At 43.2% G+C, this 115,257-nt stretch overlaps 2 long non-coding RNA genes across 2 annotated transcripts; one reads left to right on the top strand and one right to left on the bottom strand.

The window, feature by feature from the left end:
• Nucleotides 1-18,381: 18,381 nt before the first annotated feature.
• LOC120398694 lies at nt 18,382-90,998 on the bottom strand. Its single transcript, XR_005594636.1, has 3 exons — nt 90,523-90,998; nt 84,161-84,271; nt 18,382-18,489 (listed from the first exon to the last, which is right to left on the bottom strand). It is a non-coding gene; the product is annotated as an uncharacterized LOC120398694 (long non-coding RNA).
• A 1,066-nt stretch (nt 90,999-92,064) lies between these two features.
• LOC120398693 lies at nt 92,065-97,891 on the top strand. The gene is made up of 3 exons (XR_005594635.1): nt 92,065-92,192; nt 94,135-94,307; nt 97,781-97,891. It is a non-coding gene; the product is annotated as an uncharacterized LOC120398693 (long non-coding RNA).
• Nucleotides 97,892-115,257: the final 17,366 nt, after the last annotated feature.

Genomic DNA, 115,257 nt, shown 5'->3' with positions numbered 1-115,257 from the left:
AGGTAAGTCGAACTAAGATACGTCGACTTCAGCTATGCTATTCTCTGTATCTTAGGTCAATTCTGGGCCCCCCCCCCGTGTAGACCAGGCCTTAGTTTTCATCTGAATATTGTTTTCTAGCCTCAGCAGTCTTTGTCTGATCCATGGTGATTTGTTATCGTTAGTTCAAAGAAAATTCTTTCAACCTCCTCATATTTGCCTTTCACTAGAAGACAATGTATATCAAGGAATAAGGAGTATAGCACTGAGCTTGAACCAAATACATATTACTGGCCTTTAAAATATCTGATGAAGAGTGATAAGCCGCTTTCCCAGCCCCAACCCCTCCCAAAAAGAGAAGCTTGATTTCATGTCCCCACTGGAAAGCTTTTGCTTTTTAATGGCTCATAATACCTCAACAAGAGGTCAAACAATGAAACAAATAACATGAAATGCTGCTTTACTGAGGCATGTTGTCAGCCTGTTAAATTCATTCATTTCCACAGGAGGTCTTTGCATTAAATACTGTGGCTAGATTTTGAATAGAGCTGGATAACTGTATTACCAAAAATAACTTTAGTTATGCACACTAAGATATCAAATCATATGCTTCAGGGTGTAAGCTGATCAATGCAGGAATCAAGAAGGAATTCTCTCTCACACACAACACATGTACATTTGCCTAAATGCATTCTGAAGGGTTTTGCCTTCATTTGCAGCATCAAATATTGGCCAAGGTAGAATGTTAGGCTAAAATGAGTAGATACCCTTTTGAAATTTGGCAATTCTGCTGCTGCTAGCAAACACCCACAAATTTCCCAGGCTGACTGTAAAATGATGTTGACAAGAGGCAGAAAACTTGGCAAGACAAACTATTGCTTAATAAATTCCTTTCCATTTTAATTATCACTTTCTTTAAACAGCACCGTTCACCACATTTACAGAAATTCTTATTGGTGTCAGATTTTTACTTCCCATAGGGAAAGGTCACCAAGCATCTGTTATTTTACAGGGGAAACTATTATTTCCAGACATACTCTCCATTTCAAAAAATACCAGTACACCATTAAAACTCTGTATCTGAAAGGCATGGCCTTTAGAGATATTTAATCTGAGTGAGATTCACATTCCACTATATGACACTGTATTACAAATTACAATGGGATTCAGTGAATGAACAGTCACAGTACAGTAATCCTGTGACAGGAATAACAGGATAATACTGGTACACTATATCCTTATTATCCCTCACAAGCAGCTCCCCTTGGCACACTTTGTTGCCAACACAGGCATGACTGGAGCTTTAAAAAAGAAGCCCCATTTATTCTCGTTAATATCAGAGGCCACTCAAGGCAATCTGCTGCTGTAGGCAACACTTCTCTAGGCTGCCTCCCATACCACTTCAATTTGGCCCAGCCTCCCCTCTGTTGTGATGGATGGACAGTGAGGCCAAACCTGAGGGCTGGTCTACACTGGGGGGGGGGGAAGGGGGGGTTCGATCTCAGATATGCAACTTCAGCTATGCAAAGTATCTTCGACTTACCTGGCTGTCCTCACGGTGGCAAGTCGACTGCTGCAGCACCCTTGTCGACTCCGCTTACTCCTCCTGCCAAGGTGGAGTACGGGCGTTAATTCGGGGATCGATTTATCACGTCTAGATGAGACATGATAAATCAATCCCCGATAGCTCGATTACTATCCACCGATCCAGAGGGTAGTGTAGACGTGGCCTGAGTGAGTGATGTTGTGACATGGCACAGGGGATCACAATGCCACTTAGGTTTAGCCCAGTCTGTGGGCCAAATCTGCCACTCTAGGCAGCTGCCTCAATTGCTTATAGGTAGAGTGGCCTCTGAGTAACACTCCCGAGTCTTCTGTTCAGCTCACTCAATCAGCTTTTCTAGCAAAATATTAAAGATTGTTTATCTCCTAGAAAATCAAATCTGGAAATAAAGCCAGGTAGTCTGCAAAATAAAACAAGCTGTAGCAACCCGCCTGCGGAAGTGTGAACTCTCTCAAATCTGGCAGATTCAAAAGCCCTCAACAATTTAAATTCTGTTCATCTCTGTCTCTTTAGGATAGGCCGGAGAAGGGGAGGGATGAGTAATAATTATAGTGAAGGGGACCGATATACAATGGAATCTTCTTATGCCTTTTCCCCTCCCCTCCTCATGAAAATTGTCACTGGAGGTACAATGCAGAGAGCCAGAACAAGTCCTGTGCACCACTTTGGGCCTCAGGCCTAAGCCTTCTAGATGGCCTTTTCACAGGGCTGAATTTCACCTTGCAAGTGGAATGTCACTGTAACAGTAGAAGGCCTATGTAGTAAAAGATCTCCGTCCCACACTGCAGGAGTGGTGGCATGTCTTCAGTGTAGTGGCAGAGGGAGTTGGCAGCTCTGGTACAGGCTCTGGGAGGCCCTACTTTCACTTCCAAGGTTAACAGGAGTAGTGAGACTGGCCTGACACCTCTATCTTCCCTGCTGGATCATCTACAGCAAAAATCACAATGCAAGGGTTGCTCCTTGATCTTCCTCTCCCAGGACAGAAGCGATTTCTCTTCTCTTTCCCTCCATTACTGCTGTATTCCTTTTGGGGAAGGGGGAGGGCTGTGATCAGTAAAGAAGAGGAGTGAAAGTCCATTGAAAGAATTCTCTACTTTTTCTCCACTGAGGCAATATCCTCTCCCAGCTGCTCAGCCAGGCATTGGAGAACTCCATGGTGTTGGGGGAAAGAATCTTCTTCTACAAGCCCTGAAGCAACAGCAGCCTCTCTCTACAGTGGCCAGTCCAGCCCAATGTCTGGGAGCAGCCTCCACAGCTCTACCACCTCATCAGGCAGAAGGATCTTCTCCCCCCATTCCCCCCGCCCCCACCCGTAAACCTGGCTCCATGCCATTCTGGGTTCTGCACATCCTGTGAAGTCATCCAAAATCTCCCTCTCTCTGCTGCAGGAGGGCAGCAGGATTTGCTTTTGCCCTTGTGGGCAGAGTTTAACTGTAACTGAGTTTGAGCGAAATAGATGGTCTATATGGTGTGACTGCAAGGGTGTGAATTGCAGCGTGCATTAGCCTGCTGTTCTATAACTCCCCCTTGTGGTCACATGCTTGTGTAAACGAATAAGTACCCAGGTTACAGTAAAATAGTCCTTTTTAAAAGTTGGCTGAGATTTGAGAAACCATGAATTTCTCTGTCACCGCCGCACCACACAATCCTATTCCCAAAGACCGAAATTAAAATGACATGGGACAATGTAGACATGTCCATTAAGAGAGAGAGGAGCAAACAAAGACAGAATCACCCCCACCCCCCGCATTTTAGCATTATTTTCTCCAAAACAGGTGAATAGGCCAAATTCTGACATGAGTTACCCCCATGAAGAGACTAGAGTTACAACAGATTTAACTGAGGACACACTGGGGCCTGTTGCCTCTAATCTCATGTTGGTTTCCACTATTCTTATACCTTGTTTGCAGTGTGGTAGCTGTGTTGGTCCCAGGATATGAGAGAGACAAGGTTGGTGAGCTAATATCTTTTACTAGACCATCTTCTAGTACACATAACTTCACAGAGCTTGACAGACTTGAAGAAGAACTTGGTGAAGCTTGAAAGCTTGTACTGGCCACAACAGAAGATGGTCCAATGAAGTTATTACCTCACCTACCTTGTCTCTCTCATTTATAAACCTTTTCATTATTGTTTTAAAGCTTATTGGAACAAGTCTGAGCAGCCATGATACTATCTTGGTGATGTGGGTTAGAAAATACTAGCATTTGAACTGATTAAGGTCAAGCATTCCATTTGTCTTTATCTCATTAAAATGTAACAGAGTGTGCAGTATAAACAAACAAAACAAAACAACCACCTAAATCACACGCTTACTTTAAGGAGACTAATACTTGACAACTAGAGACACCAGTTCACCAACAGTCACATGGGATTAATTCCCATATAGCACAATACATATGGGTTTCATAGACCTAATAAAACTAGGATTAAGATTTCAACCCTATATTAAGGTACCTGGCATATTTCCAGCATGGAAGAGTGAAAAAACGGGGCCTAATGGGAAAATGAAATTTACGATGCAAGATAATTATATCTGGACTCTGGATCCAGCATGATATTTTGCCAAGAACTGTATATTATTGTAGCTCCAATATTCCTGCTGGTACTATTATTCAGAATATTTTTTTAATATGTACTGTATGTTTCTTATGTGCAGGATAGAAAGAGACAGACATCCAACCTACCCTTTACCTCTCATGTTGTCTTTTCTGTGGTTCACTGAAGATAAAAGCTGGAGGGACTAGACCAGCAGCATGAGCCAATCAGATATTTAAAATCTTTGTTAAAGCTAAATCTCACCACCACCACTACCCGCTCCCCCGCTCTCCACCCCTCTCCGGGCTGGAAGTTATACAGAAATGTTGCCTTGGTGAAAAAATATGTTAAGAAAATGACTGACTGAGCAAATATGCCTGACCAAATGTATGCCAGCATATACTCCAGTGAAACACACGGAAACAACGAAGGTCTCATTTCACAATGTCAGGCTAGTATGTAGGTTTGCCTATGCGCTCTCTCTCTCTCTCCCCCCTCTCTTGGATTGCGCCCACTATCATAGCATCTAGACACCTTACAATTCTTAAAACCACAAGACATTTCTGTGTCAGCCCAGTGGTTAACTTGATAATATTTTTGCCCGCAGCTAGCACTGGTCAGTAGTGTATATATGCTTGTCATACTTCAGTTAAACAAATTGGTCCAATCGGGATTTTCTTCATAATACCACTATATAAATCCATGGTATACCCACACCTTGAAGACTGAGTGCAGTTCTGGTCACCCCATCTCAAAAAAGATATATTACAACTCGAAAAAGTACAGAGAGGGGCAGCAAAAATGATTAAAGGTATGGAACAGCTTCCATATGAGAAGAGATGCAGAAGACGGGGACTGTTCAGTTTAGAAAAGAGATGAGTAAGGGGGTGAGTTGGTCTCCATGCACTGCTACAGGCTGGGGACCGACTGGCTAAGCAGCAGTTCTGCAGAAAAGGACCTGGGGATTACAGTGGATGGGAAGCTGGATATGAGTCAGCAGTGTGCTCTTGTTGCCAAGAAGGCTAATGGGATATTGGGCTGCATTAGTAGGAGCATTGCCAGCAGATTGAGGGAGGTGATTATTCCCCTCTATTCGGCACTGGTGAGGCCACATCTGGAGTATTGCATCCAGTTTGGGGGCCCCCACTACAGAAAGGATGTGGACAAATTGGAGAGAGTCCAGCGAAGGGCAACAAACACGATTGGGGACTGGGGCACATGACTTGTTAGGAGAGGCTGAGGGAACTGCGTTTATTTAGTCTGCAGAAGAGAAGAATGAGGGGGGATTTGATAGCAGCCTTCAACTACCTGAAGTGGGGTTCCAAAAAAGACGGAACTTGGCTGTTCTTAGTGGTGGCAGATGACCACACAAGGAGCAATGGTCTCAAGTTGCAGTGGGGGAGGTCTAGGTTGGATATTAGGAAAAACTATTTCACTAGGAGGGTGGTGAAGCACTGGAGTGCGTTACCTAGTGAGGTGGTGGAATCTCCATCCTTGGAGGTTTTTAAGGCCTGGCTTGACAAAGCCCTGCCTGGGATGATTTAGTTGGGGTTGGTCCTGCTTTGAGCAGGGGGTTGGACTAGATGACCTCCTTAAGGTCTCTTCCAACCTTAATCTTCTATGATTCTTTGATGAGAGAGAAGAATGGTGCAGAGAAAAAAGTGTTATTTACCCCTTCACATAACACAAGAACCAGGCATCACCCAATGAAATTAATAGGCGACACGTTTAAAACAAACATAAGGAAGTACTTCTTCACACAATGCGCAGTCATCCAGTGGAACTCCTTGCCAGGGAATGTTGTGAAGACCAACTGGGTTCAAAAAAGAATTAGATAAGTTCATGGAGGTTAGGTAGATCAATGGCTGTTAGCCAATGAGGCCAAGGTCACAACCCCATGCTCTGCATTTCCTTAAACCTCTCACTGCCAGAAGCTGGGACTGGATGACAGGAGATGGATCACTTGATAAATTGCCCTGTTCTGTTCATTCCCTCTGAAACATCTGGCATTGGCCACTGTCCAAAGATAGGATACTGGGCTAGGTGGATCACTGGTCTGACCCAGTATAGCCATTCTCATGTTCTTTTTCACTAAAGCAAGGTGGCTTGTACCTGTTACGAGAAGGGATATTATTGATTCACCTATTTGGCGAACTCAGCTATTGCTTGTTGTTCCTAAGAAATCGTAAGGAGCTTACATGCCAGGATACCGGGCACAACATAAGGGTGCAGAAAGACAGAGCGCTCCCCAAACAGATGGCTAGCACTGCTTTAAGGCTGCTTTGTATCATTTAGAGCCAGGACAATAGCTAAAATGTCAGATCACTTTAACATGGTCTCTAAATTTGGGCATACAATTATGTGTGTACACAAACTGGGTCCTAGGGCCTTATCTACTTTAATGTTCATTTCTAGGCCTGGGAGGGCTATAACTGCTGACTCACATTTTGGAATTTATTTTTTGTGATAGTGAGTCATGAGAGCCAACAGGGAGCAAGAGAACAAGAGACACAGAGGGAATAACTGTTTTGTTTCTCAGCCATATCATAAACTCGTGTCACATGCACATTTCTGCCAATAACAGCAAAAGGGTGAAGAACGTGTAGGTGAAAAGGTGGAGACACAGAATTCAGAAGAGTACATTAACATTTAGATAGTCCACAGAAGCTATAAGGGACTTGGCATACCGTATTATACTACCATTTAATAAGAGCACCCAAAATACACTTATTTTCCATTTCAGGAGAAATTGGTTATACCACCTACTGGAGATACGACGGTTAAAAACATTTTTGTTATGGTGGAAAGAAAAGGGGAGGTTTACTGCAGCTGTTACTCTTTTTTCATGGCACCATGGCTTTTATTTGCCTGGTTGACTTACAGCCTTTTGTTCTGACAACGACACACAACCAAAAAACCCCAAATATATGGCTAATGGATTAGGTGAGGGACCAAAGGTGTGGAATGTGGCCATGTAGCAGCTTCTTCAACTTCCAGACACATGCATAATTTTAAAAGTTTAATTAGGGCCAGCTTCTGCTCCAAGTTATACAGCACCTTCAACTCTGGACAACTTGGCCCCAGGTATTTTGTAGATAGCTTGAAAACAGAAAAGAAAAGTGATGATAGGTTACAGGGAGTTCTGTGCCAGCACCAAGGCATAGAGTAAGCAAGCCGCATCTACCCTCAGTGCATAGGTGGAGGGAAAAATAAAGAAAATAATGGATTTTAAGTATTGGGTAGTGTGGCATTGAGGGGCCTGTGCCTTTAAGGGCTGAGCTTCCCAGAGAGAGAATCTGGGCAGGGTGCTGTGCAGCTCTTATTGTTATGCGCAGCCAGTTGGAAGGAACAGGACTCGGAGTAAAACAGAGCTCCTACAAGCACCTTAAGCACTGTGTGAACAATGAATGTCACGGGTAAGCCTCAATCTTGCAATCAAACCCACACAAGTGAAGCACTGCGCCTGTGCAGAACCCTACAGAATCCTTCAGTGGGGCTTCACATAGATTAGGGGTTCACTTTCATGGATCCAACTGCAGGATCAAGGCCTGAGTTATCTTTGTCCCCTTCCACATCCAGAATGGAGTTATGCCTTATGTATCTCTGAGACAGCTATAGTATGTGAAACAAACACTACTTGCTTTTGGTCTATGATACACTATATATTTGCCTCACCCATTAGAAAGGTATCATCTCAGATGTACACAATGTTTTCTGGGAACAATCTGCCTGCTGCAGAAGAAGAAACCTGCCGTTCACATGAAGTCATTTGGTCAGTGTTTTGTATGGTATTTTTCGCATGTTTTCTTGATTAGATCAGCAGTCATGCCCTCCTGTTCCACATTATCATCCTTTTTCCAGCCAATGTTCCACATTAGCAAATCAGCCAGCTCAGGGATCCTCATGTTACAGTTTTATATTTTTATTTTTGTAATTAATAGGAAGTGGCTCCCTATTATGCAATATTGCTGATAAACTGTTTCCTTTCTTTCTTCGTACGCCATTCAGGAATGAGACGATTGTTTCTTCAGTGGCTATATTCAAATCCTGCCAGGAGGAAGGCAGTTGTGATTCACAGAGGATGAACACTGCCATGATGGTACAACCATTCTGCTTCCACCAACAGGGGAGGCTTTGCAACAAAAAGCAAGAAGGATTTGAAATGTGTATTGCCCATATGATGAACCCTTTGCTGTAACTTTCTCTGTGACCTTAAGCTATTACACTCTGTGCCTAGCCGCATCATTTGAATCCTGTTCTTTGCACGCAATTTTCCTTTGCATTTTAGTTTACGACTGACTCTAAGCCTCTCTTACTTTTCCATTTTGCTGTTACGACGAGCATCCTTTTCCTGCCTCACTGTAAAGAATAGAGCTAGGTAAATCCTTTGCAGCAAATCATTTAATCACGTAAGTGTACTTTTTTTCTTTCCATTCATGAATTGTCTGTGGAGAGATTGTGATTTTCTCAAACGGATACACTTTTCAAACTTATTCAGTGGTTAAATTCAGCAAATAATTCTCGGTCTATAGATCATTTGCAGGCAGCTGGGTGAGAACATTCAATATTCATAATTCAAGAAGTATGGGCTGGCTTTGACTGGACTCATATTGGACATGTGGTATTATTTTCCTGTTCCCTAACAGGATAAGTACAATTCTAAAGCACAGGTTACTAATGACTGCTTATGAGTTCAAAATTTGCTTTCTGCAAATATTCACTTAAAATTCACCAGTTCTGAGAACGTTCTGGATAGTGAATTTATTTGTTAGGATATTTCTGAAACGCAAATCTGAACAGGGAACAAACAGTGGAAGCACCTTCAAAATTTGGGAGGAGATTCACCCAGTCCTAATAAGTTTTACAAAAACACTTGCAAGATTTGCATCTTCCTTGCTCTAAAGTGTCCAGTTTCTCTTCAGGAAAAAGATGGACAATGACTTGGCTCCCATTGGTATCTCAGAGTGTACATGAGATTGGACATATAACCCTGATTCTTGCTCCCATGTACAAGATTGAACAGAACTCCAGATCTGGGCCCGGGGAAGAAAATTCCTCACAATGACATGTTGTCAAAGACCTTTTGGCACAACTATTTAATCTTCTTCTGTAAACAGGGATCAACTGCTAAACTCAGATGAGTGCATACCACAATATACTTCCAGGAACTACAGTGTGTTGGGCACTGGTAGTCTAAGATTCCTCCTGTCTTCTGATCCGCCTCTAAAGATTATTTTCCCTTTCCACTGGTATGAGTCATTGCACCTGTTAAAGTTTATTTCTCTGTTATATCTCTATGAATTCCAGTTTGATTTTATACACTGGGTGATGTCTTTCCCTGTCTAATGTAACAGTCAGGTTGGATTATGTCAGCCTTCATGTCTATGCGAAGGGGAAAGGGTTTGGCACCTAGGTGTTTATCCCTGGATGGGAAAGGACCATCAACAATTGAATAACCTTGTCCAAGCTGGACAATGGAGACTACCAGACAAAGACAATTAATTTGCTAATGACACTTACCTGCTGTAAGGAAAACACAGGGTTGGAAGCCACAGCCCAGAGAGGATTGGAGAATGGAAGAGATAAGGTGTTAGAAACTGCTGTTAAAAGGAGACTCTCTCTAGCAAGTAGATACCAGGACCTCAAGACAAGACTGAGAAGGAGGAGAAGGCGGACAGGAGGATCATGGACTCCCTGGAAGGACATTGACTAAGATCCAAAGGGCCCTCCAGTGGGATGAGGATACTGAGGGAGAGTCTTACATGCTGGTGTTTGTTATTTTCCCATAGATGTGTATATCTCCTATGCTCTGTCTATGTGTAAAGTGTGATAGGTTTTACATTTTTTCCCCAAAGTTCTGTGTGTCCCTTGCTTTAGGACAGGGGTGGGCAAACTTTTTGGCCTGAGGGCCACATCGGGGTTGCAAAACTGTATGGAGGGCTGGGTAGGGAAGTCTGTGCCTCCCCAAACAGCCTGGCCCCCACCCCCTATCTATCTCCTCCCACTTCCCACCCCCTGACTGCCCCCCTCAGAACCCCTGACCCATCCAACCTCCCCTGCTCCTTGTCCCCTGACTGCCCCCACCTGGGACCCCCCACCCCTAACTGCCCCCAGGGACCCCCCAGCCAACCCCCCCTTCTCCCTGACTGCCCTGACCCCTAGCCACACCACCGCCCCCTGACATGGACTCCCATGCCTGTCCAACCCCGCCCCATTCCCCATCCCCTGACCAACCCCCCCCAGAACCTCCACCCCATCCAACTGCCACCTGCTCCCTGCCCCCTGACTGCCCCCTGTGTCCCCACGCTCCGCCCCCTTACCATGCCAGAGCCAGCCATGCCGCTGCACTGCCCGGCAGGAGCGGCGGGCCAGAACACGGGCAGCATGGCGCACTGAGGCCGTGGGGGAGGGGGAATAGTAGGGGAGGGGTCGGGGGCTAGCCTCCCTGGCTGGAACTCAGGGGCTGGGCAGGATGGTCCTGTGGGCTGTAGTTTGCCCACCTCTGCTTTAGGAGGTCCCTAAAGGGTGAAGAAGCAATCCAGAATACTGACTAGGGTGGCCTTCTAGGGAGGATGTGCTTAGGATATTGGGAAGTCTTGCAGGGTGAGCACAGGTCTTAGGAGCTTGGGCAAGTGGACCCTAAGGTCCCACATCCAAGGAACAAGGCAGTAGATGGGGAAGTCTCTACCCCAGGAGTGTGACAGAGGCTGGGCTTGGAGACAGTCCTGGATGCTACTTAGACCCAATAGGCTTAAAAACAGAGATCCAAAGGTTGGGTCTAGCACAGGAGTCTGGTGACTACCCATAAGGAACTCAACCATGACTGACACATTCTTCTCTCAAGAGCTTTTCGTGATCTTTTTTTTCCCCTGAAGGATGCTATTGCACTGTAGTGCATTTTTTCATAAAACTCCTAATAGATGAGAAGATTTAATAATTCCTTTTTAGTTGAAAGGATCATTAACACTGCATTCCCACTGATGACTTAGCAATACTGCTGCTGCTCACAAATACTCACAAATTTCTCAAGCTGACTGTACACAGGCAACCACAAGGGCCATGTAACATGGTCCTCACCTCACTGCTAGTGTGCCTCTGGGAAACTAGCCCTTAGAGCTCTCTACAATAGTCTCTCTTTTGGGAACTTGCCCTCTGGTGAAGACCCCATTTAGTTCACAGTCCAGATGCCTTCTCTGGATAGTGTTCAGCTCCAGCCCCAGCTCAGGGTTCTGTGCCATTACACAAGTGGCTGGTAGGGGAACCTGGGCCCACCAACTATGCCAGGTTCCAGCCCAGGGACTCTATAACCAGCAATCCAGGTCTGCTCAGTCCTCGTTTCCGTGGCTATTTCCTGGATTCCTTCCTACATAGCCTCTTTCTCTTCCCTTGCCTGTTTCTGGGTTAATTGCAGGAGCCCACTCTACTCCCTGTGGCTACTTTATCCCCTCCAAGCCTCTTGTTAGACTCCTTACTCCAGGGCAGGATCTCAGGGATTCTTTTCCCTCTGGACTTCCTCCTTGTCCCTGATGACCTCCCTCATCCCAGGGAGTGCCTGAAGCCTCCTTCCCCTGCAGCCTCCTTCTGCTTCAGCCTCCTGGCTTTATAATGCTGCCCTAGCTGGTCTTCACTCTTAATTAACCTTGGCCTTCCCATTCCTGAGTCACACCAGGTAACCTGATTGGCCTCTCAGGCCTTCATTAACCCCATCAGGGCTGGTGTGGGGTGCATGCCCCATCACAGGACAAAGAGCTTGGCAATACACCCTATTGCTCAATGTATTCATCCCCATTTTGCCTGTCAGATTCTTCAGAACAAACATTTTTTTTTACCATATTTACAGAAAGTTTTTGGTGAGACCCTTGCCTCCTCCAGGCAGAGTTTCTTAAAGATCCAGATGTTTATGGGGAGAAACTCTTTCCAGGAATACTTCTCCTTTTAAAAAAGTATCTGTAAGAAAAATCAGTGTCCCATGAAGAATTCAAAACCCCAAGAAATTCCTTCTCTCAAAAGATTCTCAGCTCCCTCCAAAGCTCCACTTCCTACATGCAACCAAGATGAAGCAACTACGTGAAGTTTCTTAAATTGACTGTTGCTTTTTAATTTGCATGAAAAAAGTACAAAGAAAAAATCACCACCACTTACTAGTAGGAAGAATCAAGTTTGTCCCCCACTTCCCCCAATAGAAGCAGATTGCATACAACTCCAGAAGGAAAGGGGAGGTTGTGTGTCTGGCCCAAATTCACAGGGAAGCAAAAGCCCTCGGTCCTGGGAACAGTAACTCCGCCCCAGCCTGACCAACCCTCAGGATTGGAGGAGGAGGTGTGGGGCATGTTTTCTCTGGGGGACCAGATGGCTAAGGGGACTGATAAAGTAATTCTGAGCTTTTCAGCACCCGTTCATCAGCTTAAATCTGGCCTGTGCTGGTAGTGAGGGAAAGATGTCACCACCACCTGATGGCAGATCAGTAGTCTATATGGGATCAGTTCTGCTCACACTAAAAAATCAGTGGCAAAACTCACAATGACTTGAATGGAGGAGTTGGTCTATGGGTAATGAGTGTTGGTGGTGGTCTTAATCCATTAACTACAAGACAACGATTTCATCAACACGAAGAACGAGAAAGAATCCTCTAGTTCAGGAATGAAGTAGTATTGTGGGGCTGATTTGGAAAGCAAAAGTGTGAGAGTGGGAATGCACCTGTTCTGAGGCAAGACAAATAACCAGTTTCGAGGTATCTTTTACATTCATTTGGATATTTAAAATAAAATGGGGAAGGGGGAGGGCTTTTCATGCATAGCACTGTAGAACACACACAACTCCTGGAAATGGGTCACACTAAGAGAATGCTTATGAATGAAGCTTTTAAAAAACAACAGTTCTAGTATTTTTCACCCTATTATTGATCTAAATGGTCCAGCAGGGCAAATTTACAAACATTTCCATAGATATTCACACATTTACATGAATATGCTTCCACTTTTTACTTGCTTATTGGTCTTTTTCTATTGAAAGTTACTAGTAAAACTAGTATTGGGTGAGTTTTATCCCTGTGCAAAAAGCCAGCACAATGGTGAATTTCACCCTCTGTGAGTATTGGAACAATGGATTCTTACAGGCATGAAAGTTAGATGAGAAGGCTGGTCTGGTAGTTAAAGCACTGGCCTGGGATTTAAGAGACCTGATTTCTACTCCTGAGTCTGCTACTGATTTCCTGTATGACCTTGGGCATGTCCTTTAATCTCTTTGGCCTCAGTTCCCCATCTTTAAAGTGGGGATAATAATGATTCAGTTAAACTCTATATATTAAGAACACATCTACAAACAGGGTAGTGGCCAGAAATGCAATAAATAAATAAATAAGTTAAATATCGTAAGACGGGCCAAATGCCCCAACTATGAAGAATCCTACGTGGCTGGGAGAGCTCCCCAAGAACATTCACAAAGCTACCTCTGTATCTTCCTTTACCACAATGCCTTCAAAAAGTTTGACAAGAGTTAGGCTACAGTGTGCTGAGATCACAGATGACTTCCCACGTCTCCTCCCTGCCTTGCCCCAACCCCCCGCATTCTCCCCTCTGCCCATTAACTATGCGGTGCTGGGGGGTGCTCTGTCCTCCTGCTGTGCAGGCTCCCTCCCAGCATTTTCAGCTGCTCTCCCTGGCAGCCAGGCCTGGGCAGGGAGGTCACTACTTCGTGCAATGTAGCCAGCTGCCTGGGAGACAGCCTGGCGGGAGAGGGGTGGCAACAGCAACCTGCTCCCTGCCCAGTCTCAGCTTCCGGGTCAGGGGCCAACTCCGAGCATGCCGCGGGTGGGGCTCCGGCTCGCTCTGCCACTGTCCCCAGAAGCTGAGCCTGGGCAGGAAGCAGCCCGCCACCACGTGCTCTCCCAGGCAGCTGCTACGATGCACTGAGCAGCGACCTAGTGCAGCCGGAAGAGGCTCTAGCCCCGCCCCTTCTGCTCCCCACCCAGGCAGCTGCGGGAGGTGGTGATGAGGGGGATGGGACACTTCACCCTGCGTGCCTCAACCAACACGTCACCTCTGGCTGAGATCACTGCCTATCATGCTGACCAATACCATCTGATTATTGCATGCCCCCTCTTTCTGTACATGTCTGTTATCTCTTGTCTTATACTTAGATTGTAAGTTTTTGGGGGCAGGGACCATATTCCCCCCCCAACCTCTCTCCCCTGCATCTCTGTACAGTGCCTAACATAATGCGGTCCTTTTTCAAGAGTGGGGCTCCCAGATGCTATGGTAAGACAAATAAATAACTAATGCCCTCTCCTTTCCGGCCAAGCAAAATCTGCACAGAAGAGGAAGTGAAATAGCCACGTATAAAATGACCAAAATAGTTTTGAAATTAGTTCTGAAAATCAGCCACAGTGTCTCCAGCAGAGTTTCTCAGGGATGTCCATGCACTGAAGAGGCCCTGTCTCTTTGCTAATCAGATGTTCCCCTCAGGATGGCAAGCAAGCACAATGCATTAGATGTCAGTTACACAGGCAGGATATAGGGCAAAAGGTGATTTTCATGGCCCTATATCCTATGCAGCCATGCTACCTGGATTCTGTGACATTCCAGTGCTGCAGACTGGAAATTTTGTGGAAGCTAATTTCAATGAAAAAAGGCAGGTTTTCACTGAATGAAATATGAGAAGGATTTGTACAATCATACGATGATATTAAACTCTATTTTATGCTAGGCCATATTTTCAGGTTTTTGTACTGGCACTGTAACACAGAAGTGGCCAAGTTGCCAGTGGGAAAGCTGAAAGTTTTGGAAGCAGGCTAAGGGGCATGTGGGGCTTTTGGCAACTGAGAGCCTTGAAAAGGCTGTGGTTGAAAAGGTTTACCTGTATAGATGTACAAGTAGAGCTATACCAGCAAACCCCTTGGTGGACCCACCCAATACAGCTTAAACCAGTCCCCAGAACAGAACAGGCTATACCACAAGGGAGTTTTTGCCAATATAACTGTGTCTACACTAGGGTTTTTTCCAGCATAGCTATGCCAGTTGGGGATGTGATTTTTTTCATGCTCCAAACTAACATAGTTATGCTGGTAAAACTTCCTAATGTAGACTGGGCCTAAAATGGCAAGGAACATAGTCTGGGATTGTGCAACACACACAGTAACTTGATTTCTGTTAAAATTATATGTCAACACCATGAACTATTTCAATAGTCATCTGAGATTCTGAGTTGGATTTCATCAAAAAAGATTAGAAGCAGGTGGGCGTTAGTGCTGTCTTGGACAGACAAAGATAGCAGATGCTTGCACAACGACCTGACCCCAGTTGATGGGCTAAGGAGAAGATGATGAGGATTTCACTGAGGGGAATGGAGCAGTTCACTCCTCTTAGAGCTATTATGTCAGCCTGTCTGGAAACTCAGTAAATAAAACTGCATTGGTCTACACTTGATTCCAGTGTTTTTCTTCATACCCATGGCTTAGAAACATTATTTTGAAATGAAAGCTTAGATTCTGGAGCACAGTTCTGTGGCAAGGGGCATATTCTGTGGCAAATTCCATGCCTGTAGAATTACAGATTACTTGAGGCCCTGATATTAAACTATTAAGTGCTTGTTTAACAAGCAAATATGCTGCTCCTATGGTCTCAAAATAGCCTACATTACAGTAAAACATTTAATTTTTAAATACTAAAATAGCATATCCTTCAGTTACGGTTTTCCTCAGCCTTTGATCTTTGTTTATTGTTCCAGTTACCGTTTCTATTTAGGGGTCAGAGAGCGGGCCTGAATGCATCCAACAGTACCTGATAATGCAGAGAGAATCTTAGGGCTAGAACACATACCCAGCAATGAAAAGAAGTGGACAGAATGCCAGAAGGATTATAAAACCGGTCATGTGGTTTTTTTTAAATCTACAGGACAGGTTTCAATTAAGGCAAGCTGGGTTCAACAATAACAGAAATCAAAGCCAGGAAGTTAGGGCCTCCCAGCCCACCTCCCCCTATCTTTTTCATGTTTGGGCCAGATATAAAAACAGCATTTAATCATGAAGTTCAGAAAACTTTACAACCCAGGTAAGGAAGAACTACTCTTGAAAGAATTAAACCTCACAGATGACAAAATAAGAAGTAGAACATGTTGCTGGCTCATTGTCAAGGAGATAACCTACTCGTATTCTGAAACTCACCAGTGGTATATAGGCAGGAAGATGTTGTATTTTACCATTGTAGGGTGACAGACACTAAGCCAAAATAAGCCCCTGAAATGAATATACAGTTTAGCATCTAAAACACTGCAGTGTCCCAACTATGGTAAAGGAAAACACTTTTTTCCTGTTGCTATGTACATTGGCACATATCCTATCCAAAGAATTGTGCTAAAAGTCTTCTGGAAACACCTGCCAACAGACTACTTGGGAACGTTATTTAAACAAGCATACCTGCCAACTTTCCAGCACTGTTGATTTTGCAGTACCAAAAAACATGTACTATTTTAAAACATACTTGATGGATGACAGGAATTGGGCCATAGGGATGAGGCACAGAATGTGCTCAAACTCCTGTTTATAATTTTCAGAGCTGCTCAAAGCATGTCAGTCTAACACACAGACATAGCAGTTTGTAGCAGTACACAGTGGTTGGACTCCAGACAGGCATACATACATGATAATAGTTCAGATGGAGCTGTGTGAGGGGAGGGAAGGATACTTTTTTCTCCATGATACTTTGTGCGTGCACGCGCACGCACACACACATACACACACACGGTCTTCACTCTATCACATGAGATTTCATGCCCCCAAACAAGCAGCTCTGCAGGACAATAGATACTTTTTACATGGATTCAGGGGAAAAAATCATGCAAGGCTACTTTCACATGACATTTTTGTTCTCAGAACATTTTGTGCAGAAACAGAAGTAGGATGGTGTCCATCTGTAAAATGTGTCCTTTGAGTGGAGGGGAGAGGGTTGGAGAGGCAAGGTGAGAAAAAAGCGTTATTTACAAAATACTCACTATTGCAGGGCAAGTACACCCTGTCGCCCTCTTGGGACAGGGCGAGGGTGTTATAGCCCTGCAGCTAAGTCCACCTGCTCACCGTTGCCCTCAGAGCAGTCCAGCCTAGTGGTCTGAATCAATCTGGCTGCCCTCCCTTGCAGGGCTGTGTGGCATAATGGCCAGACTCAATATGGTTGCCCTCTCTCACAGGGTTTTGTGGCCTAGTGGCTGGAGTCAATATTGATGCCCTCTCCCTCAGGACTGTGTGGCCTAATGGCCAGAGTCAATATAGGTGCGGTTTAACGTCTGCAGGGGGGATGGGCTATCACATGGGGGGGGGCTGGAATAGGGGGGCCCAGGACCTCCCTACTCCACTGGGGTCCCAGGCCAAGGCCCTGTCAGCGGTGAGTGTACTAATGATTGAGTCACTGGGGATCCTACCAAAACACATTGACTTATCACTCAGAACTATAACAGGATCAATGTATAGTCTCCCTTGGGCTACTTCCTACCCTGTCTCTTGATGCGGCAGTCTGGGCGTCTCTGGGTTCCTCAGCCTGTACAGCTCTCTGTGGCTCTGCTCTCTCTTGGGCATTCTCAGGTAGCCGGGTATCAGCCTGGGTTTCGGTGGGTCTGGCCTTCGTAATCCGGGGCTTCATCAGCTCCCAGGCTGGAGCCAGCAACATGCGTCCTCCCTGCTCAGCAGCCAGCCCTGACTGAGCGGCTCCATTTTATACTGGTGCTCCAGTTGAAGCATGCCCAGCAGGACAAGGGGGCATGGCTTCCTCAGCTCACAGTGCAGGGTTGACCCTTCCCTGTCCAGTGTGGGGAGAGTACACCCTATCACGCACACATATATTTTACAAACATACACAAACCATTTTTGGCAGAGAAGTGGATGGCTGGGGAGAAGCAGTGAACACAGGGAGTGGAAAGCAGGCTGTGAATGCAGCTGTCAGTGGAGGACGTGAGGACAAAGAGTACAAGAATTGGAGATCCTTGGATGAGGAATGGGCCTTGTTATGTTCAAGTAAGTGCAGGGAGTGTAGGATAGTGGTTAGATGAAGTACTGGGCTATGTAAAGGAGTGAGAACAATGTGAACAAACCAGGGGTGACATACACCCCAGTGCAGAATGCGACTACAAGGTCTACGTACACTGTAAGTCCTACTTAGCCCTACCTATTTTGAAGATTTCAGTGTTCTCTTCTGTTCTGGTTCATATACCAGGCCCATCACTCTGATGTCTTTTCATCAAGAAAAGTGGGACTGTTCTCTCAACAGGCTTGAGACAGACCCTTGCTTCAAAGACTCACCGTGGATTGATTTCTGGGAGAAGAGGGGAGTGATAGTCCTCTATCCGCATCCAGTGTCTTTGGTAGTGGCAGGCTCATTCCTCCATTTGTGTCTTTTGGTGCACATTGATTCTCTCCCATGAACCTGAGAAAAAAAGAAGAGGGTCAATAAAAGCCATATTTTAAGCATAGGGAGTAGGCTCAGCTAATCAGCGCCAGAAGAAATACTAAGACTTCCATCCTCCTGAGAAGTTCAACAAATCCAGCTTCAAGACCGAAAAGGCAGCAGGAAAAGCTGGACTGGTCTTTCTGCTGACACACAGATGGAGCCAATGTAACGTTTTCATGGAGCATCCACCAGCTCAGAACAGGGACCAATTCAAATGTTTTTAATTTTCTGATGAATATTTCACACTGTCTCACAGTAGTTGTGAATCCATCTGCCACCTGTGATTTGGTATTTCATGAGCTTTAAAAATGTGTTGTTACCAGCTACGGCACAGAACTAGGCTCAACTGTGCTCTATGTGTGGCTATAAAGAAATCCTGTGGGTTATCACAAGTACATAATTTCATCTTGAAATTTTATAACACTCTAGGCCTTTTTCTGTCCAAAGAAAGTCAATGGCGCTTTGCCCATTGACTGTGATGGGAGCAAGGCTGGGCTCTTAGAGCTTCATCCAACTTCTACTCAAGTTAGTGGAAAGACTCTCATGGAATTCAGTGGGTGTTGGATCAATCACAAATCATTAATCATGAGGCACAAGGCTCATAAAAGTTAGCCACAGCAATTCCATGCCTAAGCATTCATCTAACATTTTTATATAATCCATCTTGTACCTTCTTCTTCTATAAAACATGTAACAACAGGGTAATGTCTTCTTTAACATTTTTAAACTCTTTTAATATAGTCAGAGCTAGTATTTAGGTCTGATTGTAAAAAGATTGCCCACAAGAATATGTGCCTAATACCCACCATAAATGTGCATATAAGTATATACATTATACAGTTCCGGATTTACAATGGTGCCACGGCACTGGGCCCACATGCAGAAGGGGCCCTGGTTCCCAGAATGTGGCCCCACCCCCCATACCGCCTGTGCTCTGCCCCAAGGCTCTGCCCTGCTCGCCTTCTTCCCCCTGAGGCCCCGCCCATCACTTGTTCCTCTCCACCCGCTCTCCATGTGAGTGGTGGGCGGGGCCTCAGGGGGAAGAGGTCAAGTGGGGGAAGGGACCTGGGATTATACACACACAGTATGTATGTGACAACAGTATGAATTCTGTGGAGTACTGTGAGTGACATGAGAGGAGTCTATGGGCGTTTGCTTAATTGTGGCTGTTAATTAACATCAATCTTTCATACATTGTACATTTTCAAGGGGGGGCCTTTGCAGCTACAAGAATACCATGTATCCAAAATGTGTGGAAGGAGGCCCTGGAAAGCTGTTTGTACAAGCAACCGGAATTTTAAATTGCAAAAATTTGCACTGCTTACTCTCATTCTAGTTGTGCAAATTCAGAGTGCCCTCTGTAGATTACAGAGGTGGTGCTTCAAAGGCAGCTCAGCTTCCTCTGTGTACCCTCTGTGTGCTGTTTAGTGGGAAGTGATCCAGCTTTAAATTGATCTTCTCTGTTTTCAAATGACATATATGATTCTCTCTGTTTGTTATGATAGCCCGACACAGTGCAGCTTAGTATTGTCCTGCCCTGTGCTTTATTTCTCTTTGCACGACATCTACAGAAAGTTGCTATAAATTTTCTGGAGTTTTGGCTTCTACTTCATCTGGTGTTCTTTCTTCTTTTGAACAACATAGAAGCCAATCGCATAACTGTGTTGCACAATAATATTTTTTTGCAGAATTATGGCTTTAACAAGATATTTTTAAAAGCCTCTCTGGTATTTTAAAATAGTTGGTTTGGTGCACTGCTGTGATAGTCTGTAAAGTTCGGAACTCTGACTCCATGGGAGGAAATCTTGTTTAGATACTATGAACTCTTTTGTCCAATGCCCAGAACTTGTCTTCTGTATTTTTATATAGGAGATTAAATAATTAAAATTAATTAAGGTAGGACGTATATTTTAATAGGATCACTTTTTCATGAGGTAGTTTTTGTGGTGAGCTGGTCTCTACTTGACATTTGGCAGTTTTTGCATTACCCTTTGAGACTAAAAAGTTTGATATTGGAATGTGATTTTTTTGGTTGGGACAGCAATCTCTAAAACCGACTTGAGATGTTTGTCTAGAATGCATTATCAGTATTTTTTGTGTATGCAAATCATCAGGGAAACAGGCTAACAAGTTTTATCTGAACAAACGCTCTTGAGTTCTGTATACAGTATTTAGCACTCTATCTGCTGAAGTTAGTCAATCAAATTGTACCAGTTAGGAACTCAAATAGGTTTTAAATTTTGCATGTGCACTTACCACTTACTTATGCCTGCAACTACAGCACAATCTTATGTCAATTTAATTATTTTAAAAATACAGCCATTTTTCCATCGTGAGCAACATTGCACAAGAACTTTAATAAATGAAGAATCCTTTTTGCAGAAGTAGTTATGAAAACTTAGATCTAAGATCTAATACACTGAATGGAACTTCAGGGAATATTAAGATGGGATCCATAAGATGCTAAAACTGTGGAAGGTCATTCATGGCTATTCCTGGTCTGTCCCTATCACTTCAGTCTGTCTGTTGCATCACAATCCACCCAGTTTTTTCTGCTTCATCTCCTCTTCTGCCGCAGTGGTCCAGGCAGAGCTACCAAAACTTTAAGGCCTGGTCTACACTACAAACTTAGGTCGATGGACGCTGCCTTACGACAACCTAATAACGTAGGTTTCTACACTCCCAGGTCTCTTTCACCCACCTAACTCACCTGTTACATTGACTTAATTACTCCACCAGCTTAATTTGATGCTGATGAGACAACAGAGAGGCAGTGTAGACACAGTGTTGTGTAAGTCGACTGAATTGGCCTCCAGGAGGTGTCCCACAATGCTCCACTGTGACCACTCTGGGGAGTGTTTTCAACTCCACTGCACAGCAGCCAGATACACAAGAACCTTCCCCTCCCCTCTTAAAGCCCCAGGAACTTTTGAATTTCCATTTCCTGTTTGATCAGTGTGGAGAGCTTGGCAACCCAGCTAGTCATGGAGACTCAATGCCCCAAATGCGCACCAGCTTGGAGTACACAGGAGGTGGTGGATCTTATTTGGCTCTGGGGAGAAGCGTCTGTGCAGGCACAGCTCTGATCCAGCTGTAGAAATGTTGACATCTATGAAAAGCAGGGCAAGATGGAGAAGGGCTACACCAGGGACACAAGGCAATGCCGCATGAAAAATAAAGAACTACGGCAGGTGTACCAGAGGACAAGCAAGGTGAATAGTCATTCTGGTTCTGCACCACAGATATACCATGTCTACATTGAGCTGCATGTGATTCTCGGTGGCAACCCCACCTCTACTCCTAAATACAGCGTGGATACCTCCCAAGAATCTGAGTCCAGGGCCACCTCAGGCAACAATTAGAATGACATTGTAAATGAGGAAGAGGAGAATGGGAGACAGGAAAGCAGGGGATCTATTCTCCCTAAGAGCCAGGAGCTATTTTTAACCCCGGATCAGTCCAGCTGGTTGTAGGACAGCATTGTGGCTGAGCGCAATGCCAGGGAAGGCTCCTCTGGTGAGTATGCAATTCCAGTTAAACTGTAGGGGTTACAAGCTCCTACATTTTATGTTCAATATGAAGAAAAAGTGAGGTGCGGTGGGTATCTGATTCCCAGTGTCCATTCCAGCTATGCAGAGGGTCCCCCCCCACCCCTCGAAAAGAGTGTTTATGTGCACAGGGTTGGCCTGGGAATCCTCCCTGGTGAACTCCAGAAAACATTTATGGAGGAACTCTGCAATCCTTTGCAGATTTTTGGAGAGGGCCACTCCGCTATTAACTCTGCTGGCATCATTGCGGTACACAGCATAAGGACCAGGTCTGTACCCAGACGCTTGCAGCATCTGCTCCCTTGCTGGCTCTGTTACCTTCAGGAGACTGATATCATAGGATCATCTAGGGGAGATGGTGGAAGTTTTCATTACAAGTGTTCACACTGCAAACAACAGAGCATGTGATCCCCCACCCATGGTGATTTCCGGAACCCTCAACCATAGTTTCCCTAACATGCCAGGGGTTTGGGTGACAGGGATTGGCACTGACCTCAGAATCTGAAAGTCTACCAGCAGCTTTGCGGGGGGGTGTGTGTGTGTGTTCTGTGTTCTCTCATGGCCACAACCCCCACACCCCATAGCCCCTGTGGATGAAGAACACAGTTTGGGAGGCTTAACTCTGGTTCCTGGTCTCCAAGCACCAACCATGTCACCAAGGGGAGGGGGCATTGTCCACCTGCCTACCTGTGCTTCTGACGTGGATTGCCCACAAGTTGCAGCACAAGACCCATCGCCCATGATGCTGGGCCATACTCACCATGGCTGGAACAGCAAACTGCTTCATTGAATAGCTAGGGATTCTGATTATGTTCTGGCTTGCACTTCAGGGTAATATGGGAAGTGATTTTAAAATAGCACCTTTGAACTAGACCCACACAGACAATGGTTGCCTTGTGCTTTGCAGTGGAAAGCTTGGTCTTCAGCACAGCCTTCACACCAGTGCAGAGGCTTTCACAGATTAGAAGACGGAAAAAGAGAACATGTGATGACATGTTCAATGAGATAATGAATACTTCTGGGACAGCTGATATGGAGCTAAGAGCCTGGAGGACTTCATTGTCTGAAAAACTGGACACAGACGTGGATAGCAGGAGAGCATGCCTGGAGCATGAGCATGCCAGGCAGGATGAGATGCTGTGGATTATGAAGGACCAATCAGTCATGTTGAGGTGTCTGGTTGATCTTCGAGAAAAAGAGCTTGAGGCTAGACCTATTGCCCTATTCCCAATCCCTTTCCCCTAAACATTCCAGGAGGTGCAGGGGAGAGGGGAAGTGCAGTATCGCAGGAGGCACTGGAGGAGGGTACTAAGAACAAAAGGCAACCATTCAAAGACCTTTGATGGGCAAGACTTCTGTGCTTATACAGACAATCCGACTTGGATTCTCCCTTCCCAAATCTCTCACACCATTTGCCCAAGGTTGAATTATTTTGCTGGACTTTCAGTTTCTTTATTCTTGAGCAAAAAGTTCAATGTTTTGAGAATGAAACCCTTTATTTATTCCAAGCACGAGGGTGGAGGGGGCAGGCGAGGTACAGGGAAACTGATGCGATGGAGGGGATGGTGTGGGAAGACACAACACAGATAAGTGGTGCACATTACTGTGGCTCACTATTGAAATGGGTTTTCAAAGCCTCCCAGAGATACAGAACTCCTTGTTGGGCTCATTTTATGGCCCTGGTATCTGGCTGCTCAAAATTAGCTTCCGGCCTATCCACTTCCCCATCCCACTCCTGCATAAATTTATCTCTCTTTGCCTTACAGATATTATGGAGCACATAGCAGACAGTGATAACAATGGGGATATTGCTTTCACTGAGGTCTAACCTAGTAAGCAAACTGCACCAGCGACCCTTTAAACATCCAAAGGCACATTCCACCACCAATCTGCATTTGCCCAGCCTGTTGTTGAACAGCTCCTTACTGCTGTACAAGTGGCCGATGTATGGCTTCATGAGCCATGGGAGCAAGGGGTAGGCTGGGTCTCCCAGGATCACTATTGACATTTGTACATCATCAATGGTTATTTTGTGATCTGGAAAGAAAGTAACTGATTGCAGCTTTCTGAACAGGCCTGTGCTCCTAAAGATGTGTGCATCATGCGCCTTTTCTGACCATCCCACATTGATGTCGGTGAAATGCCCCATGTGATCCACCAGTGCTTGCAACACCACTGAAAAGTATCCCTTTTGGTTTCTGTACTCTTTGGCAACTAAAGTCTGTGGTCTGGTGCTAAGATAGATGGCATGCATATTCCTATCACTCCACCACAGTTTGGGAAATGTGCAGGACATAGTGGATGGTTTGTCACAAGGGGGTTCCCTGAGTCACCCTTCTTAGCAGAAATCAATTAATGGCCCTGCAAACTTGGATCACAACAGCTTCCATGGTGGATTTACCAACTCCAAATTGATTCCACACTGACTGGTAGCAATATGGCGTTGCAAGCTTCCAAAGAGCAATTGCCAGTTGCTTCTCCCCTGTCAAAGCACGTCTCATTTTAGTGTTGCTGTGCGTCAGGGCTGGAGAAAACTCTGCACAAAGTTCCTGGAAAGTGGCCTTCCGCAATCAAAAGTTCTGCAGCCACTGCTCATCATTACATAACTGCATAATGATGTCATCCCACCAGTCAGTGCTTGTTTCCTGGGACCGGAAACGGTGCTCTACTAGGTTCACCTGCTGTGCGACTGCCAGCAGCAACTGGGAATTGTTTCGTTCTATGGCTTGCAGCAGGACTGCTGGAAGGACATCATGATGTTGCACACGGCAGCTTCTGTCTCAGGCCTGGAAATACTGCAGGATAAGGTGAGCATTACAAACACCTCGCACAACAAGAGTGCACAGGTGAGTGGGGTCCATACTTCTCAGGCTATGGAGTATGCACGGCTAAGTCAAGCTTTTGAAAAAAAGGCAGGTAAAAGCAGGGCCGTCCCTAGGGGGTGCAGGGCCCAGGACAACCCAGGCCCTGTCCCCACTCCATCCCTTCCCCCAAACCCCACCCCGCTCCGCCCCTTTCTGTCATCTGCTTCCTCCCCTGAGTGACACTGGGAGCTAGCGGGGTGGAGTGGGTCAGGCTGGGGTCACTGCTGCCGCTTTCTGCCGGTGAGTGTGGGTCCGACCTCTGCTGCTGGCGCCAGCCCCGCCCCAACCTCCCTGGCCAGCCTGGACTCCCACCCCCTAATTCCACTCCCCCCTGGACTGGCCTAGCGCCCCCCGCATGACACACACACAGAGCCATCCCTAAGACATGGCGATTCAGGGCGGCTGCCATGGGCCCCCCAAAGCGCAGGGTCTGGAAAGGCTGCCCCAATTCGCTTTACCCTAGGGACGACTCTGGGTAAAAGTATGGGTTGTTTGCCATTCATATTGGGGAGGGAGGGAGAAATTGCATCATGGGAGGTTAAACCATGTTCCCATACCCTCACGACAATGTTTTGGTCACATGAGGCATTGCAAGCCCTTCCTAAAAACCCCTGTGGCTAGTTGAACTGTGAGATAGCTGTCCATGGTGCACTGCTCTCTGCACTGATGCAACTGCTGCTAGTGAGGACACACTCTACCGAGACAATGAGCGTGGTTGAGTGCCCGACCAACTTAATTACTGTGGTGGCTAGATGTCGACTTAAATTAAGTCAAGTTAACTTTGTAGTGTAGACATGCCCTAAGTCAATTCATCCAAGCAGCAACCAGACCTCATACCCAAGCATGTCATTTGGGACTAACCTGTAAGTCAAAGCCCCTGAAAGTCAGGCATAGTCCTATCAGTCACAGACTCCAATTCACAAAAGGTCGCTTAGTTTGACAGCCTCAATGCTACAGAGAGAGTCAGTCTGTAATAACTCCAGCTGTTAGGAAATATGAAGCAGGTTGCTGGGGCTTTACCAGTAAAACAGTGTTGGATTTCTTTGTGCATGACAGCATTTACTTCCAATACAGCTGTACATAAGGGTGAGCATGTATAAGGGAGCTAGTACTGAAGAAAAAAAAAAAAGGTGCAGAGCCCTTCAGGGTAGTTAGTTCCAATCAGACAACACTGATATCAACAGTATGATGATCTGCTCAGCATGGCTGCAGTGGGGTGGCTGGGGTAAGGAAGTGCAATGGATCACTGATTTTCAATCTTTTCTAATCTTGGCATAAGTTAGAACAGCATTGGGGCTGCTCTAACTTTGGCCTCCTGGCTATCGTTATTAAGGGCCCTATGCCACTTGGGAAGTTGGCATAGGAGCCTGCTGTGCTGGTCTTATAACAGCTGAGAACATCCTCATGCTAGAGGAATTCTTAGCTGGCCTGTATGAGCCAGATTCCAGCTACTTCATGCCACCTGAGTAGTGCAAATGGATTGCACCAGAGGGAGAAAATCTGAGCCAATAGATTTGCTCGACCATATGTATTTTTATTTTATATATTAGGATGAGCTTATAATAAATGCCACAGAAGTACAATAAGAAACTGCAAAGAAAATCTAAAATTCTCTGCTCCCTTATGCCAGTATTATGCCAGTGCAGTTCTACTGATATCAGTGGAATAATGGAGCAGAAATCAGGCCCAAATTCTTTAACCATTCTAGTAATGAACTAAGAAAACAACGGAATGCAATCCGTAAAAAGCTTTAGGTACAGAATATTTGTGGGGGTGGATTAAGACCCTGGTAGAGCAAAGAATTTAAACACATGCTTACATTTTAGCATGGAGTTAAGTTCCACTGACTTCACTTTGACTATTCACATGTTTAAAGCTAAGTACGTACTTAAGTGCCCAGTTTGTTGAAACTTTCTAAGTTATTTTGACTAATTAAAAAGTGGTAATTCAGTTATTTTTAGCAACCAACACAAGGAGTTTTAGTAATCACCATTTCATTCATTGCGATTGATCCGCCCTCTCAGAGAAGATACCAGTTAGCAATCTGAGCTTCTGTAATAGTCTCACACTTCACTCTTTGAAATATATATATATTAAATTAAATCTCATCTCTGCACATCCTCTGTGCAGACATGAGATTTAATCCTTTGTTTGTTTATAGGTTTCATATCTTCAGCACTTCCACTATATACTATATTCTGACAGGCAATATATTAACATAATATATATTGTATACAATACCAGAGTCTTTAAGATTATCGTGTCTTTTAATGCAGATACTAATCAATGTGGGAAATGGCTCAAGGGAATTGGTTCTTTTGACAAGGATTGGAATGGAGATAGGGAAATGACAGAAGAAATATGTATAAAAATAAACCATTCTTGTGCTCTTAAATTTCCAATCTCCTGGACCTTTTCATAAGCTGAAGTAAAGGAAAAACCTAGCAGCTGCTGCATGCACATTTATGCATTTTAGATGAATATGAATATTGATGCTTTCAGAAACAGACATTATTTCTTACCACTATTTTCTAATCGCAGCCAATATACACTTTATGTATTTTTTGGCTTCTTCATTTGGACAAGATGCAGGCATCTAAGAGCTCAGGACTGCATTAAAAAAAGCATGTACTGCTATATATTGAGGGGGTTACCAAACTCATGAGAAATCAGGGAAACAGATAGGCCAGCTCCCCAGTGCTCCACTTCTGGGACATAAAATCAGGAACATTTGCTGTCCAGGACAGGACCACTTTATTGAGGAAAACCTTATGTGAGTAGGTAGCAAAGAACACTATGTGCTTAAGTAAAGCCACTACCCAAAACCCATTTTTCCATAAACAAGACTCAGCTATGGAGACATAACTCTTTTTAATGCTGTCTGGATGATTTCATTTGCAAAGTATTCCAAAGCTTACCATAGATCATGTGATTTTCCCAGCTTCATTCACTCAGGAAACCGATCTGTCCCTTTGCTTCTGTAGCAGTAGACAGGTCATTTATGAATGTGAGGTGTTACGTGAGTCTATTGGGTCACTTAGATCTCAGAAGGTGTATTTCTTCTGCCTAAGAATTCCTTCTCCATTTACTTTTATTGTTATTTTTTAACAGCCCCAACCATTTGCAACAAATGTTAGCAGGCATCTAATAGCTACAGCCACTGGATACAGTTTTGGAGGGTTTGACTCTGGGAGCCCTATATTAGGAACATTTTTTATTTCTTCCATATACTAGGTTATGGGTACGTTTTAAATACCTGCTTCAGATAATTTTCATTAATTTCTTTTTTCTTTATTCCCTTTCTGTTTATACTTACACACTGTATGAAATCAGTGCTTTTATTTTTCTGTAAGCAAATTTCAAATGAATGTAGTACTCACAAATAGCACTGGATTGACAGAGCTATAGAGGGAAGTCCTTTCCCACAGAATAGGTAGAATTCTGCAAGCTTTTCCACCACTGCCCCTCCTACTTCATCTGGACTGGAGGGATCAGAACTTGGTCTGAGCGAACTGTTGAGATTTCCTGGGTAGGTCTACACTGCAGCAGAGCGCTTCCAGCCAGGGTAGATAGATTCATGGTAGCACCACTTGAGTTAGCACGTTTAAAATAGCAGTGTAGATGTTGCAGCACAGACGATGGCTTAGGCTAGTCACCCGAGTCCAAGACTGCCTGACCCTGTGGCTCTGAGCTCAGGTAGCCACCAGCTGACCTCTCCAAGATCTGCATGAATTGTAGGGTTCAAGATATGGGGCTGCTTTTCTCATGGAGGGGGTCAGAAGGATAATAAACCACCTCCTAGAGACCACAGAAAGGAGCAGAGCCCCTTGTGGTAGGTGCTGTACTAACACAGGGGTTCTCAACCTTTTTCTTTCTGAGGCCCCCCCAATATGCTTTACAAACTCCATAGCCTGCCTGTGCCACAACAACTGTTTTTCTGCACATAAAAGCCAGGGCCGGGGTTAGGAAGCAGGGCAATTGCCTGGTGCCCCATGCCTCAGGGGGCCCTGTGAAACTAAGTTGCTCAGGCTTTGGCTTCAGCCCCAGGTGGTGGGGCTTTGGCTTTCTGCCCTGCTTGGCAGATCCTCTGAAACCTGCTTGCAGCCCCCCAGTGGGTCCCGACCCCTGGCTGAGAACCACTGTACTAACACACAGGGGTAGAAGAGCTTACAATGTATATTTATGGCAGGGAGTTGATTATAACTTCATGATCATGTTGACATTTCCCTGGAAGGTACAAAAATTTGTGTTTGATCAACTGAGGGCTTTTTAAAAACATGGTTTTGATCATCAGCAATCATTATTTCCAGGCCTTTTTAGTGCTCAGTTCAGCTGATCCTGAATTCTGTGGCAGTGGCTTTTGCAGAGAGGTCAGGGTCTCATTTTTCTGTATTGCCTCCATTTGCAGAGTTAGTCTTTACTTTTATTTGCTAATCGCACTGAGATATGTCTATAAATCATTCTCTTCTTTTGTTTCTAGGTCTTTTCAGCTAGGGTCTTTCACTGGCTGCTTTCCCCCAGGGCTTCCCCGAGAGAAGGGGGGAAAGGGGTAGTTTGTCCCTGGTCCACCATTTGAGAAGGCCCTTAAAATGATGGAGGGGTGACTGGGCCAAATTTGAGTGAGAGGTGTTGCAAATGGGGTCACAGCACTACTCATGTTTGGTCCAGCCGCCCTCCATCATGACAGAATGGTATCTGGGCCAAATTTCAGTGGGTGGTATTGAGACCTGGCACATTGGTGCATAGCATCAGTCAGGTTTGATGCCCATCATGTATAGTGCAGGGAGCAACTTACCCACCCTGGCTGGGCCCCAAACCCACCATTACCATCACTGGCATCCTCAGGCTGGGCCTGAGCTGACCCCCCAGGCTGAGAGCCCAAGGATAGGAGCAGAGTCAGGGGTCCTGCTCCTCCTGGCAGCAGGATTGGATATCATGGAGAGGCAGAACTGCAAGTGGCACCCTGCCCATATGAAGGGCAAAGTCCCCATCCTCATGGGGAGGGCAGCAACCTCACACCACAGGCCTGGGCCCTCTCTGACCCATCCCCTCCCCTTGTCTTAAGCTCTTTCATCTCCATGGTAGGTTTTTTGGAAGGGCTGGCAGCCTCAGTTTCAGATTCGGTCCCAGACCTCCCAAAACCTCTGTGCAGCCCTGCTTCCCCCAAGAAACAATTACTGCATGCAGGCGGAACAGCTCCAATATCTGAAGGGGAGAACATACTCCGAAGACAAGATGCTACTGCTTAAACCTGTGTTGTTTGCTACTGTAATAAGGAAAGAAAAGAGATCCTGGAGATGGAAATATACTAAGAACTGCACAGTGCCATAGAGGGTCATTTGAGTGTCACTCCTGGGGCTCAGGACATCATATGACCTACCTCCAATATAGTTTGTCAAACAAAGATGCAACTTAATAATCAACAGTAAAGAATCTTGGGTTCCATAATGGGTCACATACCAACCAAATGTTCAGATTTTACAAAGTTGGTGCCTGTACCCCTTACTTAATAGTTAATTAGCTTAAGATACTCCAAGCAACTCAATATAACAGTTAAAAGTTGCTATAGATATTCTCTAACACACCAACATATCAAAAAGGATTTACCTGCCATGACATATGGCTGAAATGGCTTTGGAAATGCTACAGCACAGGAAAAAAAAAAGATTGATCTTAATTATACGCTATCTGTCTCCTAAATTCCTAATACTTGAGTGCACACAAGCTTGTATTCTTTTCCCCCCAACACTTCATATACTCCAGGAAATTCTTGAAAGAGACAATTTTCTATCTAGTAAATACACTTTAATTCCAAAAGTGATCTCAGTGAAATATTATAGTGCAGTGGTAGTAGCATCTCATTTTGTTATCTCACAAACAGTATAAGCAGCAAAGAGTCTTGTGGCACCTTATAGACTAACAGACGTTTTGGAGCATGAGCTTTCGTGGGTGAATACCCAGTTCATCGGATGCAACACCCATGAAAGCTCATGCTCCAAAATGTCTGTTAGTCTATAAGATGCCACAAGACTCTTTGCTGCTTTTACAGATCCAGACTAACACGGCTATCCCTCTGATACTTGACAAACAGTATAGTCGTTTACGGCTTTACCACTAACTGATCTCAATGCTAGTCTCCTGATCATATCAGGATATGATGGTGCAGTAGTCCCAGAAGCAAGTTAGAGTAATTAACTGAGGGAAAAAGTGGTCTCTACCCAGAACGACAAGTGCAAATTTACTTGTTCAGTGTCTCAAAGGCAGAGGCCATGTCTTGTGAAAATATGGAAACGACAAACACATTGCTTACTAACTGGAAAAAATGAAGGCTGGGATTGCCAAAGGGACTGAAGGGAGTAAGGCACCAACTTGCATTGAATTTCAATGGCAGATAGACATTTAACTCCCTTAAACTCCTCAGAAATTCCCAGCTAAAATACATAAAAGCATATGGCACAACCAAATGCACCAGCATATGTGTCATTAAAAAGGAGGGAGGAGAGAGAAATCGTTTCCCCTTACTACTGAAATTAAATTATTGTAGCTATCTTAGATATAATGAGCACTAATAAGCCACACTTCTCTTTGAGTATTCAGACAATGCTCTGTGTAGTCTAAAGCATGGTTATGCTTGGGATAAGCTGGGCTTCAAAACAATTTAAATTGGTGGAGTTACTGGCTTTGCACCGGAAGAGATTCCAAGTGAAACAACTCCACAAGATGTCCAGTTTACCCTCTCTCCAATGTTTGGTCAGAGTCCAGTTTTAAGAACTTAGCCTACTTTCCAGTTTAACCCATTTCCTCCACCCACCTTCTCATTCCCTCAGAATGCAAACAACAGATGAACATTCATATTTGCTTTAATATTATGTCTTTAAGCAAGAGAGAGAGAGATCTGTGTGTTGGGTAAGGTTTGTTTTTCACTTGGGGTTGCCTCGTATGTTCTGAGCCTATCAAGAAGCAGACTAGTTGGGCGACCATGCCATCCATCTCACTCCTTGCCTGCTGTCATTTTGTTCTGATCTTGGCAAGGGATGGCTATGCCAAACCAAGGCTACTGGTTTTGATCAATATGTGTCTCACTCTTTCCCAGTGTCTGAGTTGTGTCTTGCTGCTGGAAACCACAGAATTATGTCCTTTTCCCTAATGAATTTTCATTTCCTATGATTTTTTTTTATTAAAACAGTATTTGTCTCTCTACAGTAAACAAGAAAAGGACATACTGTAGGTTAAAATGTTGAAGTCCTTGGGAAAAGTTGAAATAAGATGGTGAATGCAAAGTGAAACCCACCCAGTCCCACGGCTGAGATGAATGATGATGAGACACAGAGCTACTAGCAGCTGCTGGGGTAACATGTGCAGTCACTTAAACATTTCTCTGCAGGGCTGTACATCGCAGTTCAGGGTCCTCGATTAAACCAAACTCTCCCCTCAAATACACACTTGAAACTAAATAGTAGTGCCTAGTGTGTTTTAGTTTTTATATCAAATATTGATCAAAATTATCCTTAATGAAGGAGGGACAGTCTAGAAGCAGAGAGGGGTTTACATCTCAGCAGGATGAGGTTTTCGTCTAGCTGAAAAGAGTCATTCCCACATTGTATTGACAGGAAAAGAACATTAATCTTCGGAGCATGTCCTCATCCCAACCCAATCACCGTACATCCAGATAAGAATAAACCTCATAGTTCATAGCCTGTAAAATATGATTTAAAGTAAACACTGCCAATGAAATGAAAGATTCCTTCATCTACTCCCACATCTAATTTACTGTAAACCTCTAACACACTAATTTACTGTAAACCGACAACATTATGGACAATCTGAGGAAAGAATCCCTCAGGCTGACGAAAGATTTTGGAAATCCAGATGCTTCAGACTAATTTATTATAATGCAGATTTTAAAACAGGCTCCTGGGATAAGAAACAATAGAAGCCTCTTTAGGCCCTAATAAATATCATAGGCCTTTGATTAAAAAACCAAACCAAAACACACCACCAGAAAGACCTGTTGTATTCTAACACTGAACAAGGAACTTTATTAGAATTCAGGGCAATAGTATTATCCTTAAAGCTATTATACTCTCTCTACTTCATTGTAATGCTTCACCCTAGAACTTTTCCTACCCCCACCATCTGCCTGGCTTCCTGCTATAGATTTAAAGAAACAATACACATATCCTCACATGGGGTCCAGAGACAAAGCTTAAAGCAGGTATTAACACTGTATCCTTATTGTATCTCTGGAGAAGGGAGATGCCTAGGGAACAAGCTTTGGTTTCCCTTCCTTTCCTGTAAAAATGGACCATTTTGACCAATGCTCCATTTTTCTGTGAAAATTTTCCTTTATTCAAAAAGCCCATTTTTCACTGATTTTTGACAAATAACTTCTGCACAAATCTAGTCAGGAGCTCCCAAATTCTACTTGTGTGCTTATCCTACATTATTCCCCCTCTATATTTTATTCATTAATAAAATACTTTCATTTTCATCATCATCATGGTCATCCTTGTCATTATTAAAATAGAAAACTATGTTTTCACACCCTTTTAGAACACAGGGAGATATGTTCCCTACCCAAAGAGCATCCAATCTAAAATAGATGGAACCAAAAAGACATGGAACAATGGGTCAGTTGAGGTGGAGACTGTGGAGAATGTATCAGTGAAGAGACTATATTGAGGTAGTAAGCCGAAGGAAGGGACGCTGCATTTTAGCAGTAAGGAAGTGGTAGAATTTTTCAAGAGTGGGAGTAAAATAAATGAAGGTGCAAAGCCAAAAGTTAGATAAGGAGATGAAGAGAGCAGTGCTTTGCTATATTTAGAGAGTAGGGGCTTTCAGACACATTGATAATATCACAGGCTCAGCAGCCCACTGTAACACACCCACTCTGCATCTCACACCTCGCTGGTTTTTATATTAGTGACAGCCCCTGGAAAGGAGTCTTATCAGTTCTGTGATGTCAAGCCACTGTCTGGAGGTGTTTGTATAAAACAACAGCGTTTAAAACGTGATATTTACTAATAACTGTCAGCCAGGGGCGGCTCTAGACATTTCACCGCCCCAAGCAGGGCGGCATGCTGCGGGGGGTGCTCTGCTGGAGGGTCCGCTGGTCCCACGGTCCACTGGTCCCGCAGCTTTGGTGGACCTCCCGCGTGCGGGAGGTCCACCAGAGCCGTTTGCCGCCCTCCCGGCGACCGGAAGAGCCCCCCCCGCGGCATGCCGTCCCAAGCACACGCTTGGCGTGCTGGGACCTGGAGCCGCCCCTGCTGTCAGCTCCCTTTCTTGCACAGCCACTTCACTTCCCCCCTCCCCCCCCCACAGATCTTTTAAATGATGTACATATGATTGTTATGGCTCCTCTGGAGTGGTTACTGTCTTTTGTGTAAACATCTCATTGACACAATTTATAACACTCCTCTTATTTATCCATCAGCATGTGTAACTGTTCCAAGTGAGCCATTCTGTCTGCTGTGTAACGTAAATCCATCTTCAGACACTTTTGAAGACATGCGTCAGAACAACACTTAGTGTTTCAATAGTGCCTTACATTGGAGGATCTCAAAGCACTTTACAAACATCGATGAATTTAGCCTTAAAATAGCCCCATGTGGCAGGTTTAGGGCTGAGCAAATAATGCTTAACAAGAGCCTGATTCAGCAAGGTACTTAATTTGGGGCATTAACTTCAATAGGACTACTCATATGCTCAACCTGAAGTTCCTTGCTAGATAGGACCCTAAATGATTTACTCATTGAATTTGGCCTCTCTTCCTGTTTGCAAACTGTTGGCAGCTTACAGTTTTCTTGTAACATGGGAGGCCTCTTTTCAAAATCAATCCCCTGAGTTTTAAAAGGCATTTGTTTAGAGTATGTTTCTATAGATATAAAAAAGAAACATAGATCTATGTTTCTTTTATGTTTTTCTTTTAGGGCTTAAGTGATTATTACATGCCTCACTGAGGTGTGATTGTTGAGTAGTTAAGGCACTTAAATACAATCTTGAAGACCATGATTTGTCTCTTGCTTGAGCTCACAATGAGAGATCACCTCCAGTTCAACTAGCTGCAAAATGGGTACCTGATTCATTAGGTGAGGGCTGTCAAAGGTGATGCTGCCACATCACTCCCTTGTGTATCATTGGCTATGAAACTGAAGTACTTTAACTGCATCAGGCAATGAACCATTGACTCGGGAAGACTGATGCATAACCTTTGTGTGTTATACCTCTCCCCACCATGGTCTGTGTTGGTTTTTTCTGTTTAAAATGAAGAAAAACTTGTCAGAGCAGGATACTTCTGCTCTGTTTGTACAGTTCCTAGCACAATGGGACCTTTAGGCACTATTGCAATAAACATAACAACAACAACATATCTTATGGTGACCCTCTGCCAAGGAGTAAATTTCACTCACAAGTAATCCCATTGCCTAATTCTACTGTGCATGTGTGTAAAGTGAACAGGATTTTGACCCACAAATCAATAGGAAGAGCAGAGCTCTCTGACTGGAAGTGTCTCGCTATTCTGACTGTTTTGGCTCTCTGACACAAGTAGCATAGGTGCTGGAGGTCACCAGGCCAACCAGAGAGTACTTCCAATGCTAAAAACAAAACAAAACCACTCCACAGTGTCCGCAACAGGACATGTACAAACAATGCTGGGACAGGGCCATGATTAAAATTAGTTAGAGAATGTGTTACACAAAAACAAGTTCAGTTTGCTGGATTTCCTTTTTTTTAAAAAAAATCCAAGCTGGCCAGTCTCTCAGAAGGATTTTGGCTAATACAGCCATCTACAAATCCATCTTCCCATTGAACTTGTTTTCTCATTTCAAGCCTTCTCATCAAAAATGGAGATTTTTTCTTCTTTACTGAGGGGAAAGAGGAATGTAATTTAAAATATTTACTAGGGAAATAAATGTAAGTCAAATTCTATCAGTTACACTGGTACTAAAGCCCTGAAGAAAGTAGGATTGCATTGATGTAAATGGGAGGGAAATCTGATACTTTGATGTTACTTATTAGAAATACATTTGAAGAGAATAATCTAAGTAAGTTGCAAAGATCTCAGGACAAATTCAGGAGTAAATTTTATGAAAAGACCTCTTTTGGGTGTGCAAATTACATATGTTTGTAACTTCATTTGACTATTGCATATACATGCTCACTTTAAGAAAGAGGAGGGTGACTTGAGCTTTTAACTTAAGTTGTCTGGCTTGCTGGTGACAGATTACAGTGGACTGTACTGATGCACTTTAGCAATGTTGGGGTATTATTTTTATATGCTTTTTAGGTTGTATCAAGGGCATCTAGAGCATATGGATAGGTACCCTTTTTTTTAATGATTATATACACCCAAAAGAAACAAACAAATCACCTGTGCATACACTTTAAATAGTCTACTGCCTGAGTGTGCACCAGTGTTAGAATTTGCACCCAGGACTGGATGGCCTCAATGCATTTTACAAGAACAAATTCTAACATGTGTGCACAGATATTCGATAATTTACTGTATGTTCATAGTTGGTAGACTATTGAAAATCAATGTACAAGCATTTGCATCTGCAACATTTGAGGGGTGTGTGTGTGTGTGTGTGTGTGTGTGTGTGTGTGTGTGTGAGTGAGAGAGAGATTTTGCACATGCACATAGAGAGGCCAAGGTCTAAAAATTTACCCCTCAGTGGGGTGCAAGCAACACATTATGTGTATGTTGGTCAGGAAATGGACATAAAGGATTGTAAATAGTAAGCCCTTAAGGAATATCAGGACACATAGAAACCATCCTCAAATCACTCACCACACAAAAGACTAGCTTTCTTCATGACACTATCAACTCCTTCCAGAAACTCTGCAACGTTAACAACTTCAACCAGAACACCATCCTTGCCACCTCTCTATCACCAACATTCCTCACCAAGATGGTATTGCTGCTTGCCTCAGATACCTACAAAATAATGCCCAGTGCTTGAAAATCCACCCCAACAACACACCATCAAACTCATCCATTTCATCCTCACCCATAACAATTTTACATTTAACAAAAAATGCTTCGTCCAACCCATAGGAATAGTCATTGGTTCTGGGATGGATCCCGAACATGCCAATCTCTTCTTAGGCCAACTTGAGCAAGAGTTTCTGGAAAAATGCATCATAAAACAAATGATATAACCAGTGGCAGCTCCAGGCACCAGAGCTCCAAGCGCGTGCCTGAGGTGGCAAACCATGGTGGGGTGCCCTGATGGTCCCTGCGAGGGCAGCAGTCAGGATGCCTTCGGTGGCTTGCTTGTGGGAGGTCCGCCAGTCCTGCAGATTCAGCGGCAATTCGGCGGTGGGTAAGCCGAAGCTGCGAGACCGGCGGACCTCCCGCAGGCATGCCACCAAAGGCTGCCTGACTGCCGTGCTTGGGGCAGCAAAAAAGCTAGAGCCGCCCCTGGATATAACTGATACATCAATGATATTTGCATCCTCTGGACAGACGAACTAAACTTGCTCATAGATTTCCACCAACAACCACCACCCACTCATCTGTTAAACTCTCTCTAGAACACTCCTACACCAGCAACAACTTCCTGGACACCATAATTAGCTTCAGCAATGGAACCCTACAGAAACTATTTACAAGAAACTGGCAGATCACAACACTTACCTCCACAGACCCAGCAACAACCCCAGATACCTCAAGAAATCTGTTATCTACAGCCAGGCATGCATACCACAGAATTTTCTCCAAAAAGGAAGTCTGGGATACTCACCTAAAGATACTTAAAACTGCCTTCACTAAACAAAGGACACTCCACCAGAGAAGTAGATCACATAATGGAAGAGCCACCAAGATACCACAGGAGAACTTGCTGCACTACAGCCAAAAAAACCTGCCAAAAACCACCTCTGACCACACACCCCTAGTTCTTGCCAACCACCCCACACTGGAACCCATATAGGGTATCATCAATAAGGTTACAATTTAATCACAGGTATCTTTAGTAAAATAAACAAAAATTCACGGCCCCTGACCTGTCCATGACTAATACTATAAATACCCCTGACTAAATCTTGGGGTGGCTGCTGCTGTGGGGGACTGCAGCTGTAAGGGAACCCCAGGGGGCCACTGCTGGTGGGCTGCTGCTGGGGGTGGGTGTGGACCAGCAGCACCAGCTGCTGGGGGCCATCGGAGCAGCAGCTACTCCAGCTGCCCAGGGAACCACTAAAACAAACCAAAGGAAGTATTTTTTCACACAACACACAGTCAACCTGTGGAACTCTTTGCCAGAGGATGTAGTGAGGACCAAGACTATAACAGGGTTCAAAAAAGAACTAGATAAATTCATGGAGGATAGGTCCATCAATGGCTATTAGCCAGGATGGGCAGGGATGGTGTCCCTAGCCTTTGTTTGCCAGAAACTGGGAATGGGCAACAGGGGATGGATCACTTGATAGTTACCTGTTCTGTTCATTCCCTCTGGGGCACCTGGCATTGGCCACTGTCAGAAGACTGGATACTGGGCTAGATGGACCAATGGTCTGACCCAGCATGGCCTTTATCTTATGTTTCTTATATAACCACTGCTGGGAGCCGCCAGAAGAGCGGCTGCTCCGGCCACCCCGGGGCCTGCTGCTTGGGCAGTCCCTGGGGCCAGCCACACCAGCCGCTGCTCAGGCAGTCCCCGCGCCAGGCACACCGCCCACGCAGCGGCCGGTGTGGCTGACCCTGGGGCCACCTGAGCAGCTGGCCCTGGAGCTAGCTGCTTGGGCGGCCCTGGGGTCAGCCACACTGGCTGCTGCAGAAGTCACAAAGGTTGTGGAAAGTCACAGAATCCGTGACTTCTGCGACCTCTGTGACAGATACGAAGCCCTAATCATCAAGCAGTTACAACCCATATTTGATTGGGACCATACTGTGAATAATCTTGCCTGAAACCTCTCTTCTAGCCTTCAAACAACCTCCCAGCCTTGCCAAGCTCATCATCAGGAACAAGCTCCCCACAGACCAGGACACACCAGACCCTGCCATAACAACAGATTCAAAACCTGCAGACACATCTCCACTGCTACAATGATCAACACTCCCCACAACACACCTTTCAAGATCCATGGGTCCTACACAGGCCTATCAAAACATATAGTGTACATCATCCATTGCACCCTAAATGCAAACACAACTATGTAGTGGAACCAGACAGACAATCACTACACTTGCAACTGAATTCACACAGAAAAATGATAAAAGGCAAAAACACCATATCACTTCTGGGCAAACACTTTTCACAAAGCAAACACTCCATATCTAACCTCTAAATTCTCGTCCTCAGAGAAAACCTGCACACTAAAAACCAACTGGTTTTATGATTCATTATAACAATTGGTAACACATCCTAGTACCTGCTAACCCTTAATTATCCACTTCATTTTAAGTGTTTCCTACAATGTGTGAGCCCTTTATGTTTAACAATCTGTCCCACCTTGTGTTTTGCTCAGATGCTGGTTACCTTCTCCAAACATGTGGAAGAGCTCTGTACAGCTCAAAATCTTGTCCCTTCCACCTTATCTTTAACCATAATCTGGCATCCAGCGGATGAGCAAACTAAGTGTAACACAGAGGAAAGTAAATCTAGAGCAGGAAAAGCCACTGTAGGATAGAGTAGTTCTCTCCAGCCATGTTATCGGCTCAATTGTTAGTTACTTTTCCTTGTACACATTCTGGTCTACCTGTGTTTTACACTCATTTTGAATATACAAGTACAAAAGTGGTGGAAGCTACATTCCTTTAGCACTTAGTGAGCCTAATTCTCCTCTCATAGTAGATCTATGCTATTGCATCTCCATTTAAATCAATGGGATTTATTCCTGATTTACACTGGTGTAAACAAAAGGACAATTGATCCCACAGCCTCTTACTTATGACATTTAACCTAGAGCACTCAATTTGATCAGAGTCTTCCATAAGCACTACACTTGTTTACACTAGAGGCCAAATCTTGGGTCCTATTGAAGCCACTGACAAAACTCTCATTCTTTTAAAGCGACCAAGATTTGGCTAATTTGCCCTAATATTTTAGAGACAGCTAAGCAAGTGGGAATGGACAGGGCCAGTGAATAATATCACAGTATGGTAAAAAAAAATCACTGAAATGAAGATGAACAACACAAAAATAGAGAGCTCTAAATTTTCCCCTTCTTTAGATTTAAGTCAGATCCTTCACCATTCTATGGATGTGGTTTATATTAAAGAATCTGAGAACAATCCCTAAGCAGTGAATTGAACACTCTATCATTCCAAAATGTGATATGAAAGTGAGCGAATACAAGATATGAAAGGGCAAAAAATTAATATTCATACCCTCATAGCTCCTAATGATAAATGATGCCCCACATGTACATTGAAAATTGCCTTCCTTTTGCTTATGAGGGTTTTTATATTTAAGGTTATTGAAATAGACAGGAAGATCTTGAAATATCTATAATTATGGGGGAATACTGTAATTGGAAAATATATCTTGTTTCTTTATATGCCTCTTACTGGCTTTCTGAATGACACCTAAAGTGTAGATTTGAAGTCCAGTAGGTGCTGGATTCCCATGGATTCACAGTTACTCCCAGACAGAAATGCACACATTAGTTCAGTCTAGCTTATTAACCTATTGTTTCCCAATATTTACAAAAGCTTTACAACCCACAAACTGCAGCTTTATCACATGGGTTACAAGATTGTTGCAATAGTTCAGAGGTAAACAAAGTCAGGCTTGCCTAGTACTTTGATGGGAGACCTCCGAGGAAAATTAAAGGTATTGCAGGAAGTATCTGTGATTCAGAAGGGGATGCTCTTCTCTGGGAGCCACTGCTGGACCAGTGTCCCAGCAAAGTGGTAAGAGAAATATTTTGGATGAAATGTTCTGCAGAGGTGGGGCTGTTAGCTTTTGTATCCTGGCCAAATCCCAATTTGGATAACTACTTGGATTATCCAGCAGTTTCAAGTGGATAAAATGTGCTTTCTGTCTGACCGCTCCTGCAGTGTTTTTAAAATTGCTGCTGCTTCCCATCCAATGGTAACTGGACATCAGCACTGGGGAAAGTTATTCTTGTGTATACGAATAGGGCAGTATTTCTTTAAAGAGTTTGTGAGCCCCCTGTGGCACTCTACCTGATGTATATTTGAGAAGCTTCCAGAAGTCAGACTCAGCAGCAGTATGTATGTAGCTAAGCCTTGCATGTTTATGTATATTTACTAAGTATGGTTATTTGACCCCAACTGTGCCCATGTGGTTTTCTCATAGTATTATTGTCATGTAAAAAGCAAAGGACACAGCAAGGAGTTAAACTGAGATTACTCAGCAAGAAAGATACTAAGCAGCTAAATCCTTTGGTGCTGTGCAGCAGTGTAGAGAAGTCTTTAAAAAGATGGGTGTGTGTGTGTGTGTGAGGGGTGGAAATGGTTTCCTAGGAATATCCTTTGCGTAAGGGAGCTCTCCCCCTTATCTTAAGGCTACAAAAAATGTCTCTACACCAGCTCTGTTTTCAATGTGGGATGCATAATGGGGGCAGGGAGGTGGAGATAAGGGACATAGCCACAGGGGAGTATGCTGCCACTATTCTCTGTTTCCAAAAGGCCCAAGAATACAGGGAACACAGAAGTGGTTTAAATCAACCTTTGCCTCTCCTCTCGGTTTCTGTACTGAGTGCATTAGCTGAGAATCAAAGAATATGGCTTATATAAATGAGAGCTACATTATCCCTTAATTACCAGTTAGTCCATTCCATTTAGTCACAATAGATGCTATTAAATACCTTGGACCAAGAATTTGGCCCATTAAACACATCATCCCCAAAACTGGAACATTTCTAACCCGAGAAGGAAAGGTGTATCCAAGCCATAGAATTCTTTTCCCTGGCTGGGTGTGTGTGTAAATCTCCATGTTTGTTATGATACAGACACTGCTTTCCAAATGAAGAAGTCTGCCATATATTCCTAGAACATATAGGTCTGATTCTCCTCTTCCACGGTGTAAAGCAGCTGTAACTGCACTGAAGCCCAGAGGAGAATCAAGCCTTAGCAGTTGTTTAGAGCTTTTATTTCATCTAATGTTTAGGACACTAACGTGATGTGTTTTAGGAAGTAAAGAAGTGGTGCAATTCAAATGAGAAGGCACAGACCAGAATGATCTTTGAATTGCTGACTTCAAGCAAACTAACCTATGCACATGTTTTTCCCATTATAGAGAATTCTTCTGTTTTTTGGAGTCCTAAAATGCCAGTCACTGTGGTCAAGTTTTCAGAGTGCCAGCCACACATCTAGGGTCTACAGCTCAAATAAGATGAAGAAAACTATGGCATGTCTGAACTGTGATTCTCCACTTCATTCCTCACCAACCTTCAGGTCACATGGTATTCTGGATGCTTCTTTTTGCCCTGGGGTTCCTCACTCTTTAATCTCAGCACCAGTGTTACTCTTTAGATACAGGTTTCAGAGTAGCAGCTGTGTTAGTCTGTATCCGCAAAAAGAACTTGTGGCACCTTAGAGACTAACAAATTTATTTCAGCATAAGCTTTCGTGGGCTACAACTCACTTCTTCGGATGCATAGAATGGAACACACAGACAGAAGATATTTATACATACAGGTGGAAGTACCCATACCAACTGTAAGAGGCCAATCAATTGAGATGAGCTATCAGCAGCAGGAGAAAAAAAAAAACCTTTGAAGTGATAATCGAGATGACCCATAGAAGGTGTGAGGAGAACTTAACATAGGGAAATAGATTCAATTAGTGTAATGACCCAAACATTCCCAGTCTCTGTTTAAACCTAAGTTAATTGTATCTAATTTGCATATTAATTCAAATTCAGAGCACTCCCAGCTATCTTCGAGACACCACTGACTTCCTGAGGAAACTACAATCCATCGGTGATCTTCCAGAAAACACCATCCTGGCCACTCTGGATGCAGAAGCCCTCTACACCAACATTCCACACAAAGATGGACTACAAGCCATCAGGAATAGTATCCCCGATAATATCACAGCCAACTTGGTGGCTGAACTTTGTGACTTTGTCCTCACCCACAACTATTTCACATTTTGGGACAATATATACCTTCAAGTCAGCGGCACTGCTATTAGTACCCGCATGGCCCCACAGTATGCCAACATCTTTATGGCTGACTTAGAACAACGCTTCCATAGCTCTTGTCCCCTAATGCCCCTACTCTACTTATGCTATATTGATGACATCTTCATCATGTGGACCCATGGAAAATAAGCCTTCGAGGAATTCCACCATGATTTTAACAATTTCCATCCCACTATCAACCTCAACCTAGACCAATCCACACAACCAGTCCATTTCCTAGACACTACTGTGCTAATAAGCGATGGTCACATAAACATCACCCTATACCGGAAACTCACTGACTGCTATACTTACCTACATGCCTCCAGCTTCCATCCAGGACACACCACATGATCCATTGTCTACAGCCAAGCTCTAAGAAAAAATCCGCATTTGCTCCAATCTCTCAGACAGAGATAAACACCTAAAAGATCTCTATCAAGCATTTTTAAAACTACAATACCCACCTGCTGAAGTGAAAAAACCGATTGTCAGAGCCAGAAGAGTACCCAGAAGCCACCTACGACAGGATAGGCCCAACAAAGAAAATAACAGAATGCCACTAGCCGTCATCTTCAGCCACCAACTAAAACCTCTCCAGCGCATCATCGAAGATCTACAACCTATCCTGAAAGATGATCCCTCACTCTCACAGATCTTGGGAGACAGCCCAGTCCTCGCTTACAGACAGCCTCCCAACCTGAAGCAAATACTCACCAGCAACCGCACACCATACAACATAAACACTAACCCAGGAACCTATCCTTGCAACAAAGCCCGATGCCAGCTCTGTCCACATATCTATTCAAGTGACACCATCATAGGACCTAACCACATCAGCCATGCCATCAGGGTCTCGTTCACCTGCACATCTACCAACATGATATATGCCATCATGTGCCAGCAATGCTCCTCTGCCATGTACATTGGCCAAACCGGACAGTCTCTATGCAAAAGAATAAATGGACACAAATCTGACATCAGGAATCATAACATTCAAAAACCAGTGGGAGAACACGTCAACCTCTCTAACCACTCAGTGACAGACTTGAAGGTGGCAATTTTGCAACAAAAAAACTTCAAAAACAGACTCCAAAGAGAGACTGCTGAACTTGAATTAATATGCAAATTAAATACAATTAACTTAGGTTTAAACAGAGACTGGGAATGGTTGGGTCATTACACTAATTGAATCTATTTCCCCATATTAAGTTCTCTTCACACCATCTATGGGTCATCTGGATTATCACTTCAAAGGTTTTTTTTTCTCCTGCTGCTGATAGCTCATCTCAATTGATTGGCCTCTTACAGTTGGTATGGGTACTTCCACCTTTTCATGTTCTCTGTATGTATAAATATCTTCTGTCTGTGTGTTCCATTCTATGCATCCGAAGAAGTGAGTTGTAGCCCACGAAAGCTTATGCTGAAATAAATGTGTTAGTCTCTAAGGTGCCACAAGTACTCCTGTTCGTCTTTAGATACAGTTCTTGTATCTAGATGAAAGCATTCAGTGGGGGAATAGGGTTCACATATGCAGGGGATAACCAGCTGTATCTTTTACTCCTATCTCATTGACTTAGTCAGATTTGCATCTTGATGGCTTGGGGGTTGGCTCAAAACAGACCAAGATGCTATGAGTTAGATCTGGTTGTCAGTTTGAGGAAGTGGTCTATGCAGTGGAGCTTTCCCCTAGAATAGACTTCAAGTAGGACTACTTATAAGCTTTAATTTAAGCATGTGTTTGAGTGATTTGCTGGATCACTGCTTAGGTGAATATGAACAAGGAAGTATCTGAGCAATTCAGGGCGATGGAATTCACTTTCCACTACTCTTATAACACAATTGTTGGGTGTGGTGAGTAGTGTCTTTTGCTTCTCTGATATGTAGCCACCATGATTCATGCTGTTGCCATCATACAGTGCAATTACTGGAAATAAATTGTACATGGACTAACTTACTAGACTGTTCAGCTGCATAGACATGGTGCTGAATTTTGCAGCCAGGGCTTTGATATTATCAGAGCATATGAAATCAATTTAAGATGCACTATACTGCCTGCCTGTATTCTTGGCTTGAAGGTACAGGTTTTGACATTAGGGTGACGAGACAGCAAATGTGAAAAATCGGGACAAGGGTGGGGGGTAATAGGAACCTATATAAGAAAAATACCCCAAAATCGGGACTGTCCCTATAAAATCGGGACATCTGGTCACCCTATTTGACATACAAAGGCCAAATACTCTCCTCAGTTACATTTGTGCTCCTCTTTTCATATCAAGCCCAGTAAATTCAGTAGGGTTGTGTAGGATAACAAAAACTGAAGATAAGATTGGGTCTCTAAAACACTAATTTTTGTGATCACCTGGTGCCTTATGTGCCCACCCCCCTCTTTATTGTGCACTGCTTAGATCAAGGATGAAAGAGAAGGGTGCAGTCAGAACCCTAAGTTAAAATCTGACAGCTGTGCATTTGCATTTGTGGTTTTGTACCACTAGGACTTCTATCTGGTCCAAGGTTTATTTATGACTAAAATTTAACAGAGTTATTGCAATTATGTTCTCTTCTAGGCATCAGGAAATACTGAGCAGGGGTAACACGGGAAAGAGGAACTTTTTATCATCATCATCATCATCATTAACAGCAATCATTGTGAGGTACTCAGGTTAAAATTTAAGAGAAATTACTGTTTGCCTCGAATGAGTTTTTAGGATTCATAGAAAGTGCTCAGGGTGCCTGGTGATACAAGGTAGCTCTAGTATCAGTGTGGGCATGATTAATTCTTCAAGTCTAGTGAAGATCAGGCTTTTTCCACAGCCTCAGCAGGATAATTTTATCTGGTAACAGCTGTTACTATACAGCCTTGGCACAGATTTGTATAGACTAATGCCCAATGCTGCAGGAAGGTCTGTGTGGGCAGATCCCTGTGTTACCAGATTTACCCCTTACTTTGGGGTATGCTCATTTATTCGGGTTACTCTTCTGGGGAAGGGGATTCTGTAATTCTATGAATATACTGCTTGTGTCACTTGTGTTTTCATATGGAGCTCTACTTCTCCCTTCTGCAAGTCCCCTCCCAATGGAGCTATCCTGCAGGACCTAGGTTCCCCAGGGCTGGGTTTCTCCAGCCCCAAAACCAGATGAACACACCCACACATACATTAACTGAGCAAGTTTGAGCGGACTGGGTCAATCAGCACTGTCAAGCTGACCCCTTATATGTCTCTGGACTCACTGGGCTGGATGAAGCAGCACTTCCAAGCTGACTCTCCTTATATGCCCCTGGGCTCCATGGACTGGGTCAAGCAGCACTTTCAAGCTGTTACTCTTATGTGTCTCAGATTCAGCATGTCCCTATCCCGACTCTCACAACACAATTGTACTAGCAGTAACCTACTTGATGAGCAAACCCCACAGGATTTTGGGTGCTGCAGGGATCTTTAGCTTAGGTAAAAGAAGCATTGCTGTAGAGTGAATGGGGGAAGCTAAAAACACAAAAGAGTAAAGTTCAGCAAAGAGAGAGAAGCAACCAACTTAACTATTAAAGTTATTTATTGAATAATAGTGATAACTACACAAGGAGGCTAAACCAACATAACATACATTATTAAAGGTTAATACCTAAGGTAGAAAGGAAAATGAAGCGAGAGAGAGAGAGAAAGAGAAGGGGATATCATCTCACCACTCCCTGAAGCTTGAACGGGGTTTCCAGATGATGCTGGTAGCTGAGGGTCCTGAGCACAGGAGACAGGCATAGTCCCCAGCACGATCAGTCAGGAGAATATGGAGTCCCAGTGGAACTGATGCATAGTTTGGATCTAAGCATCAGAACACTGACTGGAGGGTGAGTGGGGATTTTTTTTAGAGAAATTACAATGGTTGAAGGGAGAACACTAGATTTGTGTATAGGTAAGCTGATGATTCAAGGGTTTTCTTTAGGCTAGACAATAGGAGCTGATCACTCTTGGCTATGGGTGGTGTTTTCTTCCAGGGAGCTCACAATGCAACTAGGCTGCTTCTCTATTGGGATATCAATTAAGGATTCATTACTAGAATTGGTCTCATAATTGCTGAGCTGGGTGTGTGCAGACATAGGTTCATTAGCATCTTGAGCAGAGATTCCCATGATGCAGTGCTTCCCTGCTTTTTCTGGTCCCAGAGTTCAGTGCAGTTCTCTGTTCTCCATTCTGTATGCTAATGGAGATGTCTCTCTGTCCCATCTCTCATGCAGATGAGGCTAGGGGAGTGGTCTCTGCTCTCCATTCTGTATGCTAACAGAGATGTCTTAATCTTGTCACCCTTGTCAGGAGGGGTCTAGGTGTGTCTCCCAACCCCCTTCCCTGCTCTCTGCAAGTTTTTTCCTCTGATGGGTTTTGGTTTAAGCAGAGGCGGGGGGTGGGGGAGGGGGTGTCTTTCATGAGTCAGGCTGGATACTGCACCCTGGTTCCACAAGAACACAGAGGTGTCTGGTATCACCTGTGCTCATCTGGAGCCCCATTTAGTGGGGCACTGCATGGGCACAGAAGTCCACCTATTAGAGTTCACGGAAGGACTGGGGCCTCATTTTGCTACATCACTCGGGGGCACTCCAGGTTAGGATGGTCAGCAACCCCAAATCACTTATGCATCCCTACTCATGAAAGGGACGTTTGTCCAGTACTGCCTCTTTTAGGGCCTGATCCTATTAGATACAAACTGCTCTTCACTCCAGTTGATTGCAGTAGGAATTGAGGGTGCTGCTTAGCACCTTGCAGGAACAAACCCAAAATAAAGTTTAAATTTAATTTGTTCGCCCTCCTTGCATTACCTTGCATAACCCTAACCCTTGCATTTCCCCCTCCTTGCTAGGATCCTGAGGGGGGACTATCCTGACCCTCCTGGGAGCAGCAGTGACATCCATTTGCCTCTCCCCAAGCTGACATGTCCCATTCTGCTTTATGCTATCACCCCATTACACCACTTTGGTGTCTTAAAGCATAAGTATAATTTGCTCCCACCTTTACACTGCCAGAAAGTGCTTTGTAAATTGTTAATGTTTTGCATTTTACTTCTAGCAACTGCATGGAAACTCTGTGCAGCCTGTGCTGTACATTATCAGCCTTAATTTTTTCAGAACACAGGAGAGGTAGAAATCCCATTGAGAGAATGGTGTGAGACCCCACTCCTGCAAGGTGCTCTGTGCAGGCAGACTCCAGAGCCCATGCTGGCCTCCTGCTTTTAATGAGGTGCTGTATAGACTCTGGGGTTGGCCTGTACAGAGCAGCTTGCCAAATCAGGGGGAAATCCTGGCCCTTTTTGCCACTGATTTCAAGGGAGCCAGGATTTTACACTTTAATTTATTCTTGTGTGTGCACATAAATGTAGATTCTAGTGAGTATTTTTAAGGTTTTATTTGAAATTCAGGACACAATATCTAGCGGCTTCCGCTGCCCCCATTGTTTCTAGCATGTTTGTATGGGGTTTATGTGAGGTTTTGTTTCCCTAATAAATTTCCCTTTTTCCTTTTAATTAAATGTGTGGGGTTTGGTACTTATTTAGTGTAAGGGTAAATGGGTGTGAAAAGAGACAGACTAGAAATGAGAGGGCAATTTCTAGGTCTTAGGGAGAGGGCACAGGCAACTGGAACAGAGAGGGAAGGGGGCAGGCAGGCAATCTTTAAGATGGCTGCTGACAAATGGTGGCAGCCATTTTAAATAACCACATTCGTGATTCTGGAGTCAGATACGTACAGCTATACATCTGGGGAAATTGCCAGACTCATGTACAAAATGGTTCGGAGGACTGTCCCTTATGCAGAATACTGAAAGATTTAAAAAAATTAAACTCTACCCAGCACAACCACAGCATATTCATAGACTGCATTAAATATAATGTGTTGACACCTCATTTCAGCATCACAGATCACAGTGAGAACTGAACAAGATACATAAATCCCTTGTTATGGGAAAGGATTAAAGAAGAATGGAATGAATGTTATCCTACCTCTAGAGTTTCTATCTAGCAATCTAATAAGAGGGGAGGGGAAAGCCCAATGTCAAGCAAAGAATGCAGAAGAGGATTTGGGGAATAGCACCCACACCTGCAGCCTCACAGACAGGCAGATTTTCAGTTCTCTGCAAAAGCAACTCAGGCTAATTTAGAAGTGTAGAATGAAAGTTTTGGCAGCACAGAGAAGGAGAGGCTTCTCTTTATCTGTAGAACCAGGCTCAATAAAGGGCATACACCAGGGATCAGCAACCTTTCAGAAGTGATGTCTTCATTTATTCACTCTAATTTAAGGTTTCGGATGCCAGTAATACATTTTAATGTTTTTAGAAGGTCTCTTTCTATAAGTCTATAATATGTAACTAAACTATTGTTGTATGTAAAGTAAATAAAGTTTTTAAAATGTTTAAGAAGCTTCATTTAAAATTAAATTAAAATGCAGAGCTCCCCGGACCAGTGGCCAGGACCTGGGCAGTGTGAGTGCCACTGAAAATCAGCTCGTGTGCTGCCTTCGGCACACATGCCATAGGTTGCCTACCCCGGCATACACAATATCACAGGCATCCGTTTCCAAGACTAGGAAAGTAAGAAAATGTCGGCGATCCGGTAATGCACTTCATACTAATAAGTGCTATGGACGAGTTGTAGATTGAATTCACTGATAGGTAGATAAGTTCACATTTCTTACAAAGGCCTGGTTTTATGAAAAACATCATTTATATGGGAGATTCCAAAAATCTCCCCTCCTCTGTGGGAGCTGAGCTGCTGATGCAATTTATTATTAAAAATAGCATTTTAAAAATCCTGCTGTAGGCAAGTTTGGCTGCTTCCAAAATTTACACCTTCAACAACTTTCAGGCAATTCTCCACCTCCCCATATATTACAGCTCAGGCTCATTGTAGGTATGTTAAGGCATTAGTTGCCATTAGTTTTCCCCTGCTCCAGAATGAAAATGAAATGACATCACATAGAACTGACATTGTAGCTTTTCTATGCAAGTCCCACAGTTAAGGCTGGAATATGGATTTTGGGACCTCTAATAAGGTTTTTCTTGGGGGAGTATGGAGTGAAGGAAGGAATTTCTAGAGACCCCATTTTTCTCTACTTAAGACAAGCTACAACTACAGTTTAATAGAATGCAGATAAATGTTGATAGCCTGATCAGACCTCCTGGGTTTCACACTTCAACAGATGTCACTTATTTTAGTCCAGAAGTACTATAAAGCTTCCATACTCACTCACTTATTGCAGAATATTATTGCCCTTAAACATAAAGATTCATGCAAATAAGATTACAGGAAGAATCATTTGCACGAAGGGAATAAAACAACAGAATTTTAAGTTTCTTGCATGATTAATTTTTTTAGTATCCATTGTTTTGGGCTTCTACTGCCTTTGGCCCTGCCTTGAGAAGTATGTCTTGTAGTCTTATGTTAAATTTGGGACTGTCCCACAATTTGGGGGTTCCTTGGGCTTGGGGATACATAAAAATCTGTGGTCAAGGGAACCTCCAATTATTTTTTTTTAAAATCCTCCTTACATGTTGCTAAGTGCTGTGCTACTAGAAAAACAAAGAAAGAGGATACTGCTGTCAGGCCAATCAGAGCTGAAAAACAAATTTCTTATTTGTATTAGACAAAATTTGTATTTTGAACTTCAACTTTTAGCATGCCAATTTCAATTTCAGACACATATTTGCATTTCTTTTATAAAAGGGTAAATACAATGGGGAAATTAACTACTTGCAGAAAGAATCACATACAGACTCAATCTAACACACACAGAGAACTCGATGGAAGCTTTATGCAAACAATGGACTGCAGAATCATATTTTTGGTATGGCTTTGGTTTTGTATAAAACAGAAACAAATTCTACAGAAAACATACATAATTTGTGTTCATTTTTAAAATATTGAATTGACCAAAAATATTCTCTGCATTCTTAAATAGAAAGTAGAAAAGGGAAAACTTAAAGTTTCTGTTTGTGTCAAGAGACTCTGGGGAAGACAGTTAAAAGATCCTTAATGCCTTAAATCATTTTAACGACTCTGGGGAGCAGAATGTTTGAATTTCTAAATGCTAAATTCCTGACATGTAATGTACAATCTGTGAGGACTCAGCAGCAATGTAAATTTGCATTTCCTCAGTTATCCCTGCTGAGATGATCTAAGATAAATCAGTGGGTTCACATGTGTAATTTACTGCAGGAGCGTCTCAAGACAGCTCTACGGAAGTGTACAGTATTTGCAATTATTTTATGAATACTTATTTGCCATATGCTGATGCTCTTTTTTAGGAGAAAAAATTAACTAATTTAACTTAACTCTCAATCAGCATATTAAGTGTAAAATGACAACCAGAGTGTTTAACTTTATTGTTCTGATGTGTGTAGCTTGTTGAGGCAGTACAAGAAGTGTTATTTTTCACTGAGTAGGCCAAAGCAAGATTAAAAGAAAGGAAGAAAATGAAGGTCCTGATTCCACAAAGCACATAAATACCTGGTTAAATCCAAGCCTATTCAGCAAAGCACTTAAGCACATACCAAAGTGTCTTGATGAATCAAGGTCTGGTTGTGTATCTAGCTAAAGGTACTGTGACAAAGCTCTGTCCTTGTCTCCGTGGCTCCTGCGTTTAACTGATGGACTTCGCCAGCCTCAGAGGCTCACTGTAACCCTCCACTTAACCCTTCTCTCTCTAGAGACAAGGGTCACAGTCAGGGGCGGCTCTAGAAATCTGGCTGCCCCAAGCAGCGCGGAGCGCTGCGCCGCCCTTCCCCGGTCCCGCAGCGGGTCCCGTCTTCCCGCGGCTCCGGTTGAGCTCCCGCCGGCATGCCTGCGGCAGGTCCACCGGAGCCCGGGACGAGCGGACCTGCCGCAGTCATGCCTGCGGGAGCTCAACCGGAGCCGCGGGAAGACGGGACCCGCCGCAGTCATGCCTGCGGCAGGTCCGCTAGTCCCGGGCTCCGGTGGACCTGCCGCAGGCATGCCGGCGGGAGCTCAACCGGAGCCAAATGCCGCCCCCCCGGGAAACGGCCGCCCCAAGCGCCTGCTTGGCGCGCTGGGGTCTAGAGCCGCCCCTGGTCACAGTCTACTGAGCCATTTTCATCATAAGCCAGCGAGGGAGGTGAGGAGAAGCTATCCTCCCTTGCACAGTCTCTGTTGTCTCCCACTCTCAGTGATTAATCAGGGGGGAGCCCAGGCCCGCCCTCTATTCCAGGCTCCAGTCCAGGGACCCTAATAGTATCAGCTATAGTAGCTGACCTTTTAGGAACAGGACACATACAATTCCCTGGGCTACTTCCCCACAGCAGCCCCCACTTCCTCAAGCTCCACTTCTCCCTTACCTCAGGGCCTCCTTCCTTGTACCTAGTATGGTGTGTACAGCTCAGTCTCTCCAACAGCACAACTTCTCACAACTCCTGACATGCACACCCACCTGACTAACTGGGAGGCTTTTAACTAGTTTCAGCCAGCCCCTGATTGGCTTCAGGTGTCCCAATCAACCTAGCATCCTCCCTGCCTTCTGGAAAGCTCTTAATTGGCCCCAGGTGTCTTAACTGACCTGGAGCAGCTGCCATTTACTTATCCTGGTACCAGGGATTTGTTTAACCTGGGGCTAATACACCTCCACCCCGATATAACGCTGTCCTCAGGAGCCAAAAAATCTTACCGCATTATAGGTGAAACCGCATTATATCAAACTTGTTTTGATCTGCCGGAGCACGCAGGCCAGCCCCCCCCAGAGCGCTGCTTTACCGCATTATATCCAAATTTGTGTTATATTGGGCCGCGTTATATTGGGGTAGAGGTATATCTATCTCCCACTATTTTTCTATAGCCATCTGGCCTTGCCCCATCACAGTACTGATACAGTTCTCATTACCACAGTATCCTACAACATTCCTGTGAAGTAGGGAAATGCTATTATCCCCATTGTACAGCTAGGGAATGGAGACCAGGTGACTTTTCCAAGGTCACACAGGAAGTTTGTAGGAGAGCAGGGAACTGAACACTTGTCTTTCTAGTGCCAGTGAATGCCCATAATGGATGGACCATCCTTCTCACTAATACAAGGAGGAATGAAACCCAGGTAAGCAGGAGACTTTTCTTCTACATACTGTCAAATAAAGACCACCAACGCCACCAGGGAAAAGCATATATACATGTTTCAAAAAAATGCATATAAATTATTCAAAATGTTAGAAACACAGCAAGATATTTTCCCTGTCCTGACAGTATAAACTGAGCAAGACAAGACAAAACTCAGTTATATTTCAGGACTTGGAAGCTGTGGTGGAATTATAGGGGAGAAGGAGAAGGTGGGAAGGATTTATAGAATAAAAAGTGGATTTGAAGATGGTATTTGGAAGAGGATGGGATCTGGAGGAGCCTGTTCTAGGAGCAGGGGAAAGGAACATTGGTGATGACCAAAAAATAAGCCAAGAGTAGGGGAGAATTATGAGGGTCAGTCATCACAAAGACGCAAGAAATCTAGCACATTAGGTAGTTGCTGGTGAAAATGCATCCAAATACTAACCAGGTGGAAAATCTTCTGAAGGCACTTATAAGTTTGTGGGGCATTTGGAAGAAGAATTGACTAGAGGGTCCTTGGGCCATCTTGTTTGTGTACAGGAGGCTTGTTCATGAGTCCTGGGCTTGTCACACAGGAAGCCTGTGGTAGCACAGGGAATCAAACCCACCTCCCAACCTAGTGCTCTAACCACTGTATAGAGAATATGTCAATGTCAATGTGTGGATGGCAAGTGGAACAATTGGGTTATCCTAGTTACAGAATAAAGTTAGAAAATTGGTTAGCAATGACATTTTAAAACTGTCTCATGGAGTGATCTGTTACTAAATATTCTTTTTCCTTTACATACCATATGTGAAAAGGGGGTCCTGGGCAAAATGTCATTTTGAATTGTATCTTCTGTTCCCAAAGTAAATTCTAGTCCTTTTGTTCTACAAGGAAAAAGATTGCACTATCTCAGGCATATGGCATAAAATAAGGAGCTTACAGTGCCAGGAAAAAAAAAAAAGTTCCGTTTATCAAGTGAACATACATAGGGAGTCTGCATTTTAGTTTCTATTTTTGCAAGTGTTCAATACCTCATAATTTCTTAGAAAAATCATGTTGTACATGTTTATTTAAATTGTAGCAATATACATCATAACAGGAATCAGTTTCATTACTACTGAAACAAACAACAATTAAAATTATTAATAAAAAGTTTTTTAAAATAGTTTCACTTAGTGTTTGCTTCCTGTGTTCCCGCAGCATATCTAACCACACAGATTATAAACCATGTAACATGCTGCTGTTACTGGTATATGCAATCAAAAAGCGAACCACGGAGCACAAGAACAGGAAATGTTATACGTATGTTATAGTAGATGGTGTGAATAAGAGGTGAATTCCAGTGGAAGGCCCTTCAAAAGGAAACTTGTCACTTTCTGCATTTTGTTGTGTTTATTTTTACTCTAGAAAATTTACCACTGGTGCTTTTATCCGAAGTCTTTTGACTAAACTGAAAACCAGAATCCCCATGTACACAGTATTAATTGTATTGTTCCAATTCACTGTAACTGAACAGAAGCATACACAGAGACAGACTTAATTGTAACTTTTAACCTAAGGACAGATCCTGCGGCCATTTCAGAGGGACTTGAGCACTCACAACTTCCATTGTTTTCAAGACTGAGATCTCAAAAATGGAGGTTGCCTCCATTGGCTTCATTTGGACTTCTCATGTGAGAAAGTGTTTTTAGGATTGGGTAAGTACATTTAAAGGATAGAAACTGGAGGTGAAAATCTTGAGCATCTTGAAGTCGGAGGCAAAACTCCCAGCATTCATGCTGTGTTCCAGATTTGTCTGTAAACACAATGTGTCATGCCTACCTGTAGCACTGAATTATACATAGGGGATTACATTCAGGATTTGTTCCCCTATATACTTTAGGCACTTTTGACAATCTCCACCAGAATACTTTATATCAACAATATCAAGGGTGAATATGTGCAAACCAGGCTAATCACTAGTCTTAGCACATCTATCTTCTTTATTGGTGGGATGTAAAGTTGAGACATGTTATGTAGAAAAGTTAAGAACTAAGAACTTTCTCTGCCAAATAAACATTTAATATTATTGCCAATTAGTAATGAAGTTTTAGGGCACCCTGAGTAAGGAGGTAGCCATAGAGTTTAAGGCCAGAAGGGACCACCAGATCATCTAGTCTGGCCTCCTTTATATCACAGGTCACCAACACCACCCAGCATCCGCACACTAACCCCAGTCACCTAAATGGTATAAATTTGCTGCCATGGAAGCTGCTGAGGGAAGAAATTAGTTTTTCGTTAAGGGTTTTTCTAGACTTCAGAGAAAAATCGCTACCATTTTTGTACATCACTGCAAACTATACTGTTACAATAATTACACTGGAAGCCAATCACAAGTAAATGTAAGTAAAGCATCAATCACACTATTGGCCAGATTCTGATTTCAGTTACTCGGATATCACACGTATGCATATCTTCAGTAACTCCAGCTTCCATGGAATTACTTTGTATTTACATCAAGGACCTGAGATCAGAATCTGGCCCAGTGCATTTATGACAGAATTGGAACGGCTTTATAATAAATTATGAATACGGAATATTGACCTGGTTATTTTGATGCTTAATATATAAATACATTGGTTTACTTTGATTCAGGAGTTGTCAGGACAGACAATTGCTCAAGACAAGATGCTCTTTGTAAACACGGATTATTAAGAGACAATGCCTGAACTCTTAGCTTGAAGATTCAGCATCCTGGTCCCAGCCAACCTACAAAACTGGTTTTGATGAGCAGGGCCAAGGCCTGGGAACCAGCAGATAAGAAGGACTAAAGCAGTTTTAAAAGGGTCTCTCTCCCTCTCTCTCAAGAACAAGGGGAGATATTTAAGGGGGGAGGCACAAGCTGAGATACAGGATCCCCGTGTGGTGTCTGAAGAAGCCTGGGGTGGGGGGTTGCACTGAGAGACCAGGAAGAGGACAGAGATGCAGACTCTAGTCCCTGCAACCATGACAATAGCCCGACAGAAGCCTCACGAGTGTGTGATGTCAGAAAAAACAGCATAAAGGAAAGGGTTTGATAATAAGTTACATGTTAAATGGCTTCATACTAAATCTTGCAATATGCTTTTAGAATTGTCTGTCTTGTAAAACTGTTCATATAGAAGCACGGATAGTTTTGCTTGAATGTGGTAGAAAAATTATCTGATTGAAAAGTTGCCTAGGGTACCAAGTTACTGAAAACCAGTTCACTCCTTCACCAATGACAGGAAGTCAGTGGCAATGATGAACTACAAATATGCCAAGGCATATGAAAGCAAACAGTTTAGATAACATCAAACAAGCCCTGTGTGTGGTGTTTTGTGACAGAGTACAAACGCAATGCCTACTGTACCCCAGCAGTTAACCATTTCAAGGCACACATGGTACTGGCAGGTACATAATTGTTTTCTCCATTTTACATTATATTAGATACCTTGTTAAGTTTAGTATTTCAAGTTATTCTTGCTTTACTCAACTGGTGTGGAACATTGTGGGAAAGGGGATGAATCAGCAAACGTACAAGTAGCGGATGCCTAGCTCCATATGTTTGAGGGTTATGTCCACAAGCAACAGATATAGGAAGTTTTGTTATTGACTTCTATAGGGCCAGGATTTCAACCATAATATTACTACTTTGAGTTATTTTAGATGGGAGGGTTCTTGATGCCCCTAATTGACCTCTAGGAAAATATGTACCTCCTCATACGGAACTGGTAATTAGTCACAGATGTTAAGTGACTTTCCTTTCCTGAGGAAGAATTAGAACTTGGGAGTTGTTGTCTCTTGTTTTCCTGGTCACTCTACCAGATCACACATTATGCTGACAGAGATCTGGCCCAAACTGCCATATCTCCAGTGATTTACACCAGATGAGGAGGTGGCTAATTATGACATTGTGTCAAGTTTTTGTTCTTTTATGAGCCATGAGATTACATTTTCAGTACAGATCAGAATCTGGCCTAGTGCATTTATGACAGAATTGGAATGGCTCTATAATAAATCCAGAACAGCCTCCTAGGCAGCTGTTGCGAGACTACCACCTGTTAGAGCCCCCTTGGAGCTGCTCTAATTTACACTGCTGACCCTGACAGGCTGCAGGTTAGGCAAAAATCCAGGAGACACAATCTCACCTTCTAGTGTGGCTCCTGTGCAGTTGGGTCAGACACATAGAACACAGAAGAAGGGCTTGTCAGAAATTTCCCATCGCAACTGGATTTTTGACCAAATGAAGATTTTTTTTTTCCATGACGGGGTCTGCCTTCTCTGGAAAATTTCACCTTTTCATCAAAAACTGGAAACCAGAAAAAGCCAACACATTTCAGTTTCTGGCAAAACTCCCTCCCCTTCCTCCCACTCTCCAATTTTCTGGGACAAAACCCAAACATTTATGGGTTTTTCAATGAAGAGTTTAAATTTTCTGCTGGAAAAAAACAAAAACAAACCACATCCAAAGTGTTTTCTGACCAGTTCTACACAGAAGGCTTATTTCTACAGATCATTCAGAGAAGGGTTTCTGTGCTCTTAACCCCTAGAAAGGTTTAGACTGTGAAAGCACCCGACCTTTCAGAGCAGGCAAAATAAGCGCAAAGCCTGTTTTTTATTTCATGTGCTTCTTGAGACGCATTTCTAAAACCATCCCCCACCAGAATGGGTTTAATACTATCTGGTTTCTGGAGTAGGTATGGTTATGTTGAGCCAGAAGTGACTAGTGTCCTATGTGTTCACTGAGAGACTGCTATAAAGTTGCTTCTCTGCTCTCAGCCATTTTGATGGCTGTCTGGATTGTATCTATATGCTCCTTATGAAAAGGCCTGATCCTGAGAGGTACTGACAATTTCCCATTCTCTGGAAGTCAGTGAGTGTTGTGGGTGCTCTGCAAAACACTGTACCAGGCCAAAATTTGGGTGCTGTTTCAAACCATACTTGCCTCTACGGGATATTGTTTCCACCCTGTTTGGGGATCTGGCAAGAACATAATACCCACATCAGTCCTATCTTGACATCTACAGTTATTTACATTTCTTTGCTATTCCATTTTTAGCAGCTGGCCTATAACATGTCACATGGGACTGTATCAGTTACATCAAGTTGTTACATCTATGAACAAAATATGAAATGAGGGAGGAGTGGTGTAAAGTTTCCTTATAATGACGCACATAAGCAAAACCACAGCTTTGAAACCAAGAGTAACTTAAAGAGAAACCTAGACTCCCCATGACTTACAAATTGCAGTTACTCAGATGAAAGTGTGTTGACACTGAATACAATCCACCAGCTACATGCATGTATGTTGCCTGAGCGATTGAAAGCTAGGATACTTAGGGTGGGAAGAAACAGGAATTACTGACAACAATAAAATAAGATGCCTCCAAATCATGGTGGAGCATACCCCCCGTGGAGCAATGCTGATTTACCATAGCTGAGGATTTGCCTTACATGTCAATTTTTCTTGTACAGCAAGCCACATAGTTTTATTTACATTTTTAATGTGTTCCAGGACAGCAATATTTTTCCACCCACAGCTATTATTTGGCCCTGTGCTGCTTAAATTGAAGAATCAAATACCCTTTTTGCTTCTACACACAGGTGTCTTAACTTGGAGGCAAACCTTGCTGAATGCTACAAGGTATAGGACTTTTCTGAGGCATTTAGGCTGCTGCATTCAACTACCCTTGTGAAGAGAGCTTTTGCTACATTAAAACAATAATGTTATTATTTTTCATCAAACAATATGGTTCAAAGAATCAGCGCTATATATAAACTCATAAGAATGTATTCATCAGGTTCGGAAGTCAAGTCTTTGTAAGGCTGAAAAGACGACATTTCAGTAATGGAACAAATGTCCTTTCTGCAGCACAGTCCCCAGAGGTTAGAAACATAGCAGAAGGCTACAGAGTTTATGGCATATCAGCATTTTTTGCATATGCAGCACTGGAGAAATGAAAATATCTTTGTTTCATGTGGATTCTTTAGCCCTCAGACTACTGAGCTATTCTTCAGACGCCTTTTGCCAACAAAGACTTAACATTTACCAGAGGATCGGGCAAATTCCTCAGGCATTAGAACCCTGGTTGATTAGAAAAGCCTGCATTTAGTAGTTAAAACAGTGCAACTAATCTACAACTTGAAATATTTTGGAAGCATATCAGAGAGTGCACAAAACAGCTGTCAAGTAAAGAAGGGCTCTTCTCATAAAGGAGCCCTTCAGAAAACAAGCTGCTCGAGCTTCCCTCCAGCTATAAACACACTCCTGCATAGTTGGAGATTTTTAATATGTCTTAATCGCCAATATAAATCACAACATTTCATAACAGCACAAGCCATCGCAGGGCTGGTTCAACACGTACAGAGCAGCAGTTTTCTGTACAACCTATCTAGCTTCTATGCCTAAATTATTCTGATCAGATTATGCAGTATAATGATGGGCTTTGTAAATTGCTTGTTCTTCTATTTTCAGAATAGATTTACCACTCCATGTTGTGAGGGGTTTGAAACCCTACAGTCAGTAAAATAATTTCCCCTCAAACATTCAAGACACCAGGAAGGAGGTTTTGTGGGATATAGAATCCTAGCTTTATATTTCCACCATCTTAAATTGCTGGGGATCCAATTCCCAGCAGTTAACTGGTAACAAAGACACTTTAGCTTTTCTACCAGCATTCAGAAGTTTGCATTTCCAGTAGTTTTTATTAGTGGTATAATAGTGTCAGCATAGCCCCCTGTGACAGGAGACAGCCCTGTTGTTGGTACTATGTGATAAATGAGGCAAAGTTACTGCTATTCTCTCAGCTACAGCTCTCCTGTAGATTGTGATAGTGAGAATCCCTTTGACTTTGGTGATCTTCCACCCAGAAATGTAGTCCAGATTAAGGGGGGAAAGGGGGATTAAGAAAAACAAAAGCCATGATATTTTCTTAGGTGATGGGGCAAGGCCAGATGGCTACAGTAAAGTAGTGAGGAACAGGTATGTTAGCCCCAGGTTAAACAAATCCCTGGTACCATGGTAACCAAATGGCAGTTGCTCCAGGTTAATTAAGACACCTGGGGCCAATTAAGATTCTTCTAGAAGGCAGTGGAGATAGCTACATTGATTGGGACACTTGAAGCCAATCAAGGGCTGTCTGGAACTAGTTAAAAGCCTCCCAGTTAGCCAGTGAGGTGTGCACGTGTGAGGAGCTGGGAGCAAGAGGCGCAAGGAGCTGAGAGTGAGAGGGTGTGCTGCTGGAGAACTGGGGAGTACAAGCATTATCAGACACCAGGAGGAAGGTCCTGTAGTGAGGATAAAGAAGGTGTTTGGAGGAGGCCATGGGGAAGTAGCCCAGGGAGTTGTAGCTGTCATGCAGCTGTTACAGGAGGCACTATAGACAGCTGCAATCCACAGGGCCCTGGGCTGGAACCTGGAGTAGAGGGTGGGCCCGGGTTCCCCCCAAAACCTCCCAACTCCTGATCAGACACAGGAGGAATTGACCCAGACTGTGGGTTCCACCAGAGGGGAAGATCACTGAGGTGAGCAAATCCGCCAATAAGCACAGGACCCACCAAGGTAGAGGAGGAACTTTGTCACACTTACCTGAGCTATAATCTGAATTTGTAAAGAAGAAAGGGATGGGGAATCATATTTATTCACAACAGATTTCTTCCCCCACCCTCAATAAAACTTCTTATTTCAATTAAAAAAGATGCTCAAGTCTACTGGTTCAGGGGAAAAGGGCCCATCTTTTAACAAAACAGAAAGAATGGGTGCTATAGGGCATTGTGTTGTAGGAGGGCTACTGATGTGCTCAACCACATTCACCTATTTATACACAGCTGCCCTTCGCCCACACTCACCCATATAGAGCCAAACTTACTCCTAGCCATTGGTGCAGGAGGTTGGGAAGCCTCCATTGACCCAGGAGGGGCTGACTCGCTGCCAGAAGGGTGTGGGAAAGGCAATGTCTGGAGGCAGCCACGATGTCTTCCTGAGCTTTATTGTCACACAGCAGGGTCCCCTTGGGCCACCCTCAGCCACTGCCTCCTCCAAGTTGCTGCAAACTTCACAGGTGGGAGGAAGCAGAATAGACCTTAAATCCATGCAGGGAACCAGTCCAAGAGGCAACTGCACATAACTAGCTACCTAGTAGTCTCGTCCCTTTATGGAGAACAGGGTAGTTAATAATTTGTGTAATGGAGGCGGCTTGCTATATACTTTCTGTTTGTTACTTTTCAAAACTATAGGCAAATACAAAAGGAAGAAGATTTTTAGGGATAGGGGTTAGTTTCTATTTAGCAATGTATTACGTATATTTAATCACTATGTACATCTGATTGGTGATGTATACTAGTATCTTTCCTGCTCATGATAATCATGCTGCTACTGAATCAGTAAAAGTTATATGGCTTAATTTTCCAAGACTACTTCACACCTTATATTTACTACCCGCAGAAAGATCATTTACTGATGTTTTCAACTACCACAGGAATAAAAATGTACACAATAAACATTGGATCATACTAGTGCAGTGGTTTCTGATTCAGAGTAGATTAAAAGCAACTACTAAATCTCTCCAAAATGCCCATAATACTCAGAAAAGGATAAGAAAATTTCTCAGAGTTCTTCTCCCTGATGTTGTCTATACATAATACTACCAAGAGAGAAAGATTAAATAAAACAGAGCTGGTCAGATGAGAAATGAATAGTAATTATTTTCCAAATGACCAGTATAGGTCACTAAACTTTTAATCGCTATAAGTCATAACAGAAAGTTTTAAGAACAAGAAAAAAAAAAACATCTAGTCAACTTGCTTTTGACCAGTTCATAAAAACCTCTTGCTTCCCAGTTCATGACAGACTCATGAGAGAAAAATGAATTACATTAGTACATGACATCATTGGAAAGGTGTGTTGTGCAGGGTATGTCTAATACCAATGAAGTAAAATGTATAAACAATATTTAAGACAATAGAATCATGACAGCCATTTCCTATCCTTCATCTATCCCATCCCTCTACCCTCCCCCTCACCCAAAAAAGAGAGCTGGTCATCAGAGTTAAGAAATCCTTCCAGCCCTTTTTTTTTGCCATTTCATTGTAAAAACATGACAAAAAGTAGAGACAAATCATCATTCACTAGATCCATCTAGCTGAGCTCCTGTGCACAGACCCAGAGATTATTAGATGATTAGACTCTAATTTTAAAAGTTATTAACATTTTAAATAGTAACGTCAGAATGGGTTTCTGGGAGCTAATTTTAATCTAATTTTAGCTCACTGGCAGCTCTAGGGACAGGGCTGGGAGGCAGAAAGATCCAGCCAGGGAGACAGTGGTTGTTCCTTCCCTGGGTTTTCTGCACAAGTACAAGTTCAAAATTTAAGCCACAGGCTTAAAGAAACCCTTTCTTAAATTTTTTTTTTTTTTAAAATCCTTGATCCAAAAATAGCCCATCTTACAATGTAGCTATCAAAAGAACAAGGCAGAGGCAGAGCCCCGGTAGTTCAGGTACTTCAACAGGGAATTTTCAAACTTTCAAATATTTGGGTTTCTAGTGAACTTAATCTTGATCCTGAATCCCTGCTTTTTTATATATTTTTGCTAGCAACAATGTTCTGGTATGAACTTTTATCCAAAGTTACTGACCTGTACCCCCTTAACGAGGTTTACTTGTCAGGGAATATATATTACATGGGACATATTTTACTGGCTCCAGATTGTCCCTTTAAGCACACTAAAGCATCTTGTACAAAAATGACTGTGCTGTCTATCCTTTGATCTCAATTGTTGCATTGGCATGGATAGTGAACTACTTTCTCCACCCTAAAAGCAATCCTTCCAGATCAAGGTTCAGATATTCAGGTGGGCGGGAGAGACCTACCACGGTGGTTGCAACTTTTCTGTGAATGAACAGAGGACTTCACTTTATAGTACTGTCAGTCTAGTACTTTTCACAAGCACTAAGTAAGATCTTAAAAATAATACTAAAATAAAACCCCTTTGTAATGTCAAATATTACATAAAGTAGTGTAAGTGTTAACAGAGTAGCAGATTATTGTTCAACCACAGAAAGAAAATTGGCTTGAGGCCGCGCATTCTGAGTGATGAAACTAAGGGCAATCAATTGTTTTTTTCTGTTCTATCCACTTCTTCTCAAACTTTGATTGACATAAACACAAGAAGAAATTTAGCACAGCCATTCTCTATAGGAAAGTATGACCATGCTAATCAAATTTTTTTTTACAGACATATATTACAACAGCAGCAAGTTTATGCTCCATTTGTTAATTACCTCAAAGCTAATTTTGCAGCTTGGGTTACCATTATAACCCTTTAGTCACTGTGGGTAATAATGGAGAAACCACATCCCTTCAGGACATACATGAGAAATGACTTTTTAATGTCTACCAGAGTTGTGGGATGAACATTTTTGTTTACTGATAATTCTACATTTTCTTCTTTAGGGTGATGACTATGAAACAGAAGCCAATATCACATTTTTAAAGAAGTATATTTCAAAATGTATTCAGGCTTATCATTCTGTTACAGAGAAAGATTGCTATGTTGTCTTACCATTTGTCTGAGCAATTTCTCACTTCCTAGAGGAACACTTCCTCGCACAGCCCTTTTACATTTTTCCTCATTTCCCACTCACCTGCAACAACTTTACTGTAAGTGAAGGTTTGCTGTAACCTGAGCTCCATTTTGTATATTGCTGGGCATTGAAACAATTCAGATCTTTCAGTCTATTTCACTGTAAACAGGTTCTGCTTTTGGAAAGATTATCCATACAATACAGTCTTAAGGACCTTGTTAAAAAAATGAGTTCTGTTCATTTCAAGGTGAGGTTTATTTAACTCTGTAGGCAACTGTTGATCCACTGGATCATGGCGTACATGTAAAAGGTCTAGTCAGGTGCCTGATGAATCCGCTTATGGCTGACAAGCCCAGTTCGAGAGCTACACAGCTTTTTACAAATTTCACAAATCCACGTGTTGTCTGACTTGGAGTCCAAAATTAAAGCTTGCTGCTTTCTTCTTTCTCACTGTGCTGCCATCCTCTGGATCACAGCTGCTTCATGTTGAGCTGCACCCAGCGCCAGATATTCCCTCCAGATTGAACAGGATTCTGCGCACTCCTCCCAGCTTTCTACACTGATGTTGAATGACTTCAGATAATTTTTGTACACATTATGGCACCACCATAAAGGGTGACACCACTTTCTAGCGCTGCCTATAATCTCACTGTACAAAATATTCTTGGGGATACGGTCTCCTCCCATTCACGTAACATGACCGAGCCATTGCAACCTCCTCCTCTTGATAGTCTCTAAGTGTGTCAGTCCTGCGTGCTCTACCACCTCTGTTTGGTATTTTGTCTTCCCACTTTATTTCCAGGATCTTGTGCGGGCATCTCATGTGGAAGCTATTCAATCTCCTGATGTGCCTACTATATGTAGTCCATGTTTCTGAACCATAAAGCAGGGAGCCCAGCACACAAGTCTTGTAGATTCGCATCTTCATCTTTGTCAATAGTTTGTTGTTATTCCATGCACATTTCTCTAATAGACTAAAATCCTATTATTTACCCTGAAAAAAATGGCATGTGTCTTCAATAGTCACAGTTACACTGGTTTGGAAGTTATGCATCCTCCTTTCCTTGTGCAACTATTACCCCTAGGGGAATTCTATGCCACTGCACATACACAGAATTTGTGTCCCCTGAGGATTTCTTTGCTTCCCCACAGAAAAATGACTTTCTGATGAGGAAGCAAAGGGAAGCCACGACAGCAGTCATGCGGCCCTCCCCAGCAGTATGTTTCTGGTGCCCAGGGCAGCCAGCTGAGAACTGCCCTGGGCAAGTCCTGGCTGGGCTGGGGAGGACAGGACTTCCTTTTCCCCTGTGCAGCATCCGGGGCCGTGTCAGACCCACCCGCAGATTTCTCCCCTGGCTGTAGGAAGCTCTGAAAACTCCACCCTCCCTCTGCATTTCCTATAACCCTTGTTCCTCAGCTGCAGGGGGAGGGATCACTGTACAGGGAGCTGCTCCCCCATCCACCCAATCCCCGTGCATCCAGACCCCCTCATACCAGACCTTCATGCTGAGCCTTATGTCCCCCTGCACCCAGAACCCGCCCAGACAAGCCCCACTCCCCCTGCACCTGGACCACCGCAATGAGCCACCTGCATCTGGATCCCCACCCTACTGAGCCCCAACCAGCTGCACCTGGATCCCCACCCCACTAAGCCCCACTCCCCCAGCATCTGGAGCCCCCCACTGAGATCCCCATACCCAGACACCCCTGCTGAGCCCCAACCACATTCACCTGGACCCCCCTGCAGAGTCCCATTACCGTTGCACCCAGAACCCTCCAACAAGCCCGTGCATTCAGATCCGTCTTGCATCCAGATTCCCCACTGAGCTGCCCACACCCAGATTACCCCACACAGAACCCTCTCAATCGACACCTGGACCCCCCACACTAAGCTCCTCCTGACTTTCTGAGCCTGCCTGCCTGCACCTGGCATGGATGGGGAGGGCACTGGGGTGTTTCTGGGACAGGCCCAGTCCTTGCGCTGTGTCAGGGTTGGGTGCAGCCTCACCGCTGAGTCCATGTCCCAGCAGAGAGCTGCACAGTGATCTCCCACTTCTGTTCAGCCAGTGGACGGTGCTCCCCAATGCCAGGCTGGAGCGTCTACATTTATTTGACTAATAAAATGTGCAAAATTTTGCAGATTTTTAAAATATTGTGCACAGAATTTTTAATTTTTTTGGTGCAGAATGCCCTCAGGAGTACAGTAACCATTATTAATATGCACAGATAAAATCATTGCAAGGGTTTGCCCACTTCCCATCAAAAACAGCAAACATCATTCTGGGACATATTAGCAGGAGTGTTGTAAGCAAGACACAAGAAGTAATTCTTCCACTCTACTCCACACTGATTAGGCCTCACCTGCAGTATTGTGTCCAGTTCTGGGTGCCACATTTCAGAAAAGATGTAGACAAATTAGAGAAAGTTTTGCGAAGAGCAATAAAAATGATGAAAGGTCTAGAAAACATGACCTATGAGGGAAGATTGAAAAAACTGGGTTTGTTTAGTCTGGAGAAGAGAAGACTGAGTGGGGACATGATAACAGTTTTCAAGTACATACAAAATTGTTTCAAGGAGGACGGAGAAATTTTTCTCTCATTAACTTCTATGTCTATGCTTGGGTGAAACTCAAGTGTGTCCAAACTATCTCTCTTTGAGTCTGACATGAATCTGAACATTAGGAATCTGGAGGACTCCCAGAGCTCAGGAATGAAATCCTGACCTCACTGAATTCAATGGAAATTTTACCATTGACTTCAATGGGGCTAGGATTCCATCCCTTGGCTTTTTTTGGCTCCCTGTGTGGCTTCCCCTCTCCTGTCACCTGTGCTCTTAGTATGGGATCCTGGACTGCAGTTCCCACTTGGCTATCAGATTCCATGTGCAGCTGGGGTTGCCAATGCCATGATGAGCTCAAGAGCGGGTTTAAGAAATGCCGGTTCTTTGCTGACTTTGTGACATTCCATTACCACATGACAACACTTATGTCACAACATAAACATCATCTTCATGTTGTGCGGAGGGTTGAGGTGACATTACACTGTTGCTACAAAGTAACTCACCTAAGCCTTTGAAATAAATAATGAAAAAATTTATTTTCAAAGGACAAATGACCAGAGCCAAATAATACTTTAACCAGGAACTTCTCTCTATAGAAATTAATACCAACCTCTGCTAAGGAAAGGCCACAAAAGAAAACACCATATATACCACCAGGTAGTGTAAAAAAGGCCTTGTTCTGATTTTTTTTTTAACCTAATGCTCATCAGAAGGCATAGGATTTAAGTTTGGCACATTAGGAAAAAACAGAGAAAGAATATAAGAAAAACATGAAGCAGATTCAAATGTGATTGGTATTCAGGAAGCAATTATGTTTCAAGATTACCAGCACCTGAATTTAATATTTCACCTTTAGAAAATAGGTTCTGTTTCTTATTATACAAAGCTGAGACAACAGAAAGGACTTAGCATTATCGTAGACAGAGGATACAAAACTTTTCATCTTTTAATAATCAAAGATTGCTAGGAAATAATACTGAGGCCTGGAAACCCAGAGAGCCAAATTCAAAAAAAGAAGATTAATCATTCATAATGACTATTACGGGTTAATGTAGAAGTGGCAAGGGAACATGAGAAATTTTTTTTCTGGCCCTTCCAGACCTCACTCATTTGGATGATCACAATGTTGTGAAAATGACTATAATACAGTAGTAACAAGAGTGAAAGCATTCTGAGCAATAGTGGACTTTTATTTAATGGTGCATGTTACATTTCCAGTATATTCAGAGCAGGCTCAGCTGCTATCGAAGAAGCTAAGGAAAGATGAGATCTTAGCAGACAACATACCGACAGATTCAGGGATACTCAATGTTCAGATAATTGAGTTAACAGAGTTTTCCATCAGTTCTGATTTACAGTGCTCTAACCTATTAAGGCCACTTGGAGCCACAATCAGGTCTATGGTAAGAATTCTATCTCCAGCTCCTCTCGCTTTTCCTTTCTACCCTCTGTTAAGGTGGCATAATGAGGAAAAGAGTGGAATAAAAAAGGGCATCCTCTATGCCAAGAATCTAGCAGGAGATCATTAAAAACATTATATCCCTTAAACAGAAAGGGCTGGATCCTCAGCTGTGGATAGAGCTCAGCACAACTGATGCGGGGTTCACAGAAAGATGTTTTTCATAGGAGTGTGGCCTGCCTAGGTGGCTGTTTGATCTCTGGTGTAAATCAGAGCAGCCTGAAGACTTGAGCAGGCCCCCCTTTCTCTGACGTTCCCCGACGCTAGCAGCTTGTGGTGTGGGGGATAAGAGCCAGTACAGATCCTTCTGTGCGGGGCTCATCCTTCAGTGGCCAATCAAGCCAGGTTTAGGGCTGCTTTGTACCACTGGGGCAGTGGAAAGAAGCCCCAGTGAATTAGTATTCACTATCGTGGAATCTCACTATAGAGAAAGAGCCTTAGCAGAGGGCAAGAAAAAAGAATATCTAGAAGCAGAAGGAAACCTCCCTGATACAATATACAGAACCATCTTGGCATTGGTAGGATAAAGAGAGTCATCCACATTGGGAGGCAGAGTCATAGGAACAACACTAGCATAACATGACAGCCAGGGCCGGCTCCAGGCACCAACCCAGCAAGCAGCTGCTTGGGGCAGCCAACGGTGAGGGGCGGCACCTCTGGCTCTTCGGTGGCAATGCGGTGGCGGGTCCCACCCTCCCTCCCTCTCGGAGCGAAGGACCAGCCACCGAATTGCCGCCGAAGACTGAAGTGGCGGCAGTAGAGCTGATCGGGATCGCAGCTTTTTTTTTTCTTCTTTCTTTCTTTTTGCTGCTTGGGGCCGCAAAAACCCTGGAGCCGGCCCTGCTGACAGCATTATCGTTTCATCTGTAAGCCTGCCAATTCAACCAAGCTCTGTAGCTACAGCCCCCCACAGACAGTGGTAAGGAAGCAAGTGAGGATTTTATCCTATGCAGTGGGATCCTGTGAGAAGATGAGTGGGCCCTAAAGGCAATGACCTCTGCCTAGCTCTCCAGTAACACCAGTCTCTGTGGACCAGGCTGGATCAGCAGCCTGGTGGTGCAGAAGCAGCAGGTGCCAAGAACAGAAGGCATGTCTGGCAATGGGGGAACTGGACTTGGGACCTAGAATTCTTGTGCATCTCACTGCAGTGACGTCATTTCCTGGGGGGCAGATAAAGAGAGGCAGAGGCACAGCCAGAGCTGTGGGGACTGGAGCTCTTAGCTCTACTAGTGTCATCACTTCCTGGTGGTTGGGCTGGCCGGGGGCAGGGCCCCATGGAAACTGGCAGCAGTGATGGTCAAGAGCGGATGGGAGACACTTCAAAAGAAACATTTTTATGGGGTGGGGAGAATGGTTTTAGCCTATGTGTGTGCAGTTAATGTTCCATCCCGGAAAATCACTGGCAGTCCACTGCTTGCATCCGAAGAAGTGGGTATTCACCCACGAAAGCTCATGCTGCAAAACATCTGTTAGTCTATAAGGTGCCACAGGATTCTTTGCTGCTTCTATTGCTTGAATTAACTACTGAGTATAATGGAGTGGAGAATAACCTTTCTCTGCTTTGAGCCAACAAGCAAATCCTCCCTAGGTTGTGAAATGGGAATTACTTTGCAGCAAAGACAGGAATCAGGGCTCTGGTGTTATGAACCTCTAGCACTGCCATAGAACTAAAGTGGAATATGTAAACCCTGAACTTGGACAACTGTGGAAAATCTGGAATCCCAGCTTTGCAATGTGCCTGGTTATATGAGCACTGAGCTCATAGCTGGCAACCATCTTCACATGCTGCCAATTACTTTAAATTTGTACTAAAAGCAAAGCATGTGCTGTTTTAACGTTTGACCTTGGAAACATTTTCAAGAGGTAGGAGTGAATATCCATTACATCTGAAATGTGGAGATAAACTCCTTTTGTTTCGCTTTTTTTCTTGCCTAATAAAGGAAACACCGGCTGAACAATACAAACACCTTCAAACAACTCTACACCACAAACACTGGAAGCTAGGTATATTTTTAAATGCTATTCAGAGCAGTCCTGTATTCCTCCTTCTCTCACTCCTTGAGCTGCTAATGTCCTAAAATTAGCTCCGGAGGCTTTAATGGACTTTTTCAGGATCTATAGGAGATTGAAAAGAGAGGTTCCAATAGAAACGGATATCAATTAATTTGGGTTTTCTGAACTGTGAAGGTTGGTTTCAAGCGCTTTCTGTGGAAAGGCTGAGCATCATGCTCTAGTTTAAATTTAAATTTAAGCTCAAAGCGGTGGATTCAGTTTGTTTTCATGGGGAAAAGGGAATGGTCAAGGTTTTGCTACCCATCTTCTTTTTCATGTTAGGGGCCCGCCACTATTATGAAACTTCCCCTCATCATCAGAAATAACTTGCTTTCTCTACAGCCAACCGTGTAAGCCCCAGGATGAGTGACAACAGTTACATCCCGTCACTCTTAAAACCTTGCTATGCACCCTGCAGTGGTGATTTAAATTAATGACACCATATCAAAATGCACTCAGTGGTAACCCAAGTGGGTTTTTTTTATGCTCCACTGTCAAGCAGCCTCACTCTCAAGTTGGCCAGTGATACTGATGGGGGCAGAGCAAAATGGCAGGTAGGTTGGCAAGGTGCTGGTATTATTTACGATGTGTACCAGCTCAATTTGATCCCTATATGCCAAAATATATCATGTAATATTGTGCGGTAACAAGTTAGTTATGGGTCACAACTAAGGGTCTGTGAAAATATCCTCAGCAGCAAAGAACTGTGGTTTTGTGAAAATACTTTGCAGGTTCACCTAGAATTTTTGGCTAATTTTGAAATGGAAAAACAGCACCCACAGGGGGGAAAATTACAAAACCAAGCCCAATATAAACCTAACACCGCCACTCCCACGAAACCATCCACCATTACTCAAAAAATGGTGTTTTGTCAAGTAAATAATGCAATGTTGGAATATTGAACACAGTTGGGAGATAGGAACATTTTAGGGTTTGGAGAGGATTATTTGCAAAATGAAAGCTCAGAATTGTGCACAGCTTTAGGACTTGATTCAAAGCCAACTGAAGCCAATAAAGGTTTTTCCATTGACTTCAGTAACCTTTGGATCAGTTAACACTGTTCACTCTTAACCTGCCTGGATTGCAAGAATCCCCAAATAATTCCCAATCTACCTTCACAGTGGCTGGTTTGTGCTGGCAGACTGGTCCCAAGCAGCCAGAGCGGAAATCAGGATCTGGCCCAAAGTGTCTTCTGTGAGTTTTGATTCCTCATTTAATACAATATCTTCATCTTATTTACTGACCAGAAGAAATTAGAAGGTACACCCCCTACAGAATTGCTTCCTGCTCACTGTAAGAAAATTCAACTGCCCTGCACTGATGTCAAATCATATAAGACCAGCTGAGATTTTCAAAGTTACCCAAGGGATTTGGATGCTCTATTCCATTAAAATGAATGGGAATTGGGTGTCCATATCCTTTAGCCTCCTTGAACATCTCAGCTTAGATGTCCAGTGGATCCCTCCTATAACAAAGCCTTTTTCTCATGGACATTCATGATAAGCAGAAATTCAATACAAGTTGCCTCACGACTTGTACGTTATGATACCCTGAAAATTTTGGGATGGTTGGTCTACTTCACAACAGTAGTAACAGATTTTCCCTATATGCAAGTACAATAAAGGCAGGTTTCACTATACATAATTATTTATGACTCTTGCCTCCACAGTTAAGATAAATCCATTCTTCTGTTGGTTGAGTCTGTGCTTTGTCTCTGTGTTGAATAAAGTGTCAGTTGTACTGAATGTGTTTGATTTGGCGGAGAGTTGGTCAGTTATTCAGTCTGACATTAATTGCTTCTCAGAGCTCCTATTCAGAGAACTGAGCACAAAATGGAGTGTTTTATTACATAAAAAAAAAATCACATCTGAATTTTTTTGACATGACATTCATCCATTTAGTAGACAATGGTCTTTTATCCCTAAGATGTAAAAAACTAGCTAAGGAATCCTATTATATAAGGATCTCATTGTTTCCTTTCAGTTGGTAACCAAAACTGGACATAATTTCATTTGAAAAGAGATCTATAATTTTACTACTAGTGTATGAACAATATATATAATTGATAAGAACATCCTATTTTTACTGGAAGCTAGTCAATTAGTTATTTCAATAATTATATTTTTTTATTAATTCTTTTAAACAAATTGCAGCAAATACACACATATCAGATGAGATCCACCCAGGTTAGCACAGGGCATTTTAATTCCCTGTAGAATTGCTGTCCTTTGCCTTCCATCAGTTTCTGCTGGAAGTGGAGTGAAACAGCTTTAACTTTCTACTTAATAGACTAAATTCTGCCCTTGGATGTACTTCAACGGCTCCCACTGAAGACAATGGTAACTGGATATATGCCACTAAGGGCAGAAGATTCAATGGATTAAGGATGAAGACCTTGAATTTAGACTGAATTTTCAAGGTGCTCAATGGCCTAGGCCAAGGATATCTAAAAGATTGCTTAAAGCTCTGGGATGAGGACTGTGGTCAGTAGATCTGCTCTTAGGCCCAAAGGAGCTGCCTACCTCAAGGATAAAGTGTTTTCTTGACCTATAAAATGAAGTCCCATAGGAACTACTAACTGTTATAAAACTCAGCACCTTGCACTACAAGCGCAAAGCACACTTGTAAGCATATCCATGCTTCACATCAAAAGCAATTCTTCTCTCAGCACATTGACAGCTGTCCATTATATAGAGTTGTTAACTATAATGTAATGAATCAGACATAACTTCACAGCTATGTGGAGTATATGTAAAATAATTTATCCTTTAAAAATAAAATCCACAAAATTCCCCTAAATTGTATTAAGTGTGTGACACTTTGGTTGTTGGATAATCATACACTGCTATTTCAGTTATGTCAACATACTTATCTCTCATAGGAAGTCCTAGTGAGAGCTGTTTCTAGCTGATAAATGGTGTCTTATGCAGTATTTGCTTATAAATGTCATAAATGTTTTTTTTTACTGCATAACACTGCTGGGAAGTATAAGTTAGGGGATGTGAGCTACTGTCATAGTAATATCCCACTGGTTTACTGATTTAGTACACTAGTACACTATGTTCTTCTGTAAGCTACTTCCTCGTTTCAGAGGGCATAATCTTTTCTGTCACTCTTGTGTTCTTCGGTTATACAGTTTCCTTCACTCTTTTTTACAGTCATTTTTCCTTTCCAAAAAACTCTGAATGTTTGGCTTTGGACAAGTCACATGGCTTCTTGATGCCTCAATCATCTTGTCTGGTAAAATGCACAAACTCAAGGCCAACCCTGAAAAACCAGATCTTGCAGCTCAGTTGAGCTTTTCTAGGTTAAAATAAAAGGCTCATTGGTAGATCTGCTGCATTTTGTTTTACAGCTATGTGAGGAATAACCATTAAGCAGATGTTATTGACATTGAATGAGGCTATTCACTGAAATAAGATACTCAGACCATATGGAAGAACCATTAGCACAGTGAAGACAGCCATGAGAGGACTGTGGGCTTGATGGTTATTGACACATATGACTGGATTCAGACCAATGCAGGGATCAGGAATACCTCTGCGTTTTGTGCCTGAACTGATGGTTGCTTCAGTTTTCAGTCCTGTTCTTCTTGGAATTAATGCTTGCAATGGCAGTATTGCCAAGAGTAACATCAGTGGATAGCACTGTGATGAGACCCTTTCAGAATACCAAAAACACAGTATAAATAACAGCCTCAACCCCAACTAGCTTTTAAAATCTGCTGGGCCATAGTTGTCTATGCTGCAATAAAAAACCTGCAGCGCCAAGTCTCAGAGCCTAGGTCAGCTGCCTCAGGCTCGTGGATCTCAGGCTGCGGGGCTAAAAATAGCAGTGCAGATTCAGGATGGAACGTGGGCTCTGAGACTCACCCCACAGGGCCCCAGAGCCGGAACATCTACACTGCAATTTTATAGCTCCTCAGCTCAAGCCCTGAGAGCCTGAGGCAGCTGACCAGGGCCGGCCACCACCATCTTTTATTGCACTGTAGCCATACCCACTATGACACTGATCACATCGGTCAAGAAGTTATGGTAACATCAACTTGAAATTATGCTGTGCTATTATCACATTATAATGTCTCAAGGCACTTTTAAAAAGATGCATGATAGTTACCATTTTGGCACTCGTCCTCCGCTGCTTATGCCATACACCCTTGAAATTTCACAGACCATTAGGAGGTACCTGCTACACTTAGGGAAACTGCTGTCTGGTGTATCTGGTATATTAGGCAGCAGTGAATGGGTTAATAAACAGACCCCAGTCCCAAGCAAGTGTCTGAAAGCAAAGGGAAAATAAGATAGACTTTCAGATTGATTTAATTGGAATTGGCACCTCCAGGTATGGAGTTTAAGAGAAAAGTTGCAATAGCAACTAGCACCCAGCATAGCACAAGGAGTTAACGGTACAACATCAAATGATCATCAGGTACTTAGGAGAGAAAGAACACGCAGTGAACTAAGAATCTTGACAGCTTTAGGAGGGAACTGCATTGAAACGAACAAAGAATGTGAATGGCAACTAGTAGAACAGAGTCAAAACATTCTATCCCAAGAGACACAAAATGTTCACTCCAACTACAAAGTATTTATTGTGCCGATACAGTGGGAAGACCATTAAAATGACATATAGACGTCATGAAGGAGATGGTTCTCTACAGAGAGCTGGCCCAATCTACCCTATTTGCAAAATAAAGCCAACATATGAAGAAGAGCCTCTTCATCACAAAGAAGATATGGTGGTAAATGTTAGGAATATTCCTAGAACAGGAGAAAAGAGGTTTGGCCACAGCTGAGACATGCGATTCAAATGTTAGACCAGAGTTCCACAGGGTTTGGGTCCAAGCTTGTAACCACTGAAGAAAACTGAATGTGAGCACCACCAAAATTCAGAGTAAAAACTGTGCAGCAATATATATAACAATAAAGAAGCCAGAGAATTTTTGGCTCTCCCTCTTTTTACATTGAATATGAAATTTATGGCATTTTGCCTGAAATTTTTGTGGTAGCAGAAAGTAGATCTTGCAGTTAAAGGCTTTTTTCCCCAACCATGAATCCTTCCCACACCCCAGTCTATTCAAAAAAACATGAGACCTGGGCCATATAGGCATCAGAGGTATGGGCCCAAAGATTAATTAAAAAAAAAAAAAAGCTGATATGGGTAGAATTATCCCTCACAGAATAGTGTTCTGCCATGTAAATAGCAGATTTTCCCCATTATGTAGTTCCCCAATTCCCTGTTGGGCAAGCTGACTGTCCCATGTCATGTTTCCATTTGGAGGTACTTTGGGATGGAGTTATAATGCAATCCACTACACCTCCCATCAGCCAGTGGGAATTTTGTCAATTCATTTTGCTTGTTTTAGGGGTCCTCAAATTTTTTTTGAGAGCCCCATGTTTCAGATCATCTTGCAAAAGCTAGCTAGAAATATCATGATTGTGCAAATTTGCACTTTGAAAATATTTTGCGGAGGTAACACAGCAGGCAGCTATGATAGTTTTGGCTTGTGGAGAGGAGACATGGAAAGATAAAGCTATATTTATAATAAATTAAGTACAGATACATGAGCTACTGGAAACTATATGGACAATAGCTTCCACATCTTTCAGCCAAGTGGGAGCAGGCGATGGTTCAGATGAGAGCAGTCTCCCATTGCTTTGTGTTGTTCTCACTCAGCATGGAAGGGCACTGCTGGATAGTGAGCAGGTTCTAGATAACCAGGTACTTAGTAGGAGAAATACTTTTCTTCCCATGGTGCAGCCAGAGGCCCGGATATCCTCAGATGGGAATGTAGATACAAAAGTGCCCAGGTAGAGAGGAAGCAATCAGTACAGGCACCTCTTTTGTTGCCATGACAATCGTAGTCTCCTCCTCTGGCCCTATTCCTGGTCCTGCCACTGCATGTGCCAATTCCCCAGCTTCCCCTGCTATCCATGGGATTGCCGTTCAGGGAAGCCAGTAGAGGAGACATGTGACATTAAACCAAAATTTTTAGGAGCCTGAGTCATGGAAGTAAGTTTGGGGATGAGGGAATAATAGTTACTGTTATGTTACAATGGTGAGGCAGCCGATAAGCCTCCATGCTACCATTATATACCAAAGCATTACTTATTAATCTGAAAGGACTACAAAGACATCACTGGTAAACATAGACTTTGACCTGCCCTGGTATTCCCCCACATTCTTGGCCATTGCTGGGTGTATAACAACAACCTGGTCTAGACTGAAAGTTTCATCTGTTATGATAAATCCTTATGTTGCTCTAATAGTCAATGAGGAGGAAGAGAATGAGGAGGACATATTTAAGAACAGGGGAGAGGAAGAAAGTGGGCAAATATGGGGATAATATTTTACAGATACTCTACATACAGCATAATATGGGTTCAGTTGTTGGCTGCCCTGTGTCAATGCACAAGGAGGTGGAGAAAGTGCATGGGCCCTTCTTCCTCCCTTGAGCCCATGTGCAAGGGCTGGGCAAAGAAGGGTGCTGCTCCTGCCAGTACCCAGACTGGCCTTAGCTATCTGAAAGGAAGGGATGAGGGGAGGGTGGGTCTGGCATTGTCTTCCCACCCTTCTATACTTGCCAGCATAGCTGTCTGGGTGCTGAGGGGGATGTGCCGTGGACCCACTGACAGTGCGGAAGCAGCAGAGCTCGCACGTAAGCAGGTACTCCCCATGAGAAATTTCTGACTGAGTCAGCCAGAATTCCCCCTGGGGGTTCTTTGTATAGTGCAGCCCCTCCACTGTGGCTAAGAGTCACAATCTGGCCCTATCGGACGCTATTTCTGGTACTGGTGTATGTTACTGTGTGCGACAACAACATGCAAATGGAAACTGCTTGTGGTAGCTGCTGACACTTACACCCACCCAGACTAAAACTTGAACCATTAATACTGAAAACATAAAGGGTCAACTCCTGCTCTCATGTACCTCCATTAACTTCAGGAGAAGTGTATTCACTTACACCAGGGATGAATTTGGCTCGTAGTCCTGAAATGCGTTTGTGTGTTAACAAAAAAGCCAAATAAAACCCCCAATTTTTCAAGCTTATTTTACATCTAGGCTGTTTTCCTAACCTAATTCCTCCTAGAGAATTTAATGAGCGTTGATTCAATTGATAGGCTATGGTATTTCTTCAATAGCCCTGAACCCCATAAAACCACATAAGGAAAGAGCTTTCTTATTCCAGGTGGTAACATGTAAGTGTACCTCCAGTTTCCACCTGTTTTCATTTAGCCCAGGATGGTTAGCCTTGCCATGTTCTTGTCACTAATGCGGGATACAACTTGACACTCATTAAAGAGTCCAACACTGCAAACCCTTACTCCCATCAGGGCTTGGGCCTGCAGTCAATGGGCCTGTCCATGTGCATATAGATTTGTAGGATCGGGCTCTTGCCAGTAAAGCTGAAGCATTTCAGCTAGCAGAGCCCCCATGAGTCTAGCTAGAGAATTCAAACCCTGTTTACCTGGCTAAAATCTCCTTTTACATATAAAAATTATATAATAAATATTTTGGTCCTCAGTTACTAGGCCCTCCAGCCTCTGACCTTGCAGCTAGCGAGAAAAAAAGAAGCTTTTTTAGCACTTAGTCCCCTTCACACACCCAGCAGTCCCCCACTCCCAAGAATTTTGTGTGACATTATATGATTAAAATATGACCATGTATATCATTGTTGCTACCATGGTTAGACAGTTGCAACAATTCTTATACAAATGATGTCATGTAAGATGTCAATGGAAAAGTTATGATTTGCTGAATATGATTATCCTGTTTGTATGTGTATATGATTGTTGTACCTGAATTTATGAATATTGACTATATGCCATTATTTCAAATGTGTTTGCTCCTGTGGTGACACCCACAAGGTAGTTCGTTTACATCCAGTCTAACCAGTACATTGTGAATGGACTATTCAAGTTGATGGCCCATTAAAGAACATTTAGCTCACAATAGACGATGGAAGAACCTTGTCCCTGCCCCACAGACTTTCCTGATGGCACTTCAGCCAGTATATGGATAATGGCTGCTCCTGAGTCACTGAAGCATGCAAGGACATGTGACTTGATCATGTGATCCTGAACTCCATCATGTGCCTGTACTTTTCTACAAACTAAGAATGAGCATTTTCCCTCCACATGAAAGAAAGTATAAAAGGCTTGGAAGTGTCTCCATTTTGCCTCTTTCCTGCTCTGATCTCTGGATTTACATTAAAAGGAGCGTTCCAATCAATGAACTGAGAACCTTCCAATCTTTTGGATTTTACCAGAGATGATATAAGCCAACAATTTATTCCATCACGGCTTCAAACCTGATACAAGAACTTTCCAATGAGTGTATGTGTTAGATTCCTTTGACCATTTAACTCTCTCCTCTTTCTTTTCTCTTATAAGTAAACCTTTAGATATTAGATACAAAAGGATTGGCATCAGGGCCAGCTTTAGGCCGATTCACCCGATTCCCCTGAATCGGGCCCCGCACCTAAGAGGGCCCCGCGCCCAAGCCCCAGTACGGTGTACCGGCAAGTGTGCTGCACTGGGGTGGCCTGGTTTCCCCAGGGGGCAATTTAAAGGGCCTGGGGCTCCCAGCAGGGGCTGGAACCCCAGGCCCTTTAAATTGCTACCAGAGCCCCACTGCTGGAGCCCTGGGGTAGGGCTGCAGGGCTCTGGGGGCTATTTAAAAAGTCCGGGGCTCCCATTGCTTCTACCACCCAAGCCCTTTAAATAGCGGCGGGAGCCCTGCTGCTTCCCCAGAGTCCCCGGGGCTATTTAAAGGGCTGGGGCTGTAGAAGCAGGGGAGCCCTGGGCCCTTTAAATAGGCCCCGAGCTGCTGCTGCTGCTACCCCAGTGGGGGAGGGAGGAGGATGGGGCATTTACACTACAGGGTGGGCTGTACCCCCTGTATCTGTACCCCCTGCCCGCAGCCAGCCCCTGCTGCACCCCCTGCCAGCACCAGCCCCGCACCCCTGCCCTGCCCATAGCCAGTCCCTGTCTCCAACCAGCCCCCCCGCTTTTTTACATTTTCTTTGTTTTAGTCAATTCTGCCGGGGCCCTGCCGAAAATGTTCCAGTTGGGCCCCGCACTTCCTAAAGCCGGCCCTGTAAATGGCAACAGCATGATTATAGGGTAAGATCTGAGTTATATATTGACGTGGGTACGTGGCTGGTCCTTTGGGATCAGACGAACCCTTTGGTTGATGAAATTGGTTTTAAATAACAAGTCATCATTAAATCTAGTGTCTGGGAGGTGAAATAAGGGCTGGGATACCTAAGGAGACTGCATTTCTGACTTCTGGTTAACCGGTGTCATGAGACAGAAGTTTACTTTTGTTACTGGTTTGGTCTATCTTATGGAAGAATAACCACCAGTTTGGGGTGAATCCTCCATATTTCTCAGCAGTTGGTCCTGAACATGGCACCCTCAGTTTGGACCCACTGAGGCACGGTGACAAAGGGCTAAATAAAGGCCCAGCCTACAGGAAGCCATTTGCCCCTTGCCAAAGGGTGGGGAGAGATGAGAATAGAGCAGGGTTTCCTCAAACTTCATTGCAACACAACCCCCTTCTGACAACAAACATTACTACAAGATGCCAGGAAGGGGGACTGACGCCTGAGCCTCCCCTCCCCCGCCCTAGCAGGTGCCGAAGCTTGAGGGCGTCAGCCCTGGGCGGTGTGCTCGGACTTTGGCTTCAGCCCCAGACCCCAGCACATTTAACAACAGCCCTGGCGATGCCATTAAAATGGGGTCACGACCCACTTTAGGGTCCGGACCCACAGTTTGAGAACCGCTGGAACAGAGAGAGCCCTTGGCTACCAGTTTGTGGCATATAGTTTTTGTGCTCTTATCCTCTTACTCACTCACTCCATTGAGGAGTTTGAAGAATGGGGCATGGATATCTGGTTACAAAATATGAAGGTTTATGTCAAATAGAGTCAGATGTGTTGTGGGAGGAACTGACCAGCTTTATGGTTGTGCTGTAAGTCCAAAAGTGGCCAACGAACTAAGAGGTTTGTGTGTGCAGAGAATGCTGCTGCCAGATGATGTGGGTGGGACTATTTGAGGCAAATGTGACTGATAAATCTGAACTTCTCCATAGTACACTTGAGCAAACCCTATTTTTACTTTGTGCAAACACTGCTGACATTTAAGAAATATTTTTTTTTCATTTAAAAGAGTTTCCTAAGCTAAACTAAGGGAGTTTGATGTCAATGAGGTGGGAAAAGGCAGCTATATGGAACACACTGTATGCAAATTTAGAGAACAAAGATCTTGAGTTATTTCTTATGCATGAGACCATCCCAGGAGATATGACAATATTATGCATTGCACAGTATGGTGCCTGTATAAGTTATATCATTAATGAGCCCTATTTTGCAAAAGCTTAACAAATAATAAGTTAGTTGTTAATTGTAGATAAAATCAATAAGATTGTGTTTCCCTCTCTCTCTTTTTAAAACAGAGCTGTGCATTTCTGCAATTCATGTTTCTGTAAAGATGTGATTCTCTGAGGAAACATCTCTCAGGAGTTTGTTGTCTCTGTTATTGGTGATAAATGTAAGCTAGGAGAGTTCATGTCATTTAGCAGGTAATATAGATCCTGATATTGCAACCTTACATGACAGATATTAGTCACATGACTATTAACTACAGGAAGGTGCTCAGATACTGCAGTGATGAGGACAGTATAGAAACCTATGTAGAATACATGCACATGAATAACTGTACACACAGAACTACTCACATGTATAAAGTTAAGTGGGTACAATCAGGGCCAATGGAAATACAAGAAGTTACTGCAACACCTAAGTATTTGCAGGATCTGACCCATAGATATGATTCATAAAGCAAAGTAAAAGCTCTGACAATTTTGAGAGAAACTTTCCTTTTTTGTTTACTCAACCCTTATCTGTCCTTGCCTTTGTAGTTAGTCAAATATTGATACTGTTAAGTGCAGTATTTCTTTAACCCTGCTGCCTTTTTCTATCTCAGTTCTAACCAAAACTAATGATAGAATTTAAAGTCAGAGTGGAACTGCGCATTTGTTTGTTTCCTAATCAAGAATACCTGCTTGCACTCTACCTAACCACTTTTGTTGTTCATAAAAACAAAACCAAATCAGGGATGAAGAAGTATGTCTGAATTTTATTTAATTTTCAATAATAAATGAAAGTTCAAAATACTCCTATTGAAGTTCTTGAATTCCATTATGGAACACATAGAAGAGCCTGAATGGTCTGATAATTCCAAGATGTCATTTTAATCCACACAAGGCATGGCTTACCCTGGATGGGTTCTTAGCTGTGAGCTGTGTTGATTACAGTCTTGAGGTTTGATCCTGGAATCAATTACTCACATGAGGAGTCTTTACTTATAGGTGTACCATGCCTGAAATCAGACTACTTGTGAAATTAAGGACTACTTTGGCTGAGAAAGGCTTGGGTCATGGTTAAGAACATATTTCCCTTCTTATATAGGAGCAATGAGAGTTTTGCCATTGATTTCACTGGGAGTAGGAGCTGGCCCATATTGAACAGTATGTTTTTTAACATTTTTATCACCACAGTGACACACTTCATTCCATTCCACTGAAATGGATCCAGCAGCATAGGTCCCTATTCTGCAAGAAGCTTCATGTGGGTGGACATCTACACCCATATGGAGCTCTCTGTGCCGGATGAGACTATGATGATCTGCCTATATAACCACCAAAGAATGCAGCTGCTTGTTGGTACTATTCACTCCTGACTCTGCCTAGGCTCACAAAACTTTGTGAAGCCTTAATCAGACAGGACAGGTTTCCTCAGATTTCAAAGGAAAGAAGAACATGCTACAGAGCTGCTTCTCCCCTTTCCAGATGTGTCCAGTCTAGGTCCTCTCAAGGTACAGTAGCTGAAGAGCAGTTAGGGTAGAAGTTAAGGGCCAGATCTTCAGCTGGTGTAAATCAGCACAGCTCCACTGAAGTCAATGGAGCCACAATGATTTACATCAGCTTAGGATCTGGTCTTAATTTAATATTTGCACCTTGCTGAAATAACCAGAAGGAAAACACCATCAGATGGGCATAGAGTACATACCAAAAAGCTTCCTCAATATATTTCCAACCTACTCTTATTTTCATAGAATATCAGGGTTGGAAGGGACCTCAGAAGGTCACCTAGTCCAACCCCCTGCTCAAAGCAGGGCCAATCCCCAGGCAGTTTTTTTTTACCACAGTTCCCTAAACGGCCCCCTCAAGGATTGAGCTCACAACCCTGGGTTTAGCAGGCCAATGCTTAAACCACTGAGCTATCCTTTCCCCCATAAAAAAAATATGGAATGCTTCATGAATTTGCGTGTCATCCTTGTATCCATTGATACAAGTCAGGGAAAAAACAGGCTTGAAGACTAAGTCATAATGGGTGTGCTTGGGGGGAGAGAGAGCTGCCAAAGAGAATCAGAGCGAACCACCAACGGGAAGAACACACTGCTTGGCATTTTAGCAAGATTTGTAAGTTAATATGTAATAAAGAGAGCACGACATGCAGGCAACATATGGCACATGGCATTAATGTAGCTAAGACTGTTCAATGCATATGTACCAAAAATACAAACGCAAAAATATAACTGGAATAATCCAACCAAGGGCACTGTGTTGTTGCTGTTGTTTCTAAACTCTATTGGAATTTGCCATTTTAAGGGAATACAAAGTCTTTTTCATATCAACTGAAGACGCAAAATCAGTGGCCATGAATATTTAACTAAGTACGAAAAATCTGAAGCACAATCATTGCATTAATTAGAAGAGATGTACCAACTTGCACCAAACTTTACTCACTGAGCTCCAGGCCCGAGTGCCCTTCTTGGGGCTTTCACTGATGAGCTGCATTTCTTTCCCACTGGTAGTCCAGGAGCCGGGGCTGCCTAAGGGATGCATTGGAGCAGCACATCCCATGGCAGCCCTGGTCTTTTCCTGTCCCAGCCAGTGCCATTCACTATGACGGCAATACAATGTCTTGTGGACCTGCTGTTCTGTGGAGACTGTTATGGGGACCTTTCACATCTGCAACTGCCCTCTGGTGGATTTCTGCTGGGGGCTCTCTATCCATGGGCGAAGGGTGTGACTCCCGTGCTTGAGTACACATACCCCTGTGCTAGCTTTCACCTAGCTAGCTTGATTATAAATAGTAGTGTAACCATGGTAGCACTGAAAGCATAGCTGAGCCATATGAAGTACATACCCAGCAGTTTCAGTCTCTTTGGGTATGTCTACACTGCAGTTAAAATCCCGTGGCTGGCCCATGCCAGTTGACTTGGGCTCCGGCTAAGGGGCTGTTTAATTGCAATGTAGATGTTCTGGCTCAGGCTGGAGCCTGGGCTCTAGGACCCTGTGAAGGGTCCTGGCTCTTGGGCACCATCCTGAGCCCAAGTGTGCACACCTCAATTAAACAGCTCAGTGAGCCCAAGTCAGCTGGCACGGGCCAGCCACTGGTGTCTAACTGAAGTGTAATCACACCCTTTGAGAGCTAGCACAAATATGTGTACACAAGCAGGGGAAATCACACCCTTATTTTGTAGTGTAGACATAACCTGGCACAAACCACAGGGTGGATCTGACTCAAGAAATGTAGTGGACATTTACTCTAAAAGCACCTGATTGCTAATATTATATTCACCTGAAGCAGCCAATATCTACGAAGCAAACATTTATTTATCCTTTGTTGCTTTGGAATCAGGGAAGGTCAATAAAATGAAGGACAATGCAGTTAAAAATTTACAGGAACTGGTAAGGGGTGGGCTGCATGATCTAACGCAGTAGATCTTTTCCCATCCCTGTCTCTGAATCTGTATATGCAAGAACAACATAGCTTCTACAACGGCTCAACCAGAAAGGAGTCTTCTCTTTTGTTCACTTCAAATCCTCTCTATTCTCCAGGCTTGTCTACAGTGGCACTACAGGCTTGTCTACACTGGCACTTTACGTCACTGCAACTTTCTCACTTGGGGTGTATGAAGAAACCCTCCCGCCCTCGAGCACTGCAAGTTTCAGCGCTGTAAAGTGCCAGCGTAGACAATGCACCAGCGCTGGGAGCCTCACTTCTGGCACTGGTAGCTACTCCCCTTGTGGAGGTGGTTTTTCCCCCTAGCACTATGCTGCGACTATACAAGCCACGTTAAAGCGCTGCCACAGCTTTAACGTTGCCAGTGAAGACGTTGTGGAGTGTGTTTAGGATACACAATAAATCCAGCTTTGAAATGGAGGACTCTGAGTCAGCTCAGAGTGCCTGGTAATGGGGATAGGAAAATGCAATAGACACGTTAAATCCAGGCAGATTTCCTTGGGCTGTAATTTGATTCAGCAGTGAGAAACAGATTGATTTTACAGATTGTTAAGCAGAAATGATCATTTGCTCTTCTGAGAAAAATCTGAAAGCTAAAACCTGCTCACCAGTGTAACCATGGAGCCACTGTGGATAGTGCTGGGTGTGCCAGAGCAGGAAACAGCAGTTATCTTGTGGCACGCTGAGGTCCTCTCAGAGCCAGGAAATGCCGTCACAACCTGTAGCCGATAAAACAAACAAGCCCAGAGGGGGTTATGGAGATGCATGCAAAGCATTTTTAGAACAGCACAAAAGAGCTGAAAACAGCATAAACTGTGTTTTGTTTAAATAAATCCTTGCCCTTCCTCTCCGCCCCCCATGCCAGTGACACTTCTGGCAGGTTCTCACACTCTCAATCCAGCTAATTCTTTTACTTTTCATTATGAATTCAAAAAGAAACTTGCAAGTATAAAGAATCCATAACAGAAAAAAAATGCTCTTTCCCCTTGCTAATGTCCTTTAGTGGTGTTTAAATGTCTGGTAGATGAAAGACAATGAAATACAGGATGACATCAACTGGCCAAATCCTTAAGCTTTTTAAGCAAAATCACTGAAGTCAACTGAAATATTGCCTCAATAAGTACTGAGTGAAAATTAAGGAAGGGTTTTTGAGGACCAGTTCTTTGATGACTAGGTCAGATACTTTCTGAGCAATTTAAAGTCCCCCAGAGCACACAAAGAGGAAACTGCGACTCTAAACATTTCCCATTGCTAATTCAGGCATGAGGACTTCAGTTCTTTTATTATACATATTTTCTCAACAGGGGAATTCTGCAGGAGAACTGTTGTTGTAACGATCACTGTAATAAGAACCTGGAGTAACTGCAGCAGCATGGCTGAGAAAATTAAAATAATGTGTCTGGAATGAATGCTTCCTCTTACAAAAATGCTGCTAAGCATTAGGCAGTACACATACAATATAGATAACACATAGCATGTTGGATGTATTATTTGTCTACCTGTCAGGTTCCAGATCAGGAAGAAGCAATACCAATAGATGATGCAATGGAAGTGCCCAGGGATGTGCATTATTAATTAGTCCCTGGTTGTTAGGTTTTAAACAGCGCAATGGGTCTAACTACCCTACTTGTTTCTGGGGCAACTTATTCCTTGTCCTTCGGCAGAAACCAGAGACCAGTAGAACCAGAGATAAGAGGCTAACAGAGGCTAGCTGAAGGATTATAAGAGGGGTTACTAGAATTTTTGCTAGGGCAAGGATGGCCCAATGGCCTGCCCACTCTCTTCTGAGGCCTGAAAGATCCTTCCTCATTCTTGAAAGCATGTTAAATGGCCTTTCCCTAACAGCAAGTTCTTCAGCCCCCCTCCTGCCCCCAGTAAGATTCATTCCATACCAATGCAAGATTTTTCAGGGGGAGGGCAGGAGGCCCCTGCACCCATCAAGCAACTAAATCTGTCACTTCTGTTGCCAACACTTTGGCATTGCTCATAGATAGGATTAGCAATTCTGGTTGGACCAGGGCCGGCTCCAGCTTTTTTGCCACCCCAAGCGTCGGGAAAAAAAAAAGAAAAGACCCGATTGAGCTGCCGCCGAAGTGCCGCTGAAGAGGAAGGCAGGGAGTGAAGGACTCACCGCCGAATTGCCACCGAAGACTGAAGTGGACCAATTGAGCTGCCACCGAAGTGCCGCCACCACCACCCCAGATGTGCTGCCCCTTTCTATTGGCCACCCCAGGCACCTGCTTCCTTCGCTGGTGCCTGGAGCCGGCCCTGGGTTGGACATATTCCTGGAGGTTTCATCACATGATATAATCTTTAATTCCTGAAGACTCTAGGACAATCCTGGAGGGTTGGCAACCGTATTCATATAGCAGAGAGACCCCCAAACACTTAACATACAGCATTGAGGTAACCCCACTTGTTCCCTAGCAACAGCATGATAGGAACTACATGGTGTGCTCCAGAGGATACTGTGCAAAGGATTATGGGGATTCACTGTCACTATACTTCGGGCAGCAGAACTGATAAGAGGATGGAGGAGTTTATTACTCCCCGATGTCCTATTTGGAGTGGGATGGTGTAGGTGAAGAATTTCTGCCTCTCTGGTCTGAGCAGTGGTTCTAATTAGCAGTATCTAGAAAACCCTGCCAGAGAGTGAAGTCTGGCTCCCTGAAGACCACAGAGGAGTCCCCTGTCAGTAGTGGGAGGGAGGGTGAGAAGAGGGGCACCCGCCCAAGAAGACAATAAAGGTAAGTGTAGGGGGATGGGTACCTGAAATATAAGGGAAGGAGGCTGACAGGAGTTTAGGGGAAAGGCTCTCATTCTAAGGGTGGGGAAGTGTATGTTTTCTTGGAGGTATAGATTTTCTATAACCTAACCTCCAATCTGTAGGATAGTCGAGGGTAAACATTGGTAAACAAAGTTTACCCACTTCTTATCTGGGGACTATGGAGTTTAGCTTAGGTTAGTTTTACCCACTACTTTTTTACCACTACATAGCTCTCTCCAAAGTAACCTATAGGGCTAGAGCAATGGCAACTCATGCAGGGGTAGGTAAGCGTGGCCTTAAAAATCAAACTTGGCAAGCTTTACCCATCCTTTATTTAAATTACAATACAAGTTGCAGGCTGTGGAGATGCATTAAAATAAACCACCACTAATTCACTTCTCTACTACATTTACAAAACCCATCCTAAGCCCAGAAACTTGTGTGACTTTGCTACCACAAGTGCCAAAAAAGCATCATGCCAAATAAAGCTACTGAAATAACTTGTGAACATTGTCATTCTCTATAAAGAGTGAGTAACCTAAAGGTGATGCTGGTCCATCTCTATAGGCCCTTTACCTAGATCCAAACATTGTGGGCCAAATTTTACATTGATTTACATTCCATGTGATTTTATGGACTCCAATGACATAGCACAGGGTGCAAATCAGCACACAATTTGGGCCTATATCCTTTATTGATGCATTAATTCCTTCCCTTCCAGCCCTCTTTTCCTCACCTCTTACATGTGGCTTGAATCAATTAAGTGGAATGAATACATTTACAACATTGCAGAACTGGCCAGCTTTCTGTCCATACCCTTAGGAGACACCACCAGTCAGCAATCCTGAATTCGAGTACTGATTAGACAGCACAGAAAGCAAAACATAAGGCCACCATTTCTCAGCCTGCAGCAGCAGTTTGGAATAGAAAACTATTAGTAATCCCCTCTGTGTTGCTATCACTGCAAATAAGTGTTTTTAGTGGATTACCCCAGGATGTAAATTTTATATTTTAAAACTTCATTGTGGCTGCTGAGTCTGAGAGTGCAAAATAAGCTGTTAGCGGTAACAGATATATAACCAAGAGTGTTTAGGATGTAACTTCTACTTCAGAGGGCTTGATTAAAGGCTCAGATTAGAGTATCAGTTAATAGATTTATATTTATATTGTCAGACTGATCTGAAACTAACAAGATCATTAGAAACAAGAAAAAAATCAGGCTGATTAAATCAGCTAGCCCTGCTTTATGCAAACATGCACACATTTTACTTTTGTTCTCTTTTTGCATGAGTTTTTGTTTTTGTTTGGGGTTTTGTTTGTTTGTTTAAAGAGAGAAAAGTTCAGTTGTTTAGGAGTAAATCAGGAAGAAAAATGCCAATTTAGGAGTGTGTGGGTGTGCCCAGCTCAAAGCCTGAATAGAGGGTAGGGATACAGATTAAGGAGCCACCTCCTCATCTCAGTATGTGTCAGGAATGGATATGTGGCTCTCCTTAGTGTGAAGGGGAGTTATACACATAACTCTCTCACAGAGTTTATAGGCTGAGTGCCTCTGTCACTTTTCCCTTCACACCTGGAGGAAAGTCTGAGGAGCTATCCCACAGTGCACCACTGACCGCCTGACAGCATTCTCTCAACTCCGATGCACTGGGCCAGTAGACAGGAAAGCCCCGAAACTTGAAATTTCATTCCCTTGCTGACACAGCGTGGAGAGCTCATCACACAGGTGACCACGCACAGCTCATCAGCACAGTTAACAATGCAGTCTGAAAGAATCGAAAAGAGCCCCAGCATGGATGGCTCGGGGTGGATCTGAGGAATTTCTAAGGCTATGACTGCTAAGGCCACAGCAGGGGGACTCGTGCAGCAGAGTGAAGTTTAGAGCTCAGAGCAAAGACCACCAAAAAAAAAAAGCAAGCGGAACTGACTGTGGATTCGAGGTGGGGTGTAATCTCTGCCATGTCTGAGGATTATGCAGCAGGGGAAGATGAGAGAGAAAGAAGAGAGAAGATCTGGTGAGTGTACCTTTGCAATAGCAAAACAGTGTTTTTTAGCAAGCCTTTTTAATGATTGATGCCTGATTGTATAGTTACTTAGAAAGTTTGTTAAACATGTCCGGGGATTGAGAGAAAATCCTCAGGACATCTCGATGAAGCGCTCCTGTAGGTACTCAGAGCTTTTGCAGAAGGGAAGGGCAAAGGGCAAGGTTCTGTTGTTCTGCCCACCGTAGGACACTTTACCATGCCATGCATAATAGCATATCATAATCAGGTATGCGCAAAGCAGCGCAGCGTGGTCCCGGGACTGCTGCATTGCAGAAGCAGCAGCATTTCTTCTATCTCTTGTTCTGTTATCCCCAGCATAGTGATATCGCTCAGATAAAAAAACTTAAAAATCAGGAACAAGGGGGGGGGGGGTTTTTCTTTTGGGTGGGGGTCAGCTTAGCAAAAAACAAAAAAACTCACCCTGCACGGGGGGGAGGGGGGAGGGGTGTGAAATGCTTCTGTTTTTTCACTGGCGTCGGCGACGCGAGCCCGAGCTCAAGCCGGACAGTGGGTGGGGGGGGGGGGGGGGGGAGGTTGATGTAGCGTCATGCCTGGACCTGTGTCTGTGAGATCTGTAACCCCAGAGATGCAAGCAGTCACTATTAAGAAAAAAAAAATTGTAGGGGGGAAATCACTATGTGTGGTAAGGGTGGTGAATAGTGCTTTTCACTGTGAGTATATTGTTCTGTAAAATGTATCTTTCTAAATATTTATCATTTCATGCAGCGCTCATCTGAATGAGTGGAAGGACGTGTTTTTCAAATACAGAAAGAGGCCAGTGTGAGAGTGAGGGAGGGATGAGAACGACAGGAGGGAGGAGGGGACAAGAGATGAGAGGTGGCGGCAGGAAGACCGGCAGGAAAATCAGTGGCGGCAGGAAGATCAGCGGTGGCGGACTCTGCATGGGGGGGGCTGCTCGATCACTGACATGCCTTATAATGAAAAATAAAGAATTAATGCTTTTTAAATGAGAGGACTTTTTTTGCATAAGTAAGCTACTCAATGCACATTCCACCACCATTCTGCACTTGCTCAGCCTGTAATTGAACAGATCCTGACCACTGTCCAGGCTGCCTGTGTATGGCTTCATGAGCCATGGGCATCAGGGGTAGGCTGGGTCCCCCAGGATACGGACATCATTTTCAACAACCCTGGTCTGGATAGAATCTGCCCCATTACCATCAGGATCTCCTGAGTCAAGAGCCATCTGCTGCCTTTGTATGGTATCAACAGACACAGGTGAGCAAGTTCTCAGCCAAATGGGTCCTATCTGGGAGCCTTGCCAGGTGGAAGAAACAGGCAGAATCAAGCATCAGGGTCAGAAAAACGTGTATTTTTGTGCCAGCTAATACCGAGGAGGCATCTCCCACATGGCTTGAAATGAGACTCATGGCTGGCATTGCTACATAAGCTTCTATGGAAAGAGATGAAATATACCCTAACTGTCCGGTCTAAAAAAATACCCATGTTCCACAGCCATGTAATATGTCACTGTTGGAGTTTCATTGAGAAAACAATAGAGTTCAACAAACAACTCCAAAAATGAAGGTCTGGCAACATGTCTTTTTGCTCATAGAAAAACTACCCACCAGTTCTTTCCTGCCCATGTTCCCTGCAGGCAGTTTCATTAATCATTTTCTCAATAACCATTTGCTTCTAATGTTCATGGCATATCCCGAGGCTGGAAAAGGATGTTCAGCTGGAATGTATGGTCCCAGCAATGGCTAGCTGGCATGGTTTGAGGATCTGTGTTGCACAGGCTCTTATACGCTATGGTGATGGGCACATCAGAAGTTCATAAAGAGTAAAGCTGGGCAAATAATTTGTAACCACTCGGCTTTCTTCAGTTTGTGAGTTGTCTGGGGACAGATTGCAATTTTCATTAATTTATACATGAAATAATTTCTCTGAATCAATCCTGGGCTATAGATTATTCATGAGCAGTTCATTGGCAGTACTCAGTGTTCAAAACCAAGCTGTGATCTGACCGGACACATAGTTTAATGGTTCCTGACTAGAGGTGAAATTCTGCATTATGCCCAGGATCAATCAAGGTTTATGCAATACCCGAGTGCCACTTAATTCCTCTACAGTGGATAGCCCTCATGCAACATCCTTGACACAGGGGTGAATTTCACCCTTGTAACACACACAGACTCACCACCACGGTGCCTCCTGCTGGTTGCTCTGGGAATTAACACTGTCCAGCTTTGGAGCGCCCTCTGCAGGTGGTGTCTCACCCATTGTCTGCTCTGCTGTGCTGTCTGGGACCCACGTTGCTCCCTGTCTTGCGGCGTCTTCTTCTGGACACAGCCTTCTGGCTGTGCCCCACTCAGTTCTCTCCCCTTCCAGGAGATCAGCAGTCCTCAGTCTGTACCTGACCACATGGCCAACTGCAGCCCCAAAGTTTAGCCCTTTGCCTCAGGTGCAAGCCACAGTCTGTATTGGGCCACCCTCCTCCACAACCAGGTGCAATGTAAGGGGGGAGGGAGGGACCCAGGCCCGCCCACTACTCTGGGTCCCGGCCCAGGGACCCTCTGGTGGCAGCCATGTCCTGCCCTCCCTTCTCTCCCCTTTACTCCCTGAGCCACTTCCCTTTGGCCCTTGCACCTTCTTGGCTAGACTAAACATATGCTATAGTACGCTTCCAAAGCAAAATTTTACAGTTATACTTATAGCCTATCTAAAACAATGTGTGGGTTCTTTATATCTACTTTGAACCTTGTAGCACATTGGTTTTCAATCTCATGTTAGTTTTCCCTAATAAAAGTAACTTTTAGCCAAAAATAAAGGTTATTGATGTCACTGATCCTGTTTGCAGCACCCATATTTCAAGCCTAGCTGTAGCAAACAGAAGTGAAGTAGCCTGAATTCAATGGGACAGTCAGGCCACTCTGAGCTTGATGCAGCTTGAAAACAAAGCTTTTCTGGATGCTATGAGATAAACCTTCCCTTGTTTGCATTATTGGAGAACACACAGAACGCTATTTATAGGTGATTGTCATGGCTGGACCATGGGTGGCCAGATCCCCGGTAGTAGGATCCAGAATCCAAAGTCATGAGACAGACCAGTGTTTACTAGGTCAGGATACCAGTGGGGGTGGGGGCTCAGAGACAGGAGACAAACTGGAAGTCAGGAACCATAAGTCAGATGCCAGGAATCAAGCTGGTTTGGAATGCCAGGAGTTCAAGCCAGGGAAGGAGAAAGAGATAGCTGGAAGCACATGGCACACAGTCTAGAGTGGGGTAGAACAACAGTTGGTCAGATGGTTTCCTGTTCCTGCTGCTTGCCAATTAACTGCTCTGGGACTCTACCAATCAGCCCTCTGGTAAGCTGCTGCCAGGTGGAGGGATGGCACATGTTCCCTTACAAAGAAGGCCTGAACGTTCCTTTTTGTTTAAATAAGTAGGGGCTGTTTTCTTTTTGAGTTTTCCATTAGAAATTCAAGCCTTATCCACTGTGGAACTCTAAGGATGATGTGGTAGCTAGTGGCATTGTGATATCATATGACACAGGAGACCGAGTGTCAATTGCTTGGGGGTGTTTGTGGTGGTGCGAAGCCAGGTTAGATAGAGAGCGGGTGATTCTTCTTCTGCAGGGGAATTTCTGGGTGCTGTAAAGATGTCAGAGGAGCTCTTACACAATCAACCTCACCCTAGTCATGAGTGCAGGGTGCTTGTCTGTGGCTCTTCTATGAGTCCTCAATCCCTGGATGCAGCTGTTGACAGCCTGCACAGATCACAGGAGTCCTTGGCTGCAGCTCAGAATCCAGGCATGAAAAGCTGAGAAGGGAAAAGGATTTTTGGATTAATAGATGCTAAAAGCAAAAGGTACCATTCTGATCATATACTCTGACTTCCTGGATCACACAGGTCACAGAACTTCACTCAATACCTCCTGCCTGAAGCCCATAATTTCTGTTTAAACTAGAGCAGGGGTTGGCAACCTTTCAGAAGTAGTGTGCTGAGTCTTCATTTATTCACTCTGAGTTAAGGTTTCACATGCCAGTCATACATTTTAACGTTTTTAGAAGGTCCCTTTCTATAAGTCTATAATATATAACTATACTATTGTTGTATTTAAAGTAAATAAGGTTTTTTAAACATTTAAGAAGCTTCATTTAAAATTAAATTAAAATGCAGAGTCCCCCCCAGATCAGTGGCTAAGACCCAGGCAGTATGAGTGCCCCTGAAAATCAGCTCGTGTGCCGCCTTTGGCACGTGTGCCACAGGTTGCCTACGCCTGAACTAGAGCATATATTTAGAAAGACACCCAGCATGGATATAAAGGCAGACTGATCATCAAGACCAAAAAATCTCCCATATGCTCTTGGAATTACAGTTGGCTTCAATTTCAATTGATCGTTGTACCCTTCTTAGGAACAAATTTAGTTCTGGCATAAATCAGAACAACTCCAAATATATGTTGCACCTGGCTATACCTGGGCTGAATTTGCTGATAATTACCTTTTTGTGTAAATATTTTTCCAACTAGATATCAAAACGTTGGCTAGGAGCATGGAATTTGGGGACAAATTGTGATCTCAGTTGTTCCAGTGTAAAACTAGAATAACTCCATTGGCTTTTTTGGACTTATTCTGGATTTACACTGAAGTAACTGAAATCAGAATTTGTTCCCAAAACCTTTTGGATTATTTGATTGACCCTGGTCTTCCAGCACAAACATAAATGTGTCTCAAGTCATTTTCTTCTCAGAATGATACTGGGTAGAGGTGAGAGGGAACTAGCAGAGAGATCTATGTTTACCTGCCAGAACAGGCCTGCTTGAACCAGGAACATATGTATTTACAAGACTGTACATGTAGCCTCAGGTATTGGATTTGCTATTGGCCGAATGCTGCCCATGTGCAAGAGAACCTAATTCCGGAAATATCTTCCACAACCAGATCTACAACATCCAGGTTCCAAGGACAGGCTGAAGAAAGTGGCCCTGCATCATGTGCAAAGTGGCACTGGAGAATTTGACTCTTAGTAAAAATCACAATTTCTTACTAGGCAGAATGAAACATGTAGGTCTACTGATCAAGGTGGGATGGCAGAGTTAAAATGATGGCTCCAACATACTCCCTTTTCAAGTTGCTCATGAACTACACAAGGGTGGTGTGGGCAGCTAGTCCTTCATCTCACTGCATTATTTAGTAGCTCAATAGTACACATCTACCACCACAAAAACTGTTTACCATACAGGACTTTGCTACAGATCTTTGCTGGTACTATACTGTAGCATTCACACGTTGTTTAAACATAATGATGGGATCACCCTAGAGTACTGGTTTTCTGAGAAGTAAGTATTTAGGGAGAACACACTAGTACTAGGCGCCCCTCTACAAGTTAATTTGCCTATGGTTTTACTTATGGTCAGTAATGCCCAACTGTCAAAATTTATCCTCTGGCTGCACTTTTACCAGTTTCTTCCATGCTTGTTATTCCAGCCCAGCGACCTAGCCCATTTGTCCCCATTGTGTGTAATTAGCACAGTAAAGCAGGGGTTATGTTGAAACACGAGAAAGAGGATCAAATTATTTTGCAATCTGTCTCTCTTTTCTCAGCCGTGCTCATTTGGGTACTCAGGCAGCCAAACCTAATTTATTGCTCTTTGTAAATTATTGACCCATTTATTAAATTGAAATGTATCCTACCTGTCCTGAGCAAGCTACCTACCTGGAACAATCATTCAATTTTTATGCCACTGGAAATCACTTTCACTGTATCATTAAAACTATTTATCCTGTTTCTTTTTCTTCCCCACCAGATACTCACAAAAGTAAACTAAAGCAAGAGAAATGTGCTAAAGAAGGATTGGGCTTGTTAAAGCAAAAATATATTTGGCCTCATCACAGTATCCACTTAGAAATATCTTGGGCTAAGTTACCAGTCAGTGAAATAGTTTCCCAAATGCACAGAAAATGGAAATTCCAGAGCAAGGTTGGAGGTTTATGACTGATTTTTTTGTGTTCTTACACCTGCTTGGTATCTTGCTTTTGTTAATTTTTTTTCTGGTATTAAAAACACAAATGTATGCTCAAAATATAGTTATAAAGTTTAGCCATTAGTGAATGGAAAGCACCTAAATGCAAAGCTTGTATCAAAATGGTATCAGGTTACAGTGTATCTAGCTCTCCCCCACTGTGCTGCAGGGCTGGCCTCTTATACTTCCAGCCACGCCCCGGTACTTCCGGCGAAGGAGGCGGGGTGATTTAGGCTCTGCCCTCCAAGGGGCATGTAATGGTTCCTCCCTCTCCTGCTTGGAGGGAGGTCACTCAGCCTCACTACAGCTAAGAAAAAGATTTTGGACGACTGTGTCATGACTCCATCTTGTGACACTTGCCATAATGATAATATAGGCACAAAACTGTATTTGAAGAAATGTGGGGATAAAAATGGTGGCTGGGTTGAGGCTAGAGTGGCTTTTCTGGATGGCTTCTGCAAGACTTTTTCATCATCTGAAGCATGCAATGTCATTACACAAAATGGTATGGTCACAACTAAATTGTAAAAGCAGCAAAGAGTCCTGTGGCACCTTATAGACTAACAGACGTTTTGGAGCATGAGCTTTCGTGCATCCGACGAAGCTCCAATACGTCTGTTAGTCTATAAGGTGCCACAGGACTCTTCACTGCTTTTACAGATCCAGACTAACACGGCTACCCCTCTGAAACTAAATTGTAAATTGCTTAGTTCATTGTTGGATCAACCTCTTAGTACAAGCTCATACAGATAAACTAAGTGTGTAATTAAGTGCTGAAAGAATAATTCATTATTTGTTGGCAAGATGTTCCAAAGGAAGAATTTGCTGAATCTACCTGATATCCAGTATATAAGACTGAATAATTATTTTCATTATTGAGCGCCAATAACATGCTCAAGGCTGCATACGTTTATAAAGAAGATTACTGGACAGAGAATATTTCATTACTTCAATCTTAGCCTAATTTTAGATCTCAGCACTCAACAGCATCTCCCATACCAAAAGATAATAAATATAGATAAGGATCTTGATCCAGGGCAGTTAACTGAAGTAATTTCTGGTTCAGGAGAGTGACTCATTTTCATCATATGGCAAAGTCATTACTGATCTGAGAGTACTCCATAAAATCTTTGGGTGGACTTTAGCTTAGTGTTGGACAGGAAACAGTTGGTAATAGAGAAGGAATTCAGCCAAGTTAAGCAACAGCTCAAATGGGAGCAGTACAAGGTTTAGTATTAAATACACTGATTTTGCAGATTTTATTAAGGCTTACAAGACTGCAGAGTCCATACTCCCACCCACTGAGCTGCAATTAATACAATTCTGTATCACGGTGGGAAAACCCAGTATTTAGTAAGAGCAAAAAATCATATGAGCCTTGAAAAAAAATAGTTCTAGTCCGCCTGGTGGGCCCACCATATAAGGAATGTTGCTAAACACTTCACCACCAAATCATAGGGTGGGGCGGAAGAAAATTGCCCTGATTTCATACAGCAAATTAAAATAAAGAAATAGCTTGTTCATATCATGTTGAGGGTCAGTAAAACAATGTTGGCGCACAATTTCTCATATTGTGACACCAAAGTAATGGTCATGATTGGCCTGTTGCCAGCTCATATCTATACATAAAGAGGTGCAATTATTTGTTATATGAAAATAAAACCCCAATCCTGCAAGCAGATCCATATAGATGGACTTGTGCCTATGCAGGACTTCACTGAAATCAATCCATAGGCCCCTGAATGGGTGCAGAGGTCCACCCATGTGGAGCTACTTGAAAGATTGGGGCCTATAGTCAATACTCCATAAGAATGAAACATGTCAAACCAAAAGAACTAGGAAAATTTCTAGTACATTGACATATTTAATTAAAACTTGGACAGCACTCTTCATCTGAGGCAAACATCAATTAATTCTTATAACACCATTGTGAAGTTGGGAAGTAAATATTCCCATCTAAAATGGAAGGGGGAAGGGGAATTTAGGTACAGAAAGGTTAAGTAACACTAAACATCACACAGACAGTGGCTGAAACCAGAAGCCCAGTTGTCCAGTCCTGTGCTATAAATATTAGAATATACTATAAGCAAACACCTGTCATTATTAATGGGATTAGTGCATATATCCCCCCGTGAGAAACACTGAACATGCATCTTTGAGGACTTAAATGATCAATAAATCAAACGGAATTTGGGCTTTTAAAATAGACATCAGTTTCTAAAATGGAGATCAGAATTAGCTCTAGATTGATGAATTGCAATTCATGAATTTCCCTATGTCACAGTGATGTTCTGAGGATAAATACATTAAAGATTGTGATGGGGGCCATAGAAGTACCTAAGATCAATAGATAGATGAATATTCTTTTGTTTTGGAGAGAATATCAGCATCAACAGACAATGCAAGAGAGATGGTTAGCACCATGTGATGGTTAGCACCCATATATAGTGCTTTAATCTTCCATGCCCTGTCCAAATAGTATCTACTCCAATCCTCACAATACTTCTCTGGAGAAATTAGGAACTATTATCCCTATTTTACAGAGGGAGAACCTGACACTCAGGTATGGACTGTGGAAGGGCAGATTTAATGTCAACGTGTTCAAATTTGGGTGCCTAAAATTATGTTACTAAGGGAGAAACCACCAAGGGTCAAATGGCACCTTGTCAGTCACCTTGCCTTTGAAAATCTCCCCCTAAATCTTATATTTAGGCACCAAAATAAAAATGCAACCTAATTTTCAGAGGTGCGGAGCACCACAACTCACACTGACTCTAATAGGAACTATGGACTTTAATAGGAACCACTTTTGTTTGGGTACCTAAATATTGATTTAGGTGTCGAACTTCAGGCATCCATGTTAGAAAATCTGGCCTATGTGACTTACACAGTAAGCCAGTATTAAAGTTGGAGCTAGAAGTGAGGAACTCTGGGCTTTCTGCCCCGCGTGCAATCCACACTAATTTCTGTTCAACGGCATTCTGCTGATTGACAAAGCCCTAACATAGAAGAACCAATGGCATTTATTTTGGACAGCTCAATCATAACTAATTTGATTTTACTGGACCTCATCAGGATCTTTGCAGCCGATACTTAGTGTGATAGCAGCTGTGTCTAACATTTGAGGTAAAATCTGTGCCAGGTTCACTCTTGCTGCTTGCATCCTCTTTGATCTATGTCCATCCCTTATGCTCAAAGGGAGAGGGAGCTACTTCAATCAGTGCCTCTTTAGGCATCAGATGCCCTATCCATGATCCCACACATGCCTCATCATGACAGCTATGCCTATGGGAAAGCTGTGGCTGACAGAGCACAGGGCATCACTCTTGGGGGCTGATGTAGGTGGAGGGCTCCCAGCTATAGAATTTCTTATCAACAGATATCAGAATGAGTCTGAGCCTAACCAAAGTGGTACTTCTTTTTGCTCCAGGCTTCCTGAAGTGATAAAGAAAGAACAATGGCCCAGAGTCACCTCTCATGTATAGCTAGTAAGTATCAATGACAGGAACACTGAACTGTGTGCTTTACAGACAGACAATTTGTGCTCTGATTTGATCTGGTACATGACAGATACCACAGTGACGGGCACATTAGAAATGCGGAGATAGAGAGACAACCAGATGCACATTTATTGTACCTATATTTCTGGTTTTATACTCAATCAAAATTTCTTTTACCTTGCTGCTCCTCACATAATGGACAGATAGAAATCTTTACTCTGAGGATTTAAATTAGGGTCAGTTTTTGAACCATCACATAACTCTTAAATGCTCTTGGTAGTTATCTCTAGGTCTCTATCAGCTATGCTGGCTCTGATGAGATAAGCAGGGATTTACTGAAGCTTCCACATAACTATGGATATCTTTGAATAATATAAGAACCTGAAACTTCATTCCCATTTTCAACCTAGCCAATGCTTTTTGAAGATTCTGGTAAGCTTAACTTTTACTACCCCTCAACTCATCTCTATTTGTGCACACCTCTGCCAGCCAGAATCAGAAGCAGGAAGATTGAAAACACTTATTCTCATGAGTTTTACAGTCTAATGCTGCAGACCCAAGAGTCTCCGATAGTTTGCATACACATTTGGGATCAAATGGTGATCTCGTTTATACCTATGCAGCTCCATTGATGCTAATCAGGTTATATCAGCATAAAACAGAGCAGAATTTGGGTCCTGAATTTTTGGATGCTTATTTCAACCAAACCTGAACTCCATTCCCCAATCAATACTCTTGAAACCAAAAATATTACCCTATCAGACTTGGCACTTGCTAGTCTAAGAAAAACAACCTTCTCCTCAGCCCCCACATGCTTCTTGTGGTGATTGCTTAATAAAATTATACTTATTGTAGTCTAAGGACTAGTGGGTTTATGGAATAATCAGTAATTACTTACACATACACACACACACGCAAGCTTGGATCTTGTATATGTAAAGTAAACCAAATGAATCAAGGCCAGATTGTATTTATCTTCCATTGTGTAAGACTGAATACATAGTTAAATTAAGAACAATAGGTATTCATAAATCAGCCTGAGTGCCCATGAGAAACTAGTCTTCTAATTAAATAAGAAGAGAATGAGCATTCCTTGTTCCAGGAATTGTTATTTGGTACTTAGGCAGACTATACTGATAGTTAGCAGGGAGACATTTTCTAGCTAGAAGAATCATTCTTTTTAATTTATAATTATTTTACAAAAACTCACTGCCCTTAAATTATTATTACTATTAAAGCAAGTTAAGAAACTTATTTAATTTTTTTTCTAAATAAGCATATTTTTTTAAAAATCTTTCTTTCTAGAAAAAAATTCCTTTTGTGCAATGCACAAATACAGAAACAAGTCTGCTCATTTGAATGGTAACTATTGTGTCACTTGCCTTTGTTTTGTCTTTAAGCTAAACAATGTAAAGAAATTAACATCACTCACACAAGAGGAAGTTCTCATCCAGAAAACGTATACAATTTTGAAAAAAGAATAGGTCAATTTCTGCTCTCAAGTACACTACCATAAATCTAGGATGACTCCATTGAAATCATTACAGTTACTCTCATATAAACCTGTAATAAATGACAGAAGAATTTGGTCCAACATACAGGGTTTGACCCACAGCTGCAGCCACACAGTTACAGGTAGTAATGTATATCTTTACATGGCTCCATGGGGCCATCCCAGCAATAGGGGATCAACAGCCCCCCCTTTCCCCCAGTCATGCCCCCACAACCAAGCTTTTAAAATATTCATTATGGGGCATCAGCCATTCTTCAAGTTCAAAAGAAAATGTATGCGGGTTATATTTGGCAACAAAGCCAAGAGATCATGCACTTCGAATCATACATCTGTTAAACACAGACATTTTCTTAAAATGTACCTCAAAATAAGAAAAATAATTGGAGAATCTCTCAACTCATTGCTTATAGTCCATTAGAAAGAGCAAGGAACAAGGAGCTTTAGGGATTGGAGAAAACAATTAACTACAGCCTGTATCCATTGCAGTATTTGTCTGGTAGAAGCACAGATAATCAAAGGCTGAAATACGTAAATATATTGTATATACAAATTGAAAATGCCCAGGCATTACTCAGATCAGCAGCCTAGGAGTCTGATTCTGATCTCACAGTGGTGCAAATCAAACCCCACTGAAGTCCAAATGAGGTGACAGAATCAGAGCCGAGGCTAGTTTGATTTCAATTTCATTAATGTTTAGTTTGCAGTGGTTGGTTGATAGTCCATGGAAGAAAATGAAGTTATTCAAATACTAAGAACCTAATTACACGATACATTTGCAGCTCACTGTCTACATTGAGGGTGATTGAAATATTCTGTCGTGCATAACAGCTTAGAGCCTGAGCCAATGCCCATTGAAAGCAACGGGAGCCTTTCTATCAGGAGCGCTGGAACAATTTTTATAGGGGGTGCTGAGAGCCATTGAACCAAACTGTAAACCCTGTATATAATGGAAACCATTTCAAGCTAGATTCCCCAACACCCCTAGTTCCAGCACCTATGCTTTCTATTGACTTGAATGGGCTTTTGGATCAGGGTTTTATTGCACAAAATGAGCAATTAGCTTCTGGCCATGCATTCTGGTGCAATGGTTACAGCCTCAACCTATCTGGCTACAATCCATACAAAATGGGCTGTTGTATTAATTTAGATTCAATAAAGGGGCCCAAAGAGTCCAGGGTGTTAACACGACCCTGTCACTATCCACATCCAGTGTTAAACATGGTTTAGGGTTTGGCATACAGAGACCTCAGCCTAGCATGGCAAAGACACTGTTAAAAATCTTTTCAGACTTTTGTTAAAGGTACAGAAAGGAGGAAAAACAGTTAAAGCATTTGAAATGTAAAGCATTAAGTAAGGCTCTGATTGTAACAACATCCCTTGTTCCTTTAGCTGTAGAATCTATTAATCTAGTTGGCCTTAGAATTTATCAATCTAGTTGCCTCTCTCTGGTCACAGGCTTACAGCAATGTGCAAAATGTGCAGTTTTCGATGACTAAGCCAGACTCTTATTAGACAGAAGTAAGAAGGAGAGATAGGAAAGAGGAGAAATAAGATAGGGAAGAAAAAAGACATATTGGGCGGGAAACAAAGTCTCACACCTGAGCTGGTCTTTGGGATTTAGCTGAAGCTGGTGGAGGTGGTGATATCTGGGTCACTCTCTCTGGCTCTGTCTGGTCAGAACATGTCTCAGGATTAGGACGAAGAAGGTCTGGGGCCCCAAGACAAGGTGGGATGGCAGCCATGATGCTGAATCTCGCTCCTTCCCTTCTCTCAGCTTTCACTCAGCCAGCATTGCTGTAGACAGCTTCCCCTCCCCCAAGTCTCTTTCTGAGGACTCCACAAAGGGGAATGATGTGTGGAATGGTCTGTCCTCTCGTTACTGTGTCCATCAATTATGGTTCATTGATTTCCTATTGCACACTTTTTATTTTTTATTTTTTAACTAAGCATGATCTTAACACAATCCTTGAGTTACAACAATTGGCTTTTTGTGTGCACATTTCCCCATCAACATCCGTTTTCTATATTATTATGACATCATATGAACTTTCACTCACTTTTTACAGTTGAGTTCATGATTAGGGTAAATGTGTAGGTCCATCTATCACAACAGGTATAGAACATCTCACATACTTCTCTTGAGACACCTCAGTTGTATCTTCTGGGAGATTATTTCTTGAAGAGATCTGGGTTTGAGCTGATGTGACTTATTGTAGGGGATTACAGCCTTGTCTATATTAGATACATTATGCCCCAAATCCCCCTGGTTACCAATACTGTATTTGTTCAGCTTCAATGATGTTAGCAACTTTGGAGCCCTCAAGCTGCTGCTGGCATTTTACTCACGGTGTCATCTAACTCTGCTCAAGTTGGGTCTAGGGTGGGATTTTTAAAAATTCCCCAGTGAGTCAAGTCCTTAATTCCCATTGAAAGTCAAATGGGAGTTAGGCACTTTTGAAAATCCCACCCCTAATCAACTCAGTGTTTAATATGCCTTGCACTTGCGTTCTAAATATTGCTAACACCGAGGGGGCTGCAACAGTATTCCAGTAGTGGGACATTTTTGTAAATAATCCATGTGAAGCCAAGGCTCTAGTAACAGAGAGCATGTCCCAGACATCAGGTCAGTAGCATATTTCAGTAGCGCTATTCAGTAGCAGCTTTTTCAGAGATTTTTTAGTCCTTTCAGTGATTCATTGCTGTTTCTGTTTTGTGGACTTATAAAAGCACTCAGTGTCTGTACTGTTTAAACAATTCTAAACATCAGCATTCTTTAAGGGATGATGACTACTGAATTCCCTTCTTAAATATGAGATGGGCTTTATTCCTCAGATCTCCATGTGAGTGACCATTGTAGAAAACTACCCCTCACTCCAAGTGCCTGCAAATCACACTGAATTCTATTGTGGCTCACTGTATGCTTTGTTCCACAAAAGCGTCTTTTAGGAAGTTTCCTTGCCACTTTGCTCTTTCTGGTTTTGCATTAACTTGGTAAAACACCAAGAACAGATCCCAGAAGAGACAAAACCCCATTTTACTGAGTCCCATTTAATGGTATTGAAGGTATTATTGAAGATGCTGGTCAGGAAGATAACCAAAGAAACTCCCTCTCCAGCACTCTCACTTTGAAAGCAAGCACCTAATACAGCAATAGAGAATGCTGTGCAGAGCGGGGACCCCACTTTTGCCCTAGACTTTAATACTCAATCCCATGAACAACATTATTTTCCTGCCCAGCGTGACGTGAGATGTAAGTTCTCATCCCGCTTTACTCCCACCCACAGTAAATGTCAGCTATTGTTTAAAACAGGGGTTCTGAACCTTTTTCTTTCTAAACTCTGCTCCTCACCCCCGTCCAACATGCTATAAACACTCCACAGCCTACTTGTGCCACAACTGTGTTCTTGCATATAAAATCCAGAGCTGGCATTAGGGGGTAGCAAGCAGGGCAACTGCCCAGGGGCCTACGCCACAGGGGGCCTCGCAAAACTAAGCTGCTCAGTTTCAGCTTCAGCCCCAGGTGGCAGGGCTCAGGGTAATGGGGCTTCAGCTTTCTGCCCTGAGGCCCAGTGAATCTAATGCTGGGCCTGCTTGGCAGACCCTCTGAAACTTGTTTGTGGCCCCCCATGGGGCCCGGGACCTTTGGCTGAGAATTGCTCACTTAAAAAAAACAAAAAATGAGTAGCCCCGAGTGGGAATACAGCTCCTGCATTATCTTGCCATAGAGTCACAGAGGACACACATCGTCACTACCATCGTGCTAAACTCAAAAGACAGGATGTTGGCCCTTTTAACATGTGGGCAAAATTAACAAAATTAAAGAGAGAGAGAGAGAGAGAGAGAGAGAGAGAAACAAACAGGAAAGTAGATTCCTAAAGGAATTGGTTTAAAGTGCAGATAAAAGTGTACAGTGCAGTACAAGCACAGATTGCTAAACTTAAATCTCATAAAGAAAACCATTAAGGCAACATTATTTTTCTCCATTGTTAAATGTAAACTAAACTAATAGTAAAAAAAATCAAGAAGGATGGGGAAGGAGACTCCAGATGACAGCTGCATTCTTTATTACAGTCCTTCCCCATGTTCCATCCTGTAGAGCCGAAACATCAATATAGTTCACATGCCAGCTCCCAAGTAAATAACACATATTTCCTGGTTATCTCTAATCTGGGTAGCAATGTGTGTGTACAGGGAGACTGGTGAGTAAGCTGCAGTTCGGACCAGGCATCCTGTTTGGATGAGAGTGTTCTTCACACAAGATCTTGGGGAAGTTGCTCTAGACATTCATAGAATTATAGAATATCAGGGTTGGAAGGGACCTTAGGAGGTCATCTAGTCCAACCCCCTGCTCAAAGCAGGACCAACACCAACTAAATCATCCCAGCCAGGGCTCTGTTAAGCCTGAACTTAAAAACCTCTAAGGAAGGAGCTTCCACCACCTCCCTAGGTAACCCACTCCAATGCTTCACCACCCTCCTAGAGAAAAAGTTTTTCCTAATATCCAACCTCCCCCACTGCAACTTGAGACCATTACTCTTTGTTCCGTCATCTGGTACCACTGAAAACAGTCTAGATCCACCCTCTTTGGAACCCCCTTTCAGGTAGTTGAAAGCAGCTATCAAATTCCCCCTCATTCTTTTCTTCTGCAGACTAAATAATCCCAGTTCTCTCAGCCTCTCCTCATAAGTCATGTGCTCCAGCCCCCTAATCATTTTTGTTGCCCTTCGCTGGACTCTTTCCAATTTTTCCACATCCTTCTTGTAGTGTGGGGCCCAAAACTGGACACAGTACTCCAGATGAGGCCTCACCAATGCCAAATAGAGGGGAATGATCATGTCCCTCGATCTGCTGGCAATGCTCCTACTTATACAGCCCAAAAGGCCGTTAACCTTCTTAGCAACAAGAGCACACTGTTGACTCATATCCAGCTTCTTGTCCATTGTAAGCCCTAGGTCTTTTTCTGCAGAACTGCTGCCTAGCCACTCAGTCCCTAGTCTGTAACAGTGCATGAGATTCTTCCGTCCTAAGTGCAGGACTCTGCACTTGTCCTTGTTGAACCCCATCAGATTTCTTTTGGCCCTGTCCTCTAATTTGTCTAGGTCCTTCTGTTTCCTATCCCTATCCTCCAGCATATCTACCACTCCTCCCAGTTTAGTGTCATCTGCAAACTTGCTGAGAGTGCAATCCATGCCATCCTCCAGATCATTAATGAAGATATTGAACAATGACAATCTAGGTCATGGGAAGCCCCCAAATCACTGATCGATCTGGATTGTTAAATATTGATGAGGGTGGGGAGGTAACAAATAGTAAAATATCAGAGAAACATTAACTGGTGTGAAATGCTAATCTCCAACAGAAGGTGTTATGTCCTGCCTAACAAGGAAGGGTCATCAACCCCAGATGGACTAAAGTGGGACCAAAGGGACATTAGAAGGGATTAAAGACTTTGTTGTTTCCTCTCCACCCCGCACCCTCCGGGTGTCCCATGAAGATGAGACTTGCAAGTGAATTCATCCCATCAGCTGAGGTTGCAATTTGAAGCAGAAACAAGGAAGGGAATAAAAACCCCTAACAAGGAGGAACTGTATCTTTATGCTGCTTAGGCTCTGCGGGGCAAGGATTACTAGGCATAAATAAAAGATCCCCACTGATTAGCCTGTGTTAGCTCTAAAGGACATATAGAACTTGCTTATCATAGAAGCATGTATTACTTTTTGAAATTTAAGATTGGGACTCATTTGTGTTTATATACATTTGCCTGCTTTAACTTTGTAAATAACTCCCCATTTCCTTTTCCTATATAATAAATCTTTAGATAGTTCATTATAGGATTGGCTACAACCATTGTCTTTGGTGTGAGATCTAAGGCGCAATGGACCTGGGGTAAGTGACTGGTCTTTTGGGACTGAGAGTAACTCGAATATTGCTGTGATACTTTGTGTATGGGACCATCTGTCACAAAGGTAAGCTTATCTGGGTGACAAGTTAGATCGGAGTACCCAAAGGAATTGTCTGCAACTCCATGTTTCAGCTGTTATAGTGCCTGGAAAGTTTACATTTGCTAATTGGTTGGTGAAATCTAAGTATAGAACACACAACCAATTTGGGGTTTGAGCCCTGGTTCTTACCAGTCTGCCCTGAGGTTGGTACTCACTCTCTTGAGTCACTGCAGGAGAGCTTGACAATTACTGGCATCACCTTAGAAGAAAAAAGAGAGAGAGAAAAGTAAATCACTTGTCTTGAAGGCATTGTTAACATCAGGGTCAGCTCCAGGCCCCAGCACGCCAAGCGCGTGCTTGGGGCAGCATGCCGCGGTGGGGCGCTCTGCCGGTCGCCGGGAGGGCGGCAGGCGGCTCCGGTGGACCTTCCGCAGGCACATCTGTGGGAGGTCCACTGGAGCCGCGGGACCGGTGACCGGCAGAGCGCCCACCGTGGTGTGCCGCCGTGCTTGGGGTGGCGAAATGGCTAGAGCCGCCCCTGGTTAACATGTTGCTGGGCACCAGAAAACTTCAAATGATTCAAACACTGATTTGCTGTAGATCTTGGGCACAAATCACTTAATCTGTCTGAGCCTCTCTCCATTTACCATCTTTTTTTTTTTTTTGGCAAAAACCATTCACTAAAAAAATTCAGATCATTTTGGCTAGCCATAAAGCTGGTCAATATTTTTCAACACTCACCAACAACAGACGAGTAAATGAAAGCTTGAAAACAAACAACAAAACATTTCCAAAAAATTTCTGTGACATTTCTTATTTTTTTCCCCCAGCCAGCTCTGCTTGCATCCTTCTCTTGCAGGGGAACCCTGATGCTGTTTTAGTATACTTTTCTAGTATACATAAAGGAGAGAAGCCTGCCCACAGTTACCCTCGTACAACCCCACTACATTCAGCATCATTGCATGCATGTACCCATGAGATGAAGTTGGCACCATCATTTTAGTACTTCCTCCCAGTCTTCAATTTTCACTGGGGCCTGATCCTGCATTCCCCATGCATCCAAAACTCTCACTGAAGCCAGAGCAACATGGAAGTTTTGGATGTGCAAGGGATGCAGGATTCATTCCCATCTTTGCTTTCATGAAAAATTAATTACCCTTGTATTATGTTCTGTGAATCCATTTCCTACTATGCTGAATACAGGTAGTTTGGAGTTCCAAGCTTTTCCCGCTGTCTAATAGAAAGCAGGAGTTTTCCCAATATCATATACATTACCTAGGGTGGTTATTCTGATCTTAGTTACTTACACTGAAACCCCAGTGAAGTCAATGAACTTACAAATAGTGTGGGACAACAATCAGGCATGTCCTTAAATATCTTTAAAAACAGATAAATGTCTACTGTATGTCCACTGTATTGGAATTCTGTGAGCTCTTTTGAGAAAAATGCTCAAATGAGGACCGCTGGAGGGAACTAGCTAACAGGATTTACTTTGAACTTATCCAGTATGAATTGAATATATTAGAAATAATGAATCATTACAAGCTGATGGCTTAGAATACTAAATCCTCATTTAGTTTAAATATACTGGAGCTGCACAGGAATGATCTTGGAGGGTAATGAAAAGCAAAATAATGACAGATTACCCAGTTCACTAACTTCACTGATTAAAATCTTTCTCCATAATGAGCAAGCCAAATTAAACAGAGGCATGATGTAAAAATATAAAACACACTTTTTGTTAAAGTTTTAAGTAGCTCACTACGTTATTTGGGACAAATCTGAGGCCTAGGTTACAAAGGCCAGAAATACAGACACTAAATCATTTTGAAATTCTCACTCCTAAATTATATCCAGGCTACAATGACATTCCAATAATTGATGTAAAGACTAAATGTGTGGGTGGGAACCCCAAAATATCAAGTTTTGCAAATTGTGAATGAATAGATTTATACCAGCTAAGGATCTCATTCATTCATTTTGGAAGCTGGTAGTTTGGAGGACTCTGGGAGATGGAACTTTGCATGGTTCAGCTATACCAGAATGAGGACAGGAGACTAGGGTTGCCAATCCTGCAAGATTGTCCTGGAGTCTCCAAGAATTAAAGATTAATCTGTAATTAAAGATTATGTCATGTGATGAACTATCCAGGAATTCGTCCAATGCAACCTTACAGGAGACACTGAATATGGTTTAGTCAGGCCACAACTTTATTATTAGAAGTCTGCTATTATCCAGCAGATAAAAGTGTACAGTGCAGGTAACTCCATGATCATTACAATAACTACTTGGGGGCTTCCGCCAGCCCCCACTTTTTCCATCCTGGTCCCCAACCGTTGCTGAGACCTTACCAGCCACTCCTCCTCAAATGAGGGTTAAGGCAGGCTATAAAGCGGAGGGACGGGGGGCTTGGTTGGCTCACTGCCGTACCATTCATAGGAGCCCTGATCACCCTCTCCCCCCAGTCCGCTTCTTTAACAAACACCTCCTTTAAGTCCTTCACCAAGCCATTTATCTGGTCACTGTATCCCTTCCCTGGGGAGTTCCTGCACTGGACAGCTGCCCCACACTTACTGAATGAGTTGCGACATCATAGCTTAACTCCCTTCCCTACTCACCATAACAACCCCACACCCTGAACTTGCTGTGGGGAAGGTTAAAAGAAACCAACAACAACATTCCACCTAGGTCAGGCTCATGGTGAGGGGAAAATTCCTTTCCGAGAAAGGAGCGGCTAGTGCAATGCCCACAGCAGGTCCCTACCAAATCTGGTATTTTGCCACTTCCAAGGGCAGGGAGGCTGGGTGCTGCTCTGCCTGGTCCAGGGAAAAGATGCTTCTCCTGCTGCTCATCAACTCCCCAGTTCTTCTGGTCCCTGGGTGATGAGTCAGCGTTACCATAGTGACCCACGCTACATTTGCAGCAGCTTCTGTGCCTCTGTCTCACCTCCTATCCCTTCTCCTAGCCAGCTGGACAATGCCTCTGCTCCCCCAACCCCACTTAGGATGCGATGCGGTCAAACACACAGAGGGGAGGAAGAGGAGGGAGAAGGGGGAAAATGCACGCGTCAATGCTGGTTGACCCTTTGAGACAGATACTGGGAAGCCCTGAAGAGAGCGAGAGATAAGGGACCCAGCACTGTTAGTTGTTCATCTGAAGAGTTTTTTAAACTTATAATAAGTGACAAAATGTAACTAATCAGTTTAGTTAGAAAAAATGTTTTTATTACAACCTGAATTAATTCCCATTGAGAAAGAAATTCTTTCCTCAGTGTTCTGAAACCTCAAATTGTCAAGGTGTCCTATGCCCAATTCAAAATGGTGCGTCTGGCCATATGAATTTCACCCCATGAGGTTTATAGGATTATAGACTCGAATGTGCTCCATGCTAATGTTTAGATTTTTTGTACTACGGACCAGACTTTCATCTAATTTAAACTGGTGCGAAACTGGATAAATCCACTGAGTGAGATCCAGACCCCTTGTAGTCAATGGTAAAACTCCTATTGACTTCCATGAGGCTAGAATTTCACCTGTGGTCTTCAGTGGAGATACTCCTGATTCACACCAGTGTGAATGAGATGAAAATCTGGTTCATAGTATGAAAAACCTGTACATTAGCATGGAGCACATTTGAATCTATAATCCTATAAACCTCATGGGGCAAAAATCATACGGCCAGACAGTGTGAATCTGGCCCTACGTGCTCAGGGTTATAGGATAAATAAGGTACCAATCAGAGATGCAAAATGGGCTTCAGTATCAATCACAGTGGCAAAATGCTCATCCTTAGAAAATAGAAATCTGAATCCCCGCTGATTTATGTGCAGCAGCCATAGGAAATGTCTAATATTTCACTAATGGAAAAACGAATGTCAGATGGTAGGCATAATTGGAAAAGTACCACAACATTTGGAGTCACACGAATGATTTATTATACAGCATCACTTTAAATATGTTTAACTTATTTCCCTTTACAATTGGCTTCACATTTATTTATTTCTTTTTAGAGGGGAAAGCATCAGAGTCACTCTCTCCACGGGCCTGCCAGGCATTTACAACTAAGCTGAGACATTCCTTTAGATACATTTTGTTTGATCACAGTATTTTGTTAAGTGTTTATTAGTCCACAAAGATGATATTCATCGACATTTTCTTATAATTGTCTTACGTCATAATATGTTGTTTGCAGTACTGTTGTAGTTGTGTTGATCTCAGGATATTGGTCACTTGCCTTCTGCCTCCTACATAATAATATTCTTCTTTTCATTTGCCTTATTAAAAGAATTGGATATCAAGCTATTTAAAAATGGGCCACATGCTACTCTTGCAAACCAGGAACAGAAGCTGGCCTTTTGCTAGTAGAACAGAAATCTACCTACTTACTTCTACTAAACCTGCCCATTAAATCGGAGCAAATAACTAGCTGCTGGTTGTTAGAATTACACCAACTTGCAAAGAATTGCAGGAGGGCACGTCAGCACCTCTCCATCATTTTCTTCGTTTCTGAGGGATTTTAAACAGGCTTGCAATAAAATTGCTCTGGGCCCAATACCTGATATCCCTGGTTCTCAGCCTGGGATTTATCAAAATGAATGGACTTTGGTTAAAACGTAACTTGGACTATATGCCCATACAAGGGAGTAAGAGGAAGTAAGAATTCCCCTTATGCCCCTGCACAGCCTATGTAGCTCTTGGGCCCAGTTACTCTGCACCACCAGAGCAGGTGCATGGGGAGAGGCAGGAAACCCCACTAGCTGACTAGCACAGGTGAGTTAGCATGGGGCAAGTCATGCTTAACTGCTGTTATAGGTCCCCTGGAGCCAGGGGCTTGCTTCTTTGCCACCCCAAGCACGGCAGGCAGGCTGCCTTCGGCGGCACACCTGCGGGAGGTCCGCCGGTCCTGCGGCTTTGGCGTACCCGCCGCCGAAGCCGTGGGACTGGCAGACCTCCCGCAGGCAAGCCGCCGAAGCCGCCGAAGGCTGCCTGACTGCTGCCCTCGCAGGGACCGGAAGGGGGCCCCCCGTGGCTTGCCGCCCCAGGCACGCGCTTGGAGCGCTGGTGCCTGGAGCCGCCGCTGCCTGGAGCAGGTGAGGAAATAAACACAGAGCGGGTACTTCTGAAGCACAGTGCCTCTCAAGGCTAACCCTGGATTGCTGCAATTTATGTACCACCCCCTTCTTGTTCAGAGCTGTGCCTAAAGCCACAATCTAGGCCTTTGTTTCAATTTTTGAAAGAAATCCATTTAGTTACGTAAGTTACATATGACTGAAAAAACGAAGTGATGTGGCTTCACTGAGATATTTCTGAGTTCCTCCCATCCAAAGGCAGGTAAAAAAAGACACCTGCCTTTAATAAAAGAAAAATGTTATATCTGAAAGAACCATAATATTGACTGAGCATAAGGGGGTCACTAGCTAAAACACATTGTAACAAGGTAAATATTTCCTTAATAAGTTGTAAGTTAATTTTACATATTTTAAAAAATTTAATTTACTTTTCCTCACTATTTTCTGCTCAAAAAATAAGCTAAAGCTTGCTCAAAAACAACAATTCTTCTCATGGCCTGCTAACTGGGCGTGGAACATTGCTTAGAATAATATTGGGGAGATAATACAAGGGGAATGTTACAATCTTCCACTTTAACTGGTAGCAGATTAAAAATCCTTGTGTGAGGATGAAACAAAGCAAAGTCTGTACCTTTGCCTTTACAACCACAGATTAATCTGAATGCAGCATTAAAATGAAAATATATTTAGATATTTTATCTCCGAGTATTACATTTTGCTAGGAAATTAATGCTCTCCTAGTCTGTTTTTCATATTTCTACTTTTCTTCCTTTCCACTTTTTTTCTATTCTATATCTAACTGTTGCTTTTCCCCGAGTCCTTTTTCAGTATTAATTCCTTTTTCTATAATTTTGTACATAACAGTAGGATACATTTGTGTGTCTTTGTCTATGCTCCCACAAGGCCGATCACTGACTTCTGCTGAATGGAATGGGCCAGGTCTGCTCATGGGGCTGCTATGGCGTTGCCCCTCTAGAGACTCCAGCACACAGTGCATTTAAGCCCTAATACTTTTACACAGACTAACATCTTTAAAATATGTGAATGATCATATTACACAGTACGTATATTTGTTACAGTCTACAAAGGCTAGATTCTCAGCTGGCGGAAAGCAGCATGGCTCCACTGACTGGCCCACAATAACTAATTAGAACTAGGGGTGTAATGGGAAAAAAAAGCTATGAATATTCACTTGAATTTTTTAATGAATTCACTTCAGCTGTGTTCATTGTCCCTTTTAAGCAAATAGAAAGTAAATGTAGGGTTTATATTTATGACTTCTCACACAAGAAGTCAGATTGATTATGAAAACTATGCTCATCCAATCAAAATAAATTTTGAACCATTGAAATCTTCCACCTAACTGATTGCAAACAAACCACAGGACAACTGAGATACATAGCCACAATAAGAGCAAGTTATTTTTGCGCTTCCATCAAGTTATTTTTCTCTTTTTAAAAAAAAATTCTTCTTTTCTCTTCAGTTTATTTGCCTCTCATTGGTTTCCCCCTTAAACACCACTTCTAATCTAATATTTTAGGGATTTTTGTCTTTCTTTTCTCAAACATCTTTGCTCACCCTTCTCATCCTTTGTAAAAGGTAATTTTACATTGCTGACCCCTTACAGAGCAACAATTCCTGAAACCAAGTTACAAGCAAATTAGAGATTGAGAATGCAGTCCTTAAAAACCAGACAAAACTCTCATTGATAGCAGTCAATTTTCTTTCATGAAGACTGCAGAATTAGCCTTTAAATGGGATTTTGTTGTTGCAAAAGTGTTTAAAGTTTGTCCCCAGGGAATCTTTCTTTAAGATGTTTTCTACCATCTTGAAGATCTCTCATACACCCACATAAGAAAAATCTCTTTTCAACACTACCAATTTCTCTTAAACAGCAGGACAAACATCCCTACCAGCAATCTACCTGCCAAAATGAAGGGCTTCTCATAAGTAAAGGGGATGTCTTCAACACTTCATTTCAGTCTCTGCGGTAGGAACATAGCCCAAGTGATTTAAAAATAATTAGCTGATGGCAGCAACAGTAATTTCCTCATTGCCAATGGAGCTCTTCAAGGTAATATTTTCTCTCTCTTCAGGAGCATCACACTCTTCAACTGAATAATGATGGACTTGAACAAATATCAGTCTAGCAAGATTGCAACCTCTGAAACCTGTAATCCCACCTTCTGTGTAGTAATCCAGTGTTTTTAGAACTACAGTCAAGCCCTCCACAACAGTGATGTAGCTGTGTGTAATTAAAATCAATGCAGCTGAAATTCAAGTTTCTGAACCAGCATCTTCCCTCTACACAAACGTCAACTCTGTCAGCAGTACCGAGTACCCAAACTATCACCAAGTACTACTAGCCAAACATCCACCTACAGAGATACATCTCACACTCTCCACACAAATGCCTTATACTAGTTTTCTATTTCAGCTCCATTTACATGCTGTGCTAGCACTTACCGACACTACCATCCATATTAGCAACGTCATTCTCCAAACGAAGCTCTGTGAAAAGTATGATCTAGATTTTATCTTCTGGATAGTTCATCCATCCATAACAAAGAGTTTTGCTGAAGCACATCTCATGTATCTTCCACAACAATCTAACTCTTCAATGTACAGTGCTTCCACAGATCTTTTATTTCCATTCTGTATCTATGATCCCCCCAAGTAGGATTCAAGAGAAAACCAGTCCAAGTTTGTGATCACACAATTGTCACTTTAGCCTTCATTCTGAGCAATCATTCCTTCTTCCATTCATTTCCCTTGCACAAATGCAGACGCTGGGCACGCCCATAAGACTGCATCAACATTTGTTTTGCAGTAGCAACAATCAAGTTGATGCCCCATTTTGCCAGGCACTGTGCAAAGCAAAGATGGTCTCCAGGTATCCCGGCAAGACTATAACAATCAGGGATTACTGAAGAGAAATACACCAAAGACCCTTCAGCTTGTAAGGCCAAATCCTCACCTGCCCAGAAGAGTCATGGGGACAAACAGCATGCCTGGTTCATCCTATGGTGTCCTACAAGCTAGTCCAGTATTGATGGGGAGGCTCAGACCACTGAGCTGTGTATGCATGGGAGTGGCTCACTTTACCACTCAGAGCAGGAGTACATATATGCCCATCCTTTTCCAGCGACACCTGCTGATGAATGCAGAGTACCTGCTAGCTAGCTTGGAGGATAGATACAACATCCATAGGACAGGCCCCATTGAGGGTGTTGTGTGATGTCAAATGTGTTAAATTCTAGTGTACTCCCATAAACGATGGAGAGAGCCTATCTTGCTATTTTCTGAGGAAAAAGAGCTTCTCTATGACATCTTTGCCCTCAAGGCCCATGCCTTGGGACACCAGCACAGCACAAAACCATTGATGAGGTTCTATATCTCTGCCAGCCCTTTCTGTGAGAGCCAGGTTAAGGCCATAGCTACACTACAGACTTCTACCAGCAGAGCTGTGTCAGTCAGGGGTGCGAAGAGGTGCAATTCATGACTGACATAGCGGTGCTGGCAGAAGCCCCTAGTGTAGATGCAGTTACTACATTTTTACCAGTATAGCTTGTTTTGATTGGGGGTGGGGTGGAGTGGGGGTGGAGGTGGGGGTGGGGAGGTTGGAATAAGCTATACTGATAGAGTGCCTGCATGCTAGGAGCACTTTGGTGGTACAGTAGGGTACGTCTTCACTACCGGCCGTATCGGCGGGTAGCAATCGATCCCCGAACCCGCTCCTGTCGACTCCGGAACTCCTCCAATGCGAACGGCGGTAGTGGAGTCGACAGGGGGAGCCGCGGACGTTGATCCTGCGCTGTGAGTCCGGTAGGTAACTCGATCTAAGATATTTCAACTTCAGCTACACTATTCATGTAGCTGAAGTTGCATATCTTAGATCTATCCTCCCCCTCCCCACAGTGTAGACCAGCCCGTAATGTGGTATAGCTATTCTGGTAAAGTGTCCCTAGCACAGACCTAGCCTAAGATTAAAATTTACACTCAGTTTAGCACAAAGAGCTATCCATGAAAGCCTGGGATCAGCATATCATGTGCTTAAATTCCATTGACTTCCTAAGCTAGCAGGCTGAGAAATGGCATTAAATTTTAAACCCAATAGTCGTATGCAAAAAATTGTCACTGTAACTGCTATGTGCCAAAGCGGAAGGCTCTCACGACAGTACAATTCCATCACACAGGGCATGCCTTCTTCATCACATTAACAGTGAACATGAGCCAACGCACTCAGCTGCTCAGAGAGTAGCCAAACCAACCCTCCATGCTGCTCTTCAAATATTACAATGCCCTTTTGTTCTTGTTTGCTTGGGGGGCAATGGGGGCTCGCCCAGACTTTTCCTCAAACTTTCTCAAAACCCAAGAACCATTCTTATAAAGCACAGTGACAAAACAGGAGAATTGAGTCACTCATAGATAGGAAACCTACTGAAGAAAACATATCATTTGTCAAAGATATCAGAAAGCATTTGTTAAATACATTTTCATTTCAGCCTGAACAACTAACTTTGGAAACACCATTAAGTTCTTAGTATATTGGCTTAATATCTCATCAAGAACATTTACAACTATAACCAGATAAAACTGAAAATGATCATTGTTGGAATATATTCATTTACTTTATATACATATGGTCTAATACTCTAATAACTTAATTTACTATATTTTAAAAAATAAGGGGCATGGTTGTATTTTTATAGTGACCATTGGAGTTCTAAGTACTTTACAGTAATGAAAATATTATCAGTCCCCAGACCCCTGCCAAATCTGTACAAAACCAGAAGAGAGTTTTTAACTTTAAAAAGAGGAGGGCTTGTCAACATTTGGAAGTTAAATTGCATTATGATAGGGTGGGAATTTAAAGTGCAATAC

The sequence above is a fragment of the Mauremys reevesii genome, linkage group 2 (assembly GCF_016161935.1).
Source record: "Mauremys reevesii isolate NIE-2019 linkage group 2, ASM1616193v1, whole genome shotgun sequence".
Classification (NCBI taxonomy): domain Eukaryota; kingdom Metazoa; phylum Chordata; order Testudines; family Geoemydidae; genus Mauremys; species Mauremys reevesii.
Note: the sequence above shows the minus strand (reverse complement) of the source record. Positions and strands in the feature narration are given on the sequence as shown.